Consider the following 144,179-nt stretch of genomic DNA (forward strand, 5'->3'; position numbering starts at 1 on the left):
ACACAAACAACGGCACTTTTCCCTGGAAAACAAAACTGGCCTGCCAACTTTTTGATGGCAGATTGCAGGAGCCACTTGGTACTATCAAACCAGCCCAACTTGGCACTGGTGCCACCATGGGTCTGGTCACCATCCTGCCTATCGTAGCTTCTCAGGAGCCAGCCGCTCACTCCCAGCCATAGGCCCCCAGACACAAACCTCGGCCCGTTTCCCTGGAAAACAAAAGTAAGCTACCCCGCTTCCGGATGGCAGATTGCAGGAGCCACTTTGCACCATCAAACCAGCCCGACTTGGTACTGGTGCCACCTCTGGTCTGGGAACCATCCTGCTTTTCGTGGATTCTAAGGAGCCAGCGGGCCACTCCCAGCCACAGGCCCCCAAACACAAACAACGGCAGTTTTCCCTGGAAAAAAAAACTGGCCTGCCAGCTTTTTGATGGCAGATTGCAGGAGCCACTTGGTACTATCAAACCAGCCCAACTTGGCACTGGTGCCACCATGGGTCTGGTCACCATCCTGCCTATCGTATCTTTTCAGGAGCCAGCCGGTCACTCCCAGCCATAGGCCCCCAGACACAAACCTCGGCCCGTTTCCCTGGCAAACAAAAGTAAGCTGCCCCACTTCTGGATGGCAGATTGCAGGAGCTATTTATTACTATCAAACCAGCCCGACTTGGCACTGGTGCCACCTTGGCTGTGGGAACCATCCTGCCTATTGTGGATTTTCAGGGGCCAGCCGGCCACTCTCAGTCATATGCCCCCAAACACAAACCACCGCCCTTTTCTCTGGCAAACAAAACTCAACTGCCCCTCTTCTGGATGGCAAATTGCAGGACGCACTTGGTACTACGAAAACAGCCCGACTTGGCACTGATGCCACCTTGGGTCAGGGAACCATCCTGCGTATCGAGCTTTTTAAGGAGCCAACCGGCCACGCCCAGCCATATACCGCCAAAAACAAACCACGGAACTTTTCTCCAGCAAACAAAAATCCGCTGCCCAGTGTCTGGATTGCAGATTGCAGGAGCCACTTTGCACCATCAAACCAGCCCGACTTGGCACTGGTGCCACCTTGGCTCTGGGAACCATCCTGCGTATCGTGGATTCTAAGGAGCCAGCCTGCCACGCCCAGCCATATACCGCCAAAAACAAACCACGGAACTTTTCTCCAGCAAACAAAAATCCGCTGCCCCGCGTCTGGATGGCAGATTGCAGGAGCCACTTTGCACCATCAAACCACTCCGACTTGGCACTGGTGCCACCTTGGGTCTGGGAATCATTCTGCCTATCGTGGATTTTCAGGGGCCAGCCGGCCACTCTGAGCCATAGGCCCCCAAACAAAAACCACGGCCCTTTTCTCTGGCAACCAAAACTCAGCTGCCCCGCTTCTGGATGGCAGATTGCAGGACGCACTTGGTACAATCAAACCAGCCCAACTTGGCAATGGTGCCACCTTGGCTCTGGGAACCATCCTGCGTATTGTGGATTGTCAGGAGCCAGCCGACCACTCTCGGCCACAGACCCCAATCAAAAACAATGGCCCGATTCACAGGCAAAAAAAACTCAGCTGCCCCACTTGTGGATGGGAGATTGCAGGAGGCGCTTGACACTGTCAAACCAGCCCAACTTGGCACTCGTGCCACCTTGGGTCTGGGAACGATGCTGCGTATCATGGAATTTAAGGAGCCAGCCGGCCACTGCCAGCCACAGGACCCAAACACATACCACAGCCCTTTTCTCTGGCAAACATAACTCAGTTGCACTGCTTCTGGATGGCCGATTGCAGGAGCCACTTGGTACTATCAAACCAGCCCGACTTGGATCTGGTGCCACCTTGGGTCTGGGAACCATGCTGCGTAACGTAGATTCTCAGGCGCCAGGCGGCCATTCCCAGCCACAGGCCCCCAAACCCAAACAACGGCGCTTTTCCCTGGCAAACAAAACTCGCCTGCCAACTTTTTGATGGCAGATTGCAGGAGCCACTTGGTACTATCAAACCAGCCCAACTTGGCACTGGTGCCACCATGGGTCTGGTCACCATCCTGCCTATCGTAGCTTTTCAGGAGCCAGCCGGTCACTCCCAGCCATAGACCCCCAGACACAAACCTCGGCCCGTTTCCCTGGCAAACAAAAGTAAGCTGCCCCGCTTCTGGATGGCAGATTGCAGGAGCCACTTGGTACTATCAAACCAGCCCGACTTGGCACTGGTGCCACCTTGGGTCTGGGAACCATGCTGCATAACGTAGATTCTAAGGCGCCAGCCGGCCACTCCCAGCCATATATCCCCAAACACAAACAACGGCGCTTTTCCCTGGAAAACAAAACTCGCCTGCCAACTTTTTGATGGCAGATTGCAGGAGCCACTTGGTACTATCAAACCAGCCCAACTTGGCACTGGTGCCACCATGGGTCTTGTCACCATCCTGCCTATCGTAGCTTTTCAGGAGCCAGCCGTTCACTCCCAGCCATAGGCCCCCAGACACAAAGCTCTGCCCGTTTCCCTGGCAAACAAACGTAAGCTGCCCCGCTTCTGGATGGCAGATTGCAGGACGCACTTGGTACTACGAAAACAGCCCGACTTGGCGCTGATGCCACATTGGGTCAGGGAACCATCCCGCGTATCGAGCTTTTTAAGGAGACAGCCGGCCACTCCCAGCCATATACCGCCAAAAACAAACCACGGAACTTTTCTCCAGCAAACAAAAATGAGCTGCCCCGCGTCTGGATGGCAGATTGCAGGAGCCACTTTGCACCATCAAACCAGCCCGACTTGGCACTGGTGCCACCTTGGGTCTGGGAACCATCCTGCCTATCGTGCATTTTAAGGAGCCAGCCGGCCACTCCCAGCCATAGGCCCCCAAACACAAACAACGGCGCTTTTCCCTGGAAAACAAAACTCGCCGGCCAACTTTTTGATGGCTGATTGCAGGAGCCACTTTGCAACATAAAACCAGCCCGTCTTGGCACTGGTGCCACCTTGGATCTCGGAATCATCCTGCCTATCGTCGATTTTCTGGGGCCAGCCGGCCACTCTCAGCCATGTACACCCAAACAAAATCCACGGCCCTTTACTCTGGCAAACAAAACTCAACTGCCCCTCTTCTGGATGGCTAATTGCAGGAGCCACTTGCTACTACAAAACCAGCCCGATTTGGCACTGGTGCCACCTCTGGTCTGGGAACCATGCTGCGTATCGTGGATTCTAAGGAGCTAGCCGACCACTCTCAGACACAGGCCCCGAAAAATAACCAAAGAACTTTTCTCTTGCAAACAAAAATCGGCTACCCCGCTTCTGGATGGCAGATTGCAGGAGCCACTTTGCACCATCAAACCAGCCCGACTTGGCACTGGTGCCACCTTGGGTCTGGGAACCATGCTGCCTAGCGTGGATTTTCAGGAGCCAGCCGGTCACTCCCAGCCATAGGCCCTCAGACACAAACCTCGGCCCGTTTCCCTGGCAAACAAAATTAAGCTGCCCCGCTTCTGGATGGCAGATTGCAGGAGCTATTTAGTACTCTCAAACCAGCTCGACTTGGCACTGGTGCCACCTTGGCTCTGGGAACCATCCTGCCTATTGTGGATTTTCAGGAGCCAGCCGGCCACTCTCAGCCATATGCCCTCAAACACAAACCAGGGCCCTTTTCTCTGGCAAACAAAACTCAACTACCCCTCTTCTGGACGGCAAATTGCAGGACGCACTTGGTACTACAAAAACAGCCCAACTTGGCACTGGTGCCACCTTGGGTCTGGGAACCATCCTGCGTATCGAGCATTTTAAGGAGCCAGCCGGCCACTCCCAGCAACATGCCCCCAAAAACGAACCACGGACTTGTTCTCTGGCAAACAAAAATGAGCTGCCCCGCGTCAGGATGGCAGATTGCAGGAGCCACTTTGCACCATCAAACCAACCCGACTTGGCACTGGTGCCACCTTGGGTGTGGGTACCATTCTGCCTATCGTAGCTTTTCAGGGGCCAGCCGGCCACTCTGAGCCATAGGCCCCCAAACAAAAACCACGGCCCTTTTCTCTGGGAAACAAAACTCAGCTGCCCCTCTTCTGGATGGCAGATTGCAGGACGCACTTGGTACAATCAAACCAGCCCAACTTGGCACTGGTGCCACCTTGGGTCTGGGAACCATCCTGCGTATTGTGGATTGTCAGGAGCCAGCCGACCACTCTCGGCCACAGACCCGAATCAAAAACAACGGCAGGATTCACAGGAAAAAAAATCTCAGCTGCCCCACTTGTGGATGGGAGATTGCAGGAGGCGCTTGACACTGTCAAACCAGCCCAACTTGGCACTCGTGCCACCTTGGGTCTGGGAACGATGCTGCGTATCATGGAATTTAAGGAGCCAGCCTGCAACTGCCAGCCACAGGACCCAAACACATACCACAGTCCTTTTCTTTGGCAAACAAAACTCAGCTGCCCCGCTTTTGGATGGCAGATTGCAGGAGCGACTTGGTATCATCAAACCAGCCCAACTTGGCACTGGTGCCTCCATGGGTCTGGTCAACATCCTTCCTATCGTAGCTTTTCAGGAGCCAGCCGGTCACTCCCAGCCATAGGCGCCAGACACAAAGCTTGGCCCGTTTCCCTGGCAAACAAAAGTAAGCTACCCCGCTTCTGGATGGCAGATCGCAGGAGCCACTTTGCACCATCAAACTGGCCCGACTGGGCACTGGTGCCACCTCTGGTCTGGGAACCATGCTGCGTATCGTGGATTCTAATTAGCCAGCCGGCCACTCCCAGCCACAGGCCCCCAAACACAAGCAACGGCGCTTTTCCCTGGCAAACAAAATTAAGCTGCCCTGCCTCTGGATGGCAGATTGCCGGAACCACTTGGTGCTATCAAACCAGCCCGACTTGGCACTGGTGCCACCATGGGTCTGTTCACCATCCTGCCTATCGTAGATTTTGAGGAGCCAGCCGGTCACTCCCAGCCATAGGCCCACAGACACAAACCTCGGTCCGTTTCCCTGGCAAACAAAAGTAAGCTGCCCCGCTTCTGGATGGCAGATTGCAGGAAACACTTGATAGTATCAAACCAGCCAAACTTGGCACTGGTGCCACATCTGGTCTGGGAACCATCCTGCGAATCGTGGATTCTAAGGAGCCAGCCGGCCACTCCCAGCCACAGGCCCCCAAACACAAACAACGGCCCGTTTCCCTGGCAAACAAAAGTAAGCTGCCCCGCTTCTGGATGGCAGATTGCAGGAGCAACTTTGCACCATCAAACTAGCCTGACTTGGCACTGGTGCCACCTCTGGTCTGGGAACCATCCTGCGTATCGTGGATTCTAATTAGCCATCCGGCCTCTCCCAGCCACAGCCCCCAAACACGAACAATGGCGCTTTTCCCTGGAAAACAAAACTCGCCTGCCAACTTTTTGATGGCAGATTGCAGGAGCCACTTGGTGCTATCAAACCAGCCCAACTTGGCACTGGTGCCACCATGGGTCTGGTCACCATCCTGCCTATCGTAGCTTTTCAGTAGCCAGCCGGTCACTCCCAGCCATAGGCCCCCAGACACAAGCCTGGGCCCGTTTCCCTGGCAAACAAAAGTAAGCTGCCTCGCTTCTGGATGGCAGATTGCAGGAACCACTTGGTACTATCAAACCAGCCTGACTTGGAACTGGTGCCACCTTGGGCCTGGAAACCATCCTGCGTATCGTGGATTCTAAGGAGGCAGCCGGCCACTCCCAGCCACAGGGCCCGAAACACAAACAACGTCGCTTTTCCCTGGAAAACAAAACTCGCCTGCCAGCTATTTGATGGCAGATTGCAGGAGCCACTTGGTACTATGAAACAAGCCCAACTTGGCACTGCTGCCACCATGGGTCTGGTCAGCATCCTGCCTATCGGAGCTTTTCAGGAGCCAGCCGGTCACTCCCAGCCTTTTGCCCCCAGACAAAAACCTCGGCCCGTTTCCCTGGCAAATAAAAGTTAGCTGCCCCGCTTCTGGATGGCAGATTGCAGGAGCCACTTTGCACCATCAAACTAGCCCGACTTGGCACTGGTGCCACCTTGGGTCTGGGAACCATCCTACGTATCGTGGGTTCTAATTAGCCAGCTGGCCACTCTCAGCCACAAACACAAACAACGGCGCTTTTCCCTGGAAAACAAAACTCGCCTGCCAACTTTTTGATGGCAGATTGCAGGAGCCACTTGGTACTATCAAACCAGCCCAACTTGGCACTGGTGCCACCATGGGTCTGGTCACCATCCTGCCTATCGTAGCTTTTCAGGAGCCAGCCGGTCACTCCCAGCCACAGGCCCCCAGACACTAACCTCGGTCCGTTTCCCTGGCAAACAAAAGTAAGCTGTTCCGCTTCTGGATGGCAGATTGTAGGAGCCACTTGGTGCTATCAAAACAGCCCGACTTGGCACTGGTGCCACCATGGGTCTGGTCACGCTCCTGCCTATCGTAGCTTTTCAGGAGCCAGCCGGTCACTCCCAGCCATAGGCCCCCAGACAAAAACCTCGGCCCGTTTCCCTGGAAAACAAAAGTAAGCTGCCCCGCTTCTCGATGGCAGTTTGCAGGAGCCACATTGCATCATCAAACTGGACCGACTTGGCACTGGTGCCAACTCTGGTCTGGGAACCATCCTGCGTATCGTGGGTTCTAATTAGACAGCCAGCCTCTCGCAGCCACAGGCCCCCAAACACAAACAACGGCGCTTTTCCCTGGAAAACAAAACTCGCCTGCCAACTTTTTGATGGCAGATTGCAGGAGCCACTTGGTACTATCAAATCAGCCCAACTTGGCACTGGTGCCACCATGGGTCTGGTCACCATCCTGCCTATGGTAGCTTTTCAGGAGCCAGCCGCTCACTCCCAGCCATAGGCCCCCAGACATAAACCTCGGCCCGTTTCCCTGGCAAACAAAAGTAAGCTACCCCCCTTCTGGATGGCAGATTTTAGGAGCCACTTTGCACCATCAAACTGGCCCGACTTGGCACTGGTTCCACCTCTGGTCTGGGAACCATCCTGCGTATCGTGGATTCTAATTAGCCATCCGGCCTCTCCCAGCCACAGGCCCCCAAACACAAACAACGGCGCTTTTCCCTGGAAAAAAAAACTCGCCTGCCAACTTTTTGATGGCAGATTGCAGGAGCCATTTGTTGCTATCAAACCAGCCCAACTTGGCACTGGTGCCACCATGGGTCTGGTCACCATCCTGCCTATCGTAGCTTTTCAGGAGCCAGCCGGTCAGTCCCAGCCATAGGCCCCCAGACAAAAACCTCGGCCCGTTTCCCTGGCAAACAAAAGTAAGCTGCCCCGATTCTGGATGGCAGATTGCAGGAACCACTTGATACTATCAAACCAGCCTACCTTGGATATGGTGCCACCTTGGATCTGGGAACCATCCTGCGTATCGTGGATTCTATGGAGACAGCCGGCCACTCCCAGCCACAGGCCCCCAAACACAATCATTGGCGCTTTTCCCTGGAAAACAAAACTCGCCTGCCAAATTTTTGATGGCAGATTGCAGGAGCCACTTGGTACTATCAAACCAGCCCAACTTGGCACTGGTGCCACCATGGGTCTGGTCACCATCCTGCCTATCGTAGCTTTTCAGGAGCCAGCCGCTCACTCCCAGCCATAGGCCCCGAGACACAAAGCTCTGCCCGTTTCCCTGGAAAACAAAAGTAAGCATCCCTGCTTCTGGATGGATGATTGCAGGAGCTATTAATACTATCAAACCAGCCTGACTTGGCCCTGGTGCCACCTTGGCTCTGGGAGCCATCCTGCCTATCGTGGATTTTCAGGGGCCAGCCGGCCACTCTCAGCCATATGCCCCCAAACACAAACCACGGCGCTTTACTCTGGCAAACAAAACTCAACTGCCCCTCTTCTGGATGGCAAATAGTAGGACGCACTTGGTACTACAAAAACAGCCCGACTTGGCACTGGTGCCACCTTGGGTCTGGTCACCATCGTGCGTATCCCGCTTCTTAAGGAGCCAGCCGGCCACTCCCAGCCATATGCCCCCAAAAACAAACCACGGACATTTTCCCTTCCAAAGAAAAATCCGCTGCCCCGCGTCAGGATGGCAGATTGCAGGAGGCACTTGACACTGTCAAACCAGCCCTACTTGGCACTGGTGCCACCTTGGGTCTGGGAACCATCCTGCGTATTGTGGATTGTCAGGAGCCAGCCGACCACTCTCGGCCACAGACCCCAATCAAAAACAACGGCCGGTTTCACAGGCAAAAAAACTCAGCTGCCCCGCTTCTCGATGGGAGATTGCAGGAGGCACTTGACACTGTCAAACCAGCCCTACTTGGCACTGGTGCCACCTTGGGTCTGGGAACAATGCTGCGTATCGTGGATTTTAAGGAGCCAGCCGGCCACTGCCAGCCACAGGCCCTCAAACACAAACAACGGCGCTTTTCCCTGGAAAACAAAACTCGCCTGCCAAATTTTTGACGGCAGACTACAGGAGCCCCTTGGTACTATCAAACCAGCCCAACTTGGCACTGGTGCCTCCATGGGTCTGGTCACCATCCTGCCTATCGTAGCTTTTCAGGAGCCAGCCGGTCACTCCCAGCCATAGGCCCCCAGACAAAATCCTCGGCCCGTTTCCCTGGCAAACAAAAGAAAGCTACCCTGCTTCTGGATGGCAGATTGCAGGAGCCACTTGATACTATCAAACCAGCCCGACTTGACACTGGTGCCACCTTGGCTCTAGGAACCATGCTGCGTTACGTATATTCAAAGGCGCCAGGCGGCCACTCCCAGCCACAGGCCCCCAAACACAAACAATGGCGCTTTTCCCTGGAAAACAAAACTCGCCTGCCAACTTTTTGATGGCAGATTGCAGGAGCCACTTGGTACTATCAAATCAGCCCAACTTGGCACTGGTGCCACCATGGGTCTGGCCACCCTCCTGCCTATCGTAGCTTTTCAGGAGCCAGCCGGTCACTCCCATCCATAGGGCCCCAGACAAAAACCTCGGCCCGTTTACCTGGCAAACAAAAGTAAGCTGCCCCGCTTCTGGATGGCAGATTGCAGGAGCAACTTTGCACCATCAAACTAGCCTGACTTGGCACTGGTGCCACCTCTGGTCTGGGAACCATCCTGCGTATCGTGGATTCTAATTAGCCATCCGGCCTCTCCCAGCCACAGCCCCCAAACACGAACAATGGCGCTTTTCCCTGGAAAACAAAACTCGCCTGCCAACTTTTTGATGGCAGATTGCAGGAGCCACTTGGTGCTATCAAACCAGCCCAACTTGGCACTGGTGCCACCATGGGTCTGGTCACCATCCTGCCTATCGTAGCTTTTCAGTAGCCAGCCGGTCACTCCCAGCCATAGGCCCCCAGACACAAGCCTGGGCCCATTTCCCTGGCAAACAAAAGTAAGCTGCCTCGCTTCTGGATGGCAGATTGCAGGAACCACTTGGTACTATCAAACCAGCCTGACTTGGAACTGGTGCCACCTTGGGCCTGGAAACCATCCTGCGTATCGTGGATTCTAAGGAGGCAGCCGGCCACTCCCAGCCACAGGGCCCGAAACACAAACAACGTCGCTTTTCCCTGGAAAACAAAACTCGCCTGCCAGCTATTTGATGGCAGATTGCAGGAGCCACTTGGTACTATGAAACAAGCCCAACTTGGCACTGCTGCCACCATGGGTCTGGTCAGCATCCTGCCTATCGGAGCTTTTCAGGAGCCAGCCGGTCACTCCCTGCCTTTTTCCCCCAGACAAAAACCTCGGCCCGTTTCCCTGGCAAATAAGAGTAAGCTGCCCCGCTTCTGGATGGCAGATTGCAGGAGCCACTTTGCACCATCAAACTAGCCCGACTTGGCACTGGTGCCACCTTGGGTCTGGGAACCATCCTACGTATCGTGGGTTCTAATTAGGCAGCTGGCCACTCCCAGCCACAGGCCCCCAAACACAAACAACGGCGCTTTTCCCTGGAAAACAAAACTCGCCTGCCAACTTTTTGATGGCAGATTGCAGGAGCCACTTGGTACTATCAAACCAGCCCAACGTGGCACTGGTGCCACCATGGGTCTGGTCACCATCCTGCCTATCGTAGCTTTTCAGGAGCCAGCCGGTCAGTCCCAGCCATAGGCCCCCAGACACAAACCTCGGTCCGTTTCCCTGGCAAACAAAAGTAAGCTGTTCCGCTTCTGGATGGCAGATTGTAGGAGCCACTTGGTGCTATCAAAACAGCCCGACTTGGCACTGGTGCCACCTTGGGACTGGGAACCATCCTGCGTATCGTGGATTCTAAGGAGCCAGCCGCTCACTCCCAGCCATAGGCCCCCAGACACAAAGCTCTGCCCGTTTCCCTGGCAAACAAAAGTAAGCTGCCCCGCTTCTGGATGGCAGATTGCAGGAGCCACTTTGCACCATCAAAATAGCCCGACTTGGCACTGGTGCCACCATGGGTCTGGTCACGCTCCTGCCTATCGTAGCTTTTCAGGAGCCAGCCGGTCACTCCCAGCCATAGGCCCCCAGACAAAAACCTCGGCCCGTTTCCCTGGCAAACAAAAGTAAGCTGCCCCGCTTCTCGATGGCAGTTTGCAGGAGCCACTTTGCACCATCAAACTGGACCGACTTGGCACTGGTGCCAACTCTGGTCTGGGAACCATCCAGCGTATCGTGGATCCTAGGGCACCAGCTGGCCCCTCCCAGCCACAGGCCCCCAAACAAAAACAACGGCGCTTTTCCCTGGAAAACAAAACTCACCTGCCAACATTTGATGGCAGATTGCAGGAGCCACTTGGTGCTATCAAACCAGCCCAACTTGACACTGGTGCCACCATGGGTCTGGTCACCATCCTGCCTAATGTAGCTTTTCAGGAGCCAGCCGGTCACTCCCAGCCATAGGCCCCCAGACACAAAGCTCTGCCCGTTTCCCTGGCAAACAAAAGTAAGCTGCCCTGCTTCTGGATGGCAGATTGCAGGAGCCACTTGATACTATCAAACCAGCCTACCTTGGCAATGGTGCCACCTTGGGTCTGGGAACCATCCTGCGTATCGCGGATTCTAAGGAGACAGCCAGCCTCTCCCAGCCACAGGCCCCCAAACACAAACAACGGCACTTTTCCCTGGAAAACAAAACTCGCCTGCCAACTTTTTGATGGCAGATTGCAGGAGCCACTTGGTACTATCAAATCAGCCCAACTTGGCACTGGTGCCACCATGGGTCTGGTCACCATCCTGCCTATGGTAGCTTTTCAGGAGCCAGCCGCTCACTCCCAGCCATAGGCCCCCAGACATAAACCTCGGCCCGTTTCCCTGGCAAACAAAAGTAAGCTACCCCCCTTCTGGATGGCAGATTGCAGGAGCCACTTTGCACCATCAAACTGGCCCGACTTGGCACTGGTGCCACCTCTGGTCTGGGAACCATCCTGCGTATCGTGGATTCTAAGGAGCCAGCCGGCCACTCCCAGCCACAGGCCCCCAAACACAAACAACGGCGCTTTTCCCTGGAAAAAAAAACTCGTCTGCCAACTTTTTGATGGCAGATTGCAGGAGCCATTTGTTGCTATCAAACCAGCCCAACTTGGCACTGGTGCCACCATGGGTCTGGTCACCATCCTGCCTATCGTAGCTTTTCAGGAGCCAGCCGGTCACGCCCAGCCATAGGCCCCCAGACACAAACCTCGGCCCGTTTCCCTGGCAAACAAAAGTAAGCTGCCCCGCTTCTGGATGGCAGATTGCAGGAACCACTTGATACTATCAAACCAGCCTACCTTGGATATGGTGCCACCTTGGATCTGGGAACCATCCTGCGTATCGTGGATTCTATGGAGACAGCCGGCCACTCCCAGCCACAGGCCCCCAAACAAAATCATTGGCGCTTTTCCCTGGAAAACAAAACTCGCCTGCCAAATTTTTGATGGCAGATTGCAGGAGCCACTTGGTACTATCAAACCAGCCCAACTTGGCACTGGTGCCACCATGGGTCTGGTCACCATCCTGCCTATCGTAGCTTTTCAGGAGCCAGCCGCTCACTCCCAGCCATAGGCCCCGAGACACAAAGCTCTGCCCGTTTCCCTGGAAAACAAAAGTAAGCATCCCTGCTTCTGGATGGATGATTGCAGGAGCTATTAATACTATCAAACCAGCCTGACTTGGCCCTGGTGCCACCTTGGCTCTGGGAGCCATCCTGCCTATCGTGGATTTTCAGGGGCCAGCCGGCCACTCTCAGCCATATGCCCCCAAACACAAACCACGGCGCTTTACTCTGGCAAACAAAACTCAACTGCCCCTCTTCTGGATGGCAAATAGTAGGACGCACTTGGTACTACAAAAACAGCCCGACTTGGCACTGGTGCCACCTTGGGTCTGGTCACCATCGTGCGTATCCCGCTTCTTAAGGAGCCAGCCGGCCACTCCCAGCCATATGCCCCCAAAAACAAACCACGGACATTTTCCCTTCCATAGAAAAATCCGCTGCCCCGCGTCAGGATGGCAGATTACAGAAGTCACTTGGTACTATCAAACCAGCCCGACTTGGCACTGGTGCCACCTTGGGTCTGGGAACCATCCTGCGTATTGTGGATTGTCAGGAGCCAGCCGACCACTCTCGGCCACAGACCCCAATCAAAAACAACGGCCGGTTTCACAGGCAAAAAAAACTCAGCTGCCCCGCTTCTGGATGGGAGATTGCAGGAGGCACTTGACACTGTCAAACCAGCCCTACTTGGCACTGGTGCCACCTTGGGTCTGGGAACAATGCTGCGTATCGTGGATTTTAAGGAGCCAGCCGGCCACTGCCAGCCACAGGCCCTCAAACACAAACAACGGCGCTTTTCCCTGGAAAACAAAACTCGCCTGCCAAATTTTTGACGGCAGACTACAGGAGCCCCTTGGTACTATCAAACCAGCCCAACTTGGCACTGGTGCCTCCATGGGTCTGGTCACCATCCTGCCTATCGTAGCTTTTCAGGAGCCAGCCGGTCACTCCCAGCCATAGGCCCCCAGACAAAATCCTCGGCCCGTTTCCCTGGCAAACAAAAGTAAGCTACCCTGCTTCTGGATGGCAGATTGCAGGAGCCACTTGATACTATCAAACCAGCCCGACTTGACACTGGTGCCACCTTGGCTCTAGGAACCATGCTGCGTTACGTAGATTCTAAGGCGCCAGGCGGCCACTCCCAGCCACAGGCCCCCAAACACAAACAATGGCGCTTTTCCCTGGAAAACAAAACTCGCCTGCCAACTTTTTGATGGCAGATTGCAGGAGCCACTTGGTACTATCAAATCAGCCCAACATGGCACTGGTGCCACCATGGGTCTGGTCACCATCCTGTCTATCGTAGATTTCAGGAGCCAGCTGGTCACTCCCAGCCATAGGCCCCCAGAAATAACCTCGGCCCGTTTCCCTGGTAACAAAAATTTGCTGCCCCGCGTCTGGAGGGCAGATTGCAGGAGCCACTTTGCACCATCAAACTAGCCCGACTTGGCACTGGTGCCACCTCTGGTCTGGGAACCATCCTGCGTATCGTGGATTCTAATTAGCCAGCCGGCCACTCCCAGCCACAGGCCCCCAAACACAAACAACGGCGCTTTTCCCTGGCAAACAAAATTAAGCTACCCCTCTTCTGGATGGCAGATTGCAGGAGCCACTTGGTACTATCAAACCAGCCCAACTTGGCACTGGTGCCACCATGGGTCTGGTCACCATCCTGCCTATCGTAGCTTTTCAGGAGCCAGCCGGTCACTCCCAGCCATAGGCCCCCAGACACAAACCTCGGCCTGTTTCCCTGGCAAACAAAAGTAAGCTGCCCCAATTCTGGATGGCAGATTGCAGGAACCACTTGGTAGTATCAAACCAGCCCAACTTGGCACTGGTGCCACCTTGTCTCTGGGAACCATCCTGCGTATCGTGGATTCTAAGGAGCCAGCTGGCCACTCCCAGCCACAGGCCCCCAAACACAAACAACGGCGCTTTTCCCTGGAAAACAAAACTGGCCTGCCAACATTTTGATGGCAGATTGCAGGAGCCACTTGGTACTATCAAATCAGCCCAACTTGGCACTGGTGCCACCATGGGTCTGGTCACCATCCTGCCTATCGTAGCTTTTCAGGAGCCAGCAGGTCACTCCCAGCCATAGGCCCCCAGACAGAAACCTCGGCCCGTTCCCCTGGCAAACAAAAGTAAGCTGCCCCGCTTCTGGATGGCAGATTGCAGGAGCTATTTAGTACTATCAAACCAGCCCGACTTGGCACTGGCGCCACCTCTGGTCTGGGAACCATCCTGCCTATCGTTGATTTTCAGGGGCCAGGCGGCCACTCTCAGCCATATTCCCCCAAACACAAACCATGGCCCTTTTCTCTGGCAAAGAAAACTCAACTGCCCCTTTTCTGGATGGCAAATTGCAGGACGCACTTGGTACTACAAAACCAGCCCGACTTGGCACTGGTGCCACCTTGGGTCTGGTCACCATCCTGCCTATCGTAGCTTTTCAGGAGCCAGCAGGTCACTCCCAGCCATAGGCCCCCAGACAGAAACCTCGGCCCGTTCCCCTGGTAAACAAAAGTAAGCTGCCCCGCCTCTGGATGGCAGATTGCCGGAACCACTTGGTACTATCAAACCAGCCTGACTTGGCACTGGTGCCACCTTGGGTCTGGGAACCATCCTGCGTATCGTGGATTCTAAGGAGGCAGCCGGCCACTCCCAGCCCCAGGCCCCCAATCACGAAAAACGGCGCTTTTCCCTGGAAAACAAAACTCGCCTGCCAACTTTTTGATGGCAGATTGCAGGAGCCACTTGGTACTATCAAACCAGCCCGACTTGGCACTGGTGGCACCTTGGGTCTGGGAACCATCCTGCGTATCGTGGATTCTAAGGAGGCAGCCGGCCACTCCCAGCCACAGGCCCCCAAACACAAACAACGGCGCTTTTCCCTGGAAAATAAAACTCGTCTGCCAACATTTTGATGGCAGATTGCAGGAGCCACTTGGTACTATCGAACCAGCCCAACTTGGCACTGGTGCCACCATGGGTCTGGTCACCATCCTGCCTATCGTAGCTTTTCTGGACCTAGCCGGTCAGTCCCAGCCATAGGCCCCCAGACACAAACCTCTGCCCGTTTCCCTGGCAAACAAAAGTAAGCTGCCCCGCTTCTGGATGGCAGATTGCAGGAGCCACTTCGTACTATCAAACCAGCTCGACTTGGCACTGGTGCCACCTTGGGTCTAGGTACCATCCTGCGTATCCTGGGTTCAAAGGAGCCAGCCGGCCACTCCCAGCCACAGGCCTCCAAACAACAACAAAGGCGCTTTTCATTGGAAAACAAAACTCGCCTGCCAAATTTTTGATGGCAGATTGCAGGAGCCACTTGGTACTATCAAACCAGCCCAACTTGGCACTGGTGCCACCATGGGTCTGGTCACCATCCTGCCTATCGTAGCTTTTCAGGAACCAGCCTGTCACTCCCAGCCATAGGCCCCGAGACACAAAGCTCTGCCCGTTTCCCTGGAAAACAAAAGTAAGCATCCCTGCTTCTGGATGGCAGATTGCAGGAGCTATTAATACTATCAAACCAGCCTGACTTGGCCCTGGTGCCACCTTGGCTCTGGGAGCCATCCTGCCTATCGTGGATTTTCAGGGGCCAGCCGGCCACTCTCAGCCATATGCCCCCAAACACAAACCACGGCGCTTTACTCTGGCAAACAAAACTCAACTGCCCCTCTTCTGGATGGCAAATAGTAGGCCGCACTTGGTACTACAAAAACAGCCCGACTTGGCACTGGTGCCACCTTGGGTCTGGTCACCATCGTGCGTATCCCGCTTCTTAAGGAGCCAGCCGGCCACTCCCAGCCATATGCCCCCAAAAACAAACCACGGACATTTTCCCTTCCAAAGAAAAATCCGCTGCCCCGCGTCAGGATGGCAGATTACAGAAGTCACTTGGTACTATCAAACCAGCCCGACTTGGCACTGGTGCCACCTTGGGTCTGGGAACCATCCTGCGTATTGTGGATTGTCAGGAGCCAGCCGACCACTCTCGGCCACAGACCCCAATCAAAAACAACGGCCGGTTTCACAGGCAAAAAAAACTCAGCTGCCCCGCTTCTGGATGGGAGTTTGCAGGAGGCACTTGACACTGTCAAACCAGCCCTACTTGGCACTGGTGCCACCTTGGGTCTGGGAACAATGCTGCGTATCGTGGATTTTAAGGAGCCAGCCGGCCACTGCCAGCCACAGGCCCTCAAACACAAACAACGGCGCTTTTCCCTGGAAAACAAAACTCGCCTGCCAACATTTTGATGGCAGACCACAGAAGCCACTTGGTACTATCAAACCAGCCCAACTTGGCACTGGTGCCTCCATGGGTCTGGTCACCATCCTGCCTATCGTAGCTTTTCAGGAGCCAGACGGTCACTCCCATCCATAGGCCCCCAGACACAAACCTCGGCCCGTTTCCCTGGCAAACAAAAGTAAGCTACCCTGCTTCTGGATGGCAGATTGCAGGAGCCACTTGATACTATCAAACCAGCCCGACTTGACACTGGTGCCACCTTGGCTCTAGGAACCATGCTGCGTTACGTAGATTCTAAGGCGCCAGGCGGCCACTCCCAGCCACAGGCCCCCAAACACAAACAATGGCGCTTTTCCCTGGAAAACAAAACTCGCCTGCCAACTTTTTGATGGCAGATTGCAGGAGCCACTTGGTACTATCAAATCAGCCCAACATGGCACTGGTGCCACCATGGGTCTGGTCACCATCCTGTCTATCGTAGATTTCAGGAGCCAGCTGGTCACTCCCAGCCATAGGCCCCCAGAAATAACCTCGGCCCGTTTCCCTGGTAACAAAAATTTGCTGCCCCGCGTCTGGAGGGCAGATTGCAGGAGCCACTTTGCACCATCAAACTAGCCCGACTTGGCACTGGTGCCACCTCTGGTCTGGGAACCATCCTGCGTATCGTGGATTCTAATTAGCCAGCCGGCCACTCCCAGCCACAGGCCCCCAAACACAAACAACGGCGCTTTTCCCTGGCAAACAAAATTAAGCTACCCCTCTTCTGGATGGCAGATTGCAGGAGCCACTTGGTACTATCAAACCAGCCCAACTTGGCACTGGTGCCACCATGGGTCTGGTCACCATCCTGCCTATCGTAGCTTTTCAGGAGCCAGCCGGTCACTCCCAGCCATAGGCCCCCAGACACAAACCTCGGCCTGTTTCCCTGGCAAACAAAAGTAAGCTGCCCCAATTCTGGATGGCAGATTGCAGGAACCACTTGGTAGTATCAAACCAGCCCAACTTGGCACTGGTGCCACCTTGGCTCTGGGAACCATCCTGCGTATCGTGGATTCTAAGGAGCCAGCTGGCCACTCCCAGCCACAGGCCCCCAAACACAAACAACGGCGCTTTTCCCTGGAAAACAAAACTGGCCTGCCAACATTTTGATGGCAGATTGCAGGAGCCACTTGGTACTATCAAATCAGCCCAACTTGGCACTGGTGCCACCATGGGTCTGGTCACCATCCTGCCTATCGTAGCTTTTCAGGAGCCAGCAGGTCACTCCCAGCCATAGGCCCCCAGACAGAAACCTCGGCCCGTTCCCCTGGCAAACAAAAGTAAGCTGCCCCGCTTCTGGATGGCAGATTGCAGGAGCTATTTAGTACTATCAAACCAGCCCGACTTGGCACTGGCGCCACCTCTGGTCTGGGAACCATCCTGCCTATCGTTGATTTTCAGGGGCCAGGCGGCCACTCTCAGCCATATTCCCCCAAACACAAACCATGGCCCTTTTCTCTGGCAAAGAAAACTCAACTGCCCCTTTTCTGGATGGCAAATTGCAGGACGCACTTGGTACTACAAAACCAGCCCGACTTGGCACTGGTGCCACCTTGGGTCTGGTCACCATCCTGCCTATCGTAGCTTTTCAGGAGCCAGCAGGTCACTCCCAGCCATAGGCCCCCAGACAGAAACCTCGGCCCGTTCCCCTGGTAAACAAAAGTAAGCTGCCCCGCCTCTGGATGGCAGATTGCCGGAACCACTTGGTACTATCAAACCAGCCTGACTTGGCACTGGTGCCACCTTGGGTCTGGGAACCATCCTGCGTATCGTGGATTCTAAGGAGGCAGCCGGCCACTCCCAGCCATAGGCCCCCAATCACGAAAAACGGCGCTTTTCCCTGGAAAACAAAACTCGCCTGCCAACTTTTTGATGGCAGATTGCAGGAGCCACTTGGTACTATCAAACCAGCCCGACTTGGCACTGGTGGCACCTTGGGTCTGGGAACCATCCTGCGTATCGTGGATTCTAAGGAGGCAGCCGGCCACTCCCAGCCACAGGCCCCCAAACACAAACAACGGCGCTTTTCCCTGGAAAATAAAACTCGTCTGCCAACATTTTGATGGCAGATTGCAGGAGCCACTTGGTACTATCGAACCAGCCCAACTTGGCACTGGTGCCACCATGGGTCTGGTCACCATCCTGCCTATCGTAGCTTTTCTGGACCTAGCCGGTCAGTCCCAGCCATAGGCCCCCAGACACAAACCTCTGCCCGTTTCCCTGGCAAACAAAAGTAAGCTGCCCCGCTTCTGGATGGCAGATTGCAGGAGCCACTTCGTACTATCAAACCAGCCCAACTTGGCACTGGTGCCACCTTGGGTCTAGGTACCATCCTGCGTATCCTGGGTTCAAAGGAGCCAGCCGGCCACTCCCAGCCACAGGCCTCCAAACAACAACAAAGGCGCTTTTCATTGGAAAACAAAACTCGCCTGCCAAATTTTTGATGGCAGATTGCAGGAGCCACTTGGTACTATCAAACCAGCCCAACTTGGCACTGGTGCCACCATGGGTCTGGTCACCATCCTGCCTATCGTAGCTTTTCAGGAACCAGCCTGTCACTCCCAGCCATAGGCCCCGAGACACAAAGCTCTGCCCGTTTCCCTGGAAAACAAAAGTAAGCATCCCTGCTTCTGGATGGCAGATTGCAGGAGCTATTAATACTATCAAACCAGCCTGACTTGGCCCTGGTGCCACCTTGGCTCTGGGAGCCATCCTGCCTATCGTGGATTTTCAGGGGCCAGCCGGCCACTCTCAGCCATATGCCCCCAAACACAAACCACGGCGCTTTACTCTGGCAAACAAAACTCAACTGCCCCTCTTCTGGATGGCAAATAGTAGGCCGCACTTGGTACTACAAAAACAGCCCGACTTGGCACTGGTGCCACCTTGGGTCTGGTCACCATCGTGCGTATCCCGCTTCTTAAGGAGCCAGCCGGCCACTCCCAGCCATATGCCCCCAAAAACAAACCACGGACATTTTCCCTTCCAAAGAAAAATCCGCTGCCCCGCGTCAGGATGGCAGATTACAGAAGTCACTTGGTACTATCAAACCAGCCCGACTTGGCACTGGTGCCACCTTGGGTCTGGGAACCATCCTGCGTATTGTGGATTGTCAGGAGCCAGCCGACCACTCTCGGCCACAGACCCCAATCAAAAACAACGGCCGGTTTCACAGGCAAAAAAAACTCAGCTGCCCCGCTTCTGGATGGGAGTTTGCAGGAGGCACTTGACACTGTCAAACCAGCCCTACTTGGCACTGGTGCCACCTTGGGTCTGGGAACAATGCTGCGTATCGTGGATTTTAAGGAGCCAGCCGGCCACTGCCAGCCACAGGCCCTCAAACACAAACAACGGCGCTTTTCCCTGGAAAACAAAACTCGCCTGCCAACATTTTGATGGCAGACCACAGAAGCCACTTGGTACTATCAAACCAGCCCAACTTGGCACTGGTGCCTCCATGGGTCTGGTCACCATCCTGCCTATCGTAGCTTTTCAGGAGCCAGACGGTCACTCCCATCCATAGGCCCCCAGACACAAACCTCGGCCCGTTTCCCTGGCAAACAAAAGTAAGCTACCCTGCTTCTGGATGGCAGATTGCAGGAGCCACTTGATACTATCAAACCAGCCCGACTTGACACTGGTGCCACCTTGGCTCTAGGAACCATGCTGCGTTACGTAGATTCTAAGGCGCCAGGCGGCCACTCCCAGCCACAGGCCCCCAAACACAAACAATGGCGCTTTTCCCTGGAAAACAAAACTCGCCTGCCAACTTTTTGATGGCAGATTGCAGGAGCCACTTGGTACTATCAAATCAGCCCAACATGGCACTGGTGCCACCATGGGTCTGGTCACCATCCTGTCTATCGTAGATTTCAGGAGCCAGCTGGTCACTCCCAGCCATAGGCCCCCAGAAATAACCTCGGCCCGTTTCCCTGGTAACAAAAATTTGCTGCCCCGCGTCTGGAGGGCAGATTGCAGGAGCCACTTTGCACCATCAAACTAGCCCGACTTGGCACTGGTGCCACCTCTGGTCTGGGAACCATCCTGCGTATCGTGGATTCTAATTAGCCAGCCGGCCACTCCCAGCCACAGGCCCCCAAACACAAACAACGGCGCTTTTCCCTGGCAAACAAAATTAAGCTACCCCTCTTCTGGATGGCAGATTGCAGGAGCCACTTGGTACTATCAAACCAGCCCAACTTGGCACTGGTGCCACCATGGGTCTGGTCACCATCCTGCCTATCGTAGCTTTTCAGGAGCCAGCCGGTCACTCCCAGCCATAGGCCCCCAGACACAAACCTCGGCCTGTTTCCCTGGCAAACAAAAGTAAGCTGCCCCAATTCTGGATGGCAGATTGCAGGAACCACTTGGTAGTATCAAACCAGCCCAACTTGGCACTGGTGCCACCTTGGCTCTGGGAACCATCCTGCGTATCGTGGATTCTAAGGAGCCAGCTGGCCACTCCCAGCCACAGGCCCCCAAACACAAACAACGGCGCTTTTCCCTGGAAAACAAAACTGGCCTGCCAACATTTTGATGGCAGATTGCAGGAGCCACTTGGTACTATCAAATCAGCCCAACTTGGCACTGGTGCCACCATGGGTCTGGTCACCATCCTGCCTATCGTAGCTTTTCAGGAGCCAGCAGGTCACTCCCAGCCATAGGCCCCCAGACAGAAACCTCGGCCCGTTCCCCTGGCAAACAAAAGTAAGCTGCCCCGCTTCTGGATGGCAGATTGCAGGAGCTATTTAGTACTATCAAACCAGCCCGACTTGGCACTGGCGCCACCTCTGGTCTGGGAACCATCCTGCCTATCGTTGATTTTCAGGGGCCAGGCGGCCACTCTCAGCCATATTCCCCCAAACACAAACCATGGCCCTTTTCTCTGGCAAAGAAAACTCAACTGCCCCTTTTCTGGATGGCAAATTGCAGGACGCACTTGGTACTACAAAACCAGCCCGACTTGGCACTGGTGCCACCTTGGGTCTGGTCACCATCCTGCCTATCGTAGCTTTTCAGGAGCCAGCAGGTCACTCCCAGCCATAGGCCCCCAGACAGAAACCTCGGCCCGTTCCCCTGGTAAACAAAAGTAAGCTGCCCCGCCTCTGGATGGCAGATTGCCGGAACCACTTGGTACTATCAAACCAGCCTGACTTGGCACTGGTGCCACCTTGGGTCTGGGAACCATCCTGCGTATCGTGGATTCTAAGGAGGCAGCCGGCCACTCCCAGCCCCAGGCCCCCAATCACGAAAAACGGCGCTTTTCCCTGGAAAACAAAACTCGCCTGCCAACTTTTTGATGGCAGATTGCAGGAGCCACTTGGTACTATCAAACCAGCCCGACTTGGCACTGGTGGCACCTTGGGTCTGGGAACCATCCTGCGTATCGTGGATTCTAAGGAGGCAGCCGGCCACTCCCAGCCACAGGCCCCCAAACACAAACAACGGCGCTTTTCCCTGGAAAATAAAACTCGTCTGCCAACATTTTGATGGCAGATTGCAGGAGCCACTTGGTACTATCGAACCAGCCCAACTTGGCACTGGTGCCACCATGGGTCTGGTCACCATCCTGCCTATCGTAGCTTTTCTGGACCTAGCCGGTCAGTCCCAGCCATAGGCCCCCAGACACAAACCTCTGCCCGTTTCCCTGGCAAACAAAAGTAAGCTGCCCCGCTTCTGGATGGCAGATTGCAGGAGCCACTTCGTACTATCAAACCAGCTCGACTTGGCACTGGTGCCACCTTGGGTCTAGGTACCATCCTGCGTATCCTGGGTTCAAAGGAGCCAGCCGGCCACTCCCAGCCACAGGCCTCCAAACAACAACAAAGGCGCTTTTCATTGGAAAACAAAACTCGCCTGCCAAATTTTTGATGGCAGATTGCAGGAGCCACTTGGTACTATCAAACCAGCCCAACTTGGCACTGGTGCCACCATGGGTCTGGTCACCATCCTGCCTATCGTAGCTTTTCAGGAACCAGCCTGTCACTCCCAGCCATAGGCCCCGAGACACAAAGCTCTGCCCGTTTCCCTGGAAAACAAAAGTAAGCATCCCTGCTTCTGGATGGCAGATTGCAGGAGCTATTAATACTATCAAACCAGCCTGACTTGGCCCTGGTGCCACCTTGGCTCTGGGAGCCATCCTGCCTATCGTGGATTTTCAGGGGCCAGCCGGCCACTCTCAGCCATATGCCCCCAAACACAAACCACGGCGCTTTACTCTGGCAAACAAAACTCAACTGCCCCTCTTCTGGATGGCAAATAGTAGGCCGCACTTGGTACTACAAAAACAGCCCGACTTGGCACTGGTGCCACCTTGGGTCTGGTCACCATCGTGCGTATCCCGCTTCTTAAGGAGCCAGCCGGCCACTCCCAGCCATATGCCCCCAAAAACAAACCACGGACATTTTCCCTTCCAAAGAAAAATCCGCTGCCCCGCGTCAGGATGGCAGATTACAGAAGTCACTTGGTACTATCAAACCAGCCCGACTTGGCACTGGTGCCACCTTGGGTCTGGGAACCATCCTGCGTATTGTGGATTGTCAGGAGCCAGCCGACCACTCTCGGCCACAGACCCCAATCAAAAACAACGGCCGGTTTCACAGGCAAAAAAAACTCAGCTGCCCCGCTTCTGGATGGGAGTTTGCAGGAGGCACTTGACACTGTCAAACCAGCCCTACTTGGCACTGGTGCCACCTTGGGTCTGGGAACAATGCTGCGTATCGTGGATTTTAAGGAGCCAGCCGGCCACTGCCAGCCACAGGCCCTCAAACACAAACAACGGCGCTTTTCCCTGGAAAACAAAACTCGCCTGCCAACATTTTGATGGCAGACCACAGAAGCCACTTGGTACTATCAAACCAGCCCAACTTGGCACTGGTGCCTCCATGGGTCTGGTCACCATCCTGCCTATCGTAGCTTTTCAGGAGCCAGACGGTCACTCCCATCCATAGGCCCCCAGACACAAACCTCGGCCCGTTTCCCTGGCAAACAAAAGTAAGCTGCCACGCTTCTGGATGGCAGATTGCAGGAGCCACTTTGCACCATCAAACTAGCCCGACTTGGCACTGGTGCCACCTCAGGTCTGGGAACCATCCTGCTTATCGTGGGTTCTAAGGGGCCGGTTTGCCACTCCCAGCCACAGGCCCCCAAACAAAAACAACGGCGCTTTTCCCTGGAAAACAAAACTCGCCTGCCAACTTTATGATGGCAGATTGCAGGACCCACTTGGTACTATCAAATCAGCCCAACTTGGCACTGGTGCCACCATGGGTCTGGTCACCATCCTGCCTATCGTAGCTTTTCAGGAGCCAGCCGGTCACTCCCAGCCATAGGCCCCCAGACACAAACCTCGGCCCGTTTCCCTGGCAAACAAAAGTAAGCTACCCCGCTTCTGGATGGCAGATTGCAGGAGCCACTTTGCACCATCATACCAGACGGACTTGGCACTGGTGCCACCTTGGGTCTGGTCACCATCCTGCGTATCGTGGATTCAAAGTTGGCAGCCGGCCACTCCCAGCCACAGGCCCCCAAACACAAACAACGGCACTTTTCCCTGGAAAACAAAACTCGACTGCCAACATTTTGATGGCAGATTGCAGGAGCCACTTGGTGCTATCAAACCAGCCAACCTGGCACTGGTGCCACCATGGGTGTGGTCACAATCCTGCCTATCGTAGCTTTTCAGGAGCCAGCCGGTTACTCCCAGCCATAGGCGCCCAGACACAAAGCTCGGCCCATTTCCATGGTAAACAAAAGTAAGCTACCCCGCTTCTGGATGGCAGATTGCAGGAACCACTTGGTACTATCAAACCAGCCCGACTTGGCACTGGTGCCACCTTGGGTCTGGGAACAATGCTGCGTATCGTGGATTTTAAGGAGCCAGCCGGCCACTGCCAGCCACAGGCCCTCAAACACAAACAACGGCGCTTTTCCCTGGAAAACAAAACTCGCCTGCCAACATTTTGATGGCAGACCACAGAAGCCACTTGGTACTATCAAACCAGCCCAACTTGGCACTGGTGCCTCCATGGGTCTGGTCACCATCCTGCCTATCGTAGCTTTTCAGGAGCCAGACGGTCACTCCCATCCATAGGCCCCCAGACACAAACCTCGGCCCGTTTCCCTGGCAAACAAAAGTAAGCTGCCACGCTTCTGGATGGCAGATTGCAGGAGCCACTTTGCACCATCAAACTAGCCCGACTTGGCACTGGTGCCACCTCAGGTCTGGGAACCATCCTGCTTATCGTGGGTTCTAAGGGGCCGGTTTGCCACTCCCAGCCACAGGCCCCCAAACAAAAACAACGGCGCTTTTCCCTGGAAAACAAAACTCGCCTGCCAACTTTATGATGGCAGATTGCAGGACCCACTTGGTACTATCAAATCAGCCCAACTTGGCACTGGTGCCACCATGGGTCTGGTCACCATCCTGCCTATCGTAGCTTCTCAGGAGCCAGCTGGTCACTCCCAGCCATAGGCCCCCAGACACAAACCTCGGCCCGTTTCCCTGGCAAACAAAAGTAAGCTACCCCGCTTCTGGATGGCAGATTGCAGGAGCCACTTTGCACCATCATACCAGACGGACTTGGCACTGGTGCCACCTTGGGTCTGGTCACCATCCTGCGTATCGTGGATTCAAAGTTGGCAGCCGGCCACTCCCAGCCACAGGCCCACAAACACAAACAACGGCACTTTTCCCTGGAAAACAAAACTCGACTGCCAACATTTTGATGGCAGATTGCAGGAGCCACTTGGTGCTATCAAACCAGCCAACCTGGCACTGGTGCCACCATGGGTGTGGTCACAATCCTGCCTATCGTAGCTTTTCAGGAGCCAGCCGGTTACTCCCAGCCATAGGCGCCCAGACACAAAGCTCGGCCCATTTCCATGGTAAACAAAAGTAAGCTACCCCGCTTCTGGATGGCAGATTGCAGGAACCACTTGGTACTATCAAACCAGCCCGACTTGGCACTGGTGCCACCTTGGCTCTGGGAACCATCCTGCGTATCGTGGATTCTAAGGAGCCAGCCGGCCACTCCCAGCCACAGGACCCCAAACACAAACAACGGCGCTTTTCTCTGGCAAACAAAACTCAGTTGCCCTGCTTTTGGATGGCAGATTGGAGGAGCGACTTGGTACTTTCAAACCAGCCCAACTTGGCACTGGTGCCTCCATGGGTCTGGTAACCATCCTGCCTATCGTAGCTTTTCAGGAGCCAGCCGGTCACTCCCAGTCATAGGCCCCAGACACAAAGCTCTGCCCGTTTCCCTGGCAAACAAAAGTAAGCTACCCCGCTTCTGGATGGCAGATTGCAGGAGCCACTTTGAACCATCAAACCAGCCCGACTTGGCACTGGTGCCACCTCTGGTCTGGGAACCATCCTGCGTATCGTGGATTCTAAGGAGCCAGCCGGCCACTCCCAGCCACAGGCCCCCAAACACAAACAACGGCGCTTTTCCCTGGAAAAAAAAACTGGCCTGCCAACTTTTTGATGGCAGATTGCAGGAGCCATTTGTTGCTATCAAACCAGCCCAACTTGGCACTGGTGCCACCATGGGTCTGGTCACCATCCTGCCTATCGTAGCTTTTCAGGAGCCAGCCGGTCACTCCCAGCCATAGGCCCCCAGACAAAAACCTCGGCCCGTTTCCCTGGCAAACAAAAGTAAGCTGCCCCGCTTCTGGATGGCAGATTGCAGGAACCACTTGATACTATCAAACCAGCCTACCTTGGATATGGTGCCACCTTGGATCTGGGAACCATCCTGCGTATCGTGGATTCTATGGAGACAGCCGGCCACTCCCAGCCACAGGCCCCCAAACACAATCATTGGTGCTTTTCCCTGGAAAACAAAACTCGCCTGCCAACTTTTTGATGGCAGATTGCAGGAGCCACTTGGTACTATCAAACCAGCCCAACTTGGCACTGGTGCCACCATGGGTCTGGTCACCATCCTGCCTATCGTAGCTTTTCAGGAGCCAGCCGCTCACTCCCAGCCATAGGCCCCGAGACACAAAGCTCTGCCCGTTTCCCTGGAAAACAAAAGTAAGCATCCCTGCTTCTGGATGGATGATTGCAGGAGCTATTAATACTATCAAACCAGCCTGACTTGTCCCTGGTGCCACCTTGGCTCTGGGAGCCATCCTGCCTATCGTGGATTTTCAGGGGCCAGCCGGCCACTCTCAGCCATATGCCCCCAAACACAAACCACGGCGCTTTACTCTGGCAAACAAAACTCAACTGCCCCTCTTCTGGATGGCAAATAGTAGGACGCACTTGGTACTACAAAAACAGCCCGACTTGGCACTGGTGCCACCTTGGGTCTGGTCACCATCGTGCGTATCCCGCTTCTTAAGGAGCCAGCCGGCCACTCCCAGCCATATGCCCCCAAAAACAAACCACGGACATTTTCCCTTCCAAAGAAAAATCCGCTGCCCCGCGTCAGAATGGCAGATTACAGAAGTCACTTGGTACTATCAAACCAGCCCGACTTGGCACTGGTGCCACCTTGGGTCTGGGAACCATCCTGCGTATTGTGGATTGTCAGGAGCCAGCCGACCACTCTCGGCCACAGACCCCAATCAAAAACAACGGCCGGTTTCACAGGCAAAATAAACTCAGCTGCCCCGCTTCTCGATGGGAGATTGCAGGAGGCACTTGACACTGTCAAACCAGCCCTACTTGGCACTGGTGCCACCTTGGGTCTGGGAACAATGCTGCGTATCGTGGATTTTAAGGAGCCAGCCGGCCACTGCCAGCCACAGGCCCTCAAACACAAACAACGGCGCTTTTCCCTGGCAAACAAAATTAAGCTACCCCTCTTCTGGATGGCAGATTGCAGGAGCCACTTGGTACTATCAAACCAGCCCAACTTGGCACTGGTGCCACCATGGGTCTGGTAACCATCCTGCCTATCGTAGCTTTTCAGGAGCCAGCCGGTCACTCCCAGCCATAGGCCCCCAGACAGAAACCTCGGCCTCTTTCCCTGGCAAACAAAAGTAAGCTGCCCTGCTTCTGGATGGCAGATTGCAGGAGCCACTTGATACTATCAAACCAGCCTACCTTGGCAATGGTGCCACCTTGGGTCTGGGAACCATCCTGCGTATCGTGGATTCTAAGGAGACAGCCAGCCTCTCCCAGCCACAGGCCCCCAAACACAAACAACGGCACTTTTCCCTGGAAAACAAAACTCGCCTGCCAACTTTTTGATGGCAGATTGCAGGAGCCACTTGGTACTATCAAATCAGCCCAACTTGGCACTGGTGCCACCATGGGTCTGGTCACCATCCTGCCTATGGTAGCTTTTCAGGAGCCAGCCGCTCACTCCCAGCCATAGGCCCCCAGACATAAACCTCGGCCCGTTTCCCTGGCAAACAAAAGTAAGCTACCCCCCTTCTGGATGGCAGATTTCAGGAGCCACTTTGCACCATCAAACCGGCCCGACTTGGCACTGGTGCCACCTCTGGTCTGGGAACCATCCTGCGTATCGTGGATTCTAAGGAGCCAGCCGGCCACTCCCAGCCACAGGCCCCCAAACACAAACAACGGCGCTTTTCCCTGGAAAAAAAAACTCGCCTGCCAACTTTTTGATGGCAGATTGCAGGAGCCATTTGTTGCTATCAAACCAGCCCAACTTGGCACTGGTGCCACCATGGGTCTGGTCACCATCCTGCCTATCGTAGCTTTTCAGGAGCCAGCCGGTCACTCCCAGCCATAGGCCCCCAGACAAAAACCTCGGCCCGTTTCCCTGGCAAACAAAATTAAGCTGCCCCGCTTCTGGATGGCAGATTGCAGGAACCACTTGATACTATCAAACCAGCCTACCTTGGATATGGTGCCACCTTGGATCTGGGAACCATCCTGCGTATCGTGGATTCTATGGAGACAGCCGGCCACTCCCAGCCACAGGCCCCCAAACAAAAACAACGGCGCTTTTCCCTGGAAAACAAAACTCGCCTGCCAAATTTTTGATGGCAGATTGCAGGAGCCACTTGGTGCTATCAAACCAGCCCAACTTGGCACTGGTGCCACCATGGGTCTGGTCACCATCCTGCCTATCGTAGCTTTTCAGGAGCCAGCCGCTCACTCCCAGCCATAGGCCCCGAGACACAAAGCACTGCCCGTTTCCCTGGAAAACAAAAGTAAGCATCCCTGCTTCTGGATGGATGATTGCAGGAGCTATTAATACTATCAAACCAGCCTGACTTGGCCCTGGTGCCACCTTGGCTCTGGGAGCCATCCTGCCTATCGTGGATTTTCAGGGGCCAGCCGGCCACTCTCAGCCATATGCCCCCAAACACAAACCACGGACATTTTCCCTTCCAAAGAAAAATCCGCTGCCCCGCGTCAGGATGGCAGATTACAGAAGTCACTTGGTACTATCAAACCAGCCCGACTTGGCACTGGTGCCACCTTGGGTCTGGGAACCATCCTGCGTATTGTGGATTGTCAGGAGCCAGCCGACCACTCTCGGCCACAGACCCCAATCAAAAACAACGGCCGGTTTCACAGGCAAAATAAACTCAGCTGCCCCGCTTCTCGATGGGAGATTGCAGGAGGCACTTGACACTGTCAAACCAGCCCTACTTGGCACTGGTGCCACCTTGGGTCTGGGAACAATGCTGCGTATCGTGGATTTTAAGGAGCCAGCCGGCCACTGCCAGCCACAGGCCCTCAAACACAAACAACGGCGCTTTTCCCTGGAAAAAAAAACTCGCCTGCCAAATTTTTGACGGCAGACTACAGGAGCCCCTTGGTACTATCAAACCAGCCCATCTTGGCACTGGTGCCTCCATGGGTCTGGTCACCATCCTGCCTATCGTAGCTTTTCAGGAGCCAGCCGGTCACTCCCAGCCATAGGCCCCCAGACAAAAACCTCGGCCCGTTTCCCTGGCAAACAAAAGTAAGCTACCCTGCTTCTGGATGGCAGATTGCAGGAGCCACTTGATACTATCAAACCAGCCCGACTTGACACTGGTGCCACCTTGGCTCTAGGAACCATGCTGCGTTACGTAGATTCTAAGGCGCCAGGCGGCCACTCCCAGCCACAGGCCCCCAAACACAAACAATGGCGCTTTTCCCTGGAAAACAAAACTCGCCTGCCAACTTTTTGATGGCAGATTGCAGGAGCCACTTGGTACTATCAAATCAGCCGAACTTGGCACTGGTGCCACCATGGGTCTGGCCACCCTCCTGCCTATCGTAGCTTTTCAGGAGCCAGCCGGTCACTCCCAGCCATAGGGCCCCAGACAAAAACCTCGGCCCGTTTACCTGGCAAACAAAAGTAAGCTGCCCCGCTTCTGGATGGCAGATTGCAGGAGCAACTTTGCACCATCAAACTAGCCTGACTTGGCACTGGTGCCACCTCTGGTCTGGGAACCATCCTGCGTATCGTGGATTCTAATTAGCCATCCGGCCTCTCCCAGCCACAGCCCCCAAACACGAACAATGGCGCTTTACCCAGGAAAACAAAACTCGCCTGCCAACTTTTTGATGGCAGATTGCAGGAGCCACTTGGTGCTATCAAACCAGCCCAACTTGGCACTGGTGCCACCATGGGTCTGGTCACCATCCTGCCTATCGTAGCTTTTCAGTAGCCAGCCGGTCACTCCCAGCCATAGGCCCCCAGACACAAGCCTGGGCCCGTTTCCCTGGCAAACAAAAGTAAGCTTCCTCGCTTCTGGATGGCAGATTGCAGGAACCACTTGGTACTATCAAACCAGCCTGACTTGGAACTGGTGCCACCTTGGGCCTGGAAACCATCCTGCGTATCGTGGATTCTAAGGAGGCAGCCGGCCACTCCCAGCCACAGGGCCCGAAACACAAACAACGTCGCTTTTCCCTGGAAAACAAAACTCGCCTGCCAGCTATTTGATGGCAGATTGCAGGAGCCACTTGGTACTATGAAACAAGCCCAACTTGGCACTGCTGCCACCATGGGTCTGGTCAGCATCCTGCCTATCGGAGCTTTTCAGGAGCCAGCCGGTCACTCCCAGCCTTTTGCCCCCAGACAAAAACCTCGGCCCGTTTCCCTGGCAAATAAAAGTAAGCTGCCCCGCTTCTGGATGGCAGATTGCAGGAGCCACTTTGCACCATCAAACTAGCCCGACTTGGCACTGGTGCCACCTTGGGTCTGGGAACCATCCTACGTATCGTGGGTTCTAATTAGCCAGCTGGCCACTCCCAGCCACAGGCCCCCAAACAAAAACAACGGCGCTTTTCCCTGGAAAACAAAACTCGCCTGCCAACATTATGATGGCAGATTGCAGGACCCACTTGGTACTATCAAATCAGCCCAACTTGGCACTGGTGCCACCATGGGTCTGGTCACCATCCTGCCTATCGTAGCTTTTCAGGAGCCAGCCGGTCACTCCCAGCCATAGGCCCCCAGACACAAACCTCGGCCCGTTTCCCTGGCAAACAAAAGTAAGCTACCCCGCTTCTGGATGGCAGATTGCAGGAGCCACTTTGCAATATCATACCAGACGGACTTGGCACTGGTGCCACCTTGGGTCTGGTCACCATCCTGCGTATCGTGGATTCAAAGTTGGCAGCCGGCCACTCCCAGCCACAGGCCCCCAAACACAAACAACGGCACTTTTCCCTGGAAAACAAAACTCGACTGCCAACATTTTGATGGCAGATTGCAGGAGCCACTTGGTGCTATCAAACCAGCCAACCTGGCACTGGTGCCACCATGGGTGTGGTCACAATCCTGCCTATCGTAGCTTTTCAGGAGCCAGCCGGTTACTCCCAGCCATAGGCGCCCAGACACAAAGCTCGGCCCATTTCCATGGTAAACAAAAGTAAGCTACCCCGCTTCTGGATGGCAGATTGCAGGAACCACTTGGTACTATCAAACCAGCCCGACTTGGCACTGGTGCCACCTTGGGTCTGGGAACAATGCTGCGTATCGTGGATTTTAAGGAGCCAGCCGGCCACTGCCAGCCACAGGCCCTCAAACACAAACAACGGCGCTTTTCCCTGGAAAACAAAACTCGCCTGCCAACATTTTGATGGCAGACCACAGAAGCCACTTGGTACTATCAAACCAGCCCAACTTGGCACTGGTGCCTCCATGGGTCTGGTCACCATCCTGCCTATCGTAGCTTTTCAGGAGCCAGACGGTCACTCCCATCCATAGGCCCCCAGACACAAACCTCGGCCCGTTTCCCTGGCAAACAAAAGTAAGCTGCCACGCTTCTGGATGGCAGATTGCAGGAGCCACTTTGCACCATCAAACTAGCCCGACTTGGCACTGGTGCCACCTCAGGTCTGGGAACCATCCTGCTTATCGTGGGTTCTAAGGGGCCGGTTTGCCACTCCCAGCCACAGGCCCCCAAACAAAAACAACGGCGCTTTTCCCTGGAAAACAAAACTCGCCTGCCAACTTTATGATGGCAGATTGCAGGACCCACTTGGTACTATCAAATCAGCCCAACTTGGCACTGGTGCCACCATGGGTCTGGTCACCATCCTGCCTATCGTAGCTTCTCAGGAGCCAGCCGGTCACTCCCAGCCATAGGCCCCCAGACACAAACCTCGGCCCGTTTCCCTGGCAAACAAAAGTAAGCTACCCCGCTTCTGGATGGCAGATTGCAGGAGCCACTTTGCACCATCATACCAGACGGACTTGGCACTGGTGCCACCTTGGGTCTGGTCACCATCCTGCGTATCGTGGATTCAAAGTTGGCAGCCGGCCACTCCCAGCCACAGGCCCCCAAACACAAACAACGGCACTTTTCCCTGGAAAACAAAACTCGACTGCCAACATTTTGATGGCAGATTGCAGGAGCCACTTGGTGCTATCAAACCAGCCAACCTGGCACTGGTGCCACCATGGGTGTGGTCACAATCCTGCCTATCGTAGCTTTTCAGGAGCCAGCCGGTTACTCCCAGCCATAGGCGCCCAGACACAAAGCTCGGCCCATTTCCATGGTAAACAAAAGTAAGCTACCCCGCTTCTGGATGGCAGATTGCAGGAACCACTTGGTACTATCAAACCAGCCCGACTTGGCACTGGTGCCACCTTGGGTCTGGGAACCATCCTGCGTATCGTGGATTCTAAGGAGCCAGCCGGCCACTCCCAGCCACAGGACCCCAAACACAAACAACGGCGCTTTTCTCTGGCAAACAAAACTCAGTTGCCCTGCTTTTGGATGGCAGATTGGAGGAGCGACTTGGTACTTTCAAACCAGCCCAACTTGGCACTGGTGCCTCCATGGGTCTGGTAACCATCCTGCCTATCGTAGCTTTTCAGGAGCCAGCCGGTCACTCCCAGTCATAGGCCCCAGACACAAAGCTCTGCCCGTTTCCCTGGCAAACAAAAGTAAGCTACCCCGCTTCTGGATGGCAGATTGCAGGAGCCACTTTGAACCATCAAACCAGCCCGACTTGGCACTGGTGCCACCTCTGGTCTGGGAACCATCCTGCGTATCGTGGATTCTAAGGAGCCAGCCGGCCACTCCCAGCCACAGGCCCCCAAACACAAACAACGGCGCTTTTCCCTGGAAAAAAAAACTGGCCTGCCAACTTTTTGATGGCAGATTGCAGGAGCCATTTGTTGCTATCAAACCAGCCCAACTTGGCACTGGTGCCACCATGGGTCTGGTCACCATCCTGCCTATCGTAGCTTTTCAGGAGCCAGCCGGTCACTCCCAGCCATAGGCCCCCAGACAAAAACCTCGGCCCGTTTCCCTGGCAAACAAAAGTAAGCTGCCCCGCTTCTGGATGGCAGATTGCAGGAACCACTTGATACTATCAAACCAGCCTACCTTGGATATGGTGCCACCTTGGATCTGGGAACCATCCTGCGTATCGTGGATTCTATGGAGACAGCCGGCCACTCCCAGCCACAGGCCCCCAAACACAATCATTGGTGCTTTTCCCTGGAAAACAAAACTCGCCTGCCAACTTTTTGATGGCAGATTGCAGGAGCCACTTGGTACTATCAAACCAGCCCAACTTGGCACTGGTGCCACCATGGGTCTGGTCACCATCCTGCCTATCGTAGCTTTTCAGGAGCCAGCCGCTCACTCCCAGCCATAGGCCCCGAGACACAAAGCTCTGCCCGTTTCCCTGGAAAACAAAAGTAAGCATCCCTGCTTCTGGATGGATGATTGCAGGAGCTATTAATACTATCAAACCAGCCTGACTTGTCCCTGGTGCCACCTTGGCTCTGGGAGCCATCCTGCCTATCGTGGATTTTCAGGGGCCAGCCGGCCACTCTCAGCCATATGCCCCCAAACACAAACCACGGCGCTTTACTCTGGCAAACAAAACTCAACTGCCCCTCTTCTGGATGGCAAATAGTAGGACGCACTTGGTACTACAAAAACAGCCCGACTTGGCACTGGTGCCACCTTGGGTCTGGTCACCATCGTGCGTATCCCGCTTCTTAAGGAGCCAGCCGGCCACTCCCAGCCATATGCCCCCAAAAACAAACCACGGACATTTTCCCTTCCAAAGAAAAATCCGCTGCCCCGCGTCAGAATGGCAGATTACAGAAGTCACTTGGTACTATCAAACCAGCCCGACTTGGCACTGGTGCCACCTTGGGTCTGGGAACCATCCTGCGTATTGTGGATTGTCAGGAGCCAGCCGACCACTCTCGGCCACAGACCCCAATCAAAAACAACGGCCGGTTTCACAGGCAAAATAAACTCAGCTGCCCCGCTTCTCGATGGGAGATTGCAGGAGGCACTTGACACTGTCAAACCAGCCCTACTTGGCACTGGTGCCACCTTGGGTCTGGGAACAATGCTGCGTATCGTGGATTTTAAGGAGCCAGCCGGCCACTGCCAGCCACAGGCCCTCAAACACAAACAACGGCGCTTTTCCCTGGCAAACAAAATTAAGCTACCCCTCTTCTGGATGGCAGATTGCAGGAGCCACTTGGTACTATCAAACCAGCCCAACTTGGCACTGGTGCCACCATGGGTCTGGTCACCATCCTGCCTATCGTAGCTTTTCAGGAGCCAGCCGGTCACTCCCAGCCATAGGCCCCCAGACAGAAACCTCGGCCTCTTTCCCTGGCAAACAAAAGTAAGCTGCCCTGCTTCTGGATGGCAGATTGCAGGAGCCACTTGATACTATCAAACCAGCCTACCTTGGCAATGGTGCCACCTTGGGTCTGGGAACCATCCTGCGTATCGTGGATTCTAAGGAGACAGCCAGCCTCTCCCAGCCACAGGCCCCCAAACACAAACAACGGCACTTTTCCCTGGAAAACAAAACTCGCCTGCCAACTTTTTGATGGCAGATTGCAGGAGCCACTTGGTACTATCAAATCAGCCCAACTTGGCACTGGTGCCACCATGGGTCTGGTCACCATCCTGCCTATGGTAGCTTTTCAGGAGCCAGCCGCTCACTCCCAGCCATAGGCCCCCAGACATAAACCTCGGCCCGTTTCCCTGGCAAACAAAAGTAAGCTACCCCCCTTCTGGATGGCAGATTTCAGGAGCCACTTTGCACCATCAAACCGGCCCGACTTGGCACTGGTGCCACCTCTGGTCTGGGAACCATCCTGCGTATTGTGGATTCTAAGGAGCCAGCCGGCCACTCCCAGCCACAGGCCCCCAAACACAAACAACGGCGCTTTTCCCTGGAAAAAAAAACTCGCCTGCCAACTTTTTGATGGCAGATTTCAGGAGCCATTTGTTGCTATCAAACCAGCCCAACTTGGCACTGGTGCCACCATGGGTCTGGTCACCATCCTGCCTATCGTAGCTTTTCAGGAGCCAGCCGGTCATTCCCAGCCATAGGCCCCCAGACAAAAACCTCGGCCCGTTTCCCTGGCAAACAAAATTAAGCTGCCCCACTTCTGGATGGCAGATTGCAGGAACCACTTGATACTATCAAACCAGCCTACCTTGGATATGGTGCCACCTTGGATCTGGGAACCATCCTGCGTATCGTGGATTCTATGGAGACAGCCGGCCACTCCCAGCCACAGGCCCCCAAACAAAAACAACGGCGCTTTTCCCTGGAAAACAAAACTCGCCTGCCAAATTTTTGATGGCAGATTGCAGGAGCCACTTGGTGCTATCAAACCAGCCCAACTTGGCACTGGTGCCACCATGGGTCTGGTCACCATCCTGCCTATCGTAGCTTTTCAGGAGCCAGCCGCTCACTCCCAGCCATAGGCCCCGAGACACAAAGCACTGCCCGTTTCCCTGGAAAACAAAAGTAAGCATCCCTGCTTCTGGATGGATGATTGCAGGAGCTATTAATACTATCAAACCAGCCTGACTTGGCCCTGGTGCCACCTTGGCTCTGGGAGCCATCCTGCCTATCGTGGATTTTCAGGGGCCAGCCGGCCACTCTCAGCCATATGCCCCCAAACACAAACCACGGACATTTTCCCTTCCAAAGAAAAATCCGCTGCCCCGCGTCAGGATGGCAGATTACAGAAGTCACTTGGTACTATCAAACCAGCCCGACTTGGCACTGGTGCCACCTTGGGTCTGGGAACCATCCTGCGTATTGTGGATTGTCAGGAGCCAGCCGACCACTCTCGGCCACAGACCCCAATCAAAAACAACGGCCGGTTTCACAGGCAAAATAAACTCAGCTGCCCCGCTTCTCGATGGGAGATTGCAGGAGGCACTTGACACTGTCAAACCAGCCCTACTTGGCACTGGTGCCACCTTGGGTCTGGGAACAATGCTGCGTATCGTGGATTTTAAGGAGCCAGCCGGCCACTGCCAGCCACAGGCCCTCAAACACAAACAACGGCGCTTTTCCCTGGAAAAAAAAACTCGCCTGCCAAATTTTTGACGGCAGACTACAGGAGCCCCTTGGTACTATCAAACCAGCCCATCTTGGCACTGGTGCCTCCATGGGTCTGGTCACCATCCTGCCTATCGTAGCTTTTCAGGAGCCAGCCGGTCACTCCCAGCCATAGGCCCCCAGACAAAAACCTCGGCCCGTTTCCCTGGCAAACAAAAGTAAGCTACCCTGCTTCTGGATGGCAGATTGCAGGAGCCACTTGATACTATCAAACCAGCCCGACTTGACACTGGTGCCACCTTGGCTCTAGGAACCATGCTGCGTTACGTAGATTCTAAGGCGCCAGGCGGCCACTCCCAGCCACAGGCCCCCAAACACAAACAATGGCGCTTTTCCCTGGAAAACAAAACTCGCCTGCCAACTTTTTGATGGCAGATTGCAGGAGCCACTTGGTACTATCAAATCAGCCGAACTTGGCACTGGTGCCACCATGGGTCTGGCCACCCTCCTGCCTATCGTAGCTTTTCAGGAGCCAGCCGGTCACTCCCAGCCATAGGGCCCCAGACAAAAACCTCGGCCCGTTTACCTGGCAAACAAAAGTAAGCTGCCCCGCTTCTGGATGGCAGATTGCAGGAGCAACTTTGCACCATCAAACTAGCCTGACTTGGCACTGGTGCCACCTCTGGTCTGGGAACCATCCTGCGTATCGTGGATTCTAATTAGCCATCCGGCCTCTCCCAGCCACAGCCCCCAAACACGAACAATGGCGCTTTACCCAGGAAAACAAAACTCGCCTGCCAACTTTTTGATGGCAGATTGCAGGAGCCACTTGGTGCTATCAAACCAGCCCAACTTGGCACTGGTGCCACCATGGGTCTGGTCACCATCCTGCCTATCGTAGCTTTTCAGTAGCCAGCCGGTCACTCCCAGCCATAGGCCCCCAGACACAAGCCTGGGCCCGTTTCCCTGGCAAACAAAAGTAAGCTTCCTCGCTTCTGGATGGCAGATTGCAGGAGCCACTTTGCACCATCAAACTAGCCCGACTTGGCACTGGTGCCACCTTGGGTCTGGGAACCATCCTACGTATCGTGGGTTCTAATTAGCCAGCTGGCCACTCCCAGCCATAGGCCCCCAAACACAAACAACGGCGCTTTTCCCTGGAAAACAAAACTCGCCTGCCAACTTTTTGATGGCAGATTGCAGGAGCCACTTGGTACTATCAAACCAGCCCAACATGGCACTGGTGCCACCATGGGTCTGGTAACCATCCTGCCTATCGTAGCTTTTCAGGAGCCAGCCGGTCAGTCCCAGCCATAGGCCCCCAGACACAAACCTCGGTCCGTTTCCCTGGCAAACAAAAGTAAGCTACCCCGCTTCTTGATGGCAGATTGTAGGAGCCACTTGGTGCTATCAAAACAGCCCGACTTGGCACTGGTGCCACCTTGGGTCTGGGAACCATCCTGCGTATCGTGGATTCTAAGGAGCCAGCCGCTCACTCCCAGCCATAGGCCCCCAGACACAAATCTTTGCCCGTTTCCCTGGCAAACAAAAGTAAGCTGCCCCGCTTCTGATTGGCAGATTGCAGGAGCCACTTTGCACCATCAAAATAGCCCGACTTGGCACTGGTGCCACCATGGGTCTGGTCACGCTCCTGCCTATCGTAGCTTTTCAGGAGCCAGCCGGTCACTCCCAGCCATAGGCCCCCAGACACAAACCTCGGCCCGTTTCCCTGGCAAACAAAAGTAAGCTGCCCCGCTTCTCGATGGCAGTTTGCAGGAGCCACATTGCACCATCAAACTGGACCGACTTGGCACTGGTGCCAACTCTGGTCTGGGAACCATCCTGCGTATCGTGGATCCTAGGGCACCAGCTGGCCCCTCCCAGCCACAGGCCCCCAAACAAAAACAACGGCGCTTTTCCCTGGAAAACAAAACTCACCTGCCAACATTTGATGGCAGATTGCAGGAGCCACTTGGTGCTATCAAACCAGCCCAACTTGGCACTGGTGCCACCATGGGTCTGGTCACCATCCTGCCTAATGTAGCTTTTCAGGAGCCAGCCGGTCACTCCCAGCCATAGGCCCCCAGACACAAAGCTCTGCCCGTTTCCCTGGCAAACAAAAGTAAGCTGCCCTGCTTCTGGATGGCAGATTGCAGGAGCCACTTGATACTATCAAACCAGCCTACCTTGGCAATGGTGCCACCTTGGGTATGGGAACCATCCTGCGTATCGTGGATTCTAAGGAGACAGCCAGCCTCTCCCAGCCACAGGCCCCCAAACACAAACAACGGCGCTTTTCCCTGGAAAACAAAACTCGCCTGCCAACCTTTGATGGCAGATTGCAGGAGCCACTTGGTACTATCAAATCAGCCCAACTTGGCACTGGTGCCACCATGGGTCTGGTCACCATCCTGCCTATGGGAGCTTTTCAGGAGCCAGACGCTCACTCCCAGCCATAGGCCCCCAGACATAAACCTCGGCCCGTTTCCCTGGCAAACAAAAGTAAGCTACCCCACTTCTGGATGGCAGATTTCAGGAGCCACTTTGCACCATCAAACTGGCCCGACTTGGCACTGGTGCCACCTCTGGTCTGGGAACCATCCTGCGTATCGTGGATTCTAAGGAGCCAGCCGGCCACTCCCAGCCACAGGCCCCCAAACACAAACAACGGCGCTTTTCCCTGGAAAAAAAAACTCGCCTGCCAACTTTTTGATGGCAGATTGCAGGAGCCATTTGTTGCTATCAAACCAGCCCAACTTGGCACTGGTGCCACCATGGGTCTGGTCACCATCCTGCCTATCGTAGCTTTTCAGGAGCCAGCCGGTCACTCCCAGCCATAGGCCCCCAGACAAAAACCTCGGCCCGTTTCCCTGGCAAACAAAAGTAAGCTGCCCCGCTTCTGGATGGCAGATTGCAGGAACCACTTGATACTATCAAACCAGCCTACCTTGGGTATGGTGCCACCTTGGATCTGGGAACCATCCTGCGTATCGTGGATTCTATGGAGACAGCCGGCCACTCCCAGCCATAGGCCCCCAAACAAAATCATTGGCGCTTTTCCCTGGAAAACAAAACTCGCCTGCCAAATTTTTGATGGCAGATTGCAGGAGCCACTTGGTACTATCAAACCAGCCCAACTTGGCACTGGTGCCACCATGGGTCTGGTCACCATCCTGCCTATCGTAGCTTTTCAGGAGCCAGCCGCTCACTCCCAGCCATAGGCCCCGAGACACAAAGCTCTGCCCGTTTCCCTGGAAAACAAAAGTAAGCATCCCTGCTTCTGGATGGATGATTGCAGGAGCTATTAATACTATCAAACCAGCCTGACTTGGCCCTGGTGCCACCTTGGCTCTGGGAGCCATCCTGCCTATCGTGGATTTTCAGGGGCCAGCCGGCCACTCTCAGCCATATGCCCCCAAACACAAACCACGGCGCTTTACTCTGGCAAACAAAACTCAACTGCCCCTCTTCTGGATGGCAAATAGTAGGACGCACTTGGTACTACAAAAACAGCCCGACTTGGCACTGGTGCCACCTTGGGTCTGGTCACCATCGTGCGTATCCCGCTTCTTAAGGAGCCAGCCGGCCACTCCCAGCCATATGCCCCCAAAAACAAACCACGGACATTTTCCCTTCCATAGAAAAATCCGCTGCCCCGCGTCAGGATGGCAGATTACAGAAGTCACTTGGTACTATCAAACCAGCCCGACTTGGCACTGGTGCCACCTTGGGTCAGGGAACCATCCTGCGTATTGTGGATTGTCAGGAGCCAGCCGACCACTCTCGGCCACAGACCCCAATCAAAAACAACGGCCCGTTTCACAGGCAAAAAAAACTCAGCTGCCCCGCTTCTGGATGGGAGATTGCAGGAGGCACTTGACACTGTCAAACCAGCCCTACTTGGCACTGGTGCCACCTTGGGTCTGGGAACAATGCTGCGTATCGTGGATTTTAAGGAGCCAGCCGGCCACTGCCAGCCACAGGCCCTCAAACACAAACAACGGCGCTTTTCCCTGGAAAACAAAACTCGCCTGCCAAATTTTTGACGGCAGACTACAGGAGCCCCTTGGTACTATCAAACCAGCCCAACTTGGCACTGGTGCCTCCATGGGTCTGGTCACCATCCTGCCTATCGTAGCTTTTCAGGAGCCAGCCGGTCACTCCCAGTCATAGGCCCCCAGACAAAAACCTCGGCCCGTTTCCCTGGCAAACAAAAGTAAGCTACCCTGCTTCTGGATGGCAGATTGCAGGAGCCACTTGATACTATCAAACCAGCCCGACTTGACACTGGTGCCACCTTGGCTCTAGGAACCATGCTGCGTTACGTAGATTCTAAGGCGCCAGGCGGCCACTCCCAGCCACAGGCCCCCAAACACAAACAATGGCGCTTTTCCCTGGAAAACAAATCTCGCCTGCCAACTTTTTGATGGCAGATTGCAGGAGCCACTTGGTACTATCAAATCAGCCCAACATGGCACTGGTGCCACCATGGGTCTGGTCACCATCCTGTCTATCGTAGATTTCAGGAGCCAGCTGGTCACTCCCAGCCATAGGCCCCCAGAAATAACCTCGGCCCGTTTCCCTGGAAAAAAAAATTTGCTGCCCCGCGTCTGGAGGGCAGATTGCAGGAGCCACTTTGCACCATCAAACTAGCCCGACTTGGCACTGGTGCCACCTCTGGTCTGGGAACCATCCTGCGTATCGTGGATTCTAATTAGCCAGCTGGCCACTCCCAGCCACAGGCCCCCAAACACAAACAACGGTGCTTTTCCCTGGTAAACAAAATTAAGCTACCCCTCTTCTGGATGGCAGATTGCAGGAGCCACTTGGTACTATCAAACCAGCCCAACTTGGCACTGGTGCCACCATGGGTCTGGTCACCATCCTGCCTATCGTAGCTTTTCAGGAGCCAGCCGGTCACTCCCAGCCATAGGCCCCCAGACACAAACCTCGGCCTGTTTCCCTGGCAAACAAAAGTAAGTTGCCCCAATTCTGGATGGCAGATTGCAGGAACCACTTGGTAGTATCAAACCAGCCCAACTTGTCACTGGTGCCACCTCTTGTCTGGGAACCATCCTGCTTATCGTGGATTCTAAGGATCCAGCCGGCCACTCTTAGCCACAGGACCCCAAACACAAACAACGTCGCTTGTCCCTGGAAAACAAAACTCGCCTGCCAAATATTTGATGGCAGATTGCAGGAGCCACTTGGTACTATCAAACCAGCTCGACTTGGCACTGGTGCCACCTTGGCTCTGGGAACCATCCTGCGTATCGTGGATTCTAAGTAGCCAGCTCCCCACTCCCAGCCACAGGCCCCCAAACACAAACAACGGCGCTTTGCCCTGGAAAACAAAACTGGCCTGCCAACATTTTGATGGCAGATTGCAGGAGCCACTTGGTAGTATCAAACCAGCCCAACTTGGCACTGGTGCCACCATGGGTCTGGTCACCATCCTGCCTATCGTAGCTTTTCAGGAGCCAGCAGGTCACTCCCAGCCATAGGCCCCCAGACAGAAACCTCGGCCCGTTCCCCTGGCAAACAAAAGTAAGCTGCCCCGCTTCTGGATGGCAGATTGCAGGAGCTATTTAGTACTATCAAACCAGCCCGACTTGGCACTGGCGCCACCTCTGGTCTGGGAACCATCCTGCCTATCGTTGATTTTCAGGGGCCAGGCGGCCACTCTCAGCCATATTCCCCCAAACACAAACCATGGCCCTTTTCTCTGGCAAAGAAAACTCAACTGCCCCTCTTCTGGATGGCAAATTGCAGGACGCACTTGGTACTACAAAACCAGCCCGACTTGGCACTGGTGCCACCTTGGGTTTGGTCACCATCCTGCGTATCGTGCATTTTAAGGAGCCACCTGGCCACTCCCAGCCATATGCACCCAAACAGAAGCCACGGCCCTTTTCTCTGGCAAACAAAACTCAGCTGCCCAGCTTCTGGATGGCAGATTGCAGGAGCCACTTCGTACTATCTAATCAGCCCGACTTGGCACTGGTGCCACCTCTGGTCTGGGAACCATCCTGCGTATCGTGGATACTAAGGAGCCAGCCGGCCACTCCCAGCCACAGGCCCCCAAACACAAACAACGGCGCTTCTCCCTGGAAAACAAAACTCGCCTGCCAACTTTTTGATGGCAGATTGCAGGAACCACTTGGTACTATCAAATCAGCCCAACTTGGCACTGGTGCCACCATGGGTCTGGACACCATCCTGCCTATCGTAGCTTTTCAGGAGCCAGCCGGTCACTCCCAGCCATAGGCCCCCAGACAAAAACCTCTGCCCGTTTCCCTGGTAAACAAAAGTAAGCTGCCCCGCCTCTGGATGGCAGATTGCCGGAACCACTTGGTACTATCAAACCAGCCTGACTTGGCACTGGTGCCACCTTGGGTCTGGGAACCATCCTGCGTATCGTGGATTCTAAGGAGGCAGCCGGCCACTCCCAGCCACAGGCCCCCAATCACGAAAAACGGCGCTTTTCCCTGGAAAACAAAACTCGCCTGCCAACTTTTTGATGGCAGATTGCAGGAGCCACTTGGTACTATCAAACCAGCCCGACTTGGCACTGGTGGCACCTTGGGTCTGGGAACCATCCTGCGTATCGTGGATTCTAAGGAGGCAGCCGGCCACTCCCAGCCACAGGCCCCCAAACACAAACAACGGCGCTTTTCCCTGGAAAACAAAACTCGTCTGCCAACATTTTGATGGCAGATTGCAGGAGCCACTTGGTACTATCGAACCAGCCCAACTTGGCACTGGTGCCACCATGGGTCTGGTCAGCATCCTGCCTATCGTAGCTTTTCTGGACCTAGCCGGTCAGTCCCAGCCATAGGCCCCCAGACACAAACCTCTGCCCGTTTCCCTGGCAAACAAAAGTAAGCTGCCCCGCTTCTGGATGGCAGATTGCAGGAGCCACTTCGTACTATCAAACCAGCTCGACTTGGCACTGGTGCCACCTTAGGTCTAGGTACCATCCTGCGTATCCTGGGTTCAAAGGAGCCAGCCGGCCACTCCCAGCCACAGGCCTCCAAACAACAACAAAGGCGCTTTTCATTGGAAAACAAAACTCGCCTGCCAAATTTTTGATGGCAGATTGCAGGAGCGACTTGGTACTATCAAACCAGCCCAACTTGGCACTGGTGCCACCATGGGTCTGGTAACCATCCTGCCTATCGTAGCTTTTCAGGAGCCAGCCTGTCACTCCCAGCCATAGGCCCCGAGACACAAAGCTCTGCCCGTTTCCCTGGCAAACAAAAGTAAGCATCCCTGCTTCTGGATGGCAGATTGCAGGAGCTATTAATACTATCAAACCAGCCTGACTTGGCCCTGGTGCCACCTTGGCTCTGGGAGCCATCCTGCCTATCGTGGATTTTCAGGGGCCAGCCGGCCACTCTCAGCCATATGCCCCCAAACACAAACCACGGCGCTTTACTCTGGCAAACAAAACTCAACTGCCCCTCTTCTGGATGGCAAATTGCAGGACGCACTTGGTACTACAAAAACAGGCCGACTTGGCACTGGTGCCACCTTGGGTCTGGTCACCATCGTGCGTATCCCGCTTCTTAAGGAGCCAGCCGGCCACTCCCAGCCATATGCCCCCAAAAACAAACCACGGACATTTTCCCTTCCAAAGAAAAATCCGCTGCCCCGCGTCAGGATGGCAGATTACAGAAGTCACTTGGTACTATCAAACCAGCCCGACTTGGGACTGGTGCCACCTTGGGTCTGGGAACCATCCTGCGTATTGGGGATTGTCAGGAGCCAGCCGACCACTCTCGGCCACAGACCCCAATCAAAAACAACGGCCGGTTTCACAGGCAAAAAAAACTCAGCTGCCCCGCTTCTGGATGGGAGTTTGCAGGAGGCACTTGACACTGTCAAACCAGCCCTACTTGGCACTGGTGCCACCTTGGGTCTGGGAACAATGCTGCGTATCGTGGATTTTAAGGAGCCAGCCGGCCACTGCCAGCCACAGGCCCTCAAACACAAACAACGGCGCTTTTCCCTGGAAAACAAAACTCGCCTGCCAACATTTTGATGGCAGACCACAGAAGCCACTTGGTACTATCAAACCAGCCCAACTTGGCACTGGTGCCTCCATGGGTCTGGTCACCATCCCGCCTATCGTAGCTTTTCAGGAGCCAGACGGTCACTCCCATCCATAGGCCCCCAGACACAAACCTCGGCCCGTTTCCCAGGCAAACAAAAGTAAGCTGCCCCAATTCTGGATGGCAGATTGCAGGAGCCACTTTGCACCATCAAACTAGCCCGACTTGGCACTGGTGCCACCTCAGGTCTGGGAACCATCCTGCTTATCGTGGGTTCTAAGGGGCCGGTTTGCCACTCCCAGCCACAGGCCCCCAAACACAAACAATGGCGCTTTTCCCTGGAAAACAAAACTCGCCTGCCAACTTTATGATGGCAGATTGCAGGACCCACTTGGTACTATCAAATCAGCCCAACTTGGCACTGGTGCCACCATGGGTCTGGTCACCATCCTGCCTATCGTAGCTTCTCAGGAGCCAGCCGGTCACTCCCAGCCATAGGCCCCCAGACACAAACCTCGGCCCGTTTCCCTGGCAAACAAAAGTAAGCTACCCCGCTTCTGGATGGCAGATTGCAGGAGCCACTTTGCACCATCAAACTGGACCGACTTGGCACTGGTGCCAACTCTGGTCTGGGAACCATCCTGCGTATCGTGGATTCAAAGGTGGCAGCCGGCCACTCCCAGCCACAGGCCCCCAAACACAAACAACGGCACTTTTCCCTGGAAAACAAAACTCGACTGCCAACATTTTGATGGCAGATTGCAGGAGCCACTTGGTGCTATCATACCAGCCAACCTGGCACTGGTGCCACCATGGGTGTGGTCACAATCCTGCCTATCGTAGCTTTTCAGGAGCCAGCCGGTTACTCCCAGCCATAGGCGCCCAGACACAAAGCTCGGCCCATTTCCATGGTAAACAAAAGTAAGCTACCCCGCTTCTGGATGGCAGATTGCAGGAACCACTTGGTACTATCAAACCAGCCCGACTTGGCACTGGTGCCACCTTGGCTCTGGGAACCATCCTGCGTATCGTGGATTCTAAGGAGCCAGCCGGCCACTCCCAGCCACAGGACCCCAAACACAAACAACGGCGCTTTTCTCTGGCAAACAAAACTCAGTTGCCCTGCTTTTGGATGGCAGATTGGAGGAGCGACTTGGTACTTTCAAACCAGCCCAACTTGGCACTGGTGCCTCCATGGGTCTGGTAACCATCCTGCCTATCGTAGCTTTTTAGGAGCCAGCCGGTCACTCCCAGCCATAGGCCCCCAGACAAAAACCTCGGCCCGTTTCCCTGGCAAACAAAAGTAAGCTGCCCCGCTTCTGGATGGCAGATTGCAGGAACCACTTGATACTATCAAACCAGCCTACCTTGGATATGGTGCCACCTTGGATCTGGGAACCATCCTGCGTATCGTGGATTCTATGGAGACAGCCGGCCACTCCCAGCCACAGGCCCCCAAACACAATCATTGGCGCTTTTCCCTGGAAAACAAAACTCGCCTGCCAAATTTTTGATGGCAGATTGCAGGAGCCACTTGGTACTATCAAACCAGCCCAACTTGGCACTGGTGCCACCATGGGTCTGGTCACCATCCTGCCTATCGTAGCTTTTCAGGAGCCAGCCGCTCACTCCCAGCCATAGGCCCCGAGACACAAAGCTCTGCCCGTTTCCCTGGAAAACAAAAGTAAGCATCCCTGCTTCTGGATGGATGATTGCAGGAGCTATTAATACTATCAAACCAGCCTGACTTGGCCCTGGTGCCACCTTGGCTCTGGGAGCCATCCTGCCTATCGTGGATTTTCAGGGGCCAGCCGGCCACTCTCAGCCATATGCCCCCAAACACAAACCACGGCGCTTTACTCTGGCAAACAAAACTCAACTGCCCCTCTTCTGGATGGCAAATAGTAGGACGCACTTGGTACTACAAAAACAGCCCGACTTGGCACTGGTGCCACCTTGGGTCTGGTCACCATCGTGCGTATCCCGCTTCTTAAGGAGCCAGCCGGCCACTCCCAGCCATATGCCCCCAAAAACAAACCACGGACATTTTCCCTTCCAAAGAAAAATCCGCTGCCCCGCGTCAGAATGGCAGATTACAGAAGTCACTTGGTACTATCAAACCAGCCCGACTTGGCACTGGTGCCACCTTGGGTCTGGGAACCATCCTGCGTATTGTGGATTGTCAGGAGCCAGCCGACCACTCTCGGCCACAGACCCCAATCAAAAACAACGGCCGGTTTCACAGGCAAAAAAAACTCAGCTGCCCCGCTTCTCGATGGGAGATTGCAGGAGGCACTTGACACTGTCAAACCAGCCCTACTTGGCACTGGTGCCACCTTGGGTCTGGGAACAATGCTGCGTATCGTGGATTTTAAGGAGCCAGCCGGCCACTGCCAGCCACAGGCCCTCAAACACAAACAACGGCGCTTTTCCCTGGAAAACAAAACTCGCCTGCCAAATTTTTGACGGCAGACTACAGGAGCCCCTTGGTACTATCAAACCAGCCCAACTTGGCACTGGTGCCTCCATGGGTCTGGTCACCATCCTGCCTATCGTAGCTTTTCAGGAGCCAGCCGGTCACTCCCAGCCATAGGCCCCCAGACAAAAACCTCGGCCCGTTTCCCTGGCAAACAAAAGTAAGCTACCCTGCTTCTGGATGGCAGATTGCAGGAGCCACTTGATACTATCAAACCAGCCCGACTTGACACTGGTGCCACCTTGGCTCTAGGAACCATGCTGCGTTACGTAGATTCTAAGGCGCCAGGCGGCCACTCCCAGCCACAGGCCCCCAAACACAAACAATGGCGCTTTTCCCTGGAAAACAAAACTCGCCTGCCAACTTTTTGATGGCAGATTGCAGGAGCCACTTGGTACTATCAAATCAGCCCAACATGGCACTGGTGCCACCATGGGTCTGGTAACCATCCTGTCTATCGTAGATTTCAGGAGCCAGCTGGTCACTCCCAGCCATAGGCCCCCAGAAATAACCTCGGCCCGTTTCCCTGGCAAACAAAAATTTGCTGCCCCGCATCTGGAGGGCAGATTGCAGGAGCCACTTTGCACCATCAAACTGGCCCGACTTGGCACTGGTGCCACCTCTGGTCTGGGAACCATCCTGCGTATCGTGGATTCTAATTAGCCAGCCGGCCACTCCCAGCCACAGGCCCCCAAACACAAACAACGGCGCTTTTCCCTGGCAAACAAAATTAAGCTACCCCTCTTCTGGATGGCAGATTGCAGGAGCCACTTGGTACTATCAAACCAGCCCAACTTGGCACTGGTGCCACCATGGGTCTGGTCACCATCCTGCCTATCGTAGCTTTTCAGGAGCCAGCCGGTCACTCCCAGCCATAGGCCCCCAGACAGAAACCTCGGCCTGTTTCCCTGGCAAACAAAAGTAAGCTGCCCCAATTCTGGATGGCAGATTGCAGGAGCCACTTGGTAGTATCAAACCAGCCCAACTTGTCATTGGTGCCACCTCGGGTCTGGGAACCATCCTGCGTATCGTGGATTCTAAGGATCCAGCCGGCCACTCTTAGCCACAGGACCCCAAACACAAATAACGTCGCTTTTCCCTGGAAAACAAAACTCGCCTGCCAACTTTTTGATGGCAGATTGCAGGAGCCACTTGGTACTATCAAACCAGCTCGACTTGGCACTGGTGCCACCTTGGCTCTGGGAACCATCCTGCGTATCGTGGATTCTAAGGAGCCAGCTGGCCACTCCCAGCCACAGGCCCCCAAACACAAACAACGGCGCTTTTCCCTGGAAAACAAAACTGGCCTGCCAACATTTTGATGGCAGATTGCAGGAGCCACTTGGTACTATCAAATCAGCCCAACTTGGCACTGGTGCCACCATGGGTCTGGACACCATCCTGCCTATCGTAGCTTTTCAGGTGCCAGCCGGTCACTCCCAGCCATAGGCCCCCAGACAAAAACCTCTGCCCGTTTCCCTGGTAAACAAAAGTAAGCTGCCCCGCCTCTGGATGGCAGATTGCCGGAACCACTTGGTACTATCAAACCAGCCTGACTTGGCACTGGTGCCACCTTGGGTCTGGGAACCATCCTGCGTATCGTGGATTCTAAGGAGGCAGCCGGCCACTCCCAGCCACAGGCCCCCAATCACGAAAAACGGCGCTTTTCCCTGGAAAACAAAACTCGCCTGCCAACTTTTTGATGGCAGATTGCAGGAGCCACTTGGTACTATCAAACCAGCCCGACTTGGCACTGGTGGCACCTTGGGTCTGGGAACCATCCTGCGTATCGTGGATTCTAACGAGGCAGCCGGCCACTCCCAGCCACAGGCCCCCAAACACAAACAACGGCGCTTTTCCCTGGAAAACAAAACTCGTCTGCCAACATTTTGATGGCAGATTGCAGGAGCCACTTGGTACTATCGAACCAGCCCAACTTGGCACTGGTGCCACCATGGGTCTGGTCACCATCCTGCCTATCGTAGCTTTTCTGGACCTAGCCGGTCAGTCCCAGCCATAGGACCCCAGACACAAACCTCTGCCCGTTTCCCTGGCAAACAAAAGTAAGCTGCCTCGCTTCTGGATGGCAGATTGCAGGAGCCACTTCGTACTATCAAACCAGCTCGACTTGGCACTGTTGCCACCTTGGGTCTAGGTACCATCCTGCGTATCCTGGGTTCAAAGGAGCCAGCCGGCCACTCCCAGCCACAGGCCTCCAAACAACAACAAAGGCGCTTTTCATTGGAAAACAAAACTCGCCTGCCAAATTTTTGATGGCAGATTGCAGGAGCCACTTGGTACTATCAAACCAGCCCAACTTGGCACTGGTGCCACCATGGGTCTGGTCACCATCCTGCCTATCGTAGCTTTTCAGGAGCCAGCCGGTCACTCCCAGCCATAGGCCCCGAGACACAAAGCTCTGCCCGTTTCCCTGGCAAACAAAAGTAAGCATCCCTGCTTCTGGATGGCAGATTGCAGGAGCTATTAATACTATCAAACCAGCCTGACTTGGCCCTGGTGCCACCTTGGCTCTGGGAGCCATCCTGCCTATCGTGGATTTTCAGGGGCCAGCCGGCCACTCTCAGCCATATGCCCCCAAACACAAACCACGGCGCTTTACTCTGGCAAACAAAACTCAACTGCCCCTCTTCTGGATGGCAAATTGCAGGACGCACTTGGTACTACAAAAACAGCCCGACTTGGCACTGGTGCCACCTTGGGTCTGGTCACCATCGTGCGTATCCCGCTTCTTAAGGAGCCAGCCGGCCACTCCCAGCCATATGCCCCCAAAAACAAACCACGGACATTTTCCCTTCCAAAGAAAAATCCGCTGCCCCGCGTCAGGATGGCAGATTACAGAAGTCACTTGGTACTATCAAACCAGCCCGACTTGGCACTGGTGCCACCTTGGGTCTGGGAACCATCCTGCGTATTGGGGATTGTCAGGAGCCAGCCGACCACTCTCGGCCACAGACCCCAATCAAAAACAACGGCCGGTTTCACAGGCAAAAAAAACTCAGCTGCCCCGCTTCTGGATGGGAGTTTGCAGGAGGCACTTGACACTGTCAAACCAGCCCTACTTGGCACTGGTGCCACCTTGGGTCTGGGAACAATGCTGCGTATCGTGGATTTTAAGGAGCCAGCCGGCCACTGCCAGCCACAGGCCCTCAAACACAAACAACGGCGCTTTTCCCTGGAAAACAAAACTCGCCTGCCAACATTTTGATGGCAGACCACAGAAGCCACTTGGTACTATCAAACCAGCCCAACTTGGCACTGGTGCCACCATGGGTCTGGTCACCATCCTGCCTATCGTAGCTTTTCAGGAGCCAGACGGTCACTCCCATCCATAGGCCCCCAGACACAAACCTCGGCCCGTTTCCCTGGCAAACAAAAGTAAGCTGCCCCGCTTCTGGATGGCAGATTGCAGGAGCCACTTTGAACCATCAAACCAGCCCGACTTGGCACTGGTGCCACCTCTGGTCTGGGAACCATCCTGCGTATCGTGGATTCTAAGGAGCCAGCTGGCCGCTCCCAGCCGCAGGCCCCCAAACACAAACAACGGCGCTTTTCCCTAGAAAACAAAACTCGCCTGCCAACTTTATGATGGCAGATTGCAGGACCCACTTGGTACTATCAAACCAGCCCAACTTGGCACTGGTGCCACCATGGGTCTGGTCACCATCCTGCCTATCGTAGCTTCTCAGGAGCCAGCCGGTCACTCCCAGCCATAGGCCCCCAGACAAAAACCTCGGCCCGTTTCCCTGGCAAACAAAATTAAGCTACCCCGCTTCTGGATGGCAGATTGCAGGAGCCACTTTGCACCATCAAACTGGACCGACTTGCCACTGGTGCCAACTCTGGTCTGGGAACCATCCTGCGTATCGTGGATTCAAAGGTGGCAGCCGGCCACTCCCAGCCACAGGCCCCCAAACACAAACAACGGCACTTTTCCCTGGAAAACAAAACTCGACTGCCAACATTTTGATGGCAGATTGCAGGAGCCACTTGGTGCTATCATACCAGCCAACCTGGCACTGGTGCCACCATGGGTGTGGTCACAATCCTGCCTATCGTAGCTTTTCAGGAGCCAGCCGGTTACTCCCAGCCATAGGCGCCCAGACACAAAGCTCGGCCCATTTCCATGGTAAACAAAAGTAAGCTACCCTGCTTCTGGATGGCAGATTGCAGGAACCACTTGGTACTATCAAACCAGCCCGACTTGGCACTGGTGCCACCTTGGCTCTGGGAACCATCCTGCGTATCGTGGATTCTAAGGAGCCAGCCGGCCACTCCCAGCCAAGGACCCCAAACACAAACAACGGCGCTTTTCTCTGGCAAACAAAACTCAGTTGCCCTGCTTTTGGATGGCAGATTGGAGGAGCGACTTGGTACTTTCAAACCAGCCCAACTTGGCACTGGTGCCTCCATGGGTCTGGTAACCATCCTGCCTATCGTAGCTTTTTAGGAGCCAGCCGGTCACTCCCAGCCATAGGCCCCCAGACAAAAACCTCGGCCCGTTTCCCTGGCAAACAAAAGTAAGCTGCCCCGCTTCTGGATGGCAGATTGCAGGAACCACTTGATACTATCAAACCAGCCTACCTTGGATATGGTGCCACCTTGGATCTGGGAACCATCCTGCGTATCGTGGATTCTATGGAGACAGCCGGCCACTCCCAGCCACAGGCCCCCAAACACAATCATTGGCGCTTTTCCCTGGAAAACAAAACTCGCCTGCCAAATTTTTGATGGCAGATTGCAGGAGCCACTTGGTACTATCAAACCAGCCCAACTTGGCACTGGTGCCACCATGGGTCTGGTCACCATCCTGCCTATCGTAGCTTTTCAGGAGCCAGCCGCTCACTCCCAGCCATAGGCCCCGAGACACAAAGCTCTGCCCGTTTCCCTGGAAAACAAAAGTAAGCATCCCTGCTTCTGGATGGATGATTGCAGGAGCTATTAATACTATCAAACCAGCCTGACTTGTCCCTGGTGCCACCTTGGCTCTGGGAGCCATCCTGCCTATCGTGGATTTTCAGGGGCCAGCCGGCCACTCTCAGCCATATGCCCCCAAACACAAACCACGGCGCTTTACTCTGGCAAACAAAACTCAACTGCCCCTCTTCTGGATGGCAAATAGTAGGACGCACTTGGTACTACAAAAACAGCCCGACTTGGCACTGGTGCCACCTTGGGTCTGGTCACCATCGTGCGTATCCCGCTTCTTAAGGAGCCAGCCGGCCACTCCCAGCCATATGCCCCCAAAAACAAACCACGGACATTTTCCCTTCCAAAGAAAAATCCGCTGCCCCGCGTCAGAATGGCAGATTACAGAAGTCACTTGGTACTATCAAACCAGCCCGACTTGGCACTGGTGCCACCTTGGGTCTGGGAACCATCCTGCGTATTGTGGATTGTCAGGAGCCAGCCGACCACTCTCGGCCACAGACCCCAATCAAAAACAACGGCCGGTTTCACAGGCAAAAAAAACTCAGCTGCCCCGCTTCTCGATGGGAGATTGCAGGAGGCACTTGACACTGTCAAACCAGCCCTACTTGGCACTGGTGCCACCTTGGGTCTGGGAACAATGCTGCGTATCGTGGATTTTAAGGAGCCAGCCGGCCACTGCCAGCCACAGGCCCTCAAACACAAACAACGGCGCTTTTCCCTGGAAAACAAAACTCGCCTGCCAAATTTTTGACGGCAGACTACAGGAGCCCCTTGGTACTATCAAACCAGCCCAACTTGGCACTGGTGCCTCCATGGGTCTGGTCACCATCCTGCCTATCGTAGCTTTTCAGGAGCCAGCCGGTCAATCCCAGCCATAGGCCCCCAGACAAAAACCTCGGCCCGTTTCCCTGGCAAACAAAAGTAAGCTACCCTGCTTCTGGATGGCAGATTGCAGGAGCCACTTGATACTATCAAACCAGCCCGACTTGACACTGGTGCCACCTTGGCTCTAGGAACCATGCTGCGTTACGTAGATTCTAAGGCGCCAGGCGGCCACTCCCAGCCACAGGCCCCCAAACACAAACAATGGCGCTTTTCCCTGGAAAACAAAACTCGCCTGCCAACTTTTTGATGGCAGATTGCAGGAGCCACTTGGTACTATCAAATCAGCCCAACATGGCACTGGTGCCACCATGGGTCTGGTAACCATCCTGTCTATCGTAGATTTCAGGAGCCAGCTGGTCACTCCCAGCCATAGGCCCCCAGAAATAACCTCGGCCCGTTTCCCTGGCAAACAAAAATTTGCTGCCCCGCGTCTGGAGGGCAGATTGCAGGAGCCACTTTGCACCATCAAACTGGCCCGACTTGGCACTGGTGCCACCTCTGGTCTGGGAACCATCCTGCGTATCGTGGATTCTAATTAGCCAGCCGGCCACTCCCAGCCACAGGCCCCCAAACACAAACAACGGCGCTTTTCCCTGGCAAACAAAATTAAGCTACCCCTCTTCTGGATGGCAGATTGCAGGAGCCACTTGGTACTATCAAACCAGCCCAACTTGGCACTGGTGCCACCATGGGTCTGGTCACCATCCTGCCTATCGTAGCTTTTCAGGAGCCAGCCGGTCACTCCCAGCCATAGGCCCCCAGACAGAAACCTCGGCCTGTTTCCCTGGCAAACAAAAGTAAGCTGCCCCAATTCTGGATGGCAGATTGCAGGAGCCACTTGGTAGTATCAAACCAGCCCAACTTGTCATTGGTGCCACCTCTTGTCTGGGAACCATCCTGCGTATCGTGGATTCTAAGGATCCAGCCGGCCACTCTTATCCACAGGACCCCAAACACAAATAACGTCGCTTTTCCCTGGAAAACAAAACTCGCCTGCCAACTTTTTGATGGCAGATTGCAGGAGCCACTTGGTACTATCAAACCAGCTCGACTTGGCACTGGTGCCACCTTGGCTCTGGGAACCATCCTGCGTATCGTGGATTCTAAGGAGCCAGCTGGCCACTCCCAGCCACAGGCCCCCAAACACAAACAACGGCGCTTTTCCCTGGAAAACAAAACTGGCCTGCCAACATTTTGATGGCAGATTGCAGGAGCCACTTGGTACTATCAAATCAGCCCAACTTGGCACTGGTGCCACCATGGGTCTGGACACCATCCTGCCTATCGTAGCTTTTCAGGTGCCAGCCGGTCACTCCCAGCCATAGGCCCCCAGACAAAAACCTCTGCCCGTTTCCCTGGTAAACAAAAGTAAGCTGCCCCGCCTCTGGATGGCAGATTGCCGGAACCACTTGGTACTATCAAACCAGCCTGACTTGGCACTGGTGCCACCTTGGGTCTGGGAACCATCCTGCGTATCGTGGATTCTAAGGAGGCAGCCGGCCACTCCCAGCCACAGGCCCCCAATCACGAAAAACGGCGCTTTTCCCTGGAAAACAAAACTCGCCTGCCAACTTTTTGATGGCAGATTGCAGGAGCCACTTGGTACTATCAAACCAGCCCGACTTGGCACTGGTGGCACCTTGGGTCTGGGAACCATCCTGCGTATCGTGGATTCTAAGGAGGCAGCCGGCCACTCCCAGCCACAGGCCCCCAAACACAAACAACGGCGCTTTTCCCTGGAAAACAAAACTCGTCTGCCAACATTTTGATGGCAGATTGCAGGAGCCACTTGGTACTATCGAACCAGCCCAACTTGGCACTGGTGCCACCATGGGTCTGGTCACCATCCTGCCTATCGTAGCTTTTCTGGACCTAGCCGGTCAGTCCCAGCCATAGGCCCCCAGACACAAACCTCTGCCCGTTTCCCTGGCAAACAAAAGTAAGCTGCCTCGCTTCTGGATGGCAGATTGCAGGAGCCACTTCGTACTATCAAACCAGCTCGACTTGGCACTGTTGCCACCTTGGGTCTAGGTACCATCCTGCGTATCCTGGGTTCAAAGGAGCCAGCCGGCCACTCCCAGCCACAGGCCTCCAAACAACAACAAAGGCGCTTTTCATTGGAAAACAAAACTCGCCTGCCAAATTTTTGATGGCAGATTGCAGGAGCCACTTGGTACTATCAAACCAGCCCAACTTGGCACTGGTGCCACCATGGGTCTGGTCACCATCCTGCCTATCGTAGCTTTTCAGGAGCCAGCCGGTCACTCCCAGCCATAGGCCCCGAGACACAAAGCTCTGCCCGTTTCCCTGGCAAACAAAATAAGCATCCCTGCTTCTGGATGGCAGATTGCAGGAGCTATTAATACTATCAAACCAGCCTGACTTGGCCCTGGTGCCACCTTGGCTCTGGGAGCCATCCTGCCTATCGTGGATTTTCAGGGGCCAGCCGGCCACTCTCAGCCATATGCCCCCAAACACAAACCACGGCGCTTTACTCTGGCAAACAAAACTCAACTGCCCCTCTTCTGGATGGCAAATTGCAGGACGCACTTGGTACTACAAAAACAGGCCGACTTGGCACTGGTGCCACCTTGGGTCTGGTCACCATCGTGCGTATCCCGCTTCTTAAGGAGCCAGCCGGCCACTCCCAGCCATATGCCCCCAAAAACAAACCACGGACATTTTCCCTTCCAAAGAAAAATCCGCTGCCCCGCGTCAGGATGGCAGATTACAGAAGTCACTTGGTACTATCAAACCAGCCCGACTTGGCACTGGTGCCACCTTGGGTCTGGGAACCATCCTGCGTATTGGGGATTGTCAGGAGCCAGCCGACCACTCTCGGCCACAGACCCCAATCAAAAACAACGGCCGGTTTCACAGGCAAAAAAAACTCAGCTGCCCCGCTTCTGGATGGGAGTTTGCAGGTGGCACTTGACACTGTCAAACCAGCCCTACTTGGCACTGGTGCCACCTTGGGTCTGGGAACAATGCTGCGTATCGTGGATTTTAAGGAGCCAGCCGGCCACTGCCAGCCACAGGCCCTCAAACACAAACAACGGCGCTTTTCCCTGGAAAACAAAACTCGCCTGCCAACATTTTGATGGCAGACCACAGAAGCCACTTGGTACTATCAAACCAGCCCAACTTGGCACTGGTGCCACCATGGGTCTGGTCACCATCCTGCCTATCGCAGCTTTTCAGGAGCCAGACGGTCACTCCCATCCATAGGCCCCCAGACACAAACCTCGGCCCGTTTCCCTGGCAAACAAAAGTAAGCTGCCCCGCTTCTGGATGGCAGATTGCAGGAGCCACTTTGAACCATCAAACCAGCCCGACTTGGCACTGGTGCCACCTCTGGTCTGGGAACCATCCTGCGTATCGTGGATTCTAAGGAGCCAGCTGGCCGCTCCCAGCCGCAGGCCCCCAAACACAAACAACGGCGCTTTTCCCTAGAAAACAAAACTCGCCTGCCAACTTTATGATGGCAGATTGCAGGACCCACTTGGTACTATCAAACCAGCCCAACTTGGCACTGGTGCCACCATGGGTCTGGTCACCATCCTGCCTATCGTAGCTTCTCAGGAGCCAGCCGGTCACTCCCAGCCATAGGCCCCCAGACAAAAACCTCGGCCCGTTTCCCTGGCAAACAAAATTAAGCTACCCCGCTTCTGGATGGCAGATTGCAGGAGCCACTTTGCACCATCATACCAGACGGACTTGGCACTGGTGCCACCTTGGGTCTGGTCACCATCCTGCGTATCGTGGATTCAAAGGTGGCAGCCGGCCACTCCCAGCCACAGGCCCCCAAACACAAACAACGGCACTTTTCCATGGAAAACAAAACTCGACTGCCAACATTTTGATGGCAGATTGCAGGAGCCACTTGGTGCTATCAAACCAGCCAACCTGGCACTGGTGCCACCATGGGTCTGGTCACAATCCTGCCTATCGTAGCCTTTCAGGAGCCAGCCGGTCACTCCCAGCCATAGGCGCCCAGACACAAATCTCGGCCCATTTCCATGGTAAACAAAAGTAAGCTACCCCGCTTCTGGATGGCAGATTGCAGGAACCACTTGGTACTATCAAACCAGCCCGACTTGGCACTGGTGCCACCTTGGGTCTGGGAACCATCCTGCGTATCGTGGATTCTAAGGAGCCAGCTGGCCACTCCCAGCCACAGGACCCCAAACACAAACAACGGCGCTTTTCTCTGGCAAACAAAACTCAGTTGCCCTGCTTTTGGATGGCAGATTGCAGGAGCGACTTGGTACTTTCAAACCAGCCCAACTTGGCACTGGTGCCTCCATGGGTCTGGTAACCATCCTGCCTATCGTAGCTTTTCCGGAGCCAGCCGGTCACTCCCAGCCATAGGCCCCAGACACAAAGCTCTGCCCGTTTCCCTGGCAAACAAAAGTAAGCTACCCCGCTTCTGGATGGCAGATTGCAGGAGCCACTTTGAACCATCAAACAAGCCCGACTTGGCACTGGTGCCACCTCTGGTCTGGGAACCATCCTGCCTATCGTGGATTCTAAGGAGCCAGCTGGCCGCTCCCAGCCACAGGCCCACAAACACAAACAACGGCGCTTTGCCCTGGAAAACAAAACTGGCCTGCCAAATTTTTGATGGCAGATTGCAGGAGCCACTTGGTGCTATCAAACCAGCCCAACTTGGCACTGGTGCCACCATGGGTCTGGTCACCATCCTGCCCAACGTAGCTTTTCAGGAGCCAGCCGGTCACTCCCAGCCATAGGCCCCCAGACACAAACCTCGGCCCGTTTCCCTGGCAAACAAAAGTAAGCTGCCCTGCTTCTGGATGGCAGATTGCAGGAACCACTTGATACTATCAAACCAGCCTACCTTGGCAATGGTGCCACCTTGGGTCTGGGAACCATCCTGCGTATCGTGGATTCTAAGGAGACAGCCAGCCTCTCCCAGCCACAGGCCCCCAAACACAAACAACGGCACTTTTCCCTGGAAAACAAAACTCGCCTGCCAACTTTTTGATGGCAGATTGCAGGAGCCACTTGGTACTATCAAATCAGCCCAACTTGGCACTGGTGCCACCATGGGTCTGGTCACCATACTGCCTATGGTAGCTTTTCAGGAGCCAGACACTCACTCCCAGCCATAGGCCCCCAGACATAAACCTCGGCCCGTTTCCCTGGCAAACAAAAGTAAGCTACCCCCCTTCTGGATGGCAGATTTCAGGAGCCACTTTGCACCATCAAACTGGCCCGACATGGCACTGGTGCCACCTCTGGTCTGGTCACCATCCTGCGTATCGTGGATTCAAAGTTGGCAGCCGGCCACTCCCAGCCACAGGCCCCCAAACACAAACAACGGCGCTTTTCCCTGGAAAACAAAACTTGCCTGCCAAATTTTGATGGCAGATTGCAGGAGACACTTGGTACTATCAAACCAGCCCAACTTGGCACTGGTGCCACCATGGGTCTGGTCACCATCCTGCCTATCGTAGCTTTTCAGGAGCCAGCCGGTCACTCCCAGCCATAGGCCCCCAGACACAAACCTCGGCCCGTTTCCCTGGCAAACAAAAGTAAGCTGCCCCGCTTCTTGATGGCAGATTGCAGGAGCCACTTGGTGCTATCAAACCAGCCCGACTTGGCACTGGTGCCACCTCTGGTCTGGGAACCATCCTGCGTATCGTGGATTCTAAGGAGCCAGCCGGCCACTCCCAGCCACAGGCCCCCAAACACAAACAACGGCGCTTTTCCCTGGAAAACAAAACTCGCCTGCCAACTTTTTGATGGCAGATTGCAGGAGCCATTTGTTGCTATCAAACCAGCCCAACTTGGCACTGGTGCCACCATGGGTCTGGTCACCATCCTGCCTATCGTAGCTTTTCAGGAGCCAGCCGGTCACTCCCAGCCATAGGCCCCCAGACAAAAACCTCGGCCCGTTTCCCTGGCAAACAAAAGTAAGCTGCCCCGCTTCTGGATGGCAGATTGCAGGAACCACTTGATACTATCAAACCAGCCTACCTTGGATATGGTGCCACCTTGGATCTGGGAACCATCCTGCGTATCGTGGATTCTATGGAGACAGCCGGCCACTCCCAGCCACAGGCCCCCAAACACAATCATTGGCGCTTTTCCCTGGAAAACAAAACTCGCCTGCCAAATTTTTGATGGCAGATTGCAGGAGCCACTTGGTACTATCAAACCAGCCCAACTTGGCACTGGTGCCACCATGGGTCTGGTCACCATCCTGCCTATCGTAGCTTTTCAGGAGCCAGCCGCTCACTCCCAGCCATAGGCCCCGAGACACAAAGCTCTGCCCGTTTCCCTGGAAAACAAAAGTAAGCATCCCTGCTTCTGGATGGATGATTGCAGGAGCTATTAATACTATCAAACCAGCCTGACTTGGCCCTGGTGCCACCTTGGCTCTGGGAGCCATCCTGCCTATCGTGGATTTTCAGGGGCCAGCCGGCCACTCTCAGCCTTATGCCCCCAAACACAAACCACGGCGCTTTACTCTGGCAAACAAAACTCAACTGCCCCTCTTCTGGATGGCAAATAGTAGGACGCACTTGGTACTACAAAAACAGCCCGACTTGGCACTGGTGCCACCTTGGGTCTGGTCACCATCGTGCGTATCCCGCTTCTTAAGGAGCCAGCCGGCCACTCCCAGCCATATGCCCCCAAAAACAAACCACGGACATTTTCCCTTCCAAAGAAAAATCCGCTGCCCCGCGTCAGGATGGCAGATTACAGAAGTCACTTGGTACTATCAAACCAGCCCGACTTGGCACTGGTGCCACCTTGGGTCTGGGAACCATCCTGCGTATTGTGGATTGTCAGGAGCCAGCCGACCACTCTCGGCCACAGACCCCAATCAAAAACAACGGCCGGTTTCACAGGCAAAAAAAACTCAGCTGCCCCGCTTCTGGATGGGAGATTGCAGGAGGCACTTGACACTGTCAAACCAGCCCTACTTGGCACTGGTGCCACCTTGGGTCTGGGAACAATGCTGCGTATCGTGGATTTTAAGGAGCCAGCCGGCCACTGCCAGCCACAGGCCCTCAAACACAAACAACGGCGCTTTTCCCTGGAAAACAAAACTCGCCTGCCAAATTTTTGACGGCAGACTACAGGAGCCCCTTGGTACTATCAAACCAGCCCAACTTGGCACTGGTGCCTCCATGGGTCTGGTCACCATCCTGCCTATCGTAGCTTTTCAGGAGCCAGCCGGTCACTCCCAGCCATAGGCCCCCAGACAAAAACCTCGGCCCGTTTCCCGTGCAAACAAAAGTAAGCTACCCTGCTTCTGGATGGCAGATTGCAGGAACCACTTGATACTATCAAACCAGCCTACCTTGGCAATGGTGCCACCTTGGGTCTGGGAACCATCCTGCGTATCGTGGATTCTAAGGAGACAGCCAGCCTCTCCCAGCCACAGGCCCCCAAACACAAACAACGGCACTTTTCCCTGGAAAACAAAACTCGCCTGCCAACTTTTTGATGGCAGATTGCAGGACCCACTTGGTACTATCAAATCAGCCCAACTTGGCACTGGTGCCACCATGGGTCTGGTCACCATCCTGCCTATGGTAGCTTTTCAGGAGCCAGACACTCACTCCCAGCCATAGGCCCCCAGACATAAACCTCGGCCCGTTTCCCTGGCAAACAAAAGTAAGCTACCCCCCTTCTGGATGGCAGATTTCAGGAGCCACTTTGCACCATCAAACCAGCCCGACTTGGCACTGGTGCCACCTCTGGTCTGGGAACCATCCTGCGTATCGTGGATTCTAAGGAGCCAGCCGGCCACTCCCAGCCACAGGCCCCCAAACACAAACAACGGCGCTTTTCCCTAGAAAACAAAACTTGCCTGCCAAATTTTGATGGCAGATTGCAGGAGCCACTTAGTACTATCAAACCAGCCCAACTTGGCACTGGTGCCACCATGGGTCTGGTCACCATCCTGCCTATCGTAGCTTTTCAGGAGCCAGCCGGTCACTCCCAGCCATAGGCCCCCAGACACAAACCTCGGCCCGTTTCCCTGGCAAACAAAAGTAAGCTGCCCCGCTTCTGGATGGCAGATTGCAGGAGTTATTTAGTACTATCAAACCAGCCAGACGTGGCACTGGTGCCACCTTGGATCTGGGAACCATCTTGCCTATCGTGGATTTTAAGGCGCCAGCCGGCCTCTCTCAGCCACATGACCCCAAACACAAACAACGGCGCTTTTCCCTGGAAAACAAAATGCGCCTGCCAACTTTTTGACGGCAGATTGCAGGAGCCACTTGGTACTATCAAACCAGCCCGACTTGGCACTGGTGCCACCTCTGGTCTGGGAACTATCCTGCGTATCGTGGATTCTAAGGAGCCAGCCGGCCACTCCCAGCCACAGGCCCCCAAACAAAAACAACGGCGCTTTTCCCGGGAAAACAAAACTGGCCTGCCAACTTTTTGATGGCAGATTGCAGGAGCCATTTGTTGCTATCAAACCAGCCCAACTTGGCACTGGTGCCACCATGGGTCTGGTCACCATCCTGCCTATCGTAGCTTTTCAGGAGCCAGCCGGTCACTCCCAGCCATAGGCCCCCAGACAAAAACCTCGGCCCGTTTCCCTGGCAAACAAAAGTAAGCTGCCTCGCTTCTGGATGGCAGATTGCAGGAACCACTTGATACTATCAAACCAGCCTACCTTGGGTATGGTGCCACCTTGGATCTGGGAACCATCCTGCGTATCGTGGATTCTATGGAGACAGCCGGCCACTCCCAGCCACAGGCCCCCAAACAAAATCATTGGCGCTTTTCCCTGGAAAACAAAACTCGCCTGCCAAATTTTTGATGGCAGATTGCAGGAGCCACTTGGTACTATCAAACCAGCCCAACTTGGCACTGGTGCCACCATGTGTCTGGTCACCATCCTGCCTATCGTAGCTTTTCAGGAGCCAGCCGCTCACTCCCAGCCATAGGCCCCGAGACACAAAGCTCTGCCCGTTTCCCTGGAAAACAAAAGTAAGCATCCCTGCTTCTGGATGGATGATTGCAGGAGCTATTAATACTATCAAACCAGCCTGACTTGGCCCTGGTGCCACCTTGGCTCTGGGAGCCATCCTGCCTATCGTGGATTTTCAGGGGCCAGCCGGCCACTCTCAGCCATATGCCCCCAAACACAAACCACGGCGCTTTACTCTGGCAAACAAAACTCAACTGCCCCTCTTCTGGATGGCAAATTGCAGGACGCACTTGGTACTACAAAAACAGGCCGACTTGGCACTGGTGCCACCTTGGGTCTGGTCACCATCGTGCGTATCCCGCTTCTTAAGGAGCCAGCCGGCCACTCCCAGCCATATGCCCCCAAAAACAAACCACGGACATTTTCCCTTCCAAAGAAAAATCCGCTGCCCCGCGTCAGGATGGCAGATTACAGAAGTCACTTGGTACTATCAAACCAGCCCGACTTGGCACTGGTGCCACCTTGGGTCTGGGAACCATCCTGCGTATTGTGGATTGTCAGGAGCCAGCCGACCACTCTCGGCCACAGACCCCAATCAAAAACAACGGCCGGTTTCACAGGCAAAAAAAACTCAGCTGCCCCGCTTCTGGATGGGAGATTGCAGGAGGCACTTGACACTGTCAAACCAGCCCTACTTGGCACTGGTGCCACCTTGGGTCTGGGAACAATGCTGCGTATCGTGGATTTTAAGGAGCCAGCCGGCCACTGCCAGCCACAGGCCCTCAAACACAAACAACGGCGCTTTTCCCTGGAAAACAAAACTCGCCTGCCAAATTTTTGACGGCAGACTACAGGAGCCCCTTGGTACTATCAAACCAGCCCAACTTGGCACTGGTGCCTCCATGGGTCTGGTCAGCATCCTGCCTATCGTAGCTTTCCCGGAGCCAGCCGGTCACTCCCAGCCATAGGCCCCCAGACAAAAACATCGGCCCGTTTCCCTGGCAAACAAAAGTAAGCTACCCTGCTTCTGGATGGCAGATTGCAGGAGACACTTGATACTATCAAACCAGCCCGACTTGACACTGGTGCCACCTTGGCTCTAGGAACCATGCTGCGTTACGTAGATTCTAAGGCGCCAGGCGGCCACTCCCAGCCACAGGCCCCCAAACAAAAACAATGGCGCTTTTCCCTGGAAAACAAAACTCGCCTGCCAACTTTTTGATGGCAGATTGCAGGAGCCACTTGGTACTATCAAATCAGCCCAACATGGCACGGGTGCCCCCATGGGTCTGGTAACCATCCTGTCTATCGTAGATTTCAGGAGCCAGCTGATCACTCCCAGCCATAGGCCCCCAGAAAAAAACCTCGGCCCGTTTCCCTGGCAAACAAAAATTTGCTGCCCCGCGTCTGGAGGGCAGATTGCAGGAGCCACTTTGCACCATCAAACTAGCCCGACATGGAACTGGTGCCACCTCTGGTCTGGGAACCATCCTGCGTATCGTGGATTCCAATTAGCCAGCCGGACACTCCCAGCCACAGGCCCCCAAACACAAACAACGGCGCTTTTCCCTGGCAAACAAAAATAAGCTACCCCTCTTCTGGATGGCAGATTGCAGGAGCCACTTGGTACTATCAAACCAGCCCAACTTGGCACTGGTGCCACCATGGGTCTGGTCACCATCCTGCCTATCGTAGCTTTTCAGGAGCCAGCCGGTCATTCCCAGCCATAGGCCCCCAGACACAAACCTCGGCCCGTTTCCCTGGCAAACAAAAGTAAGCTGCCCCAATTCTGGATGACAGACTGCCGGAACCACTTGGTAGTATCAAACCAGCCTGACTTGGCACTGGTGCCAGTTCTGGTCTCGGAACCATCCTGCGTATCGTGGATTCTAAGGAGGCAGCCGGCCACTCCCAGCCACAGGCCCCCAAACACAAACAACGGCGCTTTTCCCTGGAAAACAAAACTCGTCTGCCAACATTTTGATGGCAGATTGCAGGAGCCACTTGGTACTATCGAACCAGCCCAACTTGGCACTGGTGCCACCATGGGTCTGGTCACCATCCTGCCTATCGTAGCTTTTCTGGACCTAGCCGGTCAGTCCCAGCCATAGGCCCCCAGACACAAACCTCTGCCCGTTTCCCTGGCAAACAAAAGTAAGCTGCCCCGCTTCTGGATGGCAGATTGCAGGAGCCACTTCGTACTATCAAACCAGCTCGACTTGGCACTGGTGCCACCTTGGGTCTAGGTACCATCCTGCGTATCCTGGGTTCAAAGGAGCCAGCCGGCCACTCCCAGCCACAGGCCTCCAAACAACAACAAAGGCGCTTTTCATTGGAAAACAAAACTCGCCTGCCAAGTTTTTGATGGCAGATTGCAGGAGCGACTTGGTACTATCAAACCAGCCCGACTTGGCACTGGTGCCACCATGGGTCTGGTAACCATCCTGCCTATCGTAGCTTTTCAGGAGCCAGCCTGTCACTCCCAGCCATAGGCCTCGAGACACAAAGCTCTGCCCGTTTCCCTGGCAAACAAAAGTAAGCATCCCTGCTTCTGGATGGCAGATTGCAGGAGCTATTAATACTATCAAACCAGCCTGACTTGGCCCTGGTGCCACCTTGGCTCTGGGAGCCATCCTGCCTATCGTGGATTTTCAGGGGCCAGCCGGCCACTCTCAGCCATATGCCCCCAAACACAAACCACGGCGCTTTACTCTGGCAAACAAAACTCAACTGCCCCTCTTCTGGATGGCAAATTTCAGGACGCACTTGGTACTACAAAAACAGGCCGACTTGGCACTGGTGCCACCTTGGGTCTGGTCACCATCGTGCGTAGCCCGCTTCTTAAGGAGCCAGTCGGCCACTCCCAGCCATATGCCCCCAAAAACAAACCACGGACATTTTCCCTTCCAAAGAAAAATCCGCTGCCCCGCGTCAGGATGGCAGATTACAGAAGTCACTTGGTACTATCAAACCAGCCCGACTTGGCACTGGTGCCACCTTGGGTCTGGGAACCATCCTGCGTATTGGGGATTGTCAGGAGCCAGCCGACCACTCTCGGCCACAGACCCCAATCAAAAACAACGGCCCGGTTCACAGGCAAAAAAAACTCAGCTGCCCCGCTTCTGGATGGGAGTTTGCAGGAGGCACTTGACACTGTCAAACCAGCCCTACTTGGCACTGGTGCCACCTTGGGTCTGGGAACAATGCTGCGTATCGTGGATTTTAAGGAGCCAGCCGGCCACTGCCAGCCACAGGCCCTCAAACACAAACAACGGCGCTTTTCCCTGGAAAACAAAACTCGCCTGCCAACATTTTGATGGCAGACCACAGAAGCCACTTGGTACTATCAAACCAGCCCAACTTGGCACTGGTGCCTCCATGGGTCTGGTCACCATCCTGCCTATCGTAGCTTTTCAGGAGCCAGCCGGTCACTCCCTACCATAGGCCCCCAGACACAAAGCTCGGCCCGTTTCCCTGGCAAACAAAAGTAAGCTGCCCCGCTTCTGGATGGCAGATTGCAGGAGCCCCTTTGCACCATCAAACTAGCCCGACTTGGCACTGGTGCCACCTCAGGTCTGGGAACCATCCTGCTTATCGTGGGTTCTAAGGGGCCGGTTTACCACTCCCAGCCACAGGCCCCCAAACACAAACAACGGCGCTTTTCCCTAGAAAACAAAACTCGCCTGCCAAATTTATGATGGCAGATTCCAGGACCCACTTGGTACTATCAAACCAGCCCAACTTGGCACTGGTGCCACCATGGGTCTGGTCACCATCCTGCCTATCGTAGCTTCTCAGGAGCCAGCCGGTCACTCCCAGCCATAGGCCCCCAGACACAAACCTCGGCCCGTTTCCCTGGCAAACAAAAGTAAGCTACCCCTCTTCTGGATGGCAGATTGCAGGAGCCACTTTGCACCATCATACCAGACGGACTTGGCACTGGTGCCACCTCTTGTCTGGGAACCATCCTGCGTATCGTGGATTCAAAGGTGGCAGCCGGCCACTCCCAGCCACAGGCCCCCAAACACAAACAACGGCACTTTTCCCTGGAAAACAAAACGCGACTGCCAACTTTTTGATGGCAGATTGCAGGAGCCACTTGGTGCTATCAAACCAGCCAACTTGGCACTGGTGCCACCATGGGTCTGGTCACAATCCTGCCTATCGTAGCTTTTCAGGAGCCAGCCGGTCACTCCCAGCCATAGGCGCCCAGACAGAAAGCTCGGCCCATTTCCATGGTAAACAAAAGTAAGCTACCCCGCTTCTGGATGGCAGATTGCAGGAACCACTTGGTACTATCAAACCAGCCCGACTTGGCACTGGTGCCACCTTGGGTCTGGGAACCATCCTGCGTATCGTGGATTCTAAGGAGCCAGCCGGCCACTCCCAGCCACAGGACCCCAAACACAAACAACGGCGCTTTTCTCTGGCAAACAAAACTCAGTTGCCCTGCTTTTTGATGGCAGATTGCAGGAGCGACTTGGTACTATCAAACCAGCCCAACTTGGCACTGCTGCCTCCATGGGTCTGGTAACCATCCTGCCTATCGTAGCTTTTCCGGAGCCAGCCGGTCACTCCCAGCCATAGGCCCCAGACACAAAGCTCTGCCCGTTTCCCTGGCAAACAAAAGTAAGCTACCCCGCTTCTGGATGGCAGATTGCAGGAGCCACTTTGAACCATCAAACCAGCCCGACTTGGCACTGGTGCCACCTCTGGTCTGGGAACCATCCTGCGTATCGTGGATTCTAAGGAGCCAGCCGGCCACTCCCAGCCACAGGCCCACAAACACAAACAACGGCGCTTTGCCCTGGAAAACAAAACTGGCCTGCCAAATTTTTGATGGCAGATTGCAGGAGCCACTTGGTACTATCAAACCAGCCCAACTTGGCACTGGTGCCACCATGGGTCTGGTCACCATCCTGCCTATCGTAGCTTTTCAGGAGCCAGCCGGTCACTCCCAGCCGTAGGCCCCCAGACACAAAGTTCGGCCCGTTTCCCTGGCAAACAAAAGTAAGCTGCCCCGCTTCTGGATGGCAGATTGCAGGAGCTATTTATTACTATCAAACCAGCCCGACTTGGCACTGGTGCCACCTCTGGTCTGGGAACCATCCTGCCTATCGTGGATTTTCAGGGGCCATCCGGCCAGTCTCAGCCATATGCCCCCAAACACAAACCACGGCCCTTTTCTCTGGCAAACAGAACTCAACTGCCCCTCTACTGGATGGCAAATTGCAGGACGCACTTGGTACTACGAAAACAGCCCGACTTGGCACTGATGCCACCTTGGGTCAGGGAACCATCCTGCGTATCGTTCTTTTTAAGGAGCCAGCCGGCCACGCCCAGCCATATACCGCCAAAAACAAACCACGGAACATTTCTCCAGCAAACAAAAATCCGCTGCCCCGCGTCTGGATGGCAGATTGCAGGAGCCACTTTGCACCATCAAACCAGCCCAACTTGGCCCTGGTGCCACCTTGGATCTGGGAACCATTCTGCCTATCGTGGATTTTCAGGGGCCAGCCGGCCACTCTCAGCCATAGGCCCCCAAACACAAACCACGGCACTTTACTCTGGTAAACAAAACTCAACTGCCCCTCTTCGGGATGGCAAATTGCAGGACGCACTTGGTACTAAAAAACCAGCCCGACTTGGCACTGGTGCCACCTTGGGTCTGGTCACCATCCTGCGTATCGTGCATTTTAAGGAGCCAGCTGGCCACTCCCAGCCATATGACACCAAACAAAAACCCACGGCCGTTTTCTCTGGGAAACAAAACTCAGCTGCCCAGCGTCTGGATGGCACATTGCAGGAGCCACTTCGTACTATCAAACCAGCCCGACTTGGCACTGGTGCCACCTTGGCTCTGGGAACCATCCTGCGTATCGTGGATTCTAAGGAGCCAGCCGGCCACTCCCAGCCGCAGGCCCCCAAAGAAAAACAACGGCGCTTTTCCCTGGAAAACAAAACTCGCCTGCCAACTTTTCGATGGCAGATTGCAGGAGCCACTGGGTACTATCAAACCAGCCCAACTTGGCACTGGTGCCACCATGGGTCTGGTCACCATCCTGCCTATCGTAGCTTTTCAGGAGCCAGCCGGTCACTCCCAGCCATAGGCCCCCAGAAACAAACCTCGGCCCGTTTCCCTGGCAAACAAAATTAAGCTGCCCCTCTTCTGGATGGCAAATTGCAGGACGCACTTGGTACTACGAAAACAGCCCGACTTGACACTGGTGCCACCTTGGCTCTGGGAACCATCCTGCGTATCGAGCTTTTTATGGAGCCAGCCGGCCACGCCCAGCCATATACCGCCAAAAACAAACCACGGAACTTTTCTCCAGCAAACAAAAATCCGCTGCCTCGCGTCTGGATGGCAGGTTGCAGGAGCCACTTTGCACCATCAAACCAGCCCGAGTTGGCACTGGTGCCACCTTGGATCTGGGAACCATCCTGCCTATCGTGGATTTTCAGGGGCCAGCCGGCCACTCTCAGCCATAGGCTCCCAAAAACAAACCACGGCACTTTACTCTGGTAAACAAAACTCAACTGCCCCTCTTCGGGATGGCAAATGGCAGGACGCACTTGGTACTACAAAAGCAGCCCGACTTGGCAGTGGTGCCACCTTGGGTCTGGTCACCATCCTGCGTATCGTGCATTTTAAGGAGCCAGCTGGCCACTCCCAGCCATAGGCCCCCAGACACAAAGCTCTGCCAGTTTCCCTGGCAAACAAAGGTAAGCTACCCCGCTTCTGGTTGGCAGATTGCAGGAGCCACTTTGCACCATCAAACCAGCCCAACTTGGCACTGGTGCCACCTTGGGTCTGGGAACCATCCTGCGTATCGTGGATTCTAAGGAGCCAGCCGGCCACTCCCAGGCACAGGCCCCCAAACAAAATCAACGGCGCTTTTCCCTGGAAAACAAAACTCGCCTGCCAACATTTTGATGGCAGTTTGCAGGAGCTATTTAGTACTATCAAACCAGCCCGACTTGGCACTGGTGCCACCTTGGCTCTGGGAACCATCCTGCCTATTGTGGATTTTCAGGTGTCAGCCGGCCACTCTCAGCCATATGCCCTCAAACACAAACCACGGCCCTTTTCTCTGGCAAACAAAACTCAACTGCCCCTCTTCTGGAAGGCAAATTGCAGGACGCACTTGGTACTACAAAAACAGCCCAACTTGGCACTGGTGCCACCTCTGGCCTGGGAACCATCCTGCGTATCAAGCTTTTTAAGGAGCCAGCCGGCCACTCCCAGCCATATGCCCCCAAAAATTAACCACGGACTTGTTCTCTGGCAAACAAAAATCAGCTGCCCCGCGTCTGGATGGCAGATTGCAGGAGCCACTTTGCACCATCAAACCAGCCCGACTTGGCTCTGGTGCCACCTTGGGTCTGGGAACCATTCTGCCTATCGTGGATTTTCAGGGGCCAGCCGGCCACTCTGAGCCATAGGCCCCCAAACAAAAACCACGGCCCTTTTCTCTGGCAAACAAAACTCAGCTGCCCCGCTTCTGGATGGCAGATTGCAGGACGCACTTGGTACAATCAAACCAGCCCAACTTGGCACTGGTGCCACCTTGGGTCTGGGAACCATCCTGCGTATTGTGGATTGTCAGGAGCCAGCCGACCACTCTCGGCCACAGAACCCAATCAAAAACAACGGCCCGATTCACAGGCAAAAAAATCTCAGCTGCCCCACTTGTGGATGGGAGATTGCAGGAGGCGCTTGACACTGTCAAACCAGCCCAACTTGGCACTGCTGCCACCTTGGGTCTGGGAACGATGCTGCGTATCATGGAACTTAACGAGGCCAGTCGGCCACTCCCAGCCACAGGACCCAAACACATACCACAGCCCTTTTCTTTGGCAAACAAAACTCAGCTGCCCAGCTTTTGGATGGCAGATTGCAGGAGCCACTTGGTACTATCAAACCAGCCCAACTTGGCACTGGTGCCTCCATGGGTCTGGTCACCATCCTGCGTATCGTAGCTTTTCAGGAGCCAGCCGGACAGTCCCAGCCATAGGCCCCAGACACAAAGCTCTGCCCGTTTCCCTGGCAAACAAAAGTAAGCTACCCCGCTTCTGGATGGCAGATTGCAGGAGACACTTTGCACCATCAAACCAGCCCGACTTGGCACTGGTGCCACCTCTGGTCTGGAAACCATCCTGCGTATCGTGGATTCTTAGGAGCCAGCTGGCCACTCCCAGCCACAGGCCCCCAAACAAAAACAACGGCGCTTTTCCCTGGAAAACAAAACTCGCCTGCCAACTTTTTGATGGCAGATTGCAGGAGCCACTTGGTACTATCAAACCAGCCCAACTTGGCACTGGTGCCACCATGGGTCTGGTCACCATCCTGCCTATCGTAGCTTTTCAGGAGCCAGCCGGTCACTCCCAGCCATAGGCCCCCAGACACAAAGCTCGGCCCGTTTCCCTGGCAAACAAAAGTAAGCTGCCCCGCTTCTGGATGGCAGATTGCAGGAGCTATTTATTACTATCAAACCAGCCTGACTTGGCACTGGTGCCACCTTGGCTCTGGGAACCATCCTGCCTATCGTGGATTTTAAGGAGCCAGCCGGCCTCTCTCAGCCATATGCCCCCAAACACAAACCACGGCCCTTTTCTCTGGCAAACAAAACTCAACTGCCCCTCTTCTGGATGGCAAATTGCAGGACGCACTTGGTACTACAAAAACAGGCCGACTTGGCACTGGTGCCATCATGGGTCTGGGAAGCATGCTGCGTATCATGGATTTTCAGGAGCCAGCCTGCCGCTGCAAGCTACAGGCCCCCAAACACAAACAAGAGCCTTTTTCTCTGGCAAACAAAATTCAGCTGCCCCGCCTCTGGATTGCAGATTGCAGAAGCCACTTGGTAGTATCAAACCAGTCCGACTTGGCACTGGTGCCACCATGGGTCTGGTCACCATCCTGCCTATCGTAGCTTTTCATGGGACAGCCAGCCAGCCCCAGGCACTGGCACCCAGACAAGAATTTCGGCCCATTTCCCCGGCAAACAAAAGTGAGCTACCCCGCTTCTGGATGGCAGATTGCAGGAGCCACTTGGTAATATCAAACCAGCCCAATTTGGCACTGGTGCCACCTCTGGTCTGGGAACCATCCTGCGTATCGTGGATTCTAAGCAGCCACCCGGCCACTCCGAGCCACAGGACCCCAAACACAAACAACGGCGCTTTTCCCCGGAAAACAAAACTCGCCTGCCAACATTTTGATGGCAGATTGCAGGAGCCACTTGGTACTATCAAAACAGCCCAACTTGGCACGGGTGCCACCATGGGTCTGGTCACCATCCTGCCTAGAATAGCATTTCAGGAGCCAGGAGGTCACTCCCAGCCATAGACCCCCAGACAGAAACCTCGGTCCGTTTCCCTGGCAAACAAAAGTAAGCTGCCCCGCATCTGGATGGCAGATTGCAGGAGCCACTTGGTACTATCAAATTAGCCCAACTTGGCACTGGTGCCACCATGGGTCTGGTAAACATCCTGCCTATCGTAGCTTTTCTGGAGCCACCCAGGCACTCCCAGCCATAGGGACCCAGACAAATACCTCAGCCCGTTTCCCTGGCAAACAAAAGTAAGCTGCCCCGCTTCTGGATGGCAGATTGCAGGAGCCACTTGGTACTATCAAACCAGCCCGACTTGGCACTGGTGCCACCTTCGATCTCGGAACCATGCTGCGTAATGTGGATTCTAAGACGACAGGCGGCCACTCCCAGCCACAGGGCCCCAAACACAAACAACGGCGCTTTTCCCTGGAAAACAAAACTCGCCTGCCAACTTTTTGATGGCAGATTGCAGGAGCCACTTGGTACTATCAAATCAGCCCAACTTGGCACTTCTGCTACCATGGGTCTGGTAATCATCCTGCCTATCGTAGCTTTTCAGGAGCCAGCCGGTCACTCCCAGCCATAGGCCCCCAGAAAAAAACCTCGGCCCGTTTCCCTGGCAAACAAAAGTAAGCTACCCCGCTTCTGGATGGCAGATTGCAGGAGCCACTTTGCACCATCAAACTATCCCGACTTGGCACTGGTGCCACCTCGGGTCTGGGAACCATCCTGCGTATCGTCGATTCTAAGGAGCCAGCCGGTCACTCTCAGCCACAGGCCACAAACACAAACAACGGCGCTTTTCCCTGGAAAACAAAACTCAACTGCCAAATTTTGATGGCAGATTGCAGGAGCCACTTTGCACCATCAAACTAACCCAACTTGGCACTGGTGCCACCTCTGGCCTGGGAACCATCCTGCGTATCGTGGATTCTATGCAGCCCACCGGCCACTCCCAGCCACAGGCCCCCAAAGAAAAACAACGGCGCTTTTCCCTGGAAAACAAAACTCGCCTGCCAACTTTTTGATGGCAGATTGCAGGAGCCACTTGGTACTATCAAACCAGCCCAACTTGGCACTGGTGCCACCATGGGTCTGGTCACCATCCTGCCTATCGTAGCTTTTCAGGAGCCAGCCGGTCATTCCCAGCCATAGACCCCCAGACACAAACCTCGGCCCGTTTCCCTGGCAAATAAAAGTAAGCTGCCCCGCTTCTGGATGGCAGATTGCAGGAGCCACTTTGAACCATCAAACCAGCCCGACTTGGCACTGGTGCCACCTTGGGTCTGGTCACCATCCTGCCTATCGTAGCTTTTCAGGAGCCAGCCGGTCATTTCCAGCCATAGACCCCCACACACAAACCTCGGCCCGTTTCCCTGGCAAATAAATGTACGCTGCCCCGCTTCTGGATGGCAGATTGGAGGAGCCACTTTGAACCATCAAACCAGCCCGACTTGGCACTGGTGCCACCTTGGGTCTGGGAACCATCCTGCGTATCGTGGATTCTAAGGAGCCAGCCGGCCACTCCCAGCCACAGGCCCCCAAACACAAACAACGGCGCTTTTCCCTGGAAAACAAAACTGGCCTGCCAACTTTTTGATGACAGATTGCAGGAGCCACTTGGTACTATCAAACCAGCCCAACTTGGCACTGGTGCCACCATGGGTCTTGTCACCATCCTGCCTATCGTAGCTTTTCAGGAGCCAGCCGGTCACTCCCAGCCATAGGCACCCAGACACAAACCTCGGCCCGTTTCCCTGGCAAACAAAAGTAAGCTGCCCCGCTTCTGGATGGCAGATTGCAGGAGCCACTTGGTACTATCAAACCAGCCCGACTTCGCACTGGTGCCACCTTGGCTCTGGGAACCATCCTGCCTATCGTGGATTTTCAGGGGCCAGCCGGCCACTCTCAGCCATATGCCCCCAAACACAAACTACGGCCCTTTTCTCTGGCAAACAAAACTCAACTGCCCCTCTTCTGGATGGCAAATTGCAGGACGCACTTAGTACTACGAAAACCGCCCGACTTGGCACTGATGCCACCTTGGGTCAGGGAACCGTCCTGCGTATCGGGCTTTTTAAGGAGCCAGCCGGCCACGCCCAGCCATATACCCCCCAAAACAACCACGGAACTTTTCTCCAGCAAACAAAAATCTGCTGCCCCGCGTCTGGATGGCAGATTGCAGGAGCCACTTTGCACCATCAACCCAGCCCAACTTGGCACTGGTGCCACCTTGGATCTGGGAACCATTCTGCCTATCGTGGATTTTCAGGGCCCAGCCGGCCACTCTCAGCCATAGGCCACCAAACACAAACCACGGCCCTTTACTCTGGTAAACAAAACTCCACTGCCCCTCTTCTGGATGGCAAATTGAAGGACGCACTTGGTACTACAAAACCAGCCCGACTTGGCACTGGTGCCACCATGGGTCTGGTCACCATCCTGCCTATCGTAGCTTTTCAGGAGCCAGCCGGTCACTCCCAGCCATAGGCCCCAGTCACAAACCTCGGCCCGTTTCCCTGGCAAACAAAAGTAAGTTAACCCGCTTCTGGATGGCAGATTGCAGGAGCCACTTGGTACTATCAAACCAGCCCGACTTGGCACTGGTGCCACCTTGGGTCTGGGAACCATGCTGCGTAACGTAGATTCTAAGGCGCCAGCCGGCCACTCCCAGCCGCAGGCCCCCAAACACAAACAACAGCGCTTTTCTCTGGCAAACAAAACTCAGTTGCCCTGCTTTTGGATGGCAGATTGCAGGAACGACTTGGTACTATCAGACCAGCCCAACTTGGCACTGGTGCCTCCATGGGTCTGGTAACCATCCTGCCTATCGTAGCTTTTCAGGAGCCAGCCGGTCACTCCCAGCCATAGGCCCCCAGACACAAAGCTCTGCCCGTTTCCCTGGCAAACAAAAGTAAGCTACCCCGCTTCTGGATGGCAGATTGCAGGAGCCACTTTGAACCATCAAACCAGCCTGACTTGGCACTGGTGCCACCTCTAGTCTGGGAACCATCCTGCGTATCGTGGATTCTAAGGAGCCAGCTGGCCACTCCCAGCCACAGGCCCACAAACACAAACAACGGCGCTTTTCCCTGGAAAACAAAACTCGCCTGCCAACTTTTTGATGGCAGATTGCAGGAGCCACTTGGTACTATCAAACCAGCCCAACTTGGCACTGGTGCCACCATGGGTCTGGTCACCATCTTGCCTATCGTAGCTTTTCAGGAGCCAGCCGGTCACTCCCAGCCATAGGCCCCCAGACAAAAACCTCGGCCCGTTTCCCTGGCAAACAAAAGTAAGCTGCCCCGCTTCTGGATGGCAGATTGCAGGAGTTATTTAGTACTATCAAACCAGCCAGACGTGGCACTGGTGCCACCTTGGATCTGGGAACCATCTTGCCTATCGTGGATTTTAAGGCGCCAGCCGGCCTCTCTCAGCCACATGACCCCAAACACAAACAACGGCGCTTTTCCCTGGAAAACAAAATTCGCCTGCCAACTTTTTGATGGCAGATTGCAGGAGCCACTTGGTACTATCAAACCAGCCCAACTTGGCACTGGTGCCACCATGGGTCTGGTCACCATCCTGCCTATCGTAGCTTTTCAGGAGCCAGCCGGTCACTCCGAGCCATAGCCCCCAGACACAAACCTCGGCCCGTTTCCCTGGCAAACAAAAGTAAGCTGCCCCGCTTCTGGATGGCAGATTGCAGGAGCCACTTGGTACTATCAAACCAGCCCAACTTGGCACTGGTGCCACCTCTCGTCTGGGAACCATGCTGCGTATCGTGGATTCTAAGGAGCCAGCCGGCCACTCCCAGCCACAGCCCCCAAAGACAATCAACGGCGCTTTTCCCTGGAAAACAAAACTCGCCTGCCAACTTTTTGATGGCAGATTGCAGGAGCCACTTCGTGCTGTCAAACCAGTCAACTTGGCACTGGTGCCACCATGGGTCTGGTAACCATCCTGCCTATGGTAGCTTTTCAGGAGCCAGCCGGTCACTCCCAGCCATAGGCCCCCACCCACAAACCTCGGCCCGTTTCCCTGGCAAAGAAAAGTAAGCTACCGCGCTTCTGGATGGCAGATTTCAGGAACCACTTTGCACCATCAAAGCAGCCCGACTTGTCACTGGTTCCTCCTCTGGTCTGGGAACCATCCTGCGTATCGTGGGTTCTAAGGAGCCAGCCGGCCACTCCCAGCCACAGGCCCACAAACACAAACAACGGCTCTTTTCCCTGGAAAACAAAACTCGCCTGCCAACTTTTTGATCTCAAATTGCAGGAGCCACTTGGTGCTAACAAACCAGCCCAACTTGGCACTGGTGCCTCCATGGGTCTTGTCACAATCCTGCCGATCGTAGCTTTTCAGGAGCCAGCCGGTCAGTCCCAGCCATAGGCCCCAGACACAAAGCTCTGCCCGATTCCCTGGCAAACAAAAGTAAGCTACCCCGCTTCTGGATGGCAGATTGCAGGAGCCACTTTGAACCATCAAACTATCCCGACTTGGCACTGGTGCCACCTCTGGTCTGGGAACCATGCTGCGTATCGTGGATTCTAAGGAGCCAGCTGGTCAGTCCCAGCCACAGGCCCAAAACCACAAACAACGGCGCTTTTCCCTGAAAAACAAAACTGGCCTGCCAAATTTTTGATGGCAGATTGCAGGAGCCACTTGGTACTATCAAACCAGCCCGACTTGGCACTGGTGCCTCCATGGGTCTGGTAACCATGCTGCCTAACGTAGATTCTAAGGCGCCAGCCGGCCACTCCCAGCCACAGGCCGCCAAACACAAACAACGGCGCTTTTCCCTGGAAAACAAAACTCGCCTGCCAACTTTTTGATGGCAGATTGCAGGAGCCACTTTGCAACATAAAACCAGCCCGACTTGGCACTGGTGCCACCTTGGATCTGGGAACCATCCTGACTATCGTGGATTTTCAGGAGCCAGCCGGCCACTCCCAGCCACAGGCCCCCAAATATAAACAATGGCGCTTTTCCCTGGAAAACAAATCTCGCCTGCCAATTTTTTGATGGCAGATTACAGGAGCCGCTTGGTACTATCAAACCAGCCCAACTTGGAACTGGTGCCACCATGGGTCTGGTCACCATCCTGCCTATCGTAGCTTTTCAGGAGCCAGCCGGTCACTCCCAGCCATAGGCCCCCAGACACAAATCTCTGCCCGTTTCCCTGGCAAACAAAAGTAAGCTGCCCCGCTTCTGGATGGCAGATTGCAGGAGCCACTTGGTACTATCAAACCAGCCCAACTTGGCACTGGTGCCACCTTGGGTCTGGGAACCATGCTGCGTATCGTGGGTTCTAAGGAGCCAGCCGGCCACTCCCAGCCACAGGCCCCCAAACACAAACAACGGCGCTTTCCCCTGGAAAACAAAACTGGCCTGCCAACTTTTTGATGGCAGATTGCAGGAGCCACTTGGTACTATCAAATCAGCCCAACTTGGCACTGCTGCCACCATGGGTCTGGTCACCATCCTGCCTATGGTAGCTTTTCAGGAGCCTGCCGGTCACTCCCAGCCATAGGCCCCCAGACAAAAACCTCGGCCCGTTTCCCTGGCATACAAAAGTAAGCTACCCCGCTTCTGGATGGCAGATTGCAGGAGACACTTTGCACCATCAAACTAGCCCAACTTGGCACTGGTGCCACCTCTGGTCTGGGAACCATCCTGCCTATCGTGGATTCTAAGGAGCCAGCCGGCCACTCCCAGCCACAGGCCCCCAAACACAAACAACGGCGCTTTTCCCTGGAAAACAAAATTCGCCTGCCAACTTTTTGATGGCAGATTGCAGGAGCCACTTGGTACTATCAAACCAGCCCAACTTGGCACTGGTGCCACCATGGGTCTGGTCACCATCCTGCCTATCGGAGCTTTTCAGGAGCCAGCCGGTCATTCGAGCCATAGCCCCCAGACGCAAACCTCGGCCCGTTTCCCTGGCAAACAAAAGTAAGCTGCCCCGCTTCTGGATGGCAGATTGCAGGAACCACTTGGTACTATCAAACCAGCCCAACTTGGCACTGGTGCCACCTTGGGTCTGGTCAGCATCCTGCCTATCGGAGCTTTTCAGGAGCCAGCCGGTCACTCCCAGCCATAGACCCCCAGACACAAACCTCGGCCCGTTTCCCTGGCAAACAAAAGTAAGCTGCCCCGCTTCTGGATGGTAGATTGCAGGAGCCACTTGGTACTATCAAACCAGCCCGACTTGGCACTGGTGCCACCTTGGCTCTGGGAACAATGCTGCGTAACGTAGATTCTAAGGCTCCAGGCGGCCACTCCCAGCCACAGGCCCCCAAACACAAACAACGGCGCTTTTCCCTGGAAAACAAAACTCGCCTGCCAACTTTTTGATGGCAGATTGCAGGAGCCACTTGGTACTATCAAACCAGCCCAACTTGGCACTGGTGCCACCATGGGTATGGTCACCATCCTGCCTATCGTAGCTTTTCAGGAGCCAGCCGGTCACTCCCAGCCATAGGCCCCAGACAAAAACCTCGGCCCGTTTCCCTGGCAAACAAAAGTAAGCTGCCCCGCTTCTGGATGGCAGATTGCGGGAGCCACTTGGTACTATCAAACCAACCCGACTTGGCACTGGTGCCACCTTGGGTCTGGGAACCATGCTGCGTAACGTAGATTCTAAGGCGCCAGCCAGCCACTCCCATCCACAGGCCCCCAAACACAAACAACGGCGCTTTTCCCTGGAAAACAAAACTCGCCTGCCAACTTTTTGATGGCAGATTGCAGGAGCCACTTTGCAACATAAAACCAGCCCGACTCGGCACTGGTTCCACCTTGGATCTCCGAACCATCCTGCCTATCGTGGATTTTCAGGGGCCAGCCGGCCACTCTCAGCCATGTACCCCCAAACAAAAACCACGGCCCTTTCCTCTGGCCAACAAAACTCAACTGCCCCTCTTCTGGATGGCAAATTGCAGGAGCCACTTGCTACTACAAAACCAGCCCAACTTGGCACTGGTGCCACCTTGGCTCGGGGAACCATGCTGCGTATCGTGGATTCTAAGGAGGCAGCCGGCCACTCCCAGCCACAGGCCCCCAAACACAATCAATGGCGCTTTTCCCTGGAAAACAAAACTCGCCTGCCAACTTTTTGATGGCAGATTGCAGGAGCCACTTGGTACTATCAAACCAGCCCAACTTGGCACTGGTGCCACCATGGGTCTGGTCACCATCCTGCCTATCGTAGATTTTCATGAGCCAGCCGGTCACTCCCAGCCATAGGCCCCCAGCCACAATCCTCGGCCCGTTTCCCTGGCAAACAAAAGTAAGGTACCGCGCTTCTGGATGGCAGATTGCAGGAACCACTTTGCACCATCAAACCAGCCCGACTTGGCACTGGTTCCACCTCTGGTCTGGGAACCATCCTGCGTATCGTGGATTCTAATTAGCCAGCCGGCCACTCCCAGCCACAGGCCCCCAAATATAAACAACGGCGCTTTTCCCTGGAAAACAAATCTCGCCTGCCAATTTTTTGATGGCAGATTACAGGAGCCACTTGGTACTATCAAACCAGCCCAACTTGGCACTGGTGCCACCATGGGTCTGGTCACCATCCTGCTTTGCATAGCTTTTCAGGAGCCAGCCGGTCACTCCCAGCCATAGGCCCCCAGACACAAATCTCTGCCCGTTTCCCTGGCAAACAAAAGTAAGCTGCCCCGCTTCTGGATGGCAGATTGCAGGAGCCACTTGGTACTATCAAACCAGCCCGACTTGGCACTGGTGCCACCTTGGGTCTGGGAACCATGCTGCGTATCTTGGGTTCTAAGGAGGCAGCCGGCCACTCCCAGCCACAGGCCCCCAAACACAAACAACGGCGCTTTTCCCTGGAAAACAAAACTGGCCTGCCAACTTTTTGATGGCAGATTGCAGGAGCCACTTGGTGCTATCAAACCAGCCCAACTTGGCACTGGTGCCACCATGGATCTGGTCACCATCCTGCCTATCGTAGCTTTTCAGGAGCCAGCCGGTCACTCCGAGCCATAGCCCCCAGACACAAACCTCGGCCCGTTTCCCTGGCAAACAAAAGTAAGCTACCGCGCTTCTGGATGGCAGATTGCAGGAGCCACTTGGTACCATCAAATTAGCCCGCCTTGGCACTGGTGCCAACTCTGGTCTGGGAACCATGCTGCGTATCGTGGATTCTAAGGAGCCAGCCGGCCACTCCCAGCCACAGGCCCCCAAACACAAACAACGGCGCTTTTCCCTGGAAAACAAAACTCGCCTGCCAACTTTTTGATGGCAGATTGCAGGAGCCACTTGGTACTATCAAATCAGCCCAACTTGGCACTGGTGCCACCATGGGTCTGGTCACCATCCTGCCTATGGTAGCTTTTCAGGAGCCAGCCGGTCACTCCCAGCCATAGGCCCCCAGACAAAAACCTCGGCCCGTTTCCCTGGCATACAAAAGTAAGCTACCCCGCTTCTGGATGGCAGATTGCAGGAGCCACTTTGCGCCATCAAACCAGCCCAACTTGGCACTGGTGCCACCTCTGGTCTGGGAACCATCCTGCCTATCGTGGATTCTAAGGAGCCAGCCGGCCACTCCCAGCCACAGCCCCCAAACACAAACAACGGCGCTTTTCCCTGGAAAACAAAATTCGCCTGCCAACTTTTTGATGGCAGATTGCAGGAGCCACTTGGTACTATCAAACCAGCCCAACTTGGCACTGGTGCCACCATGGGTCTGGTCACCATCCTGCTTTGCATAGCTTTTCAGGAGCCAGCCGGTCACTCCCAGCCATAGGCCCCCAGACACAAATCTCTGCCCGTTTCCCTGGCAAACAAAAGTAAGCTGCCCCGCTTCTGGATGGCAGATTGCAGGAGCCACTTGGTACTATCAAACCAGCCCGACTTGGCACTGGTGCCACCTTGGGTCTGGGAACCATGCTGCGTATCCTGGGTTCTAAGGAGGCAGCCGGCCACTCCCAGCCACAGGCCCCCAAACACAAACAACGGCGCTTTTCCCTGGAAAACAAAACTGGCCTGCCAACTTTTTGATGGCAGATTGCAGGAGCCACTTGGTGCTATCAAACCAGCCCAACTTGGCACTGGTGCCACCATGGATCTGGTCACCATCCTGCCTATCGTAGCTTTTCAGGAGCCAGCCGGTCACTCCGAGCCATAGCCCCCAGACACAAACCTCGGCCCGTTTCCCTGGCAAACAAAAGTAAGCTACCGCGCTTCTGGATGGCAGATTGCAGGAGCCACTTGGTACCATCAAACTGGCCCGCCTTGGCACTGGTGCCAACTCTGGTCTGGGAACCATGCTGCGTATCGTGGATTCTAAGGAGCCAGCCGGCCACTCCCAGCCACAGCCCCCAAACACAAACAACGGCGCTTTTCCCTGGAAAACTAAACTCGCCTGCCAAATTTTTGATGGCAGATTGCAGGAGCCACTTGGTGATGTCAAACCAGCCCGACTTGGCACTGGTGCCACCATGGGTCTGGTCACCATCTTGCCTATCGTAGCTTTTCAGGAGCCAGCCGGTCACTCCCAGCCATAGGCCCCCAGCCACAAACCTCGGCCCGTTTCCCTGGCAAACAAAAGTAAGCTACCGCGCTTCTGGATGGCAGATTTCAGGAACCACTTTGCACCATCAAAGCAGCGCGACTTGGCACTGGTTCCACCTCTGGTCTGGGAACCATCCTGCGTGTCGTGGATTCTAAGGAGCCAGCCGGCCACTCCCAGCCACAGGCCCCCAAACACAAACAACGGCGCTTTTCCCTGGAAAACAAAACTCGCCTGCCAACTTTTTGATGGCAGATTGCAGGAGCCACTTGGTACTATCAAACCAGCCCAACTTGGCACTGGTGCCACCATGGGCCTGGTCACCATCCTGCCTATCGTAGCTTTTCAGGAGCCAGCCGGTCACTCCCAGCCATAGCCCCCAGACACAAACCTCGGCCCGTTTCCCTGGCAAACAAAAGTAAGCTGCCCCGCTTCTGGATGGCAGATTGCAGGAACCACTTGGTACTATCAAACCAGCCCAACTTGGCACTGGTGCCACCTCTGGTCTGGGAACCATGCTGCGTATCGTGGATTCTAAGGAGCCAGCCGGCCACTCCCAGCCACAGCCCCCAAACACAATCAATGGCGCTTTTCCCTGGAAAACAAAACTCGCCTGCCAACTTTTTGATGGCAAATTGCAGGAGCCACTTGGTGCTGTCAAACCAGCCAACTTGGCACTGGTGCCACCATGGGTCTGGTAACCATCCTGCCTATCGTAGCTTTTCAGGAGCCAGCCGGTCACTCCCAGCCATAGGTCCCCAGCCACAAACCTCGGCCCGTTTCCCTGGCAAAAAAAAGTAAGCTACCGCGCTTCTGGATGGCAGATTTCAGGAACCACTTTGCACCATCAAAGCAGCCCGACTTGTCACTGGTTCCACCTCTGGTCTGGGAACCATCCTGCGTATCGTGGATTCTAATTAGCCAGCCGGCCACTCCCAGCCACAGGCCCCCCAAACACAAACAACGGCGCTTTTCCCTGGAAAACAAAACTCGCCTGCCAACTTTTTGATGGCAGATTGCAGGAGCCACTTTGCACCATCAAACCAGCCCGACTTGGCACTGGTGCCACCTTGGATCTGGGAATCATCCTGCCTATCGTGGATTTTCAGGAGCTAGCCGGCCACTCCTAGCTACATGCCCCCAAACGCAAACAACGGCGCTTTTCCCTGGAAAACAAAACTCGCCTGCCAACTTTTTGATGGCAGATTGCAGGAGCCACTTGGTACTATCAAACCAGCCCAACTTGGCACTGGTGCCACCATGGGGCTGGTAACAATCCTGCCTATCGTAGCTTTTCAGGAGCCAGGCAGTCACCCCCAGCCTTAGACCCCCAGAGAAAAATTTCGTCCCGTTTCCCTGGCAAACAAAAGTAAGCCGCCCCGCTTCTGCATGGCAGATTGCAGGACCCACTTGGTACTACGAAAACAGTCCGACTTGGCACTGATGCCACCTTGGGTCAGGGAACCATGCTGCGTATGGAGCTTTTTAAGGAGCCAGCCGGTCACGCCCAGCCATATACCCCCAAAAACAAACCACGGAAATTTTCTCCAGCAAACAAAAATCCGCTGCCGCGCGTCTGGATGGCAGATTGCAGGAGCCACTTTGCACCATCAAACCAGCCCGACTTGGCACTGGTGCCACCTTGGATCTGGGAACCATCCTGCCTATCGTGGATTTTCAGGGGCCAGCTGGCAACTCTCAGCCATAGGCCCCAAACACAAACCACGGCACTTTACTCTGGTAAACAAAACTTCACTGCCCCTCTTCTGGATGGCAAATTGCAGGACACACTTCGTACTACAAAACCAGCCCGACTTGGCACTGGTGCCACCTTGGGACTGGTCACCATTCTGCATATCGTGCATTTTAAGAAGCCAGCGGGCCACTCCAAGCCATAGGCCCCCAGACACAAAGCTCTGCCCGTTTCCCTGGCAAACAAATGTAAGCTACCCCGCTTCTGGATGGCAGATTGCAGGAGCCACTTTGCACCATCAAACCAGCCCGAATTGGCACTGGTGCCACCTTGGGTCTGGGAACCATCCTGCGTATCGTGGATTCTAAGGAGCCAGCTGGCCACTCTCTGCCACAGGCCCCCAAACACAAACAACGGCGCTTTTCCCTGGAAAACAAAACTCGCCTGCCAATATTTGATGGCAGATTGCAGCAGCCACTTGGTACTATCAAACCAGCCCAACATGGCACTGGTGCCACCATGGGTCTGGTCACAATCCTGCCTATCGTAGCTTTTCAGGAGCCAGCCGCTCACTCCCAGCCATAGGCCCCGAGACACAAAGCTCTGCCCATTTCCATGGTAAAGAAAAGTAAGCTGCCCCGCTTCTGGATGGCAGATTGCAGGAACCACTTGGTACTATCAAACCAGCCCGACTTGGCACTGGTGCCACCTTGGGTCTGGGAACCATCCTGCGTATCGTGGATTCTAAGGAGCCAGCCGGCCACTCCCAGCCACAGGACCCCAAACACAAACAACAGCGCTTTTCTCTGGCAAACAAAACTCAGTTGCCCTGCTTTTGGATGGCAGATTGCAGGAACGACTTGGTACTATCAGACCAGCCCAACTTGGCACTGGTGCCTCCATGGGTCTGGTAACCATCCTGCCTATCGTAGCTTTTCAGGAGCCAGCCGGTCACTCCCAGCCATAGGCCCCAGACACAAAGCTCTGCCCGTTTCCCTGGCAAACAAAAGTAAGCTACCCCGCTTCTGGATGGCAGATTGCAGGAGCCACTTTGAACCATCAAACCAGCCTGACTTGGCACTGGTGCCACCTCTAGTCTGGGAACCATCCTGCGTATCGTGGATTCTAAGGAGCCAGCTGGCCACTCCCAGCCACAGGCCCACAAACACAAACAACGGCGCTTTTCCCTGGAAAACAAAACTCGCCTGCCAACTTTTTGATGGCAGATTGCAGGAGCCACTTGGTACTATCAAACCAGCCCAACTTGGCACTGGTGCCACCATGGGTCTGGTCACCATCTTGCCTATCGTAGCTTTTCAGGAGCCAGCCGGTCACTCCCAGCCATAGGCCCCCAGACAAAAACCTCGGCCCGTTTCCCTGGCAAACAAAAGTAAGCTGCCCCGCTTCTGGATGGCAGATTGCAGGAGTTATTTAGTACTATCAAACCAGCCAGACGTGGCACTGGTGCCACCTTGGATCTGGGAACCATCTTGCCTATCGTGGATTTTAAGGCGCCAGCCGGCCTCTCTCAGCCACATGACCCCAAACACAAACAACGGCGCTTTTCCCTGGAAAACAAAATTCGCCTGCCAACTTTTTGATGGCAGATTGCAGGAGCCACTTGGTACTATCAAACCAGCCCAACTTGGCACTGCTGCCACCATGGGTCTGGTCACCATCCTGCCTATCGTAGCCTTTCAGGAGCCAGCCGGTCACTCCGAGCCATAGCCCCCAGACACAAACCTCGGCCCGTTTCCCTGGCAAACAAAAGTAAGCTGCCCCGCTTCTGGATGGCAGATTGCAGGAGCCACTTGGTACTATCAAACCAGCCCAACTTGGCACTGGTGCCACCTTGGGTCTGGGAACCATGCTGCGTATCGTGGATTCTAAGGAGCCAGCCGGCCACTCCCAGCCACAGCCCCCAAAGACAATCAACGGCGCTTTTCCCTGGAAAACAAAACTCGCCTGCCAACATTTTGATGGCAGATTGCAGGAGCCACTTGGTGCTGTCAAACCAGTCAACTTGGCACTGGTGCCACCATGGGTCTGGTAACCATCCTGCCTATCGTAGCTTTTCAGGAGCCAGCCGGTCACTCCCAGCCATAGGCCCCCACCCACAAACCTCGGCCCGTTTCCCTGGCAAAGAAAAGTAAGCTACCGCGCTTCTGGATGGCAGATTTCAGGAACCACTTTGCACCATCAAAGCAGCCCAACTTGTCACTGGTTCCACCTCTGGTCTGGGAACCATCCTGCGTATCGTGGGTTTTCAGGAGCCAGCCGGCCACTCCCAGCCACAGGCCCCCAAACACAAACAACGGCGCTTTTCCCTGGAAAACAAAACTCGCCTGCCAACTTTTTGATGGCAGATTGCAGGAGCCACTTGGTGCTATCAAACCAGCCCAACTTGGCACTGGTGCCACCATGGGTCTGGTCACCATCCTGCCTATCGTAGCTTTTCAGGAGCCAGCCGGTCACTCCGAGCCATAGCCCCCAGACACAAACCTCGGCCAGTTTCCCTGGCAAACAAAAGTAAGCTACCGCGCTTCTGGATGGCAGATTGCAGGAGCCACTTTGCACCATCAAACTGGCCCGCCTTGGCACTGGTGCCACCTCTGGTCTGGCAACCATGCTGCGTATCGTGGATTCTAAGGAGCCAGCCGGCCACTCCCAGCCACAGGCCCCCAAACACAAACAACGGCGCTTTCCCCTGGAAAACAAAACTGGCCTGCCAACTTTTGATGGCAGATTGCAGGAGCCACTTGGTACTATCAAATCAGCCCAACTTGGCACTGCTGCCACCATGGGTCTGGTCACCATCCTGCCTATGGTAGCTTTTCAGGAGCCAGCCGGTCACTCCCAGCCATAGGCCCCCAGACAAAAACCTCGGCCCGTTTCCCTGGCTTACAAAAGTAAGCTACCCCGCTTCTGGATGGCAGATTGCAGGAGCCACTTTGCACCATCAAACTAGCCCGACTTGGCACTGGTGCCACCTCTGGTCTGGGAACCATCCTGCGTATCGTGGCTTCTAAGGAGCCAGCCGGCCACTCCCAGCCACAGGCCCCCAAACACAAACAACGGCGCTTTTCCCTGGAAAACAAAATTCGCCTGCCAACTTTTTGATGGCAGATTGCAGGAGCCACTTGGTACTATCAAACCAGCCCAACTTGGCACTGGTGCCACCATGGGTCTGGTCACCATCCTGCCTATCGTAGCTTTTCAGGAGCCAGCCGGTCACTCCGAGCCATAGCCCCCAGAGGCAAACCTCGGCCCGTAACCCTGGCAAACAAAAGTAAGCTGCCCCGCTTCTGGATGGCAGATTGCAGGAACCACTTGGTACTATCAAACCAGCCCAACTTGGCACTGGTGCCACCTCTCGTCTGGGAACCATGCTGCGTATCGTGGATTCTAAGGAGCCAGCCGGCCACTCCCAGCCACAGCCCCCAAACACAATCAATGGCGCTTTTCCATGGAAAACAAAACTCGCCTGCCAACTTTTTGATGGCAGATTGCAGGAGCCACTTGGTGCTGTCAAACCAGCCAACTTGGCACTGGTGCCACCATGGGTCTGGTCACCATCCTGCCTATCGTAGCTTTTCAGGAGCCAGACGGTCACTCCCAGCCATAGGCCCCCAGCCACAAACCTCGGCCCGTTTCCCTGGCAAAGAAAAGTAAGCTACCGCGCTTCTGGATGGCAGATTTCAGGAACCACTTTGCACCATCAAAGCAGCCCGACTTGTCACTTGTTCCACTACTGGTCTGGGAACCATCCTGCGTATCGTGGATTCTAATTAGCCAGCCGGCCACTCCCAACCACAGGCCCCCAAACACAAACAACGGCGCTTTTCCCTGGAAAACAAAACTCGCCTGCCAACTTTTTGATGGCAGATTGCAGGAGCCACTTTGCAACATAAAACCAGCCCGACTTGGCACTGGTGCCACCTTGGATCTGGGAACCATCCTGACTATCGTGGATTTTCAGGAGCCAGCCGGCCACTCCCAGCCACAGGCCCCCAAATATAAACAATGGCGCTTTTCCCTGGAAAACAAATCTCGCCTGCCAATTTTTTGATGGCAGATTACAGGAGCCACTTGGTACTATCAAACCAGCCCAACTTGGCACTGGTGCCACCATGGGTCTGGTCACCATCCTGCCTATCGTAGCTTTTCAGGAGCCAGCCGGTCACTCCCAGCCATAGGCCCCCAGACACAAAGCTCTGCCCGTTTCCCTGGCAAACAAAAGTAAGCTGCCCCGCTTCTGGATGGCAGATTGCAGGAGCCACTTGGTACTATCAAACCAGCCCAACTTGGCACTCCTGCCACCTTGGGTCTGGGAACCATGCTGCGTATCGTGGGTTCTAAGGAGCCAGCCGGCCACTCCCAGCCACAGGCCCCCAAACACAAACAACGGCGCTTTTCCCTGGAAAACAAAATTCGCCTGCCAACTTTTTGATGGCAGATTGCAGGAGCCACTTGGTACTATCAAACCAGCCCAACTTGGCACTGGTGCCACCATGGGTCTGGTCACCATCCTGCCTATCGGAGCTTTTCAGGAGCCAGCCGGTCACTCCCAGCCATAGCCCCCAGACACAAACCTCGGCCCGTTTCCCTGGCAAACAAAAGTAAGCTACCCCGCTTCTGGATGGCAGATTGCAGGAACCACTTGGTACTATCAAACCAGCCCAACTTGGCACTGGTGCCACCTTGGGTCTGGGAACCATGCTGCGTATCGTGGATTCTAAGGAGCCAGCCGGCCACTCCCAGCCACAGCCCCCAAACACAATCAATGGCGCTTTTCCCTGGAAAACAAAACTCGCCTGCCAACTTTTTGATGGCAGATTGCAGGAGCCACTTGGTGCTGTCAAACCAGCCCGACTTGGCACTGGTGCCACCATGGGTCTGGTAACCATTTTGCCTATCGTAGCTTTTCAGGAGCCAGCCGGTCACTCCCAGCCATAGGACCCCAGCCACAAACCTCAGCCCGTTTCCCTGGCAAACAAAAGTAAGCTACCGCGCTTCTGGATGGCAGATTTCAGGAACCACTTTGCACCATCAAAGCAGCGCGACTTGGCACTGGTCCCACCTCTGGTCTGGGAACCATCCTGCGTATCGTGGATTCTAATTAGCCAGCCGGCCACTCCCAACCACAGGCCCCCAAACACAAACAACGGCGCTTTTCCCTGGAAAACAAATCTCGCCTGCCAATTTTTGATGGCAGATTGCAGGAGCCACTTGGTACTATCAAACCAGCCCAACTTGGCACTGGTGCCACCATGGGTCTGGTCACCATCCTGCCTATCGTAGCTTTTCAGGAGCCAGCCGGTCACTCCCAGCCATAGGCCCCCAGACACAAAGCTCTGCCCGTTTCCCTGGCAAACAAAAGTAAGCTGCCCCGCTTCTGGATGGCAGATTGCAGGAGCCACTTGGTACTACAAACCAGCCCAACTTGGCACTGGTGCCACCTTGGGTCTGGGAACCATGCTGCGTATCGTGGGTTCTAAGGAGCCAGCCGGCCACTCCCAGCCACAGGCCCCCAAACACAAACAACGGCGCTTTTCCCTGGAAAACAAAACTCGCCTGCCAACATTTTGATGGCAGATTGCAGGAGCCACTTGGTGCTATCAAACCAGCCCAACTTGGCACTGGTGCCACCATGGGTCTGGTCACCATCCTGCCTATCGTAGCTTTTCAGGAGCCAGCCGGTCACTCCGAGCCATAGGTCCCCAGCCACAAACCTCGGCCCGTTTCCCTGGCAAACAAAAGTAAGCTACCCCGCTTCTGGATGGCAGATTGCAGGAGCCACTTTGCACCATCAAACTGGCCCGCCTTGGCACTGGTGCCACCTCTGGTCTGGCAACCATGCTGCGTATCGTGGATTCTAAGGAGCCAGCCGGCCACTCCCAGCCACAGGCCCCCAAACACAAACAACGGCGCTTTTCCCTGGAAAACAAAACTGGCCTGCCAACTTTTTGATGGCAGATTGCAGGAGCCACTTGATACTATCAAATCAGCCCAACTGGGCACTGCTGCCATCATGGGTCTGGTCACCATCCTGCCTATGGTAGCTTTTCAGGAGCCAGCCGGTCACTCCCAGCCATAGGCCCCCAGACACAAACCTCGGCCCGTTTCCCTGGCAAACAAAAGTAAGCTGCCCCGCTTCTGGATGGCAGATTGCAGGAACCACTTGGTACTATCAAACCAGCCCAACTTGGCACTGGTGCCACCTCTGGTCTGGGAACCATGCTGCGTATCGTGGATTCTAAGGAGCCAGCCGGCCACTCCCAGCCACCGGGCCCAAACACAATCAATGGCGCTTTTCCCTGGAAAACAAAACTCGCCTGCCAACATTTTGATGGCAGATTGCAGGAGCCACTTGGTGCTGTCAAACCAGCCAACTTGGCACTGGTGCCACCATGGGTCTGGTAACCATCCTGCCTATCGTAGCTTTTCAGGAGCCAGCCGGTCACGCCCAGCCATAGGTCCCCAGCCACAAACCTCGGCCCGTTTCCCTGGCAAACAAAAGTAAGCTACCGCGCTTCTGGATGGCAGATTTCAGGAACCACTTTGCACCATCAAAGCAGCCCGACTTGTCACTGGTTCCACCTCTGGTCTGGGAACCATCCTGCGTATCGTGGATTCTAATTAGCCAGCCGGCCACTCCCAGCCACAGGCCCCCAAACACAAACAACGGCGCTTTTCCCTGGAAAACAAAACTCGCCTGCCAACTTTTTGATGGCAGATTGCAGGAGCCACTTTGCAACATAAAACCAGCCCGACTTGGCACTGGTGCCACCTTGGATCTGGGAATCATCCTGCCTATCGTGGATTTTCAGGAGCCAGCCGGCCACTCCTAGCTACATGCCCCCAAACACAAACAACGGCGCTTTTCCCTGGAAAACAAAACTCGCCTGCCAACTTTTTGATGGCAGATTGCAGGAGCCACTTGGTACTATCAAACCAGCCCAACTTGGCACTGGTGCCACCATGGGGCTGGTAACAATCCTGCCTATCGTAGCTTTTCAGGAGCCAGCCAGTCACCCCCAGCCGTAGACCCCCCGAGAAAAATTTCGTCCCGTTTCCCTGGAAAACAAAAGTAAGCTGCCCCGCTTCTGCATGGCAGATTGCAGGACGCACTTGGTACTACGAAAACAGTCCGACTTGGCACTGATGCCACCTTGGGTCAGGGAACCATGCTGCGTATCGAGCTTTTTAAGGAGCCAGCCGGTCACGCCCAGCCATATACCCCCAAAAACAAACCACGGAACTTTTCTCCAGCAAACAAAAATCCGCTGCCCCGCGTCTGGATGGCAGATTGCAGGAGCCACTTTGCACCATCAAACCAGCCCGACTTGGCACTGGTGCCACCTTGGATCTGGGAACCATCCTGCCTATCGTGGATTTTCAGGGGCCAGCCGGCAACTCTCAGCCATAGGCCCCAAACACAAACCACGGCACTTTACTCTGGTAAACAAAACTTCACTGCCCCTCTTCTGGATGGCAAATTGCAGGACACACTTCGTACTACAAAACCAGACCGACTTGGCACTGGTGCCACCTTGGGTCTGGTCACCATTCTGCATATCGTGCATTTTAAGGAGCCAGCGGGCCACTCCAAGCCATAGGCCCCCAGACACAAAGCTCTGCCCGTTTCCCTGGCAAACAAATGTAAGCTACCCCGCTTCTGGATGGCAGATTGCAGGAGACACTTTGCACCATCAAAGCAGCCCGAATTGGCACGGGTGCCACCTTGGGTCTGGGAACCATCCTGCGTATCGTGGATTCTAAGGAGCCAGCTGGCCACTCTCTGCCACAGGCCCCCAAACACAAACAACGGCGCTTTTCCCTGGAAAACAAAACTCGCCTGCCAATTTTTGATGGCAGATTGCAGGAGCCACTTGGTACTATCAAACCAGCCCAACTTGGCACTGGTGCCACCATGGGTCTTGTCACCATACTGCCTATCGTAGCTTTTCCGGAGCCAGCCGGTCACTCCCAGCCATAGGCCCTCAAATACAAACAACGGCGCTTTTCCCTGGAAAACAAAACTCGCCTGCCAACTTTTTGATGGCAGATTGCAGGAGCCACTTGGTACTATCAAAACAGCCCAACTTGGCACTGGTGTCACCTTGGGTCTGGTCACCATACTGCCTATTGTAGCTTTTCCGGAGCCAGCCGGTCACTCCCAGCCGTAGGCCCCCAGACAAAATCCTCGGCCCGTTTCCCTGGCAAACAAAAGTACGTTAACCCGCTTCCGGATGGCAGATTGCAGGAGCCACTTTGCACCATCAAACTAGCCCGACTTGGCACTGGTGCCACCTCTGGTCTGGGGACCATCCTGCTTATCGTGGGTTCTAAGGAGCCGGTGGGCCACTCCCAGCCACCGGCCCCCAAACACAAACAACGGCGCTTTTCCCTGGAAAACAAAATGCGCCTGCCAACTTTTTGACGGCAGATTGCAGGAGCCACTTGGTACTATCAAACCAGCCCAACTTGGCACTGGTGCCACCATGGGTCTTGTCACCATACTGCCTATCGTAGCTTTTCAGGAGCCAGCCGGTCACTCCCAACCATAGGCGCCCAGACACAAATGTCGGCCCGTTTCCATGGTAAACAAAAGTAAGCTGCCCTGCTTCTGGATGGCAGATTGCAGGAACCACTTGGTACTATCAAACTAGCCCGACTTGGCAATGGTGCCTCCTTGGGTCTGGGAACCATCCTGCGTATCGTGGATTCTAATTAGCCATCCGGCCTTTCCCAACCACAGCCCCCAAACATGAACACTGGCGCTTTTCCCTGGAAAACAAAACTCGCCTGCCAACTTTTTGATGGCAGATTGCAGGAGCCACTTGGTGCTATCAAACCAGCCCAACTTGGCACTGGTGCCACCATGGGTCTGGTCACCATCCTGCCTATCGTAGCTTTTCAGTAGCCAGCCGGTCACTCCCAGCCTTAGGCCCCCAGACACAAAACCTCGACCCGTTTCCCTGGCAAACAAAAGTAAGCTGCCCCGCTTCTGGATGGCAGATTGCAGGAGCCACTTGGTACTATCAAACCAGTCAGACTTGGAACTGGTGCCACCTTGGGCCTGGAAACCATCCTGCGTATCGTGAATTCTAAGGAGGCAGCCGGCCACTCCCAGCCACAGGGCCCCAAACACAAACAACGGCGCTTTTCCCTGGAAAACAAAACTCGCCTGCCAACTTTTTGATGGCAGATTGCAGGAGCCACTTGGTACTATCAAACCAGCCCAACTTGGCACTGGTGCCTCCATGGGTCTGGTAACCATCCTGCCTATCGTAGCTTTTCAGGAGCCAGCCGATCAGTCCCAGCCATAGGCCCCAAACACAAATCTCTGCCCGTTTCCCCGGTAAACAAAAGTAAGCTACCCCGCTTCTGGATGGCAGATTGCAGGAGCCACTTTGAACCATCAAACCAGCCCGACTTGGCACTGGTGCCACCTCGGGTCTGGGAACCATCCTGCGTATCGTGGATTCTAAGGAGCCAGCCGGCCACTCCCAGCCACAGGCCCTTAAACACAAACAACGGCGTTTGTCCCTGGCAAACAAAACTCGCCTGCCAACTTTTTGATGGCAGATTGCAGGAGCCGCTTAGTACTATCAAACCAGCTCAACTTGGCACTGGTGCCACTATGGGTCTGGTCACCATCCTGCTTATCGTAGCATTTCAGGAGCCAGCCGGTCATTCCCAGCCATAGGCCCCCAGTCACAAACCTCGGCCCGTTTCCCTGGCAAACAAAAGTAAGCTGCCCCGCTTCTGGATGGCAGATTGCAGGAGCCACTTGGTACTATCAAACCAGCCCGACTTGGCACTGGTGCCACCTGGGGTCAGGGAACCATGCTGCGTAACGTAGATTCTAAGGCGCCAGGCGGCCACTCCCAGCCACAGGGCCCCAAACACCAACAACGGCGCTTTTCCCTGGAAAACAAAACTCGCCTGCCAACTTTTTGATGGCAGATTGCAGGAGCCACTTGGTACTATCAAATCAGCCCAACTTGGCACTGGTGCCACCATGGGTCTGGTAATCATCCTGCCTACTGTAGCTTTTCAGGAGCCAGCCGGTCACTCCCAACCATAGGCCCCCAGAAAAAATCCTCGGCCCGTTTCCCTGGCAAACAAAAGTAAGCTACCCCGCTTCTGGATGGCAGATTGCAGGAGCTATTTGTTTACTATCAAACCAGCCCGACTTGGCAATGCTGCCACCTTGGCTCTGGGAAACATCCTGCCTATCGTGGATTTTCAGGGGCCAGCCGGCCACTCTCAGCCATATGCCCCCAAACACAAACCACGGCCCTTTTCCCTGGCAAACAAAACTCAACTGACCCTCTTCTGGACGGAAAATTGCAGGACGCACTTGGTACTACGAAACCAGCCCGACTTGGCACTGGTGCCACCTCTTGCCTGGGAACCATCCTGCGTATTGTGGATTCTAAGCAGCCACCCGGCCACTCCGAGCCACAGGCCCCCAAACACAAACAACGGCGCTTTTCCCCGGAAAACAAAACTCGCCTGCCAACATTTTGATGGCAGATTGCAGGAGCCACTTGGTACTATCAAACCAGCCCAACTTGGCACTGGTGCCACCGTGGGTCTGGTCACCATCCTGCTTTGCATAGCTTTTCAGGAGCCAGGAGGTCACTCCCAGCCATAGACCCCCAGACAGAAACCTCGGCCCGTTTCCATGGAAAACAAAAGTAAGCTGCCCCGCTTCTGGATGGCAGATTGCAGGAGCCACTTGGTACTATCAAATTAGCCCAACTTGGCACTGGTGCCACCATGGGTCTGGTAAACATCCTGCCTATCGTAGCTTTTCAGGCGCCTGCCAGTCACTCCCTGCCATAGGGCCCCAGACAAACACCTCGGCCCGATTCCCTGGCAAACAAAAGTAAGCTGCCCCGCTTCTGGATGGCAGATTGCAGGAGCCACTTGGTACTATCAAACCAGCCCGACTTGGCACTGGTGCCACCTTGGATCTGGGAACCATGCTGCGTAACGTGGATTCTAAGACGACAGGCGGCCACTCCCAGCCACAGGGCCCCAAACACAAACAACGGCGCTTTTCCCTGGAAAACAAAACTCGCCTGCCAACTTTTTGATGGCAGATTGCAGGAGCCACTTGGTACAATCAAATCAGCCCAACTTGGCACTGCTGCCACCATGGGTCTGGTCACCATCCTGCCTACTGTAGCTTTTCAGGAGCCAGCCGGTCACTCCCAACCATAGCCCCCAGAAAAAAACCTCGGCCCGTTTCCCTGGCAAACAAAAGTAAGCTACCCCGCTTCTGGATGGCAGATTGCAGGAGGCACTTTGAACCATCAAACCAGCCCGACTTGGCACTGGTGCCACCTCGGGTCTGGGAACCATCCTGCGTATCGTGGATTCTAATTAGCCAGCCGGCCACTCCCAGCCACAGGCCCCCAAACACAAAAAACGGCGCTTTTCCCTGGAAAACAAAACTCGCCTGCCAACTTTTTGATGGCAGATTGCAGGAGCCACTTGGTACTATCAAACCAGCCCAACTTGGCACGGGTGCCAACACTGGTCTGGGAACCATCCTGCGTATCGTGGATTCTAAGGAGCCAGCCGGCCACTCCCAGCCACAGGACCCCAGACACAAATCTATGCCCGTTTCCCTGACAAACAAAATTAAGCTACCCCGCTTCTGGATGGCAGATTGCAGGAGCTATTTAGTACTATCAAACCAGCCCGACTTGGCACTGGTGCCACCTTGGCTCTGGGAATCATCCTGCCTATTGTGGATTTTGTGGGGTCAGCCGGCCACTCTCAGCCATATGCCCTCAAACACAAACCACGGCCCTTTTCTCTGGCAAACAAAACTCAACTGCCCCTCTTCTGGAAGGCAAATTGCAGGACGATCTTGGTACTACAAAAACAGCCCAACTTGGCACTGGTGCCACCTCTGGTCTGGGAACCATCCTGCGTATGGTGGATTCTAAGGAGCCAGCCGGCCACTCCCACCCACAGGCCCACAAACACAAACAACGGCGCTTTTCCCTGGAAAACAAAACTCGCCTGCAAACTTTTTGATCTCAATTGCAGGAGCCACTTGGTGCTATCAAACCAGCCCAACTTGGCACTGGTGCCACCATGGGTCTTGTCACAATCCTGCCGATCGTAGCTTTTCAGGAGCCAGCCGGTCAGTCCCAGCCATAGGCCCCAGACACAAAGCTCTGCCCGATTCCCTGGCAAACAAAAGTAAGCTACCCCGCTTCTGGATGGCAGATTGCAGGAGCCACTTTGAACCATCAAACTATCCCGACTTGGCACTGGTGCCACCTCTGGTCTGGGAACCATCCTGCGTATCGTGGATTCTAAGGAGCCAGCTGGCCAGTCCCAGCCACAGGCCCAAAACCACAAACAACGGCGCTTTTCCCTGGAAAACAAAACTCGCCTGCCAAATTTTTGATGGCAGATTGCAGGAGCCACTTGGTACTATCAAACCAGCCCGACTTGGCACTGGTGCCTCCATGGGTCTGGTAACCATGCTGCCTAACGTAGATTCTAAGGCGCCAGCCGGCCACTCCCAGCCACAGGCCGCCAAACACAAACAACGGCGCTTTTCCCTGGAAAACAAAACTCGCCTGCCAACTTTTTGATGGCAGATTGCAGGAGCCACTTGGTACTATGAAACCAGCCCAACTTGGCACTGCTGCCACCATTGGTCTGGTCAGCATCCTGCCTATCGGAGCTTTTCAGGAGCCAGCCGGTCACTCCCAGCCATAGACCCCCAGACACAAACCTCGGCCCGTTTCCCTGGCAAACAAAAGTAAGCTGCCCCGCTTCTGGATGGCAGATTGCAGGAGCCACTTGGTACTATCAAACCAGCCCGACTTGGCACTGGTGCCACCTTGGCTCTGGGAACTATGCTGCGTAACGTAGATTCTAAGGCTCCAGGCGGCCACTCCCAGCCACAGGCCCCCAAACACAAACAACGGCGCTTTTCCCTGGAAAACAAAACTCGCCTGCCAAATTTTTGATGGCAGATTGCAGGAGCCACTTGGTACTATCAAACCAGCCCAACTTGGCACTGGTGCCACCATGGGTCTGGTCACCATCCTGCCTATCGTAGCTTTTCAGGAGCCAGCCGGTCACTCCCAGCCATAGGCCGCCAGACACAAACCTCGGCCCGTTTCCCTGGCAAACAAAAGTAAGCTACCCCGCTTCTGGATGGCAGATTGCAGGAGCCACTTTGAACCATCAAACCAGCCCGACTTGGCACTGGTGCCTCCATGGGTCTGGTAACCATCCTGCCTATCGTAGCTTTTCAGGAGCCGGCCGATCAGTCCCAGCCATAGGCCCCAAACACAAATCTCTGCCCGTTTCCCCGGCAAACAAAAGTAAGCTACCCCGCTTCTGGATGGCAGATTGCAGGAGCCACTTTGAACCATCACACCAGCCCGACTTGGCACTGGTGCCACCTCGGGTCTGGTAACCATGCTGCCTAACGTAGATTCTAAGGCGCCAGCCGGCCACTCCCAGCCACAGGCCGCCAAACACAAACAACGCGCTTTTCCCTGGAAAACAAAACTCGCCTGCCAACTTTTTGATGGCAGATTGCAGGAGCCGCTTAGTACTATCAAACCAGCCCAACTTGGCACTGGTGCCACCATGGGTCTGGTCACCATCCTGCCTATCGTAGCTTTTCAGGAGCCAGCCGGTCACTCCCAGCCATAGGCCCCCAGACACAAACCTCGGCCCGTATCCCTGGCAAATAAAAGTAAGCTACCCCGCTTCTGGATGGCAGATTGCAGGAGCCACTTGGTACTATCAAACCAGCCCGACTTGGCACTGGTGCCACCTTGGGTCTGGGAACCATGCTGCGTAACGTAGATTCTAAGGCGCCAGCCGGCCACTCCCAGCCGCAGGCCCCCAAACACAAACAACGGCGCTTTTCCCTGGAAAACAAAACTCGCCTGCCAACTTTTTGATGGCAGATTGCAGGAGCCGCTTGGTACTATCAAACCAGCCCAACTTGGCACTGGTGCCACCATGGGTCTGGTCACCATCCTGCCTATCGTAGCTTTTCAGGAGCCAGCCGGTCACTCCCAGCCATAGGCCCCCAGACACAAACCTCGGCCCGTTTCCCTGGCAAACAAAAGTAAGCTGCCCCGCTTCTGGATGGCAGATTGCAGGAGCCACTTGGTACTATCAAACCAGCCCGACTTGGCACTGGTGCCTCCATGGGTCTGGTAACCATGCTGCGTAACGTAGATTCTAAGGCGCCAGGCGGCCACTCCCAGCCACAGGCCGCCAAACACAAACAACGGCGCTTTTCCCTGGAAAACAAAACTCGCCTGCCAACTTTTTGATTGCAGATTGCAGGAGCCACTTGGTACTATCAAACCAGCCCAACTTGGCACTGGTGCCACCATGGGTCTGGTCACCATCCTGCCTATCGTAGCTTTTCAGGAGCCAGCCGGTCACTCCCAGCCATAGGACGCCAGACAAAAACCTCGGCCCGTTTCCCTGGCCAACAAAAGTAAGCTACCCCGCTTCTGGATGGCAAATTGCAGGAGCCACTTTGCACAATCAAACAGGCCCGACTTGGCACTGGTGCCACCTCTGGTCTGGGAACCATCCTGCGTATCGTGGATTCAAAGGAGCCAGCTGGCCACTCCCAGCCACAGGCACCCAAACACAAACAACGGTGCTTTTCCCTGGAAAACAAAACTCGCCTGCCAACTTTTTGATGGCAGATTGCAGGAGCCACTTTGCAACATAAAACCAGCCCGACTCGGCACTGGTTCCACCTTGGATCTCCGAACCATCCTGCCTATCGTGGATTTTCAGGGGCCAGCCGGCCACTCTCAGCCATGTACCCCCAAACAAAAACCACGGCCCTTTCCTCTGGCCAACAAAACTCAACTGCCCCTCTTCTGGATGGCAAATTGCAGGAGCCACTTGCTACTACAAAACCACCCCAACTTGGCACTGGTGCCACCTTGGCTCTGGGAACCATGCTGCGTATTGTGGATTCTAATGAGCCAGCCGGCCACTCCCAGCCACAGGCGCCCAGAAAAAACCAAAGACCTTTTCTCTTGCAAACAAAAATCGGCTACCCCGCTTCTGGATGGCAGATTGCAGGAGAAACTTTGCACCATCAAACCAGCCCGACTTGGCACTGGTGCCCCCTTGGGTCTGGGAACCATGCTGCCTAGCGTGGATTCTAAGGAGCCTGCCGGCCACTCTCAGCCATAGGCCCTCAAGCACAAGCCACGGCCCTTTTCTCTGGCAAACAAAACTCAACTGCCCCTCGTCTGGAGGGCAAATTGCAGGACGCAATTGGTACTACAAAAACAGCCCAACTTGGCACTGGTTCCACCATGGGTCTGGTAACAATCCTGCCTATCGTAGCTTTTCAGGAGCCAGCCGGTCACTCCCAGCCATAGGACGCCAGACAAAAACCTCGGCCCGTTTCCCTGGCAAACAAAAGTAAGCTACCCCGCTTCTGGATGGCAGATTGCAGGAGCCACTTTGCACAATCAAACAGGCCCGACTTGGCGCTGGTGCCACCTCTGGTCTGGGAACCATCCTGCGTATCGTGGATTCTAAGGAGCCAGCTGGCCACTCCCAGCCACAGGCACCCAAACACAAACAACGGTGCTTTTCCCTGGAAAACAAAACTCGCCTGCCAACTTTTTGATGGCAGATTGCAGGAGCCACTTTGCAACATAAAACCAGCCCGACTCGGCACTGGTTCCACCTTGGATCTGGGAACCATCCTGCCTATCGTGGATTTTCAGGGGCCAGCTGGCCACTCTCAGCCATGTACCCCCAAACAAAAACCACGGCCCATTCCTCTGGCAAACAAAACTCAACTGCCCCTCTTCTGGATGGCAGATTGCAGGACGCACTTTGTACAATCAAACCAGCCCGACTTGGCACTGGTGCCACCTTGGGTCTGGGAACCATTCTGCGTATTGTGGATTGTCAGGAGCCAGCCGACCACTCTCGGCCACAGACCCCAATCAAAAACAACGGCCCGATTCACAGGCAAAAAAATCTCAGCTGCCCCACTTGTGGATGGGAGATTGCAGGAGGCGCTTGACACTGTCAAACCAGCCCAACTTGGCACTGGTGCCACCTTGGGTCTGGGAACCATCCTGCGTATCATGGAATTTAAGGAGCGAGTCGGCCACTCCCAGCCACAGGACCCAAACACATACCACAGCCCTTTTCTATGGCAAACAAAACTCAGCTGCCCTGCTTTTGGATGGCAGATTGCAGGAGCCACTTGGTACTATCAAACCAGCCCAACTTGGCACTGGTGCCTCCATGGGTCTGGTCACCATCCTGCGTATCGTAGCTTTTCAGGAGCCAGCCGGTCAGTCCAAGCCATAGGACCCAGACACAAAGCTCTGCCCGTTTCCCTGGCAAACAAAAGTAAGCTACCCCGCTTCTGGATGGCAGATTGCAGGAGACACTTTACACCATCAAACCAGCCCGACTTGGCACTGGTGCCACCTCTGGTCTGGAAACCATCCTGCGTATCGTGGATTCTTAGGAGCCAGTTGGCCACTCCCAGCCACAGGCCCCCAAACAAAAACAACGGCGCTTTTCCCTGGAAAACAAAACTCGCCTGCCAACTTTTTGATGGCAGATTGCAGGAGCCACTTGGTACTATCAAACCAGCCCAACTTGGCACTGGTGCCACCATGGGTCTGGTCACCATCTTGCCTATCGTAGCTTTTCAGGAGCCAACCGGTCACTCCCAGCCATAGGCCCCCAGACAAAAACCTCGGCCCGTTTCCCTGGCAAACAAAAGTAAGCTGCCCCGCTTCTGGATGGCAGATTGCAGGAGTTATTTAGTACTATCAAACCAGCCAGACGTGGCACTGGTGCCACCTTGGATCTGGGAACCATCTTGCCTATCGTGGATTTTAAGGAGCCAGCCGGCCTCTCTCTGCCACATGACCCCAAACACAAACCACGACCCTTTTCTCTGGCAAACAAAACTCAACTGCCTCTCTTCTGGATGGCAGATTGCAGGAGCCACTTGGTACTATCAAACCAGCCCTACTTGGCACTGGTGCCACCTTGGGTCTGGGAAGCATGCTGCGTATCATGGATTTTCAGGAGCCAGCCCGCCACTGCAAGCTACAGGCCCCCAAACACAAACAACAGCCTTTTTCTCTGGCAAACAAAATTCAGCTGCCCCGCTTCTGGATGGCAGATTGCAGGAGCCACTTGGTAGTATCAAACCAGCCCGACTTGGCACTGGTGCCAACTTGGGTCTGGGAACCATCCTGCGTATCGTGGATTCTAAGTAGCCAGCTGGCCACTCCCAGCCACAGGCCCCCAAACACAAACCACGGTGCTTTTCCCTGGAAAACAAAACTGGCCTGCCAACTTTTTGATGGCAGATTGCAGGAGCCACTTGGTACTATCAAACCAGCCCAACTTGGCACTGGTGCCACCATGGGTCTGGTCACCATCCTGCCTATCGTAGCTTTTCAGGAGCCAGCCGGTCACTCCCAGCCATGGGCCCCAAGCCACAAACCTCGGCCCGTTTCCCTGGCACACAAAAGTAAGCTACCCCGCTTCTGGATGGCAGATTGCAGGAGCAACTTGGCATCATCAAACCAGCCCGACTTGGCACTGGTGCCACCTCTGGTCTGGGAACCATCCTGCGTATCGTGGGTTCTAAGGAGCCAGCCGGCCACTCCCAGTCACTGGCCCCCAATCACAAACAACGGCGCTTTTCCCTGGAAAACAAAACTCGCCTGCTAGCTTTTTGATGGCAGAGTGCAGGAGCCACTTGGTACAATCAAACCAGCCCAACTTGGCACTGGTGCCACTATGGGTCTGGTCACCATCCTGCCTATCGTAGCATTTCAGGAGCCAGCCGGTCACTCCCAGCCGTAGGCCTCCAGACACAAACTTCGGCCCGTTTCCCTGGCAAACAAAATTAAGCTGCCCCGCTTCTGGATGGCAGATTGCAGGAGCCACTTGGTACTATCAAACCAGCCCAACTTGGCACTGGTGCCACCATGGGTCTGGTCACCATCCTGCCTATCGTAGCTTTTCAGGGGCCAGCCAGCCAGCCGCAGGCACTGGCCCCAGACAAGAATTTCGGCCCATTTCCCTGGCAAACAAAAGTAAGCTACCCCGCTTCTGGATGGCAGATTGCAGGAGCCACTTTGCACCATCAAACCAGCCCAACTTGACACTGGTGCCACCTCTGGCCTGGGAACCATCCTGCGTATTGTGGATTCTAAGCAGCCACCCGGCCACTCCGAGCCACAGGCCCCCAAACACAAACAACGGCGCTTTTCCCCGGAAAACAAAACTCGCCTGCCAACATTTTGATGGCAGATTGCCGGAGCCACTTCGTACTATCAAACCAGCCCAACTTGGCACTGGTGCCACCATGGGTCTGGTCACCATCCTGCCTAGCATAGCTTTTCAGGAGCCAGGAGGTCACTCCCAGCCATAGACCCCCAGACAGAAACCTCGGCCCGTTTCCATGGAAAACAAAAGTAAGCTGCCCCGCTCCTGGATGGCAGATTGCAGGAGCCACTTGGTACTATCAAACCAGCCCGACTTGGCACTGGTGCCACCTTGGATCTGGGAACCATGCTGCGTAACGTGGATTCTAAGACGACAGGCGGCCACTCCCAGCCACAGGGCCCCAATCACAAACAACGGCGCTTTTCCCTGGAAAACAAAACTCGCCCCCCAATATTTTGATGGCAGATTGCAGGAGCCACTTGGTACTATCAAACCAGCCCAACTTGGCACTGCTGCTACCATGGGTCTGGTAATCATCCTGCCTACTGTAGCTTTTCAGGAGCCAGCCGGTCACTCCCAGCCACAGGACCCCAGACAAAAACTCTGCCCGTTTCCCTGACAAAAAAAATTAAGCTACCCCGCTTCTGGATGGCAGATTGCAGGAGCTATTTAGTACTATCAAACCAGCCCGACTTGGCACTGGTGCCACCTTGGCTCTGGGAACCATCCTGCCTATTGTGGATTTTGTGGGGTCAGCCGGCCACTCTCAGCCATATCCCCTCAAACACAAACCACGGCCCTTTTCTCTGGCAAACAAAACTCAACTGCCCCTCTTCTGGAAGGCAAATTGCAGGACGCACTTGGTACTACAAAAACAGCCCAACTTGGCACTGGTGCCACCTTGGGTCTGGGAACCATTCTGCCTATCGCGGATTTTAAGGAGCCAGCCGGCCACTCTGAGCCATAGGCCCCCAAACAAAAACCACGGCCCTTTTCTCTGGCAAACAAAACTCAGCTGCCCCGCTTCTGGATGGCAGATTGCAGGAGCCACTTGGTACTATCAAACCAGCCCAACTTGGCACTGGTGTCACCATGGGCCTGGTCACCATCCTGCCTATCGTGACTTTTCAGGAGCCAGCCGGTCACTCCCAGCCATAGGCCCCCAGACACAAACCTCGGCCCGTTTCCCTGGCAAACAAAAGTAAGCTGCCCCGCTTCTGGATGGCAGATTGCAGGAGCCACTTGGTACTATCAAATCAGCCCGACTTGGCACTGGTGCCTCCATGGGTCTGGGAACCATCCTGCGTATCGTGGATTCTAAGGAGCCAGCCGGCCACTCCCAGCCACAGGCCCCCAAACACAAACAACGGCGCTTTTCCCTGGAAAACAAAACTCGCCTGCCAACATTTTGATGGCAGATTGCTGGAGCCACTTGGTGCTATCAAACCAGCCAACTTGGCACTGGTGTCACCATGGGTCTGGTCACCATCCTGCCTATCGTAGCTTTTCAGGAGCCAGCCGGTCACTCCCAGCCATAGGCCCCCAGACACAAAGCTCTGCCCATTTCCATGGTAAAGAAAAGTAAGCTGCCCCGCTTCTGGATGGCAGATTGCAGGAACCACTTGGTAGTATCAAACCAGCCCGACTTGGCACTGGTGCCACCTTGGGTCTGGGAACCATCCTGCGTATCGTGGATTCTAAGGAGCCAGCCGGCCACTCCCAGCCACAGGACCCCAAACACAAACAACAGCGCTTTTCTCTGGCAAACAAAACTCAGTTGCCCTGCTTTTGGATGGCAGATTGCAGGAGCGACTTGGTACTATCAGACCAGCCCAACTTGGCACTGGTGCCTCCATGGGTCTGGTAACCATCCAGCCTATCGTAGCTTTTCAGGAGCCAGCCGGTCACTCCCAGCCATAGGCCCCAGACACAAAGCTCTGCCCGTTTCCCTGGCAAACAAAAGTAAGCTACCCCGCTTCTGGATGGCAGATTGCAGGAGCCACTTTGAACCATCAAACCAGCCTGACTTGGCACTGGTGCCACCTCTGGTCTGGGAACCATCCTGCGTATCGTGGATTCTAAGGAGCCAGCTGGCCACTCCCTGCCACAGGCCCACAAACACAAACAACGGCGCTTTTCCCAGGAAAACAAAACTGGCCTGCCAAATTTTTGATGGCAGATTGCAGGGGCCCCTTGGTACTATCAAACCAGCCCAACTTGGCACTGGTGCCACCATGGGTCTGGTCACAATCCTGCCTATCGTAGCTTTCCAGGAGCCAGCCGGTCACTCCCAGCCATAGGCCGCCAGACACAAACCTCGGCCCGTTTCCCTGGCAAACAAAAGTAAGCTGCCCCGCTTCTGGATGGCAGATTGCAGGAGCCACTTGGTACTATCAAACCAGCCAAACTTGGCACTGGTGCCACCTTGGCTCTGGGAACCATGCTGCGTAACGTAGATTCTAAGGCGCCAGGCGGCCACTCCTAGCCACAGGGCCCCAAACAAAATCAACGGCGCTTTTCCCTGGAAAACAAAACTCGCCTGCCAACTTTTTGATGGCAGATTGCAGGAGCCACTTGGTACTATCAAACCAGCCCAACTTGGCACTGGTGCCACCATGGGTCTGGTCACAATCCTGCCTATCGGAGCTTTTCAGGAGCCAGCCGGTCACTCCCAGCCATAGGCCCCCAGACAAAACCTCGGCCCGTTTCCCTGGCAAACAAAAGTAAGCTGCCCCGCTTCTGGATGGCAGATTGCAGGAACCACTTGGTACTATCAAACCAGCCCGACTTGGCACTGGTGCCACCTCTGGTCTGGGATCCATGGTGCGTAACGTAGATTCTAAGGCGCCAGCCGGCAACTCCCATCCACTGGCCCCCAAACACAAACAACGGCGCTGTTCCCTGGAAAACAAAACTCGCCTGCCATTTTTTGATGGCAGATTGCAGGAGCCACTTGGTACTATGAAACCAGCCCAACTTGGCACTGCTGCCACCATGGGTCTGGTCAGCATCCTGCCTATCGGAGCTTTTCAGGAGCCAGCCGGTCACTCCCAGCCATAGGCCGCCAGACACAAACCTCGGCCCGTTTCCCTGGCAAACAAAATTAAGCTGCCCCGCTTCTGGATGGCAGATTGCAGGAGCCACTTGGTACTATCAAACCAGCCCAACTTGGCACTGGTGCCACCATGGGTCTGGTCACCATCCTGCCTATCGTAGCTTTTCAGGGGCCAGCCAGCCAGCCCCAGGCACTGGCCCCCAGACAAGAACCTCGGCCCGTTTCCCTGGCAAACAAAAGTAAGCTACCCCGCTTCTGGATGGCAGATTGCAGGAGCCACTTTGCACCATCAAACCAGCCCAACTTGACACTGGTGCCACCTCTGGCCTGGGAACCATCCTGCGTATTGTGGATTCTAAGCAGCCACCCGGCCACTCCGAGCCACAGGCCCCCAAACACAAACAACGGCGCTTTTCCCCGGAAAACAAAACTCGCCTGCCAACATTTTGATGGCAGATTGCCGGAGCCACTTGGTACTATCAAACCAGCCCAACTTGGCACTGGTGCCACCATGGGTCTGGTCACCATCCTGCCTAGCATAGCTTTTCAGGAGCCAGGAGGTCACTCCCAGCCATAGACCCCCAGACAGAAACCTCGGCCCGTTTCCATGGAAAACAAAAGTAAGCTGCCCCGCTTCTGGATGGCAGATTGGAGGAGCCACTTTGTACTATCAAATTAGCCCAACTTGGCACTGGTGCCACCATGGGTCTGGTAAATATCCGGCCTATCGTAGCTTTTCAGGAGCCAGCCGGTCACTCCCTGCCATAGGGCCCCAGACAAATACCTCGGCCCGTTTCCATGGCAAACAAAAGTAAGCTGCCCCGCTTCTGGATGGCAGATTGCAGGAGCCACTTGGTACTATCAAACCAGCCCGACTTGGCACTGGTGCCACCTTGGATCTGGGAACCATGCTGCGTAACGTGGATTCTAAGGAGCCAGGCGGCCACTCCCAGCCACAGGGCCCCAAACACCAACAACGGCGCTTTTCCCTGGAAAACAAAACTCGCCTGCCAACATTTTGATGGCAGATTGCAGGAGCCACTTGGTACTATCAAATCAGCCCAACTTGGCACTGCTGCTACCATGGGTCTGGTAATCATCCTGCCTACTGTAGCTTTTCAGGAGCCAGCCGGTCACTCCCAGCCATAGGTCCCCAGAAAAAATCCTCGGCCCGTTTCCCTGGCAAACAAAAGTAAGCTGCCCCGCTTCTGGATGGCAGATTTCAGGAGCCACTTTGCACCATCAAACTATCCCGACTTGGCACTGGTGCCACCTCGGGTCTGGGAACCATCCTGCGTATCGTGGATTCTAAGGAGCCAGCCGGCCACTCCCAGCCACAGGACCCCAGACACAAAGCTCTGCCCGTTTCCCTGACAAACAAAATTAAGCTACCCCGCTTCTGGATGGCAGATTGCAGGAGCTTTTTAGTACTATCAAACCAGCCCGACTTGGCACTGGTGCCACCTTTGCTCTGGGAACCATCCTGGCTATTGTGGATTTTGTGGGGTCAGCCGGCCACTCTCAGCCATATTCCCTCAAACACAAACCACGGCCATTTTCTCTGGCAAACAAAACTCAACTGCCCCTCTTCTGGAAGGCAAATTGCAGGACGCACATGGTACTACAAAAACAGCCCAACTTGGCACTGGTGCCACCTTGGGTCTGGGAACCATTCTGCCTATCGTGGATTTTCAGGGGCCAGCTGGGCACTCTGAGCCATAGCCCCCAAACAAAAACAACGGCGCTTTTCCCCGGAAAACAAAACTCAGCTGCCCCACTTCTGCATGGCAGATTGCAGGAGCCACTTGGTACTATCAAACCAGCCCAACTTGGCACTGGTGCCACCATGGGCCTGGTCACCATCCTGCCTATCGTAGCTTTTCAGGAGCCAGCCGGTCACTCCCAGCCATAGGCCCCCAGACACAAACCTCGGCCCGTTTCCCTGGCAAACAAAAGTAAGCTGCCCCGCTTCTGGATGGCAGATTGCAGGAGCCACTTGGTACTATCAAATCAGCCCGACTTGGCACTGGTGCCACCTCTGGTCTGGGAACCATCCTGCGTATCGTGGATTCTAAGGAGCCAGCCGGCCACTCCCAGCCACAGGCCCCCAAACACAAACAACGGCGCTTTTCCCTGGAAAACAAAACTCGCCTGCCAACTTTTTGATGGCAGATTGCATGAGCCACTTGGTGCTATCAAACCAGCCAACTTGGCACTGGTGCCACCATGGGTCTGGTCACAATCCTGCCTATCGTAGCTTTTCAGGAGCCAGCCGGTCACTCCCAGCCATAGGCGCCCAGACACAAAGCTCGGCCCATTTCCATGGTAAACAAAAGTAAGCTGCCCCGCTTCTGGATGGCAGATTGCAGGAGCCACTTGGTACTATCAAACCAGCCCGACTTGGCACTGGTGCCACCTCTGGTCTGGGAACCATCCTGCGTATCGTGGATTCTAATTAGCCAGCCGGCCACTCCCAGCCACAGGCCCCCAAACACAAACAACGGCGCTTTTCCCTGGAAAACAAAACTCGCCTGCCAACTTTTTGATGGCAGATTGCATGAGCCACTTGGTGCTATCAAACCAGCCAACTTGGCACTGGTGCCACCATGGGTCTGGTCACAATCCTGCCTATCGTAGCTTTTCAGGAGCCAGCCGGTCACTCCCAGCCATAGGCGCCCAGACACAAAGCTCGGCCCATTTCCATGGTAAACAAAAGTAAGCTGCCCCGCTTCTGGATGGCAGATTGCAGGAGCCACTTGGTACTATCAAACCAGCCCGACTTGGCACTGGTGCCACCTTGGGTCTGGGAACCATCCTGCGTATCGTGGATTCTAAGGAGCCAGCCGGCCACTCCCAGCCACAGGACCCCAAACACAAACAACAGCGCTTTTCTCTGGCAAACAAAACTCAGTTGCCCTGCTTTTGGATGGCAGATTGCAGGAGCGACTTGGTACTATCAGACCAGCCCAACTTGGCACTGGTGCCTCCATGGGTCTGGTAACCATCCAGCCTATCGTAGCTTTTCAGGAGCCAGCCGGTCACTCCCAGCCATAGGCCCCAGACACAAAGCTCTGCCCGTTTCCCTGGCAAACAAAAGTAAGCTACCCCGCTTCTGGATGGCAGATTGCAGGAGCCACTTTGAACCATCAAACCAGCCCGACTTGGCACTGGTGCCACCTTGGGTCTGGGAACCATCCTGCGTATCGTGGATTCTAAGGAGCCAGCTGGCCACTCCCAGCCACAGGCCCCCAAACACAAACAACGGCGCTTTTCCCTGGAAAACAAAACTCGCCTGCCAACATTTTGATGGCAGATTGCAGGAGCCACTTGTTACTATGAAACCAGCCCAACTTGGCACTGCTGCCACCATGGGTCTGGTCAGCATCCTGCCTATCGGAGCTTTTCAGGAGCCAGGAGGTCACTCCCAGCCATAGGCCCCCAGACAAAACCTCGGCCCGTTTCCCTGGCAAACAAAAGTAAGCTGCCCCGCTTCTGGATGGCAGATTGCAGGAGCCACTTGGTACTATCAAACCAGCCCGACTTGGCACCGGTGCCACCTCTGGTCTGGGAACCATGCTGCGTATCGTGGATTCTAATGAGCCAGGCGGCCACTCCCAGCCACAGGCGCCCAAAAAAAACCAAAGACTTTTCTCTTGCAAACAAAAATCGGCTACCCCGCTTCTGGATGGCACATTGGAGGAGACACTTTGCACCATCAAACCAGCCCGACTTGGCACTGGTGCCACCTTTGGTCTGGGAACCATGCTGCCTAGCGTGGATTTTCAGGAGCCAGCCGGCCACTCTCAGCCATATGCCCTCAGGCACAAACCACGGCCCTTTTCTCTGGCAAACAAAACTCAACTGCCCCTCTTCTGGAGGGCAAATTGGAGGAGCCACTTGGTACTACAAAAACAGCCCAACTTGGCACTGGTGCCACCTCTGGTCTGGGAACCATCCTGCGTATCGAGCATTTTAAGGAGCCAGCCGGCCCCTCCCAGCCATATGCCCCCAAAAACGAACCACGGACTTGTTCTCTGGCAAACAAAAATCAGCTGCCCCGCTTCTGGATGGCAGATTGCAGGACGCACTTGGTACAATCAAACCAGCCCGACTTGGCACTGGTGCCACCTTGGGTCTGGGAACCATTCTGCGTATTGTGGATTGTCAGGAGCCAGCCGACCACTCTCGGCCACAGACCCCAATCAAAAACAACGGCCCGATTCACAGGCAAAAAAATCTCAGCTGCCCCACTTGTGGATGGGAGATTGCAGGAGGCGCTTGACACTGTCAAACCAGCCCGACTTGGCACTGGTGCCACCTTGGGTCTGGGAACCATCCTGCGTATCATGGAATTTAAGGAGCGAGTCGGCCACTCCCAGCCACAGGACCCAAACACATACCACAGCCCTTTTCTCTGGCAAACAAAACTCAGCTGCCCTGCTTTTGGATGGCAGATTGCAGGAGCCACTTGGTACTATCAAACCAGCCCAACTTGGCACTGGTGCCTCCATGGGTCTGGTCACCATCCTGCGTATCGTAGCTTTTCAGGAGCCAGCCGGTCAGTCCAAGCCATAGGACCCAGACACAAAGCTCTGCCCGTTTCCCTGGCAAACAAAAGTAAGCTACCCTGCTTCTGGATGGCAGATTGCAGGAGACACTTTGCACCATCAAACCAGCCCGACTTGGCACTGGTGCCACCTCTGGTCTGGAAACCATCCTGCGTATCGTGGATTCTTAGGAGCCAGTTGGCCACTCCCAGCCACAGGCCCCCAAACAAAAACAACGGCGCTTTTCCCTGGAAAACAAAACTCGCCTGCCAACTTTTTGATGGCAGATTGCAGGAGCCACTTGGTACTATCAAACCAGCCCAACTTGGCACTGGTGCCACCTTGGCTCTGGGAACCATGCTGCGTAACATAGATTCTAAGGCGCCAGCCGGCCACTCCCAGCCACAGGCCCCCAAACACAAACAACGGCGCTTTTCCCTGGAAAACAAAACTGGCCTGCCAACTTTTTGATGGCAGATTGCAGGAGCCACTTGGTACTATCAAACCAGCCCAACTTGGCACTGGTGCCACCATGGGTCTGGTCATCATCTTGCCTATCGTAGCTTTTCAGGAGCCAGCCGGTCACTCCCAGCCATAGGCCCCCAGACAAAAACCTCGGCCCGTTTCCCTGGCAAACAAAAGTAAGCTGCCCCGCTTCTGGATGGCAGATTGCAGGAGTTATTTAGTACTATCAAACCAGCCAGACGTGGCACTGGTGCCACCTTGGATCTGGGAACCATCTTGCCTATCGTGGATTTTAAGGCGCCAGCCGGCCTCTCTCAGCCACATGACCCCAAACACAAAACACGACCCTTTTCTCTGGCAAACAAAACTCAACTGCCTCTCTTCTGGATGGCAGATTGCAGGAGCCACTTGGTACTATCAAACCAGCCCTACTTGGCACTGGTGCCACCTTGGGTCTGGGAAGCATGCTGCGTATCATGGATTTTCAGGAGCCAGCCCGCCACTGCAAGGTACAGGCCCCCAGACACAAACAACAGCCTTTTTCTCTGGCAAACAAAATTCAGCTGCCCCGCTTCTGGATGGCAGATTGCAGGAGCCACTTGGTAGTATCAAACCAGCCCGACTTGGCACTGGTGCCAACTTGGGTCTGGTCACCATCCTGCCTATCGTAGCTTTTCAGGAGCCAGCCGGTCACTCCCAGCCATGGGCCCCAAGCCACAAACCTCGGCCCGTTTCCCTGGCACACAAAAGTAAGCTACCCCGCTTCTGGATGGCAGATTGCAGGAGCCACTTGGTACTATCAAACCAGCCCAACTTGGCACTGCTGCTACCATGGATTTGGTAATCATCCTGCCTACTGTAGCTTTTCAGGAGCCAGCCGGTCACTCCCAGCCACAGGACCCCAGACAAAAACTCGGCCCGTTTCCCTGACAAAGAAAAGTAAGCTACCCCGCTTCTGGATGGCAGATTGCAGGAACCACTTGGTACTATCAAATCAGCCCGACTTGGCACTGGTGCCTCCATGGGTCTGGGAACCATCCTGCGTATCGTGGATTCTAAGGAGCCAGCCGGCCATTCCCAGCCACAGGCCCCCAAACACAAACAACGGCGCTTTTCCCTGGAAAACAAAACTCGCCTGCCAACTTTTTGATGGCAGATTGCAGGAGCCACTTGGTGCTATCAAACCAGCCAACTTGGCACTGGTGTCACCATGGGTCTGGTCACCATCCTGCCTATCGTAGCTTTTCAGGAGCCAGCCGGTCACTCCCAGCCATAGGCCCCCAGACACAAAGCTCTGCCCATTTCCATGGTAAAGAAAAGTAAGCTGCCCCGCTTCTGGATGGCAGATTGCAGGAGCCACTTGGTACTATCAAACCAGCCCGACTTGGCACTGGTGCCACCTTGGATCTGGGAACCATGCTGCGTAACGTGGATTCTAAGGAGCCAGGCGGCCACTCCCAGCCACAGGGCCCCAAACACCAACAACGGCGCTTTTCCCTGGAAAACAAAACTCGCCTGCCAACATTTTGATGGCAGATTGCAGGAGCCACTTGGTACTATCAAATCAGCCCAACTTGGCACTGCTGCTACCATGGGTCTGGTAATCATCCTGCCTACTGTAGCTTTTCAGGAGCCAGCCGGTCACTCCCAGCCATAGGTCCCCAGAAAAAATCCTCGGCCCGTTTCCCTGGCAAACAAAAGTAAGCTGCCCCGCTTCTGGATGGCAGATTTCAGGAGCCACTTTGCACCATCAAACTATCCCGACTTGGCACTGGTGCCACCTCGGGTCTGGGAACCATCCTGCGTATCGTGGATTCTAAGGAGCCAGCCGGCCACTCCCAGCCACAGGACCCCAGACACAAAGCTCTGCCCGTTTCCCTGACAAACAAAATTAAGCTACCCCGCTTCTGGATGGCAGATTGCAGGAGCTTTTTAGTACTATCAAACCAGCCCGACTTGGCACTGGTGCCACCTTGGCTCTGGGAACCATCCTGGCTATTGTGGATTTTGTGGGGTCAGCCGGCCACTCTCAGCCATATTCCCTCAAACACAAACCACGGCCATTTTCTCTGGCAAACAAAACTCAACTGCCCCTCTTCTGGAAGGCAAATTGCAGGACGCACATGGTACTACAAAAACAGCCCAACTTGGCACTGGTGCCACCTTGGGTCTGGGAACCATTCTGCCTATCGTGGATTTTCAGGGGCCAGCTGGGCACTCTGAGCCATAGCCCCCAAACAAAAACAACGGCGCTTTTCCCCGGAAAACAAAACTCAGCTGCCCCACTTCTGCATGGCAGATTGCAGGAGCCACTTGGTACTATCAAACCAGCCCAACTTGGCACTGGTGCCACCATGGGCCTGGTCACCATCCTGCCTATCGTAGCTTTTCAGGAGCCAGCCGGTCACTCCCAGCCATAGGCCCCCAGACACAAACCTCGGCCCGTTTCCCTGGCAAACAAAAGTAAGCTGCCCCGCTTCTGGATGGCAGATTGCAGGAGCCACTTGGTACTATCAAATCAGCCCGACTTGGCACTGGTGCCACCTCTGGTCTGGGAACCATCCTGCGTATCGTGGATTCTAAGGAGCCAGCCGGCCACTCCCAGCCACAGGCCCCCAAACACAAACAACGGCGCTTTTCCCTGGAAAACAAAACTCGCCTGCCAACTTTTTGATGGCAGATTGCATGAGCCACTTGGTGCTATCAAACCAGCCAACTTGGCACTGGTGCCACCATGGGTCTGGTCAAAATCCTGCCTATCGTAGCTTTTCAGGAGCCAGCCGGTCACTCCCAGCCATAGGCGCCCAGACACAAAGCTCGGCCCATTTCCATGGTAAACAAAAGTAAGCTGCCCCGCTTCTGGATGGCAGATTGCAGGAGCCACTTGGTACTATCAAACCAGCCCGACTTGGCACTGGTGCCACCTCTGGTCTGGGAACCATCCTGCGTATCGTGGATTCTAATTAGCCAGCCGGCCACTCCCAGCCACAGGCCCCCAAACACAAACAACGGCGCTTTTCCCTGGAAAACAAAACTCGCCTGCCAACTTTTTGATGGCAGATTGCATGAGCCACTTGGTGCTATCAAACCAGCCAACTTGGCACTGGTGCCACCATGGGTCTGGTCACAATCCTGCCTATCGTAGCTTTTCAGGAGCCAGCCGGTCACTCCCAGCCATAGGCGCCCAGACACAAAGCTCGGCCCATTTCCATGGTAAACAAAAGTAAGCTGCCCCGCTTCTGGATGGCAGATTGCAGGAGCCACTTGGTACTATCAAACCAGCCCGACTTGGCACTGGTGCCACCTTGGGTCTGGGAACCATCCTGCGTATCGTGGATTCTAAGGAGCCAGCCGGCCACTCCCAGCCACAGGACCCCAAACACAAACAACAGCGCTTTTCTCTGGCAAACAAAACTCAGTTGCCCTGCTTTTGGATGGCAGATTGCAGGAGCGACTTGGTACTATCAGACCAGCCCAACTTGGCACTGGTGCCTCCATGGGTCTGGTAACCATCCAGCCTATCGTAGCTTTTCAGGAGCCAGCCGGTCACTCCCAGCCATAGGCCCCAGACACAAAGCTCTGCCCGTTTCCCTGGCAAACAAAAGTAAGCTACCCCGCTTCTGGATGGCAGATTGCAGGAGCCACTTTGAACCATCAAACCAGCCCGACTTGGCACTGGTGCCACCTTGGGTCTGGGAACCATCCTGCGTATCGTGGATTCTAAGGAGCCAGCTGGCCACTCCCAGCCACAGGCCCCCAAACACAAACAACGGCGCTTTTCCCTGGAAAACAAAACTCGCCTGCCAACATTTTGATGGCAGATTGCAGGAGCCACTTGTTACTATGAAACCAGCCCAACTTGGCACTGCTGCCACCATGGGTCTGGTCAGCATCCTGCCTATCGGAGCTTTTCAGGAGCCAGGAGGTCACTCCCAGCCATAGGCCCCCAGACAAAACCTCGGCCCGTTTCCCTGGCAAACAAAAGTAAGCTGCCCCGCTTCTGGATGGCAGATTGCAGGAGCCACTTGGTACTATCAAACCAGCCCGACTTGGCACCGGTGCCACCTCTGGTCTGGGAACCATGCTGCGTATCGTGGATTCTAATGAGCCAGGCGGCCACTCCCAGCCACAGGCGCCCAAAAAAAACCAAAGACTTTTCTCTTGCAAACAAAAATCGGCTACCCCGCTTCTGGATGGCACATTGGAGGAGACACTTTGCACCATCAAACCAGCCCGACTTGGCACTGGTGCCACCTTTGGTCTGGGAACCATGCTGCCTAGCGTGGATTTTCAGGAGCCAGCCGGCCACTCTCAGCCATATGCCCTCAGGCACAAACCACGGCCCTTTTCTCTGGCAAACAAAACTCAACTGCCCCTCTTCTGGAGGGCAAATTGCAGGAGCCACTTGGTACTACAAAAACAGCCCAACTTGGCACTGGTGCCACCTCTGGTCTGGGAACCATCCTGCGTATCGAGCATTTTAAGGAGCCAGCCGGCCCCTCCCAGCCATATGCCCCCAAAAACGAACCACGGACTTGTTCTCTGGCAAACAAAAATCAGCTGCCCCGCTTCTGGATGGCAGATTGCAGGACGCACTTGGTACAATCAAACCAGCCCGACTTGGCACTGGTGCCACCTTGGGTCTGGGAACCATTCTGCGTATTGTGGATTGTCAGGAGCCAGCCGACCACTCTCGGCCACAGACCCCAATCAAAAACAACGGCCCGATTCACAGGCAAAAAAATCTCAGCTGCCCCACTTGTGGATGGGAGATTGCAGGAGGCGCTTGACACTGTCAAACCAGCCCGACTTGGCACTGGTGCCACCTTGGGTCTGGGAACCATCCTGCGTATCATGGAATTTAAGGAGCGAGTCGGCCACTCCCAGCCACAGGACCCAAACACATACCACAGCCCTTTTCTCTGGCAAACAAAACTCAGCTGCCCTGCTTTTGGATGGCAGATTGCAGGAGCCACTTGGTACTATCAAACCAGCCCAACTTGGCACTGGTGCCTCCATGGGTCTGGTCACCATCCTGCGTATCGTAGCTTTTCAGGAGCCAGCCGGTCAGTCCAAGCCATAGGACCCAGACACAAAGCTCTGCCCGTTTCCCTGGCAAACAAAAGTAAGCTACCCCGCTTCTGGATGGCAGATTGCAGGAGACACTTTGCACCATCAAACCAGCCCGACTTGGCACTGGTGCCACCTCTGGTCTGGAAACCATCCTGCGTATCGTGGATTCTTAGGAGCCAGTTGGCCACTCCCAGCCACAGGCCCCCAAACAAAAACAACGGCGCTTTTCCCTGGAAAACAAAACTCGCCTGCCAACTTTTTGATGGCAGATTGCAGGAGCCACTTGGTACTATCAAACCAGCCCAACTTGGCACTGGTGCCACCTTGGCTCTGGGAACCATGCTGCGTAACATAGATTCTAAGGCGCCAGCCGGCCACTCCCAGCCACAGGCCCCCAAACACAAACAACGGCGCTTTTCCCTGGAAAACAAAACTGGCCTGCCAACTTTTTGATGGCAGATTGCAGGAGCCACTTGGTACTATCAAACCAGCCCAACTTGGCACTGGTGCCACCATGGGTCTGGTCATCATCTTGCCTATCGTAGCTTTTCAGGAGCCAGCCGGTCACTCCCAGCCATAGGCCCCCAGACAAAAACCTCGGCCCGTTTCCCTGGCAAACAAAAGTAAGCTGCCCCGCTTCTGGATGGCAGATTGCAGGAGTTATTTAGTACTATCAAACCAGCCAGACGTGGCACTGGTGCCACCTTGGATCTGGGAACCATCTTGCCTATCGTGGATTTTAAGGCGCCAGCCGGCCTCTCTCAGCCACATGACCCCAAACACAAAACACGACCCTTTTCTCTGGCAAACAAAACTCAACTGCCTCTCTTCTGGATGGCAGATTGCAGGAGCCACTTGGTACTATCAAACCAGCCCTACTTGGCACTGGTGCCACCTTGGGTCTGGGAAGCATGCTGCGTATCATGGATTTTCAGGAGCCAGCCCGCCACTGCAAGGTACAGGCCCCCAGACACAAACAACAGCCTTTTTCTCTGGCAAACAAAATTCAGCTGCCCCGCTTCTGGATGGCAGATTGCAGGAGCCACTTGGTAGTATCAAACCAGCCCGACTTGGCACTGGTGCCAACTTGGGTCTGGTCACCATCCTGCCTATCGTAGCTTTTCAGGAGCCAGCCGGTCACTCCCAGCCATGGGCCCCAAGCCACAAACCTCGGCCCGTTTCCCTGGCACACAAAAGTAAGCTACCCCGCTTCTGGATGGCAGATTGCAGGAGCCACTTGGTACTATCAAACCAGCCCAACTTGGCACTGCTGCTACCATGGATCTGGTAATCATCCTGCCTACTGTAGCTTTTCAGGAGCCAGCCGGTCACTCCCAGCCACAGGACCCCAGACAAAAACTCGGCCCGTTTCCCTGACAAAGAAAAGTAAGCTACCCCGCTTCTGGATGGCAGATTGCAGGAACCACTTGGTACTATCAAATCAGCCCGACTTGGCACTGGTGCCTCCATGGGTCTGGGAACCATCCTGCGTATCGTGGATTCTAAGGAGCCAGCCGGCCATTCCCAGCCACAGGCCCCCAAACACAAACAACGGCGCTTTTCCCTGGAAAACAAAACTCGCCTGCCAACTTTTTGATGGCAGATTGCAGGAGCCACTTGGTGCTATCAAACCAGCCAACTTGGCACTGGTGTCACCATGGGTCTGGTCACCATCCTGCCTATCGTAGCTTTTCAGGAGCCAGCCGGTCACTCCCAGCCATAGGCCCCCAGACACAAAGCTCTGCCCATTTCCATGGTAAAGAAAAGTAAGCTGCCCCGCTTCTGGATGGCAGATTGCAGGAACCACTTGGTACTATCAAACCAGCCCGACTTGGCACTGGTGCCACCTTGGGTCTGGGAACCATCCTGCGTATCGTGGATTCTAAGGAGCCAGGCGGCCACTCCCAGCCATAGGACCCCAAACACAAACAACAGCGCTTTTCTCTGGCAAACAAAACTCAGTTGCCCTGCTTTTGGATGGCAGATTGCAGGAGCGACTTGGTACTATCAGACCAGCCCAACTTGGCACTGGTGCCTCCATGGGTCTGGTAACCATCCTGCCTATCGTAGCTTTTCAGGAGCCAGCCGGTCACTCCCAGCCATAGACCCCAGACACAAAGCTCTGCCCGTTTCCCTGGCAAACAAAAGTAAGCTACCCCGCTTCTGGATGGCAGATTGCAGGAGCCACTTTGAACCATCAAACCAGCCTGACTTGGCACTGGTGCCACCTCTGGTCTGGGAACCATCCTGCGTATCGTGGATTCTAAGGAGCCAGCTGGCCACTCCCAGCCACAGGCCCACAAACACAAACAACGGCGCTTTTCCCAGGAAAACAAAACTGGCCTGCCAAATTTTTGATGGCAGATTGCAGGAGCCACTTGGTACTATCAAACCAGCCCAACTTGGCACTGGTGCCACCATGGGTCTGGTCACAATCCTGCCTATCGTAGCTTTCCAGGAGCCAGCCGGTCACTCCCAGCCATAGGCCGCCAGACACAAACCTCGGCCCATTTCCCTGGCAAACAAAAGTAAGCTGCCCCGCTTCTGGATGGCAGATTGCAGGAGCCACTTGGTACTATCAAACCAGCCCGACTTGGCACTGGTGCCACCCCTGGTCTGGGAACCATGCTGCGTAACGTAGATTCTAAGGCGCCAGCCGGCCACTCCCAGCCACAGGCCCCCAAACACAAACAACGGCGCTGTTCCCTGGAAAACAAAACTCGCCTGCCATTTTTTGATGGCAGATTGCAGGAGCCACTTGGTACTATGAAACCAGCCCAACTTGGCACTTGTGCCACCATGGGTCTGGTCAGCATCCTGCCTATCGGAGCTTTTCAGGAGCCAGCCGGTCACTCCCAGCCATAGGCCGCCAGACACAAACCTCGGCCCGTTTCCCTGGCAAACAAAAGTAAGCTGCCCCGCTTCTGGATGGCAGATTGCAGGAACCACTTGGTACTATCAAATCAGCCCGACTTGGCACTGGTGCCTCCATGGGTCTGGGAACCATCCTGCGTATCGTGGATTCTAAGGAGCCAGCCGGCCACTCCCAGCCACAGGCCCCCAAACACAAACAACGGCGCTTTTCCCTGGAAAACAAAACTCGCCTGCCAACATTTTGATGGCAGATTGCTGGAGCCACTTGGTGCTATCAAACCAGCCAACTTGGCACTGGTGTCACCATGGGTCTGGTCACCATCCTGCCTATCGTAGCTTTTCAGGAGCCAGCCGGTCACTCCCAGCCATAGGCCCCCAGACACAAAGCTCTGCCCATTTCCATGGTAAAGAAAAGTAAGCTGCCCCGCTTCTGGATGGCAGATTGCAGGAACCACTTGGTAGTATCAAACCAGCCCGACTTGGCACTGGTGCCACCTTGGGTCTGGGAACCATCCTGCGTATCGTGGATTCTAAGGAGCCAGCCGGCCACTCCCAGCCACAGGACCCCAAACACAAACAACAGCGCTTTTCTCTGGCAAACAAAACTCAGTTGCCCTGCTTTTGGATGGCAGATTGCAGGAGCGACTTGGTACTATCAGACCAGCCCAACTTGGCACTGGTGCCTCCATGGGTCTGGTAACCATCCAGCCTATCGTAGCTTTTCAGGAGCCAGCCGGTCACTCCCAGCCATAGGCCCCAGACACAAAGCTCTGCCCGTTTCCCTGGCAAACAAAAGTAAGCTACCCCGCTTCTGGATGGCAGATTGCAGGAGCCACTTTGAACCATCAAACCAGCCTGACTTGGCACTGGTGCCACCTCTGGTCTGGGAACCATCCTGCGTATCGTGGATTCTAAGGAGCCAGCTGGCCACTCCCAGCCACAGGCCCACAAACACAAACAACGGCGCTTTTCCCAGGAAAACAAAACTGGCCTGCCAAATTTTTGATGGCAGATTGCAGGGGCCCCTTGGTACTATCAAACCAGCCCAACTTGGCACTGGTGCCACCATGGGTCTGGTCACAATCCTGCCTATCGTAGCTTTCCAGGAGCCAGCCGGTCACTCCCAGCCATAGGCCGCCAGACACAAACCTCGGCCCGTTTCCCTGGCAAACAAAAGTAAGCTGCCCCGCTTCTGGATGGCAGATTGCAGGAGCCACTTGGTACTATCAAACCAGCCAAACTTGGCACTGGTGCCACCTCTGGTCTGGGAACCATGCTGCGTAACGTAGATTCTAAGGCGCCAGGCGGCCACTCCTAGCCACAGGGCCCCAAACAAAATCAACGGCGCTTTTCCCTGGAAAACAAAACTCGCCTGCCAACTTTTTGATGGCAGATTGCAGGAGCCACTTGGTACTATCAAACCAGCCCAACTTGGCACTGGTGCCACCATGGGTCTGGTCACAATCCTGCCTATCGGAGCTTTTCAGGAGCCAGCCGGTCACTCCCAGCCATAGGCCCCCAGACAAAAACCTCGGCCCGTTTCCCTGGCAAACAAAAGTAAGCTGCCCCGCTTCTGGATGGCAGATTGCAGGAACCACTTGGTACTATCAAACCAGCCCGACTTGGCACTGGTGCCACCTCTGGTCTGGGATCCATGGTGCGTAACGTAGATTCTAAGGCGCCAGCCGGCAACTCCCATCCACTGGCCCCCAAACAAAAACAACGGCGCTGTTCCCTGGAAAACAAAACTCGCCTGCCATTTTTTGATGGCAGATTGCAGGAGCCACTTGGTACTATGAAACCAGCCCAACTTGGCACTGCTGCCACCATGGGTCTGGTCAGCATCCTGCCTATCGGAGCTTTTCAGGAGCCAGCCGGTCACTCCCAGCCATAGGCCGCCAGACACAAACCTCGGCCCGTTTCCCTGGCAAACAAAATTAAGCTGCCCCGCTTCTGGATGGCAGATTGCAGGAGCCACTTGGTACTATCAAACCAGCCCAACTTGGCACTGGTGCCACCATGGGTCTGGTCACCATCCTGCCTATCGTAGCTTTTCAGGGGCCAGCCAGCCAGCCCCAGGCACTGGCCCCCAGACAAGAACCTCGGCCCGTTTCCCTGGCAAACAAAAGTAAGCTACCCCGCTTCTGGATGGCAGATTGCAGGAGCCACTTTGCACCATCAAACCAGCCCAACTTGACACTGGTGCCACCTCTGGCCTGGGAACCATCCTGCGTATTGTGGATTCTAAGCAGCCACCCGGCCACTCCGAGCCACAGGCCCCCAAACACAAACAACGGCGCTTTTCCCCGGAAAACAAAACTCGCCTGCCAACATTTTGATGGCAGATTGCCGGAGCCACTTGGTACTATCAAACCAGCCCAACTTGGCACTGGTGCCACCATGGGTCTGGTCACCATCCTGCCTAGCATAGCTTTTCAGGAGCCAGGAGGTCACTCCCAGCCATAGACCCCCAGACAGAAACCTCGGCCCGTTTCCATGGAAAACAAAAGTAAGCTGCCCCGCTTCTGGATGGCAGATTGGAGGAGCCACTTTGTACTATCAAATTAGCCCAACTTGGCACTGGTGCCACCATGGGTCTGGTAAATATCCGGCCTATCGTAGCTTTTCAGGAGCCAGCCGGTCACTCCCTGCCATAGGGCCCCAGACAAATACCTCGGCCCGTTTCCATGGCAAACAAAAGTAAGCTGCCCCGCTTCTGGATGGCAGATTGCAGGAGCCACTTGGTACTATCAAACCAGCCCGACTTGGCACTGGTGCCACCTTGGATCTGGGAACCATGCTGCGTAACGTGGATTCTAAGGAGCCAGGCGGCCACTCCCAGCCACAGGGCCCCAAACACCAACAACGGCGCTTTTCCCTGGAAAACAAAACTCGCCTGCCAACATTTTGATGGCAGATTGCAGGAGCCACTTGGTACTATCAAATCAGCCCAACTTGGCACTGCTGCTACCATGGGTCTGGTAATCATCCTGCCTACTGTAGCTTTTCAGGAGCCAGCCGGTCACTCCCAGCCATAGGTCCCCAGAAAAAATCCTCGGCCCGTTTCCCTGGCAAACAAAAGTAAGCTGCCCCGCTTCTGGATGGCAGATTTCAGGAGCCACTTTGCACCATCAAACTATCCCGACTTGGCACTGGTGCCACCTCGGGTCTGGGAACCATCCTGCGTATCGTGGATTCTAAGGAGCCAGCCGGCCACTCCCAGCCACAGGACCCCAGACACAAAGCTCTGCCCGTTTCCCTGACAAACAAAATTAAGCTACCCCGCTTCTGGATGGCAGATTGCAGGAGCTTTTTAGTACTATCAAACCAGCCCGACTTGGCACTGGTGCCACCTTGGCTCTGGGAACCATCCTGGCTATTGTGGATTTTGTGGGGTCAGCCGGCCACTCTCAGCCATATTCCCTCAAACACAAACCACGGCCATTTTCTCTGGCAAACAAAACTCAACTGCCCCTCTTCTGGAAGGCAAATTGCAGGACGCACATGGTACTACAAAAACAGCCCAACTTGGCACTGGTGCCACCTTGGGTCTGGGAACCATTCTGCCTATCGTGGATTTTCAGGGGCCAGCTGGGCACTCTGAGCCATAGCCCCCAAACAAAAACAACGGCGCTTTTCCCCGGAAAACAAAACTCAGCTGCCCCACTTCTGCATGGCAGATTGCAGGAGCCACTTGGTACTATCAAACCAGCCCAACTTGGCACTGGTGCCACCATGGGCCTGGTCACCATCCTGCCTATCGTAGCTTTTCAGGAGCCAGCCGGTCACTCCCAGCCATAGGCCCCCAGACACAAACCTCGGCCCGTTTCCCTGGCAAACAAAAGTAAGCTGCCCCGCTTCTGGATGGCAGATTGCAGGAGCCACTTGGTACTATCAAATCAGCCCGACTTGGCACTGGTGCCACCTCTGGTCTGGGAACCATCCTGCGTATCGTGGATTCTAAGGAGCCAGCCGGCCACTCCCAGCCACAGGCCCCCAAACACAAACAACGGCGCTTTTCCCTGGAAAACAAAACTCGCCTGCCAACTTTTTGATGGCAGATTGCATGAGCCACTTGGTGCTATCAAACCAGCCAACTTGGCACTGGTGCCACCATGGGTCTGGTCACAATCCTGCCTATCGTAGCTTTTCAGGAGCCAGCCGGTCACTCCCAGCCATAGGCGCCCAGACACAAAGCTCGGCCCATTTCCATGGTAAACAAAAGTAAGCTGCCCCGCTTCTGGATGGCAGATTGCAGGAGCCACTTGGTACTATCAAACCAGCCCGACTTGGCACTGGTGCCACCTCTGGTCTGGGAACCATCCTGCGTATCGTGGATTCTAATTAGCCAGCCGGCCACTCCCAGCCACAGGCCCCCAAACACAAACAACGGCGCTTTTCCCTGGAAAACAAAACTCGCCTGCCAACTTTTTGATGGCAGATTGCATGAGCCACTTGGTGCTATCAAACCAGCCAACTTGGCACTGGTGCCACCATGGGTCTGGTCACAATCCTGCCTATCGTAGCTTTTCAGGAGCCAGCCGGTCACTCCCAGCCATAGGCGCCCAGACACAAAGCTCGGCCCATTTCCATGGTAAACAAAAGTAAGCTGCCCCGCTTCTGGATGGCAGATTGCAGGAGCCACTTGGTACTATCAAACCAGCCCGACTTGGCACTGGTGCCACCTTGGGTCTGGGAACCATCCTGCGTATCGTGGATTCTAAGGAGCCAGCCGGCCACTCCCAGCCACAGGACCCCAAACACAAACAACAGCGCTTTTCTCTGGCAAACAAAACTCAGTTGCCCTGCTTTTGGATGGCAGATTGCAGGAGCGACTTGGTACTATCAGACCAGCCCAACTTGGCACTGGTGCCTCCATGGGTCTGGTAACCATCCAGCCTATCGTAGCTTTTCAGGAGCCAGCCGGTCACTCCCAGCCATAGGCCCCAGACACAAAGCTCTGCCCGTTTCCCTGGCAAACAAAAGTAAGCTACCCCGCTTCTGGATGGCAGATTGCAGGAGCCACTTTGAACCATCAAACCAGCCCGACTTGGCACTGGTGCCACCTTGGGTCTGGGAACCATCCTGCGTATCGTGGATTCTAAGGAGCCAGCTGGCCACTCCCAGCCACAGGCCCCCAAACACAAACAACGGCGCTTTTCCCTGGAAAACAAAACTCGCCTGCCAACATTTTGATGGCAGATTGCAGGAGCCACTTGTTACTATGAAACCAGCCCAACTTGGCACTGCTGCCACCATGGGTCTGGTCAGCATCCTGCCTATCGGAGCTTTTCAGGAGCCAGGAGGTCACTCCCAGCCATAGGCCCCCAGACAAAACCTCGGCCCGTTTCCCTGGCAAACAAAAGTAAGCTGCCCCGCTTCTGGATGGCAGATTGCAGGAGCCACTTGGTACTATCAAACCAGCCCGACTTGGCACCGGTGCCACCTCTGGTCTGGGAACCATGCTGCGTATCGTGGATTCTAATGAGCCAGGCGGCCACTCCCAGCCACAGGCGCCCAAAAAAAACCAAAGACTTTTCTCTTGCAAACAAAAATCGGCTACCCCGCTTCTGGATGGCACATTGGAGGAGACACTTTGCACCATCAAACCAGCCCGACTTGGCACTGGTGCCACCTTTGGTCTGGGAACCATGCTGCCTAGCGTGGATTTTCAGGAGCCAGCCGGCCACTCTCAGCCATATGCCCTCAGGCACAAACCACGGCCCTTTTCTCTGGCAAACAAAACTCAACTGCCCCTCTTCTGGAGGGCAAATTGCAGGAGCCACTTGGTACTACAAAAACAGCCCAACTTGGCACTGGTGCCACCTCTGGTCTGGGAACCATCCTGCGTATCGAGCATTTTAAGGAGCCAGCCGGCCCCTCCCAGCCATATGCCCCCAAAAACGAACCACGGACTTGTTCTCTGGCAAACAAAAATCAGCTGCCCCGCTTCTGGATGGCAGATTGCAGGACGCACTTGGTACAATCAAACCAGCCCGACTTGGCACTGGTGCCACCTTGGGTCTGGGAACCATTCTGCGTATTGTGGATTGTCAGGAGCCAGCCGACCACTCTCGGCCACAGACCCCAATCAAAAACAACGGCCCGATTCACAGGCAAAAAAATCTCAGCTGCCCCACTTGTGGATGGGAGATTGCAGGAGGCGCTTGACACTGTCAAACCAGCCCGACTTGGCACTGGTGCCACCTTGGGTCTGGGAACCATCCTGCGTATCATGGAATTTAAGGAGCGAGTCGGCCACTCCCAGCCACAGGACCCAAACACATACCACAGCCCTTTTCTCTGGCAAACAAAACTCAGCTGCCCTGCTTTTGGATGGCAGATTGCAGGAGCCACTTGGTACTATCAAACCAGCCCAACTTGGCACTGGTGCCTCCATGGGTCTGGTCACCATCCTGCGTATCGTAGCTTTTCAGGAGCCAGCCGGTCAGTCCAAGCCATAGGACCCAGACACAAAGCTCTGCCCGTTTCCCTGGCAAACAAAAGTAAGCTACCCCGCTTCTGGATGGCAGATTGCAGGAGACACTTTGCACCATCAAACCAGCCCGACTTGGCACTGGTGCCACCTCTGGTCTGGAAACCATCCTGCGTATCGTGGATTCTTAGGAGCCAGTTGGCCACTCCCAGCCACAGGCCCCCAAACAAAAACAACGGCGCTTTTCCCTGGAAAACAAAACTCGCCTGCCAACTTTTTGATGGCAGATTGCAGGAGCCACTTGGTACTATCAAACCAGCCCAACTTGGCACTGGTGCCACCTTGGCTCTGGGAACCATGCTGCGTAACATAGATTCTAAGGCGCCAGCCGGCCACTCCCAGCCACAGGCCCCCAAACACAAACAACGGCGCTTTTCCCTGGAAAACAAAACTGGCCTGCCAACTTTTTGATGGCAGATTGCAGGAGCCACTTGGTACTATCAAACCAGCCCAACTTGGCACTGGTGCCACCATGGGTCTGGTCATCATCTTGCCTATCGTAGCTTTTCAGGAGCCAGCCGGTCACTCCCAGCCATAGGCCCCCAGACAAAAACCTCGGCCCGTTTCCCTGGCAAACAAAAGTAAGCTGCCCCGCTTCTGGATGGCAGATTGCAGGAGTTATTTAGTACTATCAAACCAGCCAGACGTGGCACTGGTGCCACCTTGGATCTGGGAACCATCTTGCCTATCGTGGATTTTAAGGCGCCAGCCGGCCTCTCTCAGCCACATGACCCCAAACACAAAACACGACCCTTTTCTCTGGCAAACAAAACTCAACTGCCTCTCTTCTGGATGGCAGATTGCAGGAGCCACTTGGTACTATCAAACCAGCCCTACTTGGCACTGGTGCCACCTTGGGTCTGGGAAGCATGCTGCGTATCATGGATTTTCAGGAGCCAGCCCGCCACTGCAAGGTACAGGCCCCCAGACACAAACAACAGCCTTTTTCTCTGGCAAACAAAATTCAGCTGCCCCGCTTCTGGATGGCAGATTGCAGGAGCCACTTGGTAGTATCAAACCAGCCCGACTTGGCACTGGTGCCAACTTGGGTCTGGTCACCATCCTGCCTATCGTAGCTTTTCAGGAGCCAGCCGGTCACTCCCAGCCATGGGCCCCAAGCCACAAACCTCGGCCCGTTTCCCTGGCACACAAAAGTAAGCTACCCCGCTTCTGGATGGCAGATTGCAGGAGCCACTTGGTACTATCAAACCAGCCCAACTTGGCACTGCTGCTACCATGGATCTGGTAATCATCCTGCCTACTGTAGCTTTTCAGGAGCCAGCCGGTCACTCCCAGCCACAGGACCCCAGACAAAAACTCGGCCCGTTTCCCTGACAAAGAAAAGTAAGCTACCCCGCTTCTGGATGGCAGATTGCAGGAACCACTTGGTACTATCAAATCAGCCCGACTTGGCACTGGTGCCTCCATGGGTCTGGGAACCATCCTGCGTATCGTGGATTCTAAGGAGCCAGCCGGCCATTCCCAGCCACAGGCCCCCAAACACAAACAACGGCGCTTTTCCCTGGAAAACAAAACTCGCCTGCCAACTTTTTGATGGCAGATTGCAGGAGCCACTTGGTGCTATCAAACCAGCCAACTTGGCACTGGTGTCACCATGGGTCTGGTCACCATCCTGCCTATCGTAGCTTTTCAGGAGCCAGCCGGTCACTCCCAGCCATAGGCCCCCAGACACAAAGCTCTGCCCATTTCCATGGTAAAGAAAAGTAAGCTGCCCCGCTTCTGGATGGCAGATTGCAGGAACCACTTGGTACTATCAAACCAGCCCGACTTGGCACTGGTGCCACCTTGGGTCTGGGAACCATCCTGCGTATCGTGGATTCTAAGGAGCCAGGCGGCCACTCCCAGCCATAGGACCCCAAACACAAACAACAGCGCTTTTCTCTGGCAAACAAAACTCAGTTGCCCTGCTTTTGGATGGCAGATTGCAGGAGCGACTTGGTACTATCAGACCAGCCCAACTTGGCACTGGTGCCTCCATGGGTCTGGTAACCATCCTGCCTATCGTAGCTTTTCAGGAGCCAGCCGGTCACTCCCAGCCATAGACCCCAGACACAAAGCTCTGCCCGTTTCCCTGGCAAACAAAAGTAAGCTACCCCGCTTCTGGATGGCAGATTGCAGGAGCCACTTTGAACCATCAAACCAGCCTGACTTGGCACTGGTGCCACCTCTGGTCTGGGAACCATCCTGCGTATCGTGGATTCTAAGGAGCCAGCTGGCCACTCCCAGCCACAGGCCCACAAACACAAACAACGGCGCTTTTCCCAGGAAAACAAAACTGGCCTGCCAAATTTTTGATGGCAGATTGCAGGAGCCACTTGGTACTATCAAACCAGCCCAACTTGGCACTGGTGCCACCATGGGTCTGGTCACAATCCTGCCTATCGTAGCTTTCCAGGAGCCAGCCGGTCACTCCCAGCCATAGGCCGCCAGACACAAACCTCGGCCCATTTCCCTGGCAAACAAAAGTAAGCTGCCCCGCTTCTGGATGGCAGATTGCAGGAGCCACTTGGTACTATCAAACCAGCCCGACTTGGCACTGGTGCCACCCCTGGTCTGGGAACCATGCTGCTTAACGTAGATTCTAAGGCGCCAGCCGGCCACTCCCAGCCACAGGCCCCCAAACACAAACAACGGCGCTGTTCCCTGGAAAACAAAACTCGCCTGCCATTTTTTGATGGCAGATTGCAGGAGCCACTTGGTACTATGAAACCAGCCCAACTTGGCACTGGTGCCACCATGGGTCTGGTCAGCATCCTGCCTATCGGAGCTTTTCAGGAGCCAGCCGGTCACTCCCAGCCATAGGCCGCCAGACACAAACCTCGGCCCGTTTCCCTGGCAAACAAAATTAAGCTGCCCCGCTTCTGGATGGCAGATTGCAGGAGCCACTTGGTACTATCAAACCAGCCCAACTTGGCACTGGTGCCACCATGGGTCTGGTAATCATCCTGCCTACTGTAGCTTTTCAGGAGCCAGCCGGTCACTCCCAACCATAGGCCCCCAGAAAAAATCCTCGGCCCGTTTCCCTGGCAAACAAAAGTAAGCTGCCCCGCTTCTGGATGGCAGATTGCAGGAGCCACTTTGCACCATCAAACTATCCCGACTTGGCACTGGTGCCACCTCGGGTCTGGGAACCATCCTGCGTCTCGTGGATTCTAAGGAGCCAGCCGGCCACTCCCAGCCACAGGACCCCAGACACAAAGCTCTGCCCGTTTCCCTGACAAACAAAATTAAGCTACCCCGCTTCTGGATGGCAGATTGCAGGAGCTATTTAGTACTATCAAACCAGCCCGACTTGGCACTGGTGCCACCTTGGCTCTGGGAACCATCCTGCCTATTGTGGATTTTGTGGGGTCAGCCGGCCACTCTCAGCCATATTCCCTCAAACACAAACCACGGCCATTTTCTCTGGCAAACAAAACTCAACTGCCCCTCTTCTGGAAGGCAAATTGCAGGACGCACTTGATACTACAAAAACAGCCCAACTTGGCACTGGTGCCACCTTGGGTCTGGGAACCATTCTGCCTATCGTGGATTTTCCGGGGCCAGCCGGGCACTCTGAGCCATAGCCCCCAAACAAAAACAACGGCGCTTTTCCCCGGAAAACAAAACTCAGCTGCCCCACTTCTGCATGGCAGATTGCAGGAGCCACTTGGTACTATCAAACCAGCCCAACTTGGCACTGGTGTCACCATGGGTCTGGTCACCATCCTGCCTATCGTAGCTTTTCAGGGGCCTGCCAGCCAGCCCCAGGCACTGGCCCCCAGACACAAACCTCGGCCCGTTTCCCTGGCAAACAAAAGTAAGCTACCCCGCTTCTGGATGGCAGATTGCAGGAGCCACTTTGCACCATCAAACCAGCCCAACTTGACACTGGTGCCACCTCTGGCCTGGGAACCATCCTGCATATTGTGGATTCTAAGCAGCCACCCGGCCACTCCGAGCCACAGGCCCCCAAACACAAACAACGGCGCTTTTCCCCGGAAAACAAAACTCGCCTGCCAACATTTTGATGGCAGATTGCCGGAGCCACTTCGTACTATCAAACCAGCCCAACTTGGCACTGGTGCCACCACGGGTCTGGTCACCATCCTGCCTAGCATAGCTTTTCAGGAGCCAGGAGGTCACTCCCAGCCATAGACCCCAAGACAGAAACCTCGGCCCGTTTCCATGGAAAACAAAAGTAAGCTGCCCCGCTTCTGGATGGCAGATTGCAGGAGCCACTTTGTACTATCAAATTAGCCCAACTTGGCACTGGTGCCACCATGGGTCTGGTAAATATCCTGCCTATCGTAGCTTTTCAGGAGCCAGCCGGTCACTCCCTGCCATAGGGCCCCAGACAAATACCTCGGCCCGTTTCCATGGCAAACAAAAGTAAGCTGCCCCGCTTCTGGATGGCAGATTGCAGGAGCCACTTGGTACTATCAAACCAGCCCGACTTGGCACTGGTGCCACCTTGGATCTGGGAACCATGCTGCGTAACGTGGATTCTAAGGAGCCAGGCGGCCACTCCCAGCCACAGGGCCCCAAACACCAACAACGGCGCTTTTCCCTGGAAAACAAAACTCGCCTGCCAACATTTTGATGGCAGATTACAGGAGCAACTTGGAACTATCAAATCAGCCCAACTTGGCACTGCTGCTACCATGGGTCTGGTAATCATCCTGCCTACTGTAGCTTTTCAGGAGCCAGCCGGTCACTCCCAGCCATAGGCCCCCACAAAAAATCCTCGGCCCGTTTCCCTGGCAAACAAAAGTAAGCTGCCCCGCTTCTGGATGGCAGATTGCAGGAGCCACTTTGCACCATCAAACTATCCCGACTTGGCACTGGTGCCACCTCGGGTCTGGGAACCATCCTGCGTATCGTGGATTCTAAGGAGCCAGCCGGCCACTCCCAGCCACAGGACCCCAGACACAAAGCTCTGCCCGTTTCCCTGACAAACAAAATTAAGCTACCCCGCTTCTGGATGGCAGATTGCAGGAGCTATTTAGTACTATCAAACCAGCCCGACTTGGCACTGGTGCCACCTTGGCTCTGGGAACCATCCTGCCTATTGTGGATTTTGTGGGGTCAGCCGGCCACTCTCAGCCATATTCCCTCAAACACAAACCACGGCCATTTTCTCTGGCAAACAAAACTCAACTGCCCCTCTTCTGGAAGGCAAATTGCAGGACGCACTTGATACTACAAAAACAGCCCAACTTGGCACTGGTGCCACCTTGGGTCTGGGAACCATGCTGCCTATCGTGGATTTTCAGGGGCCAGTCGGGCACTCTGAGCCATAGCCCCCAAACAAAAACAACGGCGCTTTTCCCCGGAAAACAAAACTCAGCTGCCCCACTTCTGCATGGCAGATTGCAGGAGCCACTTGGTACTATCAAACCAGCCCAACTTGGCACTGGTGTCACCATGGGCCTGGTAACCATCCTGCCTATCGTAGCTTTTCAGGAGCCAGCCGGTCACTCCCAGCCATAGGCCCCCAGACACAAACCTCGGCCCGTTTCCCTGGCAAACAAAAGTAAGCTGCCCCGCTTCTGGATGGCAGATTGCAGGAGCCACTTGGTACTATCAAATCAGCCCGACTTGGCACTGGTGCCACCTCTGGTCTGGGAACCATCCTGCGTATCGTGGATTCTAAGGAGCCAGCCGGCCACTCCCAGCCACAGGCCCCCAAACACAAACAACGGTGCTTTTCCCTGGAAAACAAAACTCGCCTGCCAACTTTTTGATGGCAGATTGCATGAGCCACTTGGTGCTATCAAACCAGCCAACTTGGCACTGGTGCCACCATGGGTCTGGTCACCATCCTGCCTATCGTAGCTTTTCAGGAGCCAGCCGGTCACTCCCAGCCATAGGCCCCCAGACACAAAGCTCGGCCCATTTCCATGGTAAACAAAAGTAAGCTGCCCCGCTTCTGGATGGCAGATTGCAGGAACCACTTGGTACTATCAAACCAGCCCGACTTGGCACTGGTGCCACCTTGGGTCTGGGAACCATCCTGCGTATCGTGGATTCTAAGGAGCCAGCCGGCCACTCCCAGCCACAGGACCCCAAACACAAACAACAGCGCTTTTCTCTGGCAAACAAAACTCAGTTGCCCTGCTTTTGGATGGCAGATTGCAGGAGCGACTTGGTACTATCAGACCAGCCCAACTTGGCACTGGTGCCACCATGGGTCTGGTAACCATCCAGCCTATCGTAGCTTTTCAGGAGCCAGCCGGTCACTCCCAGCCATAGGCCCCAGACAAAAAGCTCTGCCCGTTTCCCTGGCAAACAAAAGTAACCTACCCCGCTTCTGGATGGCAGATTGCAGGAGCCACTTTGAACCATCAAACCAGCCCGACTTGGCACTGGTGCCACCTCTGGTCTGGGAACCATCCTGCGTATCGTGGATTCTAAGGAGCCAGCCGGCCACTCCCAGCCACAGGCCCCCAAACACAAACAACGGCGCTTTTCCCTGGAAAACAAAACTCGCCTGCCAACATTTTGATGGCAGATTGCAGGAGCCACTTGTTACTATGAAACCAGCCCAACTTGGCACTGCTGCCACCATGGGTCTGGTCAGCATCCTGCCTATCGGAGCTTTTCAGGAGCCAGGAGGTCACTCCCAGCCATAGGCCCCCAGACAAAACCTCGGCCCGTTTCCCTGGCAAACAAAAGTAAGCTGCCCCGCTTCTGGATGGCAGATTGCGGGAGCCACTTGATACTATCAAACCAGCCCGACTTGGCACCGGTGCCACCTCTGGTCTGGGAACCATGCTGCGTATCGTGGATTCTAATGAGCCAGGCAGCCACTCCCAGCCACAGGCGCCCAAAAAAAACCAAAGACTTTTCTCTTGCAAACAAAAATCGGCTACCCCGCTTCTGGATGGCAGATTGGAGGAGACACTTTGCACCATCAAACCAGCCCGACTTGGCACTGGTGCCACCTTTGGTCTGGGAACCATGCTGCCTAGCGTGGATTTTCAGGAGCCAGCCGGCCACTCTCAGCCATATGCCCTCAAGCACAAACCACGGCCCTTTTCTCTGGCAAACAATACTCAACTGCCCCTCTTCTGGAGGGCAAATTGCAGGAGCCACTTGGTACTACAAAAACAGCCCAACTTGGCACTGGTGCCACCTCTGGTCTGGGAACCATCCTGCGTATCGAGCATTTTAAGGAGCCAGCCGGCCCCTCCCAGCCATAAGCCCCCAAAAACGAACCACGGACTTGTTCTCTGGCAAACAAAAATCAGCTGCCCCGCTTCTGGATGGCAGATTGCAGGACGCACTTGGTACAATCAAACCAGCCCGACTTGGCACTGGTGCCACCTTGGGTCTGGGAACCAGTCTGCGTATTGTGGATTGTCAGGAGCCAGCCGACCACTCTCGGCCACAGACCCCAATCAAAAACAACGGCCCGATTCACAGGCAAAAAAATCTCAGCTGCCCCACTTGTGGATGGGAGATTGCAGGAGGCGCTTGACACTGTCAAACCAGCCCGACTTGGCACTGGTGCCACCTTGGGTCTGGGAACCATCCTGCGTATCATGGAATTTAAGGAGCGAGTCGGCCACTCCCAGCCACAGGACCCAAACACATACCACAGCCCTTTTCTCTGGCAAACAAAACTCAGCTGCCCTGCTTCTGGATGGCAGATTGCAGGAGCCACTTGGTACTATCAAACCAGCCCAACTTGGCACTGGTGCCTCCATGGGTCTGGTCACCATCCTGCGTATCGTAGCTTTTCAGGAGCCAGCCGGTCACTCCAAGCCATAGGACCCAGACACAAAGCTCTGCCCGTTTCCCTGGCAAACAAAAGTAAGCTACCCCGCTTCTGGATGGCAGATTGCAGGAGACACTTTGCACCATCAAACCAGCCCGACTTGGCACTGGTGCCACCTCTGGTCTGGAAACCATCCTGCGTATCGTGGATTCTTAGGAGCCAGTTGGCCACTCCCAGCCACAGGCCCCCAAACAAAAACAACGGCGCTTTTCCCTGGAAAACAAAACTCGCCTGCCAACTTTTTGATGGCAGATTGCAGGAGCCACTTGGTACTATCAAACCAGCCCAACTTGGCACTTGTGCCACCTTGGCTCTGGGAACCATGCTGCGTAACATAGATTCTAAGGCGCCAGCCGGCCACTCCCAGCCACAGGCCCCCAAACACAAACAACGGCGCTTTTCCCTGGAAAACAAAACTCGCCTGCCAACTTTTTGATGGCAGATTGCAGGAGCCACTTGGTACTATCAAACCAGCCCAACTTGGCACTGCTGCCACCATGGGTCTGGTCACCATCTTGCCTATCGTAGCTTTTCAGGAGCCAGCCGGTCACTCCCAGCCATAGGCCCCCAGACAAAAACCTCGGCCCGTTTCCCTGGCAAACAAAAGTAAGCTGCCCCGCTTCTGGATGGCAGATTGCAGGAGTTATTTAGTACTATCAAACCAGCCAGACGTGGCACTGGTGCCACCTTGGATCTGGGAACCATCTTGCCTATCGTGGATTTTAAGGAGCCAGCCGGCCTCTCTCTGCCACATGACCCCAAACACAAACCACGACCCTTTTCTCTGGCAAACAAAACTCAACTGCCTCTCTTCTGGATGGCAGATTGCAGGAGCCACTTGGTACTATCAAACCAGCCCTACTTGGCACTGGTGCCACCTTAGGTCTGGGAAGCATGCTGCGTATCATGGATTTTCAGGAGCCAGCCCGCCACTGCAAGCTACAGGCCCCCAAACACAAACAACAGCCTTTTTCTCTGGCAAACAAAATTCAGCTGCCCCGCTTCTGGATGGCAGATTGCAGGAGCCACTTGGTAGTATCAAACCAGCCCGACTTGGCACTGGTGCCACCTCTGGTCTGGGAACCATCCTGCGTATCGTGGATTCTAAGGAGCCAGCTGGCCACTCCCAGCCACAGGCCCACAAACACAAACAACGTCGCTTTTCCCAGGAAAACAAAACTGGCCTGCCAAATTTTTGATGGCAGATTGCAGGAGCCACTTGGTACTATCAAACCAGCCCAACTTGGCACTGGTGCCACCATGGGTCTGGTCACAATCCTGCCTATCGTAGCTTTCCAGGAGCCAGCCGGTCACTCCCAGCCATAGGCCGCCAGACACAAACCTCGGCCCATTACCCTGGCAAACAAAAGTAAGCTGCCCCGCTTCTGGATGGCAGATTGCAGGAGCCACTTGGTACTATCAAACCAGCCCGACTTGGCACTGGTGCCACCCCTGGTCTGGGAACCATGCTGCGTAACGTAGATTCTAAGGCGCCAGCCGGCCACTCCCAGCCACAGGCCCCCAAACAAAAACAACGGCGCTGTTCCCTGGAAAACAAAACTCGCCTGCCATTTTTTGATGGCAGATTGCAGGAGCCACTTGGTACTATGAAACCAGCCCAACTTGGCACTGGTGCCACCATGGGTCTGGTCAGCATCCTGCCTATCGGAGCTTTTCAGGAGCCAGCCGGTCACTCCCAGCCATAGGCCGCCAGACACAAACCTCGGCCCGTTTCCCTGGCAAACAAAATTAAGCTGCCCCGCTTCTGGATGGCAGATTGCAGGAGCCACTTGGTACTATCAAACCAGCCCAACTTGGCACTGGTGCCACCATGGGTCTGGTAATCATCCTGCCTACTGTAGCTTTTCAGGAGCCAGCCGGTCACTCCCAACCATAGGCCCCCAGAAAAAATCCTCGGCCCGTTTCCCTGGCAAACAAAAGTAAGCTGCCCCGCTTCTGGATGGCAGATTGCAGGAGCCACTTTGCACCATCAAACTATCCCGACTTGGCACTGGTGCCACCTCGGGTCTGGGAACCATCCTGCGTCTCGTGGATTCTAAGGAGCCAGCCGGCCACTCCCAGCCACAGGACCCCAGACACAAAGCTCTGCCCGTTTCCCTGACAAACAAAATTAAGCTACCCCGCTTCTGGATGGCAGATTGCAGGAGCTATTTAGTACTATCAAACCAGCCCGACTTGGCACTGGTGCCACCTTGGCTCTGGGAACCATCCTGCCTATTGTGGATTTTGTGGGGTCAGCCGGCCACTCTCAGCCATATTCCCTCAAACACAAACCACGGCCATTTTCTCTGGCAAACCAAACTCAACTGCCCCTCTTCTGGAAGGCAAATTGCAGGACGCACTTGATACTACAAAAACAGCCCAACTTGGCACTGGTGCCACCTTGGGTCTGGGAACCATTCTGCCTATCGTGGATTTTCAGGGGCCAGCCGGGCACTCTGAGCCATAGCCCCCAAACAAAAACAACGGCGCTTTTCCCCGGAAAACAAAACTCAGCTGCCCCACTTCTGCATGGCAGATTGCAGGAGCCACTTGGTACTATCAAACCAGCCCAACTTGGCACTGGTGTCACCATGGGTCTGGTCACCATCCTGCCTATCGTAGCTTTTCAGGGGCCTGCCAGCCAGCCCCAGGCACTGGCCCCCAGACACAAACCTCGGCCCGTTTCCCTGGCAAACAAAAGTAAGCTACCCCGCTTCTGGATGGCAGATTGCAGGAGCCACTTTGCACCATCAAACCAGCCCAACTTGACACTGGTGCCACCTCTGGCCTGGGAACCATCCTGCATATTGTGGATTCTAAGCAGCCACCCGGCCACTCCGAGCCACAGGCCCCCAAACACAAACAACGGCGCTTTTCCCCGGAAAACAAAACTCGCCTGCCAACATTTTGATGGCAGATTGCCGGAGCCACTTCGTACTATCAAACCAGCCCAACTTGGCACTGGTGCCACCACGGGTCTGGTCACCATCCTGCCTAGCATAGCTTTTCAGGAGCCAGGAGGTCACTCCCAGCCATAGACCCCAAGACAGAAACCTCGGCCCGTTTCCATGGAAAACAAAAGTAAGCTGCCCCGCTTCTGGATGGCAGATTGCAGGAGCCACTTTGTACTATCAAATTAGCCCAACTTGGCACTGGTGCCACCATGGGTCTGGTAAATATCCTGCCTATCGTAGCTTTTCAGGAGCCAGCCGGTCACTCCCTGCCATAGGGCCCCAGACAAATACCTCGGCCCGTTTCCATGGCAAACAAAAGTAAGCTGCCCCGCTTCTGGATGGCAGATTGCAGGAGCCACTTGGTACTATCAAACCAGCCCGACTTGGCACTGGTGCCACCTTGGATCTGGGAACCATGCTGCGTAACGTGGATTCTAAGGAGCCAGGCGGCCACTCCCAGCCACAGGGCCCCAAACACCAACAACGGCGCTTTTCCCTGGAAAACAAAACTCGCCTGCCAACATTTTGATGGCAGATTACAGGAGCAACTTGGAACTATCAAATCAGCCCAACTTGGCACTGCTGCTACCATGGGTCTGGTAATCATCCTGCCTACTGTAGCTTTTCAGGAGCCAGCCGGTCACTCCCAGCCATAGGCCCCCACAAAAAATCCTCGGCCCGTTTCCCTGGCAAACAAAAGTAAGCTGCCCCGCTTCTGGATGGCAGATTGCAGGAGCCACTTTGCACCATCAAACTATCCCGACTTGGCACTGGTGCCACCTCGGGTCTGGGAACCATCCTGCGTCTCGTGGATTCTAAGGAGCCAGCCGGCCACTCCCAGCCACAGGACCCCAGACACAAAGCTCTGCCCGTTTCCCTGACAAACAAAATTAAGCTACCCCGCTTCTGGATGGCAGATTGCAGGAGCTATTTAGTACTATCAAACCAGCCCGACTTGGCACTGGTGCCACCTTGGCTCTGGGAACCATCCTGCCTATTGTGGATTTTGTGGGGTCAGCCGGCCACTCTCAGCCATATTCCCTCAAACACAAACCACGGCCATTTTCTCTGGCAAACAAAACTCAACTGCCCCTCTTCTGGAAGGCAAATTGCAGGACGCACTTGATACTACAAAAACAGCCCAACTTGGCACTGGTGCCACCTTGGGTCTGGGAACCATTCTGCCTATCGTGGATTTTCAGGGGCCAGTCGGGCACTCTGAGCCATAGCCCCCAAACAAAAACAACGGCGCTTTTCCCCGGAAAACAAAACTCAGCTGCCCCACTTCTGCATGGCAGATTGCAGGAGCCACTTGGTACTATCAAACCAGCCCAACTTGGCACTGGTGTCACCATGGGCCTGGTCACCATCCTGCCTATCGTAGCTTTTCAGGAGCCAGCCGGTCACTCCCAGCCATAGGCCCCCAGACACAAACCTCGGCCCGTTTCCCTGGCAAACAAAAGTAAGCTGCCCCGCTTCTGGATGGCAGATTGCAGGAGCCACTTGGTACTATCAAATCAGCCCGACTTGGCACTGGTGCCACCTCTGGTCTGGGAACCATCCTGCGTATCGTGGATTCTAAGGAGCCAGCCGGCCACTCCCAGCCACAGGCCCCCAAACACAAACAACGGTGCTTTTCCCTGGAAAACAAAACTCGCCTGCCAACTTTTTGATGGCAGATTGCAGGAGCCACTTGGTGCTATCAAACCAGCCAACTTGGCACTGGTGCCACCATGGGTCTGGTCACAATCCTGCCTATCGTAGCTTTTCAGGAGCCAGCCGGTCACTCCCAGCCATAGGCCCCCAGACACAAAGCTCGGCCCATTTCCATGGTAAACAAAAGTAAGCTGCCCCGCTTCTGGATGGCAGATTGCAGGAACCACTTGGTACTATCAAACCAGCCCGACTTGGCACTGGTGCCACCTTGGGTCTGGGAACCATCCTGCGTATCGTGGATTCTAAGGAGCCAGCCGGCCACTCCCAGCCACAGGACCCCAAACACAAACAACAGCGCTTTTCTCTGGCAAACAAAACTCAGTTGCCCTGCTTTTGGATGGCAGATTGCAGGAGCGACTTGGTACTATCAGACCAGCCCAACTTGGCACTGGTGCCTCCATGGGTCTGGTAACCATCCAGCCTATCGTAGCTTTTCAGGAGCCAGCCGGTCACTCCCAGCCATAGGCCCCAGACAAAAAGCTCTGCCCGTTTCCCTGGCAAACAAAAGTAACCTACCCCGCTTCTGGATGGCAGATTGCAGGAGCCACTTTGAACCATCAAACCAGCCCGACTTGGCACTGGTGCCACCTCTGGTCTGGGAACCATCCTGCGTATCGTGGATTCTAAGGAGCCAGCCGGCCACTCCCAGCCACAGGCCCCCAAACACAAACAACGGCGCTTTTCCCTGGAAAACAAAACTCGCCTGCCAACTTTTTGATGGCAGATTGCAGGAGCCACTTGTTACTATGAAACCAGCCCAACTTGGCACTGCTGCCACCATGGGTCTGGTCAGCATCCTGCCTATCGGAGCTTTTCAGGAGCCAGCCGGTCACTCCCAGCCATAGACCCCCAGACAAAACCTCGGCCCGTTTCCCTGGCAAACAAAAGTAAGCTGCCCCGCTTCTGGATGGCAGATTGCGGGAGCCACTTGGTACTATCAAACCAGCCCGACTTGGCACCGGTGCCACCTCTGGTCTGGGAACCATGCTGCGTATCGTGGATTCTAATGAGCCAGGCAGCCACTCCCAGCCACAGGCGCCCAAAAAAATCCAAAGACTTTTCTCTTGCAAACAAAAATCGGCTACCCCGCTTCTGGATGGCAGATTGGAGGAGACACTTTGCACCATCAAACCAGCCCGACTTGGCACTGGTGCCACCTTTGGTCTGGGAACCATGCTGCCTAGCGTGGATTTTCAGGAGCCAGCCGGCCACTCTCAGCCATATGCCCTCAAGCACAAACCACGGCCCTTTTCTCTGGCAAACAAAACTCAACTGCCCCTCTTCTGGAGGGCAAATTGCAGGAGCCACTTGGTACTACAAAAACAGCCCAACTTGGCACTGGTGCCACCTCTGGTCTGGGAACCATCCTGCGTATCGAGCATTTTAAGGAGCCAGCCGGCCCCTCCCAGCCATAAGCCCCCAAAAACGAACCACGGACTTGTTCTCTGGCAAACAAAAATCAGCTGCCCCGCTTCTGGATGGCAGATTGCAGGACGCACTTGGTACAATCAAACCAGCCCGACTTGGCACTGGTGCCACCTTGGGTCTGGGAACCATTCTGCGTATTGTGGATTGTCAGGAGCCAGCCGACCACTCTCGGCCACAGACCCCAATCAAAAACAACGGCCCGATTCACAGGCAAAAAAATCTCAGCTGCCCCACTTGTGGATGGGAGATTGCAGGAGGCGCTTGACACTGTCAAACCAGCCCGACTTGGCACTGGTGCCACCTTGGGTCTGGGAACAATCCTGCGTATCATGGAATTTAAGGAGCGAGTCGGCCACTCCCAGCCACAGGACCCAAACACATACCACAGCCCTTTTCTCTGGCAAACAAAACTCAGCTGCCCTGCTTTTGGATGGCAGATTGCAGGAGCCACTTGGTACTATCAAACCAGCCCAACTTGGCACTGGTGCCTCCATGGGTCTGGTCACCATCCTGCGTATCGTAGCTTTTCAGGAGCCAGCCGGTCACTCCAAGCCATAGGACCCAGACACAAAGCTCTGCCCGTTTCCCTGGCAAACAAAAGTAAGCTACCCCGCTTCTGGATGGCAGATTGCAGGAGACACTTTGCACCATCAAACCAGCCCGACTTGGCACTGGTGCCACCTCTGGTCTGGAAACCATCCTGCGTATCGTGGATTCTTAGGAGCCAGTTGGCCACTCCCAGCCACAGGCCCCCAAACAAAAACAACGGCGCTTTTCCCTGGAAAACAAAACTCGCCTGCCAACTTTTTGATGGCAGATTGCAGGAGCCACTTGGTACTATCAAACCAGCCCAACTTGGCACTTGTGCCACCTTGGCTCTGGGAACCATGCTGCGTAACATAGATTCTAAGGCGCCAGCCGGCCACTCCCAGCCACAGGCCCCCAAACACAAACAACGGCGCTTTTCCCTGGAAAACAAAACTCGCCTGCCAACTTTTTGATGGCAGATTGCAGGAGCCACTTGGTACTATCAAACCAGCCCAACTTGGCACTGCTGCCACCATGGGTCTGGTCACCATCTTGCCTATCGTAGCTTTTCAGGAGCCAGCCGGTCACTCCCAGCCATAGGCCCCCAGACAAAAACCTCGGCCCGTTTCCCTGGCAAACAAAAGTAAGCTGCCCCGCTTCTGGATGGCAGATTGCAGGAGTTATTTAGTACTATCAAACCAGCCAGACGTGGCACTGGTGCCACCTTGGATCTGGGAACCATCTTGCCTATCGTGGATTTTAAGGAGCCAGCCGGCCTCTCTCTGCCACATGACCCCAAACACAAACCACGACCCTTTTCTCTGGCAAACAAAACTCAACTGCCTCTCTTCTGGATGGCAGATTGCAGGAGCCACTTGGTACTATCAAACCAGCCCTACTTGGCACTGGTGCCACCTTGGGTCTGGGAAGCATGCTGCGTATCATGGATTTTCAGGAGCCAGCCCGCCACTGCAAGCTACAAGCCCCCAAACACAAACAACAGCCTTTTTCTCTGGCAAACAAAATTCAGCTGCCCCGCTTCTGGATGGCAGATTGCAGGAGCCACTTGGTAGTATCAAACCAGCCCGACTTGGCACTGGTGCCAACTTGGGTCTGGGAACCATCCTGCGTATCGTGGATTCTAAGTAGCCAGCTGGCCACTCCCAGCCACAGGCCCCCAAACACAAACCACGGTGCTTTTCCCTGGAAAACAAAACTGGCCTGCCAACTTTTTGATGGCAGATTGCAGGAGCCACTTGGTACTATCAAACCAGCCCAACTTGGCACTGGTGCCACCATGGGTCTGGTCACCATCCTGCCTATCGTAGCTTTTCAGGAGCCAGCCGGTCACTCCCAGCCATGGGCCCCAAGCCACAAACCTCGGCCCGTTTCCCTGGCACACAAAAGTAAGCTACCCCGCTTCTGGATGGCAGATTGCAGGAGCCACTTGGTACTATCAAACCAGCCCAACTTGGCACTGCTGCTACCATGGGTCTGGTAATCATCCTGCCTACTGTAGCTTTTCAGGAGCCAGCCGGTCACTCCCAGCCACAGGACCCCAGACAAAAAACTCTGCCCGTTTCCCTGACAAACAAAATTAAGCTACCCCGCTTCTGGATGGCAAATTGCAGGAGCTTTTTAGTACTATCAAACCAGCCCGACTTGGCACTGGTGCCACCTTGGCTCTGGGAACCATCCTGCCTATTGTGGATTTTGTGGGGTCAGCCGGCCACTCTCAGCCATATTCCCTCAAACACAAACCACGGCCCTTTTCTCTGGCAAACAAAACTCAACTGCCCCTCTTCTGGAAGGCAAATTGCAGGACGCACTTGGTACTACAAAAACAGCCCAACTTGGCACTGGTGCCACCTTGGGTCTGGGAACCATTCTGCCTATCGTGGATTTTAAGGGGCCAGCCGGGCACTCTGAGCCATAGGCCCCCAAACAAAAACCACGGCCCTTTTCTCTGGCAAACAAAACTCAGCTGCCCCACTTCTGGATGGCAGATTGCAGGAGCCACTTGGTACTATCAAACCAGCCCAACTTGGCACTGGTGTCACCATGGGCCTGGTCACCATCCTGCCTATCGTGGCTTTTCAGGAGCCAGCCGGTCACTCCCAGCCATAGGCCCCCAGACACAAACCTCGGCCCGTTTCCCTGGCAAACAAAAGTAAGCTGCCCCGCTTCTGGATGGCAGATTGCAGGAACCACTTGGTACTATCAAATCAGCCCGACTTGGCACTGGTGCCTCCATGGGTCTGGGAACCATCCTGCGTATCGTGGATTCTAAGGAGCCAGCCGGCCACTCCCAGCCACAGGCCCCCAAACACAAACAACGGCGCTTTTCCCTGGAAAACAAAACTCGCCTGCCAACTTTTTGATGGCAGATTGCAGGAGCCACTTGGTGCTATCAAACCAGCCAACTTGGCACTGGTGTCACCATGGGTCTGGTCACCATCCTGCCTATCGTAGCTTTTCAGGAGCCAGCCGGTCACTCCCAGCCATAGGCCCCCAGACACAAAGCTCTGCCCATTTCCATGGTAAAGAAAAGTAAGCTGCCCCGCTTCTGGATGGCAGATTGCAGGAACCACTTGGTACTATCAAACCAGCCCGACTTGGCACTGGTGCCACCTTGGGTCTGGGAACCATCCTGCGTATCGTGGATTCTAAGGAGCCAGCCGGCCACTCCCAGCCACAGGACCCCAAACACAAACAACAGCGCTTTTCTCTGGCAAACAAAACTCAGTTGCCCTGCTTTTGGATGGCAGATTGCAGGAGCGACTTGGTACTATCAGACCAGCCCAACTTGGCACTGGTGCCTCCATGGGTCTGGTAACCATCCAGCCTATCGTAGCTTTTCAGGAGCCAGCCGGTCACTCCCAGCCATAGGCCCCAGACACAAAGCTCTGCCCGTTTCCCTGGCAAACAAAAGTAAGCTACCCCGCTTCTGGATGGCAGATTGCAGGAGCCACTTTGAATCATCAAACCAGCCTGACTTGGCACTGGTGCCACCTCTGGTCTGGGAACCATCCTGCGTATCATGGATTCTAAGGAGCCAGCTGGCCACTCCCAGCCACAGGCCCACAAACACAAACAACGGCGCTTTTCCCTGGAAAACAAAACTGGCCTGCCAAAATTTGATGGCAGATTGCAGGGGCCCCTTGGTACTATCAAACCAGCCCAACTTGGCACTGGTGCCACCATGGGTCTGGTCACAATCCTGCCTATCGTAGCTTTCCAGGAGCCCGCCGGTCACTCCCAGCCATAGGCCGCCAGACACAAACCTCGGCCCGTTTCCCTGGCAAACAAAAGTAAGCTGCCCCGCTTCTGGATGGCAGATTGCAGGAGCCACTTGGTACTATCAAACCAGCCCAACTTGGCACTGGTGCCACCATGGGTCTGGTCACCATCCTGCCTATCGTAGCTTTTCAGGGGCCAGCCAGCCAGCCCCAGGCACTGGCCCCCAGACAAGAACCTCGGCCCGTTTCCCTGGCAAACAAAAGTAAGCTACCCCGCTTCTGGATGGCAGATTGCAGGAGCCACTTTGCACCATCAAACCAGCCCAACTTGACACTGGTGCCACCTCTGGCCTGGGAACCATCCTGCATATTGTGGATTCTAAGAAGCCACCCGGCCACTCCGAGCCACAGGCCCCCAAACACAAACAACGGCGCTTTTCCCCGGAAAACAAAACTCGCCTGCCAACATTTTGATGGCAGATTGCCGGAGCCACTTGGTACTATCAAACCAGCCCAACTTGGCACTGGTGCCACCACGGGTCTGGTCACCATCCTGCCTAGCATAGCTTTTCAGGAGCCAGGAGGTCACTCCCAGCCATAGATCCCAAGACAGAAACCTCGGCCCGTTTCCATGGCAAACAAAAGTAAGCTGCCCCGCTTCTGGATGGCAGATTGCAGGAGCCACTTTGTACTATCAAATTAGCCCAACTTGGCACTGGTGCCACCATGGGTCTGGTAAATATCCTGCCTATCGTAGCTTTTCAGGAGCCAGCCGGTCACTCCCTGCCATAGGGCCCCAAACAAATACCTCGGCCCGTTTCCATGGCAAACAAAAGTAAGCTGCCCCGCTTCTGGATGGCAGATTGCAGGAGCCACTTGGTACTATCAAACCAGCCCGACTTGGCACTGGTGCCACCTTGGATCTGGGAACCATGCTGCGTAACGTGGATTCTAAGGAGCCAGGCGGCCACTCCCAGCCACAGGGCCCCAAACAACAACAACGGCGCTTTTCCCTGGAAAACAAAACTCGCCTGCCAACATTTTGATGGCAGATTACAGGAGCCACTTGGTACTATCAAATCAGCCCAACTTGGCACTGCTGCTACCATGGGTCTGGTAATCATCCTGCCTACTGTAGCTTTTCAGGAGCCAGCCGGTCACTCCCAGCCATAGGCCCCCAGAAAAAATCCTCGGCCCGTTTCCCTGGCAAACAAAAGTAAGCTGCCCCGCTTCTGGATGGCAGATTGCAGGAGCCACTTTGCACCATCAAACTATCCCGACTTGGCACTGGTGCCACCTCGGGTCTGGGAACCATCCTGCGTATCGTGGATTCTAAGGAGCCAGCCGGCCACTCCCAGCCACAGGACCCCAGACACAAAGCTCTGCCCGTTTCCCTGACAAACAAAATTAAGCTACCCCGCTTCTGGATGGCAGATTGCAGGAGCTATTTAGTACTATCAAACCAGCCCGACTTGGCACTGGTGCCACCTTGGCTCTGGGAACCATCCTGCCTATTGTGGATTTTGTGGGGTCAGCCGGCCACTCTCAGCCATATTCCCTCAAACACAAACCACGGCCATTTCCTCTGGCAAACAAAACTCAACTGCCCCTCTTCTGGAAGGCAAATTGCAGGACGCACTTGATACTACAAAAACAGCCCAACTTGGCACTGGTGCCACCTTGGGTCTGGGAACCATTCTGCCTATCGTGGATTTTCAGGGGCCAGCCGGGCACTCTGAGCCATAGCCCCCAAACAAAAACAACGGCGCTTTTCCCCGGAAAACAAAACTCAGCTGCCCTGCTTCTGGATGGCAGATTGCAGGAGCCACTTGGTACTATCAAACCAGCCCAACTTGGCACTGGTGTCACCATGGGCCTGGTCACCATCCTGCCTATCGTAGCTTTTCAGGAGCCAGCCGGTCACTCCCAGCCATAGGCCCCCAGACACAAACCTCGGCCCGTTTCCCTGGCAAACAAAAGTAAGCTGCCCCGCTTCTGGATGGCAGATTGCAGGAGCCACTTGGTACTATCAAATCAGCCCGACTTGGCACTGGTGCCACCTCTGGTCTGGGAACCATCCTGCGTATCGTGGATTCTAAGGAGCCAGCCGGCCACTCCCAGCCACAGGCCCCCAAACACAAACAACGGCGCTTTTCCCTGGAAAACAAAACTCGCCTGCCAACTTTTTGATGGCAGATTGCAGGAGCCACTTGGTGCTATCAAACCAGCCAACTTGGCACTGGTGTCACCATGGGTCTGGTCACCATCCTGCCTATCGTAGCTTTTCAGGAGCCAGCCGGTCACTCCCAGCCATAGGCCCCCAGACACAAAGCTCTGACCATTTCCATGGTAAAGAAAAGTAAGCTGCCCCGCTTCTGGATGGCAGATTGCAGGAACCACTTGGTACTATCAAACCAGCCCGACTTGGCACTGGTGCCACCTTGGGTCTGGGAACCATCCTGCGTATCGTGGATTCTAAGGAGCCAGCCGGCCACTCCCAGCCACAGGACCCCAAACACAAACAACAGCGCTTTTCTCTGGCAAACAAAACTCAGTTGCCCTGCTTTTGGATGGCAGATTGCAGGAGCGACTTGGTACTATCAGACCAGCCCAACTTGGCACTGGTGCCTCCATGGGTCTGGTAACCATCCAGCCTATTGTAGCTTTTCAGGAGCCAGCCGGTCACTCCCAGCCATAGGCCCCAGACACAAAGCTCTGCCCGTTTCCCTGGCAAACAAAAGTAAGCTACCCCGCTTCTGGATGGCAGATTGCAGGAGCCACTTTGAATCATCAAACCAGCCTGACTTGGCACTGGTGCCACCTCTGGTCTGGGAACCATCCTGCGTATCGTGGATTCTAAGGAGCCAGCTGGCCACTCCCAGCCACAGGCCCACAAACACAAACAACGGCGCTTTTCCCTGGAAAACAATACTGGCCTGCCAAAATTTGATGGCAGATTGCAGGGGCCCCTTGGTACTATCAAACCAGCCCAACTTGGCACTGGTGCCACCATGGGTCTGGTCACAATCCTGCCTATCGTAGCTTTCCAGGAGCCAGCCGGTCACTCCCAGCCATAGGCCGCCAGACACAAACCTCGGCCCGTTTCCCTGGCAAACAAAAGTAAGCTGCCCCGCTTCTGGATGGCAGATTGCAGGAGCCACTTGGTACTATCAAACCAGCCCAACTTGGCACTGGTGCCACCATGGGTCTGGTCACCATCCTGCCTATCGTAGCTTTTCAGGGGCCAGCCAGCCAGCCCCAGGCACTGGCCCCCAGACAAGAACCTCGGCCCGTTTCCCTGGCAAACAAAAGTAAGCTACCCCGCTTCTGGATGGCAGATTGCAGGAGCCACTTTGCACCATCAAACCAGCCCAACTTGACACTGGTGCCACCTCTGGCCTGGGAACCATCCTGCATATTGTGGATTCTAAGAAGCCACCCGGCCACTCCGAGCCACAGGCCCCCAAACACAAACAACGGCGCTTTTCCCCGGAAAACAAAACTCGCCTGCCAACATTTTGATGGCAGATTGCCGGAGCCACTTGGTACTATCAAACCAGCCCAACTTGGCACTGGTGCCACCACGGGTCTGGTCACCATCCTGCCTAGCATAGCTTTTCAGGAGCCAGGAGGTCACTCCCAGCCATAGATCCCAAGACAGAAACCTCGGCCCGTTTCCATGGCAAACAAAAGTAAGCTGCCCCGCTTCTGGATGGCAGATTGCAGGAGCCACTTGGTACTATCAAACCAGCCCGACTTGGCACTGGTGCCACCTTGGATCTGGGAACCATGCTGCGTAACGTGGATTCTAAGGAGCCAGGCGGCCACTCCCAGCCACAGGGCCCCAAACACCAACAACGGCGCTTTTCCCTGGAAAACAAAACTCGCCTGCCAACATTTTGATGG

The sequence above is a fragment of the Melospiza georgiana genome, chromosome 5 (genome assembly GCF_028018845.1).
Source record: "Melospiza georgiana isolate bMelGeo1 chromosome 5, bMelGeo1.pri, whole genome shotgun sequence".
NCBI lineage: Eukaryota > Metazoa > Chordata > Aves > Passeriformes > Passerellidae > Melospiza > Melospiza georgiana.